At 49.1% G+C, this 127,500-nt stretch overlaps 13 protein-coding genes across 26 annotated transcripts in view; 5 read left to right on the forward strand and 8 right to left on the reverse strand.

Annotated features, from left to right (window-relative positions):
- The window catches only part of tmem79b (transmembrane protein 79b), a 2,993-nt gene extending 415 nt beyond the window's left edge, over positions 1-2,578 (forward strand). The window contains exons 2-5 of one of the 2 annotated variants that reach the window (XM_041045359.1): positions 323-875; positions 1,032-1,226; positions 1,326-1,557; positions 1,632-2,578. In XM_041045359.1, coding sequence (XP_040901293.1) covers positions 365-875; positions 1,032-1,226; positions 1,326-1,557; positions 1,632-1,836 — 1,143 coding nt within the window. In that variant the 5' untranslated portion in view covers positions 323-364 and the 3' untranslated portion in view covers positions 1,837-2,578. The remainder of the gene's footprint in view (positions 1-322; positions 876-1,031; positions 1,227-1,325; positions 1,558-1,631) is intronic. The other variant, XM_041045358.1, reaches the window with a different exon arrangement.
- A 3,726-nt stretch (positions 2,579-6,304) lies between these two features.
- On the reverse strand, positions 6,305-23,426 carry gon4lb (gon-4 like b). 5 transcript variants are annotated; one of them, XM_041043543.1, is made up of 30 exons: positions 23,045-23,098; positions 22,163-22,259; positions 21,510-21,911; positions 20,848-20,922; positions 20,494-20,544; positions 20,347-20,385; positions 20,018-20,122; positions 19,317-19,418; positions 19,086-19,232; positions 18,776-18,998; positions 18,031-18,132; positions 17,731-17,771; positions 17,363-17,496; positions 15,892-16,141; positions 15,257-15,343; positions 13,326-13,512; positions 13,067-13,217; positions 12,805-12,955; positions 12,482-12,598; positions 11,017-12,177; positions 10,641-10,884; positions 10,408-10,565; positions 10,129-10,326; positions 9,454-9,597; positions 8,731-9,039; positions 7,700-7,798; positions 7,486-7,612; positions 6,903-7,401; positions 6,692-6,794; positions 6,305-6,591 (listed from the first exon to the last, which is right to left on the reverse strand). In XM_041043543.1, the coding sequence occupies exons 1-30, from the start codon at positions 23,074-23,076 to the stop codon at positions 6,475-6,477; spliced, it is 5,652 nt and encodes a 1,883-aa protein (XP_040899477.1). In that variant the 5' UTR covers positions 23,077-23,098; the 3' UTR covers positions 6,305-6,474. The 5 variants fall into 5 exon arrangements, with proteins under 5 accessions (XP_040899477.1, XP_040899480.1, XP_040899479.1 ...); XM_041043546.1 differs by lacking the exon at positions 23,045-23,098 and adding an exon at positions 23,406-23,426 and having other exon boundaries at positions 18,776-19,232; XM_041043545.1 differs by having other exon boundaries at positions 6,305-6,580; positions 18,776-19,232.
- On the forward strand, positions 22,328-36,737 carry LOC121185445 (ankyrin repeat domain-containing protein 34A). 2 transcript variants are annotated; one of them, XM_041043548.1, is made up of 2 exons: positions 22,328-22,399; positions 32,484-36,737. In XM_041043548.1, the coding sequence occupies exon 2, from the start codon at positions 32,568-32,570 to the stop codon at positions 34,164-34,166; it is 1,599 nt and encodes a 532-aa protein (XP_040899482.1). In that variant the 5' UTR covers positions 22,328-22,399; positions 32,484-32,567; the 3' UTR covers positions 34,167-36,737. The 2 variants fall into 2 exon arrangements, with proteins under 2 accessions (XP_040899482.1, XP_040899481.1); XM_041043547.1 differs by lacking the exon at positions 22,328-22,399 and adding an exon at positions 29,976-30,057.
- On the reverse strand, positions 23,416-29,002 carry pnp4b (purine nucleoside phosphorylase 4b). 3 transcript variants are annotated; one of them, XR_005894364.1, is made up of 8 exons: positions 28,895-29,002; positions 27,316-27,488; positions 26,703-26,806; positions 25,728-25,903; positions 25,403-25,593; positions 24,480-24,559; positions 24,112-24,310; positions 23,416-23,439 (listed from the first exon to the last, which is right to left on the reverse strand). XR_005894364.1 is itself a non-coding variant. In XM_041043550.1 (8 exons), the coding sequence occupies exons 1-7, from the start codon at positions 28,915-28,917 to the stop codon at positions 24,170-24,172; spliced, it is 888 nt and encodes a 295-aa protein (XP_040899484.1). In that variant the 5' UTR covers positions 28,918-29,002; the 3' UTR covers positions 23,417-23,439; positions 24,121-24,169. The 3 variants fall into 3 exon arrangements, 2 of the variants coding, with proteins under 2 accessions (XP_040899484.1, XP_040899483.1); XM_041043550.1 differs by having other exon boundaries at positions 23,417-23,439; positions 24,121-24,310; XM_041043549.1 differs by lacking the exon at positions 23,416-23,439 and having other exon boundaries at positions 23,977-24,310.
- Positions 36,738-38,383: 1,646 nt separating the features above from the next.
- On the reverse strand, positions 38,384-59,033 carry iqgap3 (IQ motif containing GTPase activating protein 3). The gene is made up of 38 exons (XM_041043679.1): positions 58,835-59,033; positions 55,465-55,552; positions 54,951-55,107; positions 54,752-54,829; positions 54,593-54,669; positions 54,293-54,360; positions 53,852-53,965; positions 53,566-53,744; positions 53,252-53,330; positions 52,493-52,656; positions 52,309-52,396; positions 51,838-52,001; positions 50,877-51,037; positions 50,225-50,340; positions 49,944-50,107; positions 49,722-49,812; positions 49,245-49,412; positions 48,285-48,427; positions 47,990-48,160; positions 47,565-47,648; positions 47,301-47,372; positions 46,892-46,961; positions 46,487-46,695; positions 46,085-46,237; positions 45,760-45,923; positions 45,285-45,509; positions 45,053-45,193; positions 44,887-44,971; positions 42,941-43,173; positions 42,545-42,677; positions 42,305-42,407; positions 41,130-41,286; positions 40,433-40,520; positions 40,004-40,216; positions 39,633-39,796; positions 39,414-39,539; positions 39,218-39,326; positions 38,384-39,010 (listed from the first exon to the last, which is right to left on the reverse strand). Exons 1-38 carry the CDS (start codon positions 58,860-58,862, stop codon positions 38,897-38,899), a joined length of 4,941 nt encoding a protein of 1,646 aa, XP_040899613.1. The 5' UTR covers positions 58,863-59,033; the 3' UTR covers positions 38,384-38,896.
- Positions 59,034-61,565: 2,532 nt separating this feature from the next.
- Positions 61,566-65,036, forward strand: LOC121185495 (tetratricopeptide repeat protein 24). Its single transcript, XM_041043684.1, has 11 exons — positions 61,566-61,778; positions 62,001-62,294; positions 62,372-62,573; positions 62,658-62,864; positions 62,995-63,123; positions 63,228-63,349; positions 63,665-63,745; positions 63,831-63,886; positions 64,000-64,073; positions 64,475-64,541; positions 64,925-65,036. Exons 1-11 carry the CDS (start codon positions 61,566-61,568, stop codon positions 65,034-65,036), a joined length of 1,557 nt encoding a protein of 518 aa, XP_040899618.1.
- A 1,644-nt stretch (positions 65,037-66,680) lies between these two features.
- LOC121185494 (gonadotropin-releasing hormone II receptor-like) lies at positions 66,681-72,102 on the forward strand. The gene is made up of 4 exons (XM_041043683.1): positions 66,681-66,782; positions 69,917-70,451; positions 71,401-71,602; positions 71,699-72,102. Exons 2-4 carry the CDS (start codon positions 69,918-69,920, stop codon positions 72,100-72,102), a joined length of 1,140 nt encoding a protein of 379 aa, XP_040899617.1. The 5' UTR covers positions 66,681-66,782; position 69,917.
- Positions 72,103-73,112: 1,010 nt separating this feature from the next.
- Positions 73,113-89,775, reverse strand: LOC121185493 (immunoglobulin superfamily DCC subclass member 3-like). 2 transcript variants are annotated; one of them, XM_041043682.1, is made up of 13 exons: positions 89,709-89,775; positions 85,660-85,965; positions 84,088-84,232; positions 83,650-83,780; positions 83,408-83,545; positions 83,096-83,254; positions 78,806-78,971; positions 78,462-78,712; positions 78,057-78,221; positions 77,605-77,793; positions 77,159-77,266; positions 76,701-77,080; positions 73,113-76,184 (listed from the first exon to the last, which is right to left on the reverse strand). In XM_041043682.1, exons 1-13 carry the CDS (start codon positions 89,773-89,775, stop codon positions 76,104-76,106), a joined length of 2,286 nt encoding a protein of 761 aa, XP_040899616.1. In that variant the 3' UTR covers positions 73,113-76,103. The 2 variants fall into 2 exon arrangements, with proteins under 2 accessions (XP_040899616.1, XP_040899614.1); XM_041043680.1 differs by lacking the exon at positions 89,709-89,775 and having other exon boundaries at positions 76,701-76,800; positions 76,957-77,080; positions 85,660-86,169.
- Positions 89,776-91,187: 1,412 nt separating this feature from the next.
- On the forward strand, positions 91,188-98,244 carry polr3glb (RNA polymerase III subunit GL b). Of its 2 annotated transcripts, none has more exons than XM_041044012.1 (8): positions 91,188-91,312; positions 91,712-91,902; positions 93,329-93,458; positions 93,544-93,612; positions 93,767-93,823; positions 95,641-95,735; positions 95,943-96,062; positions 96,306-98,244. In XM_041044012.1, exons 2-8 carry the CDS (start codon positions 91,789-91,791, stop codon positions 96,390-96,392), a joined length of 672 nt encoding a protein of 223 aa, XP_040899946.1. In that variant the 5' UTR covers positions 91,188-91,312; positions 91,712-91,788; the 3' UTR covers positions 96,393-98,244. The 2 variants fall into 2 exon arrangements, with proteins under 2 accessions (XP_040899946.1, XP_040899945.1); XM_041044011.1 differs by having other exon boundaries at positions 91,194-91,477.
- A 1,243-nt stretch (positions 98,245-99,487) lies between these two features.
- Positions 99,488-102,470, reverse strand: LOC121185684 (thioredoxin-interacting protein-like). 3 transcript variants are annotated; one of them, XM_041044005.1, is made up of 7 exons: positions 101,983-102,439; positions 101,595-101,670; positions 101,349-101,496; positions 100,983-101,195; positions 100,735-100,881; positions 100,105-100,413; positions 99,488-99,759 (listed from the first exon to the last, which is right to left on the reverse strand). In XM_041044005.1, the coding sequence occupies exons 1-7, from the start codon at positions 102,248-102,250 to the stop codon at positions 99,712-99,714; spliced, it is 1,209 nt and encodes a 402-aa protein (XP_040899939.1). In that variant the 5' UTR covers positions 102,251-102,439; the 3' UTR covers positions 99,488-99,711. The 3 variants fall into 3 exon arrangements, with proteins under 3 accessions (XP_040899939.1, XP_040899940.1, XP_040899941.1); XM_041044006.1 differs by lacking the exon at positions 99,488-99,759 and adding an exon at positions 99,932-99,958 and having other exon boundaries at positions 100,088-100,413; positions 101,983-102,444; XM_041044007.1 differs by lacking the exon at positions 99,488-99,759 and having other exon boundaries at positions 100,111-100,471; positions 101,983-102,470.
- A 2,106-nt stretch (positions 102,471-104,576) lies between these two features.
- LOC121185685 (bcl-2/adenovirus E1B 19 kDa-interacting protein 2-like protein) lies at positions 104,577-112,075 on the reverse strand. Of its 2 annotated transcripts, none has more exons than XM_041044010.1 (10): positions 111,918-112,075; positions 109,435-109,515; positions 108,532-108,584; positions 107,498-107,752; positions 107,100-107,294; positions 106,610-106,712; positions 105,826-105,957; positions 105,557-105,643; positions 105,049-105,147; positions 104,577-104,940 (listed from the first exon to the last, which is right to left on the reverse strand). In XM_041044010.1, exons 1-10 carry the CDS (start codon positions 111,935-111,937, stop codon positions 104,916-104,918), a joined length of 1,050 nt encoding a protein of 349 aa, XP_040899944.1. In that variant the 5' UTR covers positions 111,938-112,075; the 3' UTR covers positions 104,577-104,915. The 2 variants fall into 2 exon arrangements, with proteins under 2 accessions (XP_040899944.1, XP_040899942.1); XM_041044008.1 differs by having other exon boundaries at positions 111,903-112,075.
- A 1,196-nt stretch (positions 112,076-113,271) lies between these two features.
- Positions 113,272-119,975, reverse strand: prune (prune exopolyphosphatase). Its single transcript, XM_041045341.1, has 9 exons — positions 119,759-119,975; positions 118,859-118,966; positions 117,888-118,090; positions 117,531-117,715; positions 116,219-116,377; positions 115,934-116,025; positions 115,494-115,652; positions 115,308-115,398; positions 113,272-114,888 (listed from the first exon to the last, which is right to left on the reverse strand). The coding sequence occupies exons 1-9, from the start codon at positions 119,795-119,797 to the stop codon at positions 114,659-114,661; spliced, it is 1,266 nt and encodes a 421-aa protein (XP_040901275.1). The 5' UTR covers positions 119,798-119,975; the 3' UTR covers positions 113,272-114,658.
- Positions 119,976-120,233: 258 nt separating this feature from the next.
- Positions 120,234-127,500, reverse strand: part of myo1eb (myosin IEb) — a 13,798-nt gene continuing 6,531 nt past the window's right edge. Inside the window, exons 13-27 of the mRNA XM_041043551.1 lie at positions 126,540-126,626; positions 125,806-125,973; positions 125,641-125,726; positions 125,424-125,505; positions 124,553-124,758; positions 124,328-124,472; positions 124,007-124,121; positions 123,737-123,906; positions 123,484-123,629; positions 122,969-123,115; positions 122,661-122,818; positions 122,509-122,583; positions 122,237-122,414; positions 121,593-121,768; positions 120,234-121,457 (exon numbers count right to left, since the gene is read on the reverse strand). Coding sequence (XP_040899485.1) covers positions 121,381-121,457; positions 121,593-121,768; positions 122,237-122,414; positions 122,509-122,583; positions 122,661-122,818; positions 122,969-123,115; positions 123,484-123,629; positions 123,737-123,906; positions 124,007-124,121; positions 124,328-124,472; positions 124,553-124,758; positions 125,424-125,505; positions 125,641-125,726; positions 125,806-125,973; positions 126,540-126,626 — 2,016 coding nt within the window. The 3' untranslated portion in view covers positions 120,234-121,380. The remainder of the gene's footprint in view (positions 121,458-121,592; positions 121,769-122,236; positions 122,415-122,508; positions 122,584-122,660; positions 122,819-122,968; positions 123,116-123,483; positions 123,630-123,736; positions 123,907-124,006; positions 124,122-124,327; positions 124,473-124,552; positions 124,759-125,423; positions 125,506-125,640; positions 125,727-125,805; positions 125,974-126,539; positions 126,627-127,500) is intronic.

Below are 127,500 nucleotides of genomic sequence, written 5' to 3' on the forward strand. Positions count from 1 at the left end.
TCTAGAAATCACTTTAACTGGAGTTTGTTTTGATTCCGACGTTTAATCTGAGACACGCCGCGGCCGACGGCCAGTGACGTCATCCGCGGCGGGCGGGGCTAACTTTACCTGCAGACTCAGCAGCTCCGGTAGTGTGTGTATGTGTGTGTGTTTGTGCGTGTGTGTGTATGTGTGTGTGTTTATGTGTGTGCGTGTGTGTGTGTATGTGTGTGTGTGTATGTGTGTGTCTGTGCGTGTGTGTGTATGTGTGTGTGTTTATGTGTGTGCGTGTGTGTGTATGTGTGTATGTGCTGTCTCTGTGTATTTACCATATTTACCACTCACAGACAGACAGACCATTGGACTCTAGACACCCAGCACCAGGATGGAGGACAGCAGAGGGTCAAAGACAAGACAGACCGAGGGAGAGGACCAGGTGCTGTGGTCCTCTATGACTGAGTCCAGCACTCTGCAGTGGCCTGGAGACATACAGGCAGGAGGACAGACAGCTAAAGGTGACAGGATGAGTGTGGAGGCGGCCAGCTGGACGGAAAGTGAGAGAGAGTTGATGGTGAAGGAGGAGAGGAAGGCGGGAGGAAAAGGAGGAGCAGGTAAAGATGAGGAGGTGGGGCTAATTGGAGAGTGGGCCAGATCCAGTTCACACCTGGGAGACGTGGAGAAGGAGCCTGTAGAGAACCACCTGCCAGAGAAAGCAGCTCAGGTGTTCAGCCCTGCAGTGACAGTCCTCCCCGCCCCCTCCTCACCCAGGGACAGTGAAGCATTCTGGGCAATTGAGTCAGACAAGAGTCCCTTCATGGGTCCCAGAGGAGTCTCCCAGGACTACACCCATCATGGCTACCAGTGCGAGTGGACTGAGGAGACGCCTCCTGCCAGATGTAAATATACATTTCCTCACCTGTCTCACCTCTTCTCACCTTCCTACCTTCTAGTGTCCTTCCTCCTCCTGTCTGTCTCTCTCTCAGGTGGGTGGTGTTTAACCTGTGTGAGTCTCTCTCTTAGGTGAGAAGGTTTAATATGTCTTTCTGTCTCAGGTGGGTGGGGCTGTCTGAGTAGGGACATCCTGAAGGTGGGTGTGTCCCTGGTGACATCAGCGCTCTTCTTCCCCTTCCTGGTGTGGGGGGGGTTTGTGTTCCTGCCCTTTGATGCCCCTCTGATGGATGGTGCCCCACTCAGGCTCGTCTACACCCTGCGCTGCTCCGTGTTTGCCGCGTCCCCCATCGTCCTCGGTGAGTACAACAGCAGTGAAGGAGAGGTAGTCAGCTGTCTCCATGGTGACTGTCTCACCTGTCTGTCTCACCTGTCCATCTCACCTGTGGGCCCCTCAGGCTGGCTGGTTCTGGGCGTCACTCGGCTCCGGTCAGGTGTGTTCCGTCCTCTGTTTGATGAAGAGGTGAAAGAGGCGGAGCTTCACGAGGTCGCCGTCCACCGCTGTTTTGTCTCTGACTCCACCTCCTTGTTCCTGATCTACTTCCTGCAGCTGGTCGTCATGGCAATGTACCTGAGCCAGGAGCAGCTGAAGCTCGTTCCACTGCTGACCATCATCTTTGCCTTTGGACGGTGAGTTAACGTGTGGACGAGCGGCGTCACAACCTTTTAGGCTTAAACGTTAAACGTTGGTTTCCTGTTTCCAGGCTGGTGTACTGGGCGGCAGCAGCCTTTGGCAGCAGCATACGCGGTTTTGGTTTCGGCCTCTCCTTCCTGCCAAGCCTCGTCATGATGGTCGCCAACATCTACTTCATCTTCACGGTGGAGGCAGCAGGCTCCATCTTCAGCCACCCGCCTTCCTCAGAGGAGGCGCTGACTCCGCCCTCCAGCAGACAGAGGTTCTGGGGATGAGAGCTGATCTGAAATCAGGAACATTCCTCTACCAAGACGTTTTTAACTTTTATAGTTTATAAAGTGAAAATGTTAAAGCAGAAAAACTGAATAAAAGATCAAATAATTGAACTCTGTCTCTAAAAGCCCCACCCACTCGCTGTAGAACCTGGACCCGGAGCACAAAGCTGGTCCGTCTGTGTCCGGACCTCTGGGGGTTATCTAAGTTCGTGTGTGAGGATTCAGATTCAGTCATGATCACAGAGTGAGAGCAGAAACAGCAGGAACACTGAGGATGGAAATAAATTATCAGAAAGATTCACAGTGAAATTATTTTTCTGCTAAAAGTCAAAAACAGTTTCATTTGTATTTTTCTTCTTATTCTGAGCTGCAGAGAACACCAACAGGAACCACAGAATCTTCACTGTGGTTCCTGACAACAGAAAAACCTCCACCACCTTTAACATCTCGTTATAGTGTTTTGTCCCCGTCAGGATCCTGTAGCAATGATGACTCAGTGTATCCAGTGATCTGATTGGTCGGTGGTGGATACAGGTTAGTCCTGCAGCTCAGGTCACACCAGCCAGAGGACGGGATGGCTCAGCGATCTGGCTCCTGGTGTTTGTTTGTTTGCTGAAATATTGAATTGTTGAACTGTTTCCTGTTTACTTCCTGTTTACTTCGGGGTCAGTCTGTCTGTGCTGGGTCATTTTTCAACATTTTATTTTGAGTTTCACAATAAAAGAGTGAAACCACCTCACTGCCTCCCTCTGAACATACGTGTGTGTGTTCATCAATATTTCACTCAGTATTTCATCTGATCACAAAACATCTGTCAGACATCAGCTCCCTCGCTCTCCTCTCTGACTTCACCTGGTTTCACCTGCTTCACCTGTTCACAGTCATTTGTTCCTTCAGAATAATTCTTCTTTCTGACAGTAAATCCTCCGTCTGACTTTATCAGCTGTCACTTAGTTCCACTCTTTCGTTTCTGTTCTGGTCACGTGATCATGTTTCCATCTCACCTGTGGATGAACTGTACCTGAGTTTACCTGCAGGTGTCACCGTTTCTTCTCACATCATATTCAGGACTTTATTCATGTTGCCTGTAATTAACACTCAGCGTCTGTCACATGACCGAGCTCAGAGCAGGTAAACCCAGAGAGAACTGAACCAGGTGAGAACCTGCTTCATGATCCAGGTGATCCAGGACGGACGGTGTTCGCCTCAGTGAAACCAGATAACCAAGAGAAATCCTGATTTGTTGAACAGGCCTCTGATCGATCTGTCAGTATTGATCTGTCAGTGATCCGGTCAGTTTGTGTTGATTATTGATTAGTACGTTGTTAAGTCACGCGAAGCTACTGTTTGTTTTTCCGGTTGGACCGGTCTGACCGACAGGTGACGCCAAACGCCTGACAGGAAGTACTGCCAGTCTGCCTTCAAAATAAAAGCACGAAGACTACGAGTTAAAGGAGTTTGAAGGCTCTGATGGGACTTCCTGTGTGTGAGTCAGTTTTATTCGGCGGGGCCTGACTGACTCAGTAAATGTTTGTTTTAAATGAATGGAAAAATACATGAAATCTATTTTACAGGAAGTCAGTGAAATAATTTTGAGAACGTGTCTCTCACTGGGATCACGGTGACTGATCTGTAGCAGTAAAATAAAAATGTACCACAGACTCACGTTGTTCAAGTGACATTTAAAACTATTTCTCCTGATTCTTCAGTTCTGTCACCTGACCGCTGCTCGGAGATCTGCTCGGTGTTCATCAGTGAAGAGGAACTTCCAAAGAGGAAGTTCACAGTTAAGCTGTGAACTCTACAGGCAGGACTTTTATTTTGAAAACTGTCCAGGTAGACTCAGCTAACACACACTCGGTGTGTCTGTTGTCTGGAGTCTTCGTGGACTTCAGGAGATTCTGATCCGAAGAAAACAGTTTGTTTCTGTTGAATCAACAAACAGAGCGTGAGCGTTAAATCCACTGTTTTCTCTATGGAGTCTCTGCCTGTGAGGAGGAAGTCCTGTCTGCTGCGGCTCAGAGAAAACTGCCCCTTCAGGAAGCTCCGCAGGCAAACGTACGGTCAGTGTAAATAAAGTTTATTCAACTTTAATTAAACCTCACTGATGAATTCATTAACGTTTGAACAGCGTTGAGCTCTCAGCAGATTAACAGTCCGACAGAACTGTAATGGGACAAAACCAGGGGACTTGATTTCCGTGATATTTTATCTGATTACAGACAAACATCATCAGATGATGGATCATTACAAATAAAATCAGCTCGTGGAGCAGTTCACTTGTTACCGTGGTAACCATGCGTTCCACTGAGGCGGGCTCTGCCCTGCAAATTTATTGAATTTCATTTATTCAAAAGGAAAAACTGAAATATGACGTTGACATAAATGTTCAGGCTCTCCATCATGTCTGAGATGCTTCTGCACCTTGACTGGAATCCACCGGGGCTGAGTTCACTGAGGAGCCGCCTGCAGAGCTGAGACAGGATCGTTTTCTCTGAGAACAGAAGCTTCCTGTCACTGGTTGGCTGCTCATACAAAGCAGACAGAGGCTGTGACCACAGTGTGGCTGAAATCCAGACATGCTGCTCTGATGTGGACGTATGGCAGAGTGACCTGAGGGAACCTTCTCCTCAGACACATGAAACCTAAAGCACTCTGGTTCTCTGGTCTGAGGAAACCACAGTTGAGTTCTAAGCTCGGTTCTGAGCCTCATGTCCGGAGTTCACTGGGCACCACTCATCACCTGCCCCTGTGGTGGCAGCGCCAGCTGTGGGGGAGGGGGAGTCCGCTCAGGGTCGAGGGAAAACCGAATGGAGCAAAGTACAGAGATATCCTAAATGAAACCCTGGTCTTGAGCACTCAGGACCTCAGACTGGAAGACGCTGTCTGACAGGGACATGACTGTAAGCACAGCCAAGGCAACACAGCAGTGGCTCAGGGACGAATTCAACAACACTTGAACCCACTTATATAAAATCTGTGGAGATGTGCCTCCAGAACCCAGACTGAGCGCTGGTTCCACAGGAGAGGAATCTGAGAGCTGAAGGCTCTGCCTCCCGTTCTACTCTTGCAGGCTCGGGGCGGATTGAGAGCAGAGAGTAATGATGTGTTTAACATACCACAGAGCTGTCACTGACGCCTCTGAACGAAAAACGACAAGGATCCTGCATTCTGGATTTTCCAGGGAGCAAAGCAGAGCAGCTTTTCCTGGTTCTGTCAGAACTCAGCTGGAGAGTCTGTGGAGGCTCGATGGAGCGGCCTGGTGACGGACGTGCCGTCGAGTCTGGAGGGATCAGATGCATGGATCATTTTTCAGTGTCTTTTTGAGGCACTGCACAGATGGACGAAGACAGAAAGACGAGGAACAGTCACTGAGCCTGTTCACTTTCAGTGTAGAAACATTATTATCATCATCATTACTATTATAAGTTATTAATATTAACAATATTGGAAATGGTTTCAGTTGCAGTACTCACAGAGGCTGACCTTTGACCTTTCATCACTTCCTGTTTCCTGTTGAACAGCCCTGTCAGCAGTAGCCCCTGCTCCCATTGGCTCATACTGGAACAACATTAGCCCACCCATCTCCAACCAACCTATCAGCATGGTCTGCTCACAGCCCCTCCCACACCTCTCGAGTGTCTCTCCTTCCAACCAATCAGAGGTAGCAGCAGGTGAGTGCTCACCTGGCACCAGGTGACTTGTCAAAGTCACTTTACTGATGAAAACAGAAACTGAAGAGGTTTTTTTTGGTGACCTGCAGATGTTCACATGGAGGAAGATCCTCCTGCTGCAGAGAACCAGAACCAGAACCCGGAGAACAGGCCTGAGGACTGTATGGGTGAGACGGGGAAGGTCTTTGTCTTCAGGAGTGTGAATCAGCTGAAGACGAAACTGTTCCTGCATTTCACTGGTTTCATTTTATTTATTGAAGCTTCTGTGGAAACTTTGTTTTTCGTCTTCCTGTTTCAGAGCTTGATGACGACATCGACCCTGAAACTGGCGAGAGAGCACAAGGATGACCCCGACTCCCACCTGCGTCTCAGAACAGCCCTGTACATACACCTGTACATACACCTGTGTACCTGCATGTCTTGGAGATTAATCTTATAACTAAATCATTTGTTTGTTCTGATAATGGATTATTTTAAAGTTTGAGTCACAGACACTGATAAAAATGTCTGTTCAGTTTTATCTTGTGGTTTTTGTGTTTTTTTATTTGTGGTATTTTTTGTGATTTTAATGTATATTGTGTTTTTTTTTTCCTTTGGGAACAATAAAGTTAAAGTTAAATAGTGTTTCCTGTTGTGTTACCAGCTTCCTGTTCAGCTACAAAAACCAAACCATTTTTCAAATTAAAATCCGTGTAGTGTTTCCTGTCACACCTGTCGAGCTTTTATTCTGAAAATGTTGAACTTAAGTTCGAAATTTTTAAAAGCTGGTCTGATCCGGAACAGGAGGCCGGCGCTGATGGAAAAATGTTTTATTGTAAAAAATCAAAAAACTGGTTGGATTTTACAGAAACATTAAATAATTTCGAAGTTTCATATTAACATTTTTTCTCATGTACAGTAAACACACCTGTGACCTTTAATGAACCTTTAGTTGCAACTCTTCTGATTGGTTCAGTCGTCAGTATCAGTCTTCATCCTCATTAGCTGCTGCTGGCTCAGTGGGTGGAGCCTCATCCTCGGAGCTGGTCTGACGAGCTGCCGTCCGAAACAAACGCATCAAATCACGAAACCTGCGAGACACCTGGACACAGGTAAAGCTGATGAACGTCTGCACATGAAGCACAAAACTGATGAAGCAGCTGACCAATCACAGCACCAACAAAAGACTAAAAGCCAATCACCTCACTGGGAGTCTTGTTGCCGAGCAGAGTAGAGATGGCCTGGAACGTGTTCTGATTGGCTCCTTCCTGCTGACACGTCGTCAAGATGACTCGATCGGCTTCTCTGTAAAACAACAACAGGGTTAAACAGACAGTGTGGACGCTCAGCTCCTCGCAGGAGGAACAGCAGGAGGAGCAGCAGGAGGAGCAGCAGGAGCAGCAGGGGGTGTACCTGGTCCAGAGGATGACTTTCTCACCGCTTGCTGTCAGGGAAATATTCTTGGCACAGACTGGGAAGTCAGGAGGAGGACTGGGACGAAGAGGAGCAGAGGAGGAGGCGCAGATGGAGGTGGGGATGGAAGACATGGAGGGGGAAATGACTGAGGACGTGCACACAGACAGCGAGGGAAAGGAGGACAGAGAGGAGACAACTGATGTAGGAGTGAAGCTGTCGGAGGTGGTGGAGGAGCAGATACAGGAACTGGAGGAGGTAACGACGGTGGAAGAGGAGGTGGAGGAGGTAACAGAAGAGGAGGTGGGGGTGACAGATGGGGGTTGTAGTGCTTCCTCTCTTCTGCTCCTCTTCACTGCTGGGCTGTGCTCCTTGTCAGTGTTCTTCCTGTCCTCCTCATCTTCGTCCTCCTCCTCATCATCCAGTTCCTCCTCCTCCTCCTCCTCCTCCTTCTCATCAGCCAAAGGGAAAGAGCCTTCCCATGATGCACCGCTTCGATCTGTTGATACAAACAATGTAATTATTCATACGAATCATTTTAATCAGCAGCTGTCTGCTGATGCAGCTCAGGTGTGTTACACACCTGGCTGTGGGCTGTCATCGTCCCCCTTCAGATCCAGATATTTGTCACCTGGTTCACCGTGGGCGGAGCTTATCTGAGAGTACAGAGGGTCCAGGCTCTTCAATGCTCTGGATACGCCCCCTGAAGTCTGGAGGGAAAATGAACAGGTGAGTCAGGAGGACCAGGTGTCTCTCACCATCACCGACTCTCAGCTGACAGAACACGAAGGACGGACCTTGTTGCCGTGGCAGCGAGAGCATCCTTTCCTCCTGTGTCGGCGGATCTTTCCATCAAGACAGGGACAGGGCCAGTCTTTGTCCGACCAATCGCAGTCCTGCAAATATCAGACAGTCAGCACAACTGGAAACATCAAAGTCTTTATCAGACCAATCATGTGCCTGGTGGGTTTGGGCGACGCGTTAAAATTTTCCAAACGGCGCCATGAGTTAAACACCGCCGGTAAACTCACGTACTGAGTTTTAAACCGGCAACGTGAAGGACCTACAAGCTGTGACGCTGCACTACCACTGAGGACAGCGCCGCCCTCAACTGACCACTGAATCACTGATGGTCAATCACTGATGGTCAGTCACTGTTAACCAATCGCTGATAACCAATTGCTGATAGCCAATCACTGTTAGCCAATCACTGATAACCAATCGCTGATAGCCAATCACTGTTAGCCAATCGCTGATAGCCAATCACTGTTAGCCAATCGCTGATAGCCAATCACTGTTAGCCAATCACTGATAACCAATCACTGATAACCAATCACTGATAGCCAATCACTGTTAGCCAATCACTGATAACCAATCACTGATAGCCAATCACTGTTAGCCAATCACTGATAACCAATCACTGATAGCCAATCACTGTTAGCCAATCGCTGATAGCCATTCGCTGATAGCCATTCGCTGATAGCCAATCACTGATAACCAATCACTGATGGTCAATCACTGATAGCCAATCACTGATAACCAATCACTGATAGCCAATCACTGATAACCAATCACTGATGGTCAATCACTGATAGCCAATCACTGATAACCAATCACTGATAGCCAATCACTGTTAGCCAATCACTGATAACCAATCACTGATAGCCAATCACTGATAACCAATCACTGATGGTCAATCACTGATAGCCAATCGCTGATAACCAATCGCTGATGGCCAATGCTAGTCACAGTCCTGGAAACACAAACACTGTCAGAACAAAGTGTAATCAGACAGGGAAGAAGTCCATGACTGAAAGTTCTTTCAGACCTTGTAGTTTCTGTGGGCGTCCATCTTCCTCCTCTGGCGCCGGCTCGCCATTGGTTGGATTTTATGCCCCTCCTCTTCCTCTTCGAGGTCTGGGAGCGTCACTTCCTCAAAGCCACCACTGACTCCGCCTCCTGGTACCTGGCCGACACCATCTCCAGCATCTGACCCACCCCCTCCCTCCTCCGGCCAATGAGCTTCTTCAAACTGTCCGGGACGGGCCGGAGGGGGGCGGAGCTCATCAAAAAATACCCAGAATTCAGCTTGTAGATGGGTGTGGCCCTTTAGCAGCGTGGCCATCTGAGCTTTCAGCTGAAAACCAAGATAACAGGTGATTTCAGCTTTATCACACCAGAAAAGTTCATCAGTAACTTAAAATGGCAACAGACGCAAAACAGGAAGTGGGCAGCGCTTCGTTTTCCCAGGCAGAGGAAACGACACACCCGAAGAGGAGGAGCCTCACTGCCGGAGAAGACAAAGATGGTGGTGAGGGCGAGCGAGAGACACCGATAGAACGAAACTGAAGCTCGGGCGGGAACCAACATTCAGCCGACAGCGTTTCTACGAGACCAGTAACAAAACCTGGCTGCTGGGCTCTGAGGAACATGGAAGGTGAACTTACGTAGAAATATAAGAATAAAAATGTTCATCAATCAATAAGATCAATGACATCTATCAACATACAGTTAGTGATAATGGTTGAACTGGGCTGTGCAGCAGCTGTACCTCGTGGATGCTGGTTGGACTCAGGTCCGGACCGGGCTGAAGAGCTTTGATGATCTTCTGGTAATGTGACGGATTATCTCCGAAACTGATCTCTAACTGTCGCAGGAAACGACGGCTGCGCTCAAACGCCTGATGCTCCTCGAACTGCAGAGACACGAGTTTACACACAATCAACTCTTTGTTCTTTACTGTCGTCACGTCTGCAGGTGACACACCCGTGACACACCCGTGACACACACGTGACACCTAATCTTTCTTCCTATTTTATCATAAGTTCAAACTGAGTTCGATCTGATTCAGTTCACCTGATGATTCTGTCACATGATTGGCTGAGAATATTTACACCTGCAAAACAGCTGAGCAGAAAAAACGTCCAGACTCTGTGATGATCTGATATCGACACGCTCAGGATCAGACTCATGTCCGCCCCACGTCCACGGCCTCGTGTACTGTTCGACTGGAGCTGTCCACCGAGCGTCCTGACTCGGGTCAGAGCTCGTCCAGCAGGTTTCTTCTACGTTAGCGTTTTGATTCCCACTGAACCGACGTTTAACACGTCCTGCAGCTCTGACCGAAGCCGACAGAGGGACAGAGACCGATCCATGGATTTCAATCACTCAGTTCAGCCCTACCTGAGATCCACCTGACATACACCTGGAGTCCACTCGTTCTCACCAGTCCACACTGCAGCGCCTGCTCAGGATGCAGGAACGCGGCGAACTCTTGGAGGAGGTCCGTCCGATCTCCCAGGATGAATCGCAGCTTCCTGAACAGCAGCACCACTTCCTGTCCTTCTCCCAACTGCTCGAACTCATTCAGAAGAGACACAAACTCCTCTATTTGCCCGGGTACGTCCTGCAGCGCCTCACGCACCTGTGGACACACAGGTAACACGCAGGTTAACGCGGTTCAGCGCCTCCACGTCCAGGACGCTACAGCTCTCCGTCACCTCACCCTGCTCAGGTAGGTCTGAGCGAAGGCCACGTCTTTGCTCTCTCGTTGCGGGTCGTTGTCCAGGATGTTCTCGTCCAACAGCAGCAGCAGTTTCGCGGTGTCTTTGCTGCGACGCTCCTGCCGACTCCTCCTCAGGCCGCGAAGCGGTCGGCTTCGACCTGTGGAGAAAAGGAGGTCAGGGGAAAATTGCATCAGGAGACAATCAGTGCAGACACGACGGAGTGACCTCTGACCTCGTCCTCGTCCAGGACACCTCCCTCCGCCTCTGGGCATCCCCTCTCCTGACGGCGGCTCCTCGTCTCCTCCCGCCTTACTGCTCCTCCCCTCTTCTGACTCCTCCCCTTTAGGCCCCTCCTCTTCTTCCTCCTCTTCCTCCTCCTGGGAGCCGGGGGAGGTCGGGGAGTGATCCTCCTCTGAGTCTCCGTCTGCACAGAGACGCCTCTCGGCTGCCAGCCAGGTCAGCTGCTTCATGGTCTCCTGAAAGGTCAAAGGTCAGAGATCAGCTGAGTCTGTGATCACAGAGTGAACCAGACAGGACAACCTGTCTGTAAGCATGACATCATCAGCTCACCTGATGTAGTGAGTGATGTAGGGAGACTTCCTGTTTACCTGTAACTCTGGAACAGACAGCACCGACTCCTCTGATGCAGATGACATCACTTCCTCTTCATCTTCATCCTGTGTGAGGTCATCAAAGTCCTCCTCCTCTTCCTCCTCCCCCTGCCGATCCTGATCTTCGTCCTTATCCTTCTCTCCTTCCTCGTCCCTCTCTCCTCCCCTGTCTTCCCTCTGTCCCTCCTCCCCCTCCCCTCCGTGCTCACCCTCTCCTCCCCCACTTCCACTTGCTTCCTCCTCTCCAGCTCCTCCAGTTCCTCCTTCACCTCCCCCGTCTTCCTCCTCTCCACCAGTGTGTTCTCCTCCATTCAAACTGACTACACCTGTAATAGTCCAGTCCTCTTCGTGTTGCTGCTGGTCCTCCTGCTCCTCCGTCCCTGCAGAGCTCCTCTCCTCCTCCTTTGACAGTGGGCTCAGTGTTGATGCTGAACCTGAACCTTCCTCCTCCACCCCTCCTTCCTCCTCCCCTTGGAGAAGGGGCTTTGTGGAGGTCTGTTTCACGTCCTCCTGCTCCTCTGTGTTTCGTCCACCGAGCTGCTGCCCCAGAGCATGCTGCGAGGTGGCAGTGGGCGGAGCCGGCTGCGTCAGCACCATCTGGAGGAGAAAGTAACCTGGGTTTACAGCGGCAGCTGAGCAAGGCATGATGGGATTCGTAGTGCTGGAGTTTGACAGGGAGGGTAGTGGGAGGAGGAGGGGGAGGGAGGAGGGCTGCTGTGCACTCTGGGCATTTGAAAGGTGCGTCTGGATGATGTCAGCACACACGGGATGAGTGGGGACTGGATGAACAGCAGCCAATGGGATGGCTCCGCAGACCGGAGGCGGAGCCAATGGAAGTGCTCCTGAAACAGCAGGAGAGTCAGAGAGTGAAGGGACACCTGGACGGGGCAGAGACAGGTAGCCGATCGGCTGCATGTCTATCTGTCTCTCCTCCTGTCTGTCTGCTGGTCTGTCTACCTGTCTGTCTACTGGGGCTTTGGCGAGCGGCAGCAGAGATGCATTGTGGGCAAGGGTGAAGAAGCGTCTGTGTGGAGCGGGCGGTGGGCGGGAAGTCTTGTTGAGCCAATAGGGGTGGAGTCTGAGGGTGCAGCCCGGGGGGAGGGAGGGGGGGTAACAGGTGGAGTCCGTTCGGGTCTTCTGGACGATCTGCTTACTGTTCTACAGGTGAGAACATCAGAGAACCAGGGTCACAACCAACAAGGTGAGGCGATTTCCTGCTGCTGATGAAGGAACAGGTGAGATACAGGGAGATTCCAGATGTTCTTCCTGTCTCTGTCACTAAAGGTGTGATTTTACTTTCTATGTTACTGACCTCTGTTTATTCTGACAGATGTTTCATGTTAAAATAAACCTGTCATTTAAAATCAAAGGAAAAAGCTGCAGTTTGCGTCCTCGGCAGCAGGGGGCGGACTCCTGGATCTGAATCCAGTTTGGAATGTGGGTGTGGTTTAGTCTGTCTGACCTTGAGCCAGTTGGGCATGTTGAGGGTGTTTCTGTCCACCGGGGGGAGCTGGTGTCCTGGCTGAAGTCTGCTGCAGGCGAGCGGCAGCGGGGGGACGACTCTCTGCGTCAGGAACATCTGAAAACACAGAGCAGCTGTTAATAACACCATTATTATTATTATTATTACCATTATAACAACCAGGTTCACAGCGCTCGGATAAACCGCTGCCAACCAGGAGCCGGGCTCTGCTGGACGCTTCGTCCTGTTTGTCTCTGTGACCAGGTCCTGACCTCAGTCTGTGACCTGCCTGGATGTAACGCAGCTGATCATGTGCCAGTCACCTTGATGACGTTCTTTTGCGGCGCTCTCGGGCCACTCATCTCTCTCACGTGTTTCCTGAAGTTCCATCGATTCTTACACAGCAGGTATGAGCTGATCAGCTGATCCGACTGGACCGCCCCCTCGAAATGCTTCAGACCCAGAACGATCAGCCTGCACAGAGGCATCATGGGACAGTCAGTCTAAACCACTGACAGTGTGTGAAGCAGATATCAGTCACTTGCATGGAAACTTCTCACTGAGTGCTGTGTAGTGTGTATCTACCCGTCCTCTCCTGCAGTGTAAACGCTCCTGTGGTGTTGGCCGTGGTGGGCGGGGTCCAGGCTGCAGACAGGAAGTAGTTCTGGGTAGAGGAAGACGGGTCGAGTGGCGAACAGCCAGGCGGTGTTGGCAGGCAGCAGAGGGAAGGCGTGGCCTAAACAGAACCAGAACAAGCTGAGATAAAGACCGCTGGAACGAACACGTGGTCAGAAACACAAACGTTTAACTGCTGACAGAGCAAAGCTTCATGTCTCCTTCTTACTGTTGGTGGCAGGAGTCATCGTCGGGAGCCAGCGTCTGGAGGCAGGAGGCGCAGGAGGAGCAGGAGGAGGCTCCTCTCTCTGCTCCACCTCCTGCAGCAGATCCAGAGCGCCCTGGAGGTTACACGCTTTAAAGCTGCTGGGGAGAAACACCTCCTCCTGACGGCTGGCAAACTGCTGCAACTCCTCCTGCAGGGAGAGGAAGTAGTTTGTTATGTTGTTGTTTACTGAGTGACCACGTAGTGTTTGTGTTGTCGTTGTTTACTGAGTGACCAGACTGCGCCACGAAGCAGGATCTGTGGTTGTCCATCTAACTTCAGGTTCAACCATCGCAGTGGTTTGTGAACTGTCGCTCTGAAGCCTCGAGTTTGGCGATTTGGCCGTCGCCATCTTGGTTTTTTGGAGCCAGAAGTTACCATATTTGGATAAGGGGGCAGGGTGGGGGAGGGGCTGAGTGAGGACAGGAGGACACTCTCCACGCCCACCTACGCTCCTGGCTCTGGGCCGCATCGCGCTAAGTTGCTAACAAAGTTAGCTTCCGTAATTCGAGATGAACTTTATAATAATAATTTATAAGTGTTAAAGTGTTAAGAGATAAGAGAATCCTTCATTAGTCCCTCAGTGGGGAAACTGCATTTAGCAACAGCAGAGGTACAGCACAGTAAGTGAAAGTAAAATATAGGTAGAGACCAATATGGCCAGAATATTATTTACAGATTAAATAATAATCTTTGTAGCTAAATGCATCCATTAATATTACATATAAGAGGAGAACTGTAATGTTTTACAAGGTGAAGTTACATGTTACACAGTGGAATCATGGGTATAAGCTAACTATAAGCTAACTGTGTATCATCACCCACAGATACAGGTGAAGGCTCACAGGTCTGTGACATGTTACGGCCACACACAGTGCACATACATGACGTGTGCTGTAAACACTGTCCAGCCTCGGCCTACGCTGTTCTTCTTCTCCTGCATCCTCATATTTCCACTGTCTTATTACACTCAGCTATAAATGTTCTAATCATTTAAGTTTAATGAATCAGTTCATTACATTGTGTTACACAGCTTTCTGCTCAGATCCATGGTTAATGCAAGTGCTGAAATTATAAAGTGTTTACTCTAAGTTTGATTTTTGTGCACACTACTGTAATCACCCACGATCACACTGATGAAGGTTTCTGCCATGTAATGAATTATGAGCCTATTTCTACATTATCTTTAATCAGTTACATCAACAAGAGACACGTTTATTTTATGTTACAGTTCTTGACCCGTGACAAAGATCAGACAACATCTTAAATGTTCCTTACACGAGTCTTTCTGAAAACACTTAAGCATCCTGTTCCTGAGGCTCACAGGTCTGTGCTTCACGGTAAATACCCTCCGTGCTGTGACCTCACAGCTTTATCTGAAACACAACACACATTAAACACATTTAACTGTAGTTAGTGTGCACGCTGTGTACCATGGTGTCGTCTAAATGGCCTGTCATTCACTCCAGACCACAGATGTCAATCAAATAGCCACGCCCTCTAATACACTGTTCTAACAGGTCTAATGTTTAATTATTTTCAGATGGATAACTGACCCGACCCAGTGGCCATCAGTCGTACTGCACTTTAAGGCACAACGTCCATTTTGTTTACGGTCCATGGGTTCAACGCTTGGTTTTCAGAATTAACCCAAGGATCATGTGACTGGGTTTCCAGTGATCTGATTGGTCAGCAGTCTGGACTGTTAACAGGTTATGATCTGATGCGGAGCAGGTTACCTGTGCAGCGTTAGTTACCATGGTGATGTGACCTGGTAAGAAGTGAACCACAGTAGTAACCCAGAGTTAAACCTGAAGTTAGCTGGATAACCACAGATCCTGCTTCGTAATCCTGAACTCAAAAGGTGTTTGTGGTGTTGCTGTTTACGGACTGACCAGGTAGTGCTTAGTCATGCAGGCTTCGTGGTTCAGGGCATCGACACGGCGACTCAGCAGGTGAACCTGAGTCAGCAGCTGCACATGCTAAGAGACAGAAACAAAAGCTGTATTTGAGCATGATGATGGAGATGAAGATGAACCGATCGCTGGTACACACATACAAACGCAGAGATCGACGTATCTAACACCAGAGGGCGGGGAGAACGTAAACCCTCTAACAGGTCCTGGATCCATCCAAAACACATGTGGACCAGATGGACAAACTGGCAGGACCCGTCCAGGAGGACTGGACTCACTGTTACTGAACCAGGACCTGAACACAGAATCCACATCAGTCCTCGGTGACGTGAGGCTCCATGATCCTCCTCAGGGAATATTCTCTTCTCCAGGGGAAAGTCCAACAGAGCAGCACCTCGCTGGACGCCTTTCACTGTGGGAACTGTGAGACACCTGTCCAGGTGACCAACGACATGTCTACATCTCAGAGAAATGTTTTTTAACATAGTGCCCTTCTCTTTCCTCGCAGGCCGTGGCGCAGTAAGGAGCAGCTTCGGACTTTGGAAGGACCCTGCAGTAACATCTGGAGCTACATGAATGAAAGTGACTTGACATCAGAGTAGAAACAAACATACCTGCTGTATCTGCTGCTGCAGCTGCTGCTTCTGGGTGAAGTCCAGGTGGAGGGCAGGGCACACCTGGCTCGCCAGCAGTAAGACGGGTGTGGCGGTGCTGGGCTGCGGGCCGGACAGGCTCTTCATTTTTATGTTGTCACGGTGATGATTGGTTGTGTCCTGCAGGGCCCGCCTCTGCTGCAGAGCTTCGTACTGTTTTCGGACCGTTCGCCGTCGCTCCGTTAGCATGCCGGCTAACGGAGCCTCGAAACTGCAGACAGGAAAAACAAACGGCTGTAACTGCCACACGCTTTAGGGGTGTGGCCTGTGATGTTTCATCAGAAGACTGACCATCAGTGGAATAAATGTGAGACACACTGAAGTGTCCCAGCTGTGTTTGGACAGAGTTTCTGTTGTATGAGACCTGACGGGACATGTCCCCCCCTGCTGGTTTCTTCTTCATGTTCCTGTTTGAAGAAGCAGCAGCAGCAGAGGCTGTTTCTCTTCCTCCAAACCCAAACAGTCACAGCACTTCTCTGCTGCACCGTCCCAACAGGAGGACCGACACCAGCTGCACAGTTACCATGGGAACGTCTTCTCAGACTCAGACCCACTGTACCTGTTTCTATAGATGCATCAGTACAAAGTCATGTGTAAAAATGAGGACAGCCTCTGAAAGCCTGTGTGTTTTAACATATTTGAACTGAGGCCTTCAGAAAGAAGACCGCAGCAGCTTCTGAGTCTGGTGAGAGATTTAAAAAGAATTTAAAATCAGCCGTTCCACTGCCCAGGTCTGGCTGTCCAAGCAAGTTCCCCCGGAGAGACAACCGCAAGTCGCTGAAAACCCAAAATGTCTTCACAGGACCTGCAGCAGGTTCTTGCTACTGTTGATGTGAAGGTGCATGTGTCAACAATCAGAAGGAGACTCATGGGACGTGTGCAAGGAGGAAACCTGACGTTTGCCAGAGAGAACGTAGACAGAGACCAGGACTTTGGACAGATGAGTCTAAAACTGAATTATCTGGACACCAGAAGAGAGGACATGTTTGACGTAAACAAACACAGATCAGATGTTTATCCCACTGAGACGCTGTCAGGTGACCTGAAACAGGCTCAAACATCTACAGCTGAAAGAACTCTGCACTGAGGCCTGAGGCAGACTGTCCTCACACCGATGTCCAACACTGGGACATGGCTTCACAGTCCCACTGAAGTTAGTTCACACTGGCTGTGAGGGGGTCGGTGTCCTCACTCTTCCTCAGTGTTTTTGTTGATATCTTTTCTTTAATGATTAAAGGTTTAGTTGTTTACCTGCAAATAAAAAACTTGATTTTCCAGATAAATAAAAACATTTGAACATTTTTTTTCATGAAGAACTAAATGTTTTACGGGCTGTCCTCATTTTTTCACGACTGTATGAATTTACATGTGTTTAAGCCTGACTTCCCATCATGCATCAGAACACACTGAACACACTGTGCAGGAGTTTTACCGTAAAGCCTGTGGAACATTGAATTTGGGTCCAGTCTGTGACGGGGCGTCCTCCTCCTCCGGCTCCTCCCGCTGCTCCTGCTCCTCCCGCTGCTCCTGCTCCTCAGCGGTCACCTCCTCCTCCTCCTCCTGAAGCTGCAGCCACCGAACATCAGCGTCACATGAAAACAGCTTTGACACTGAACAGTCCATGAAGTCAGAAAACAGAAGCACCGTCCAACATTCCTGAGTTTCAGCCGATCAGGAAACTGACTGTAAAATTACCCACAATCCAACAACAGTCGACGACGTTTCAGTTTAAGACAGTCGGCATCACACACACACACACACACAAACAAAGCAGGAAGCAGCTGGTAAACATCAGCTCACCGTGTCGAACAGCTCCTCCAGCAGCTCGTTCACCTCCCTCTCTGAAGAGGAAGAAGAAGAAGAGTTCACACCGAGTCTGAAATTCTTCCCAATTTGTCATTGAAACTGCTCAGCATCTACTGTCTGTCCCTTTACTTCAGTGTCTCCAGTCCAACATACGGTCTACTGTGTCTCAACAATCCCACAATGCAATTCTTTTTACATTTTCCAACTGAAAGAGCACTGAGCGAGTCTACAGCAAGACGATGAAGCTCAGTGTGTGAAAGCTGAATTCAGTGTGACTGTTGGGGGGGGACCCACTGGTGATCTGGACGGCCCGGTCTGTCCTGTAGTCCTCCAGGTCTGGTTCGTCCATGTCGTCCAGGAAGTTGTACTCAGGGTCGTCGTCATCATCGGCTTCCTCTGAGGAGTCAAACATTCAGAGATGTAAACAACAATGACAACAAACAAACAAACAGACTCACACTTCCTGTTCACACTTCTTTAGTGTCCCACTCTGACTCTGCTGCTCAGCCTGTCCTGCTCGGAGCAGACGAGGAAACGCTGCACGTCTCATCACTCTGTGAAAACATCTACAGAATCCATTCGCTGATTGGAGGCTGGATCTCAGAGGGGACGTCAGACACCGGTCTGGTCTCACAGCTGCCACAGGACTGTGGATTACACACTGACGATGAGGACGAACGTCTCAGATCTATCAGTACGCTATCAGTAAGCAGCCATCACCAACACGTAGCTCACTGACTCAGCCTGCAGCCGTCATCAGAGACATCTGTCCTGCTGCTGAAAGACAAACTGTCTCAGCGACCAAACACAGACACATTTCTCAGACATGTTTTCCTGACGCTGATATTTCAGGCAGCATCGACTGCTGATCATCTGATTTATTTCATTTCACTACAAAAACACAAAATGATCAAAGTTGTGAAACTGAAAATGACGTGTGCAGGTTTGGTGCCGCCAATCAAACCGAGGCCCGGCGCTGCAGAGAGCAGCCGCTGATTAAAGCCTGTCACACAACACTGCCGGCGGCTTGACCTCTGACCTTCGTTGTAGGGGGCCATGAGACCCTGCAGCCACTTTGTCCAGTGACGGTCCTCCTCCCGCTGGGCGGTACCCAGGTCGTACATGTCAGCCGTGATGTCAGGGGCCAGAAGCTCTGCCTCCAGCTGATCCAGAGGAACGTTCACGAGACGAAGTTTGGAGCGAGTGCGAAACGCCAGACAGCCTTCATCGCCACCATCATCATCATCTTTTCTGTCCAAAGACTGAGAGACAGACAGTGACAAAAACAGGTGAAGAGAGACAGTTGGGTGTAGGCAGGGGTTAGTGGCGAGCTCAGGGGGTGGTGTTACCTGGTTAAGGGTGTAGGCCGGGCTGCAGTCCAGCTCCTCCTCTACGGCGTTCAGTCTTTCCAGAAAGGAAGACTCAGCCGGAGACGTGAGGTGCTGAGGAGCACAGGTCGAGGTCGTCGCTTCTTCCCTCAGCTGTCCTGGAGATCTCTAAACAGAAGGTCAGAGGTCAGCCATGAGGACACCTGAGGATCTCAGAGACCAGGGCACCTGTGGGGTGAGAGGTCAGGGTACCTGTATGGGTCCATCAGTCCTCTGGTGTGAGGACAATCTGAGCTGAGAGTCCTGATGCTTTCTGAGAGGTGAAGCCAGGCTGTCTGCATCACTGAGGAAGGTCTGCACACACACAGAGACAGAGACACACAGAGACACACAGACAGACAGAGACACACAGACAGACAGAGACACACAGACAGAGACACACAGAGACACACACACAGACAGAGACACACAGACAGAGACACACAGAGACACAGACAGACAGAGACACACAGACAGAGACACAGAGACACACAGACAGAGACACAGAGACACACAGACAGACAGAGACACACAGAGACAGAGACACACAGACAGACAGAGACACACAGACAGAGACACACAGACAGACAGAGACACACAGACAGAGACACACAGACAGACAGAGACACACAGAGACAGAGACACACAGACAGACAGAGACACACAGACAGAGACACACAGACAGACAGAGACAGTCTCATTAAAGGACAGTTCTGTCTCACTGTCTCTGTTACGACGCCACAGAACGGCGTAGGCGGCGTGACGACCACAGACCGAACTTCCTGTTCAGATTCTTCACTGATCCAAACACAGGAACATGAATTTTCTGTTTCCTGATTAAACTGATGATGCAGCTCATTAACTGACTGAGCTAAACGAAGACGTGACAGGTCAAAGGTCAAAGATTCAGTCACCTCCTCCGCTGTATCTTCCTCTTCTTCCTCATCCTCATCAGGACAATACTCTTCATCTGACGAGTCCCCGTCATCCTCAAGATCAATGTCCACAAACTGAGGAGGCTGCAGGAGGGACAGACAGTCAGACAGACAGTCAGAGAGATAGTCAGTCAGACAGACAGAGAGAGAGACAGAGAGACAGTCAGAGAGACAGACAGACAGACAGACAGACAGACAGACAGACAGACAGAGAGGGAGAGACAGTCAGAGAGACAGACAGTCAGAGAGAGAGACAGAGAGACAGACAGAGAGACAGTCAGACTGAAATCATCCTGGAGTTAATTTACCTTGACTGAGTTCACTGCTGACAGACTCCAGTCCAGTGGCTGTAACCAGACAGACAGTGACAGACAGACAGGGGAAGAACATTCATGTCAGAGAAACGTGTTCGTCCAGACAAAGCAACAGAGAGGACAGTCTGAAGTGGAGTTCACCTGTCCCTGCTGGACGGCCTGTTTCAGTCTGGACCGAGTCATCTTAGGTTCCTGTTGGAAAAAACAGAGAAATGCTAACAGTCTGTAAACAGACAGACAGGTGCACAGACAGGTGCACAGACAGGTGGACAGGCAGGTGGACAGGTAGCTGGGCAGACGGGTGGGCAGACGGGTGGGCAGACGGGTGGGCAGACGGGTGGGCAGACGGGTGGGCAGACGGGTGGGCAGACTGGTGGACAGACTGGTGGACAGACTGGTGGACAGACTGGCAGCTTCAAGTGTTTTTTGTCAGAAACTTTAAAAATGTGGAGATGCTTCAACAAGCTGCAGGACAAAGAAAACAAGAGGACTCACAAACATGGGAAGGTCCTGAGTGTCTCTGATGGCAGCTTTCATCATGGCCACCACGCGCTCATGGGTAATCACCTCCTAACATGGGACACACAGCTCGTTACGCAGCGCTCACAGAATCTGATGCATTGTGTAGAGAATGAAACGCGTTACACGCTCTGGGGCTGTGTGATGTCACAGTTATGTTTCATCTGTGTGAGAATTCACGTGAGAGCAGGACAAACAAACACGGACGAGACGAGGAGAAAATGCAAACGTCTGACCAGCTGAGACAACACGCGCGGCCCGAACCTACAGGACCAGGACCAGGACCAGGACCAGGAGGAGGAGGAGGAGGAGGAGGAGGAGGAGGAGGAGGAGGAGCTGCTGCTGCGACGTCAGGATGAGAAAAGTTTGATCCCAAGCAGGAAACTGACACGGACGAGTCTACGAGCGAGACGCTGAATTAGAGAAGGATGCTCGAAATAAACCGCAGCACATGGAGGAGGTGAAGGCTGCCGCTCTGTCAGAGACACGGCTTCAGCTTACAGAGCTGAGAACAAGGAAGAGCAACGAGCAACGGCGTGCATCAACATCTGGAAACGAGGTTTTGGTCGCATCACACAGCCCCAACACACGGTGACATGTGACGTGTGTGTGTGTGTGTGTGTGTGTGAACTGCTCACGTGCAGGATGGTGCGGACATTGCTGGAAGTCAGGTTGTGCTGTTTGGACTTCCTGTCCAGGTCGATGTCCAGTCGTCCCAGTTCATCCTCACTGGACTCGCTGGTCTCCATGGCAACGGCATCTGCGTCCAACATCCCCCCAGCCGTGGAGGTAGACAGCTCAGGTGTTACAGACGAACACCTGGGCCCGCCCCCCTCAGGTGAACACCTCAACTTTTGCTCAGGTGACACACCTGTGTCACCTGACACAGGTGTTCTGTTCTCAGAGGAACTTCCTGTGCGAGGCGTGACCGTCTGTGACTTCCTGTCCCATCCGAAGACGCTTCTCTGTCCGTCCGTCCTCAAAGATTTGAACCGTACAGGACAAACCTCCTCTCCTGCAGGACGCCTTCTGTCGGTACTCTGAAACACAGCGAGGTGATCAATACCTCCCTCATCCATACAGGTGATTATAACAGACATGTTACTGTGATCACAGACAGGACTCTGTGACGTGTCTGTAAAGCAGCACAGACGCTCGGACTGTCACGGTGCTCCAGAGTCCCGCCATTTTGGTGTGACCAAAAACCTGTGAGGTACACAAAACCATTTTGATTGGCTGCGCTGGTGTCTGACGTTTAGCAGGTCTGTGTGTCGGGTCATTTTTTCCCTACCTGCATTCTGCTAAGACCCGCCCCACTCTGCCTCTGATTGGCTCTGATGTGTGGACCTGCACCCTGAACTCCTCCTTGACTGACATCCTCCCTAACCCTTAAAACATACAACAAAGAGAACAACGTTTGTTTCATCAACAAAAACGTTGTGGTTACACCTCCCCCTGATCCGGCACCACCAGCGGAGGTAACTGCTCCTGTCTCTCCACCTGTCTCCACCTGTCTCCACTGTCCCAGGTAAGATCAGAGGTGCAAGTATTCACATTGTTCACTTCAGTAAAAGAACCAATGCAGCAGTGTGTCCATTACAGGCAGAACGTAGTTCCAGTATGACAGTAGAAATACTGCTGTGGTCGATCAGGTTATTGACATGTGATTCCCTGAGGTTCGACAGCATCAGCTGATTGGATTACAAACAATGTCTTATAGTACAAAGGTCTGTTATATTATCAGTTAACTAAAGCTGTGGAACAGAAAGTATAAACCCAAGGATCTGAGAAGTTCAGTACTCGAGTAAATGTCCTTCTGACTTCCTGTGGCTCAGACACGAACCAGAAACATCGTGTTTAAAATAACTTACTGCAGCGCCAAAAATCTGTGGACGCACGAGGATGAAATATTATTAATATCTGTGCGTCCGCGTGCAGCCCGCTTCATCCTCAGCCTCCCCTGAGCGTCCGTTAGCTTCGTTAGCTGCCAGCACAACAACATTAGCAGACTGCAACGTTAGCAAAGCTAACACCGTCTGAGCAACTGAGCAGGCGCAATAGTTGTTTCGTTGCGCGTGGGTTTGTGGCGCGAGGTTCGGCAGTAAGATCAATAAAGACCCGAACTATCAAATAACAGAGAGAATCAGAGAAACAAATGAACTTTAAAAGGTACCGTGAGACTGATGTCGGCAGCCATCGCTCCATCGTCAGGTTAGCCCTGTTTGCTAAGCTAGTTCTTGTTCCGCCAACAACACTAACACTTCCGTTCGGAGTCCAATATAAGGACTTCAAAATAAAAACGGTGTCCTTAGTTTTTCTGGCGACACGTAACTGTGACATTAACCACGACAATAAATAACCTTTAAGTGAATACCGAAGTTTATCAGTAATGTGGAAAGAAACATCTGTAATCTGGATATTAACAAGAAAAATGTAAACGATCTGGTTAATAACGTTTCAAAGCATAATAAGCTGGAAATTAACGTATGAAACCACCAATAACCAGGATGTTATTGGACCATGGAATCAGTTACCTGGAGAGCCATCCTCTCAGGTCCTGTCAGTCACCTGTAAAGAAATAAATACGGAATTAACCTCTATACAAATAAAATTTGATTGACTGATCAACAGTGATGATATTTCCCTTTGAGTCTCCAGATATTCCACATTTGCAGAGTTTATCAAAAGAACATTGTACAATAGTTGAAGTGCAGCTCAGACTGACAACATACTCAGGTCAGCACTGTATACACTGCTCAAACTGTGTATATTGTTTTTTGTTGTTGTTGTTGTTTATAGTATTTATTTTTCTACGGTAAAGCTTGAGTTTTCATATTTTTGATTTTTTTGTATATTCTGGGTGCCTGTGTCTGTGACAGTAGTAATTATAAGTGAGGTAGATGGATGGATGGGTGGGGTGGGGATCCCATACTGAGTGCTTGGGACTTTGTTTTTTGCTGTTAACACTATGGCAGCCAGGCTATGCAAAGGGGCAATGACCACGATCGTCCCAGGGACAATCCTGGACGATCGTGGACATCTGAAGAAGCATAGGAGATAGAGCGATGGGATGGTGACCAGGACACAGGGCAGGCTGACGCTCTCAGGAGTAAACCTGTGTTTAATCTTTTGTTTTTATGAGAATTCAGTTCACAGCTGAAACACATCAGCAGCAGAAACATACGACATAGATTACAGACTCATTTAACTGCACTTTACTCTGAAAACACCTGAACATACAGCTCATACACAGTTCTACAGACGTGGACTGAGACGTGGACTCAGACGTGTGTTATATTCAGTCAGTGTTGATGCTTTGCTGCTGGCAGCGACAGATCAGTGTGGTGACCAGTTTCTGCAGAACCTCTGCCCTCATTTTACTGGTCTGAAGAACCTCTTCATGGTTCACCTTCTCCTCCCGACTGTAGTCCAGAGACACCTGCAGCATGACACAGGTGTGTCAGCGGCATCACACAACCACGTGACAGCACAACGTTTGAAAGTCAAATCTCTGCCAGAAATTTCAGTTTCATGTTTTTTAGTGTTGTTTTTTTTGGCCACAGCGTCACATCAGATCACCCTCACATGGTGTCATTTTAAAAACTGACCTTATTGGTGATGAGGGACAGACCAAGAACTCTGAGTCCACAGTGTTTCGCCACTGTCACTTCAGGAACGGCACTCATTCCTGAAGAGACGAAAGGACGTAGAATGTGAGTGAGGATGCATTCAATGACCTGATCAGTTACTTTCACAGTAAGATTCTGATCTTCGTCTCATTGTCGTTTTTGTTTACCTTCTGTAATTCCACCGCAACAAATAAACCAACTGAGTAAAATGAGGTGGCAGGTGAACACTGCTGGTGAATCAGAGTAAACACAGCAGGAGATGGGTCACATGACTTCATTCTCTGTCCTGATTGTATTTAGCAGTTTGCTGAGCTGCAGGGTTCCACTCTGTCTCATCATTTGAGGAGAACCGGCCGATGTTCTGGTTCCTGCTGGAACAGCAGGAGTTCGTGCTCATGTAGGGGAATCTGCTCTTCACACTGTTGATACACCATGATACACTCTGCTGCTTTGTACCACACTTTGAATTTTTGTTAATTTTGCTTTCTGTGCTTTTATTGTATTTATTGCCTTTTTATCTTAAGTTGGTGGATACTGCTGGAATCTGTGAATTTCCCCTTGGGGATGAATAAAGTATGTATCTATCTAAAAGGTCCAGAGAAATCCCTCCCGGAGTCCCTGAACCTCTTCAAGGATCCATAAAACTTCCCCAGTGACCCCTAGAACTTCCTCGAGGAACCCCTGAAACTTCACCAGGACCCCAATGATCTCCTCACAGGCCTTTGGCTTTTCTCAAAGACCCATTGAACAAACATTCTTGAAGACAGGATCCCTGACCCACCGACTCATTACGGCTCATTACCACTCATTGATTATTAATGTGGCTGGTGGGAGGGTTTCCCTTCAAATGGCCAATCACTGAAGACACAGTGTCTGTCTGTCTGTCTCTGTGCTTGTCTTACCCACAGAGTCACAGCCCAGGATCAGCAGCATTCTGGCCTCAGCGATGGTTTCAAAGTTTGGTCCGCTCACCATGCAGTACACACCCTCTCTGATGAAATCACTGCAGCCGAGCTCAGACCCAACGTCCAACGCCAACCGCCTCAGATCCTTACTGTAGGCATCCGACATGCACGGAAACCTGATCCCAAAACTATAGATAGATGGTCGGAGAGACAGTCAGACAGACATATGGTCAGAGAGACAGACAGACGGTCAGAGAGATAGACAGACGGTCAGACAGACAGATATTGTCAGAGAGACATACAGTCAGAGAGACTGTCTCACCGCTCGTCGTTGGGTCCACACAGCGGGTGCTGTCCAGCGAATCCCGGCAGGTTGATGTGGTCCTTGATGATCATGATGTCACCGACCTTAAAGTCTGGACAGATTCCTCCTGAGGCGTTTGTCACCAGCACAGACTCCACCCCCATCAGCTTAAAGATTCTCACAGGGAACGTCACCTGAGACAAGTACAGAAACAGAGGTACAGACAGGTGAGCAGATCTGTCTCATGGGAGACATATTCCCTCCAGTTCTGTGTCTCCTCCTGCACAAGAAGGCATCAAGGAGGATCCGGATCACTTCAGCTGACAGCAGTGATCTGAAAGAGCGTAAAAGCATGAAAAAGCACCGGTTCTCCTCTAAGATCCTGATCTTGGGCCGAGTCTAGTCCAGAACCAGACAGCTTTATACCCACAGAGCACAGGTCAGCTGACCGACTATGACATGGAGCTCACACTGAATGTAAACACTGGACATCCAGTCAATTTGTCCAGTGACAATCAAAAAAAAGACAACAGCTTCCTGAGCAAATGATAGAAAGAGACAATGGTGGTGTCACTTTGTCCAACTGTACGATGCAACGACACATCTGAGGCTTCTCTGTCGTGATACTAACACTGTGCTTCCTACAGTTTCTAACAGAAATCTGATCTCAGATCAGGCCAGGAATCAGTCCCGCCTCGGCAGAAACCGGCCTGACTCTAAAACCAGTCGGGAGACAGGTTGGGTCAAACAGCGTCTGTCCAGGTTAAGGTTCAGGAGGCCCTTGGTTTCATGGTTATAGTTGACATTTGACCTGCCGACTGTGGGACTTGTCTGATATGGCCCTGTCAGGAAGAGATATGAGGCAGGAGACAGAGATTCGAGACAGTTGTCATGCTGCTGAGGAAGTCTTTCATAGAGACAGTGGACAATGACTGATCCTGGACAGTCAGGCTTCAGGGCAGTGTCCTGTTAGCAGGAGTGATGAGGACTCACCTGGCAGAGGGAGTAACCTTCATACAGGTGGAAATGACCCTGCATGAAGACGCAAGGGGTGTCCTTGATCGTCCCAAAGACCAGGCAGCCCTCATGACCTGGGACTAAGACAGAGACACAGGGACAGTACATCAGACAGATAAAGAAAGATTCCATATGAGTAGCTGTACCAAAGATAAGATCCTGAACACGTCTCAAACTTTGACGTTTGACATTTTTGACAAAATAACCTTCAAATAATCCTCAGAAAGGAAAGTAAAAAATATTCTTTCATTCAAAACTCAGTCAGCTGCTACTTGTTCAAGGAGAGTTGAGTCGAGGGCAACTGGACTCATGGACAGGCTTCACATTAACCTCTCACCCAAGAGGCTTCCGGTGAGGAGTCTCAGGTATTTAACCTCTGTAATGTCATGATCAGGGCCACTCGTGTTCGTGGGTTTGTTATCGCTCCTGCTGTTGTGAAGGTTTGTTAAATCTCCGTTTACCTCTGTTGAGGTGATTTCTCTACTTTAAAGTAGATCGCCTCCTTCACTCCTCCTTAAAACCACCTGTCCTCCCTGACCCTTCAGGTGTGGGCAGACTGCCTGGAGTGTTGAGGGCGTGTTAAACTCACCTGTGCTAACAGGGAAGTTGGGGATGTCCTGGTACCTGAAGGTCTGTTTGTTGGCGGCTCCGTCTGCAAGCAGACCAAGTCCTGAGCCACAGATCACTGCCACCTTCGGGCGGTGACTCGTCTGGTTCAGTAGCCACTCAGTAGTTAGTTTGTAGTCCTCAAAGGAGCAGCAGCTGGGGGGGTGGGGGCAGAGGAACATGAACAGCACCGTGAATCAAACATCAACAGTTTATTTTTTATGAGTCATAAAAAGTCAGATGAGATTCAACCTGTTTCCAGAAATAAGATGTAGAATAAAGCAGTGGTGGTCTCTGTCTGTGTGATACCGAGTCAGGGTTTATGTCACAGGGCTCAGCTGCCTCATTTAAAATGTGTTGGGAATACCTGCTCTATGTAACACACACACATTCTCTGATCACTGATCGATCAAATCAGTGAGTCTTCTCCATATTAAACCACATGGGGACAGTAAAATGACCCGTTAGTCCAGGGTGAGGGTGCGGGGGTCGGGTCGCGGGGGTCGGGTCCCTCTCCCCTGCATCGTTTTCCAGCGCGTCCTGCAGGATCCCGAGACGTTCCCAGGCCAGAGGAGACACTCCGGCAGGTTCTGGGTCTGCTTCGGGCCGTGCTACCAGCTGCACACACCACAAACATGTTTGACTTCCTGCCAAAAACACAGACACAGCTCTCGCTCTGGTTTGTCTTTGAGGGCTGGAAGGTGATCAGTAACAGCCCTGGAACCCCGGGTTCCCACACTAACCCCAAAAGTTCCCCTGAGAGACCCAATCCATGTCCACAAAGCACGTGCAAACTCCCATGATCCCACACGAGACCTTGCAAAGGTAAAGAGCTGCTCCGCTGTTCTGCTGTTTCGGTTCAGTTTGTGCTGTCCAACAAAATTCTGCTGAAGTGAACTGTGGACACAGATGGGACATTTAGGACCCAAAGAATAAAGAGCTGTGGACATCCTGAGTGTGTTGTCAAAGCAAGCAGACGGAGAGGTGCAGAGAACCAGGTGGTCACCGAAGCGAGTTCACTGTGTGTGAATGAAGAGATGATTAACAGACTGAAAGCTGCTGCTGCAGGTTTTTATCTTCACAGGAGACAAAGACACAAACAGACTCACAAACTGACCTGAGAGCAGATTTTTACTTAAGAAACCGTAAAAAGTTTTAAGAAGACCAACAACCGAAGGAAATCAGTCTGCATTTGTTTGTGTTTGCTATCAAAGATAAACAAACATTTTATGTTGTGTCTATTAGAAACAAATCAACACAGTTTTGTGCGATGCAGCACAAACGTTGGTTTAACCTTTTACTCAGGAGCTGAAACGTCTCTGTCTTCATGGAGGGTTTTGAAAGTTGGTCCCTGAGCTCAGAGTCAGGGACACGTGAAGGAAGAGACGAGTCCTGCAGATGCTGGACTAGTCTCATTTATACTTGAACCTGAGACCGGATCAGTTCGACTGCTGCTTGGTTCAGTCACTGCGTCAGCAGACAGAATCAGAATCTGACCTGAGGTCAGCCTCAGAGACCAGAAACAGGAAAATTTCAAAATAAAAGGAGGGGGGGGGTCTTACCAGGAATTTCCTTTGGTGTGCATCGTTCAGCCGCAGAGATTCAAGAAGAAGAAGAAGACGAAGACGGCAACAAGTCAGACACTGAGACTGTGCTCTCATCTGATTGGCTGACTCAGAGTCTGTAAATACAGTGGAGGTCATTGACTCTGTGTGTCTGCAACCTTTGACCTCTGCAGTTTGTAGAGTTGAGGGTTAAATTTGATCAGATTCAGATCATGTGACAGGAAGTACCAAACATCAGATCATTAATCAGATGTGTGTGTTTGAGTTTATGACATTTCTTTTTTATCTCTGTCTGATTTTTATTGGAGAATCTTCTTCACACACACACATTCACACACACACACACCACCTCCACCTGTACTGTGAGCTGCTGCAGGCTGAAGTCAAACAGTCACTACATCAGCAAAACCCTCCACCATCCTGTTACTGTGTGTGTGTGTGTGTGTGTGTGTAGCCCTGGGAACGCTTCTGCAGGAATCCAGTACATCAGTTGCCATAGAAACTGTGTTTCCATAGTAGTAACAGCCTGTGTGTGTGTGTGTGTGTGTTTGCAGTATTTTATTTTTGTCAGTTCAACTCAAAACAACAATAACTTTGATTTGATTTGACATGTGCCACATGTTTACATGTTGACAGCACTGACTTACTGACGTGTTTACACATGAACATTAACATGTGAAATTCCTGTTTTCAGCTGTGACGTAACACGGAGGCTCTGACGTGACATTTAAACACAGAGTGAGAGACCCAGGACCAGATTGCATCCTGGGATACACTGACACGTGTTCCTAATATTTAGCCCATCTCCTTTATATGAAGTGAGGTCAGTCTGAGCCGGTGCAGCTCACAGGTGTGTGTGTGTGTTAGTGTGTGTGTGTGTGGGTCAGTATTTTCAGATCAGGTCTCTTCATATTATTTTTATTTTTATTAACATTAAAATCTCCTCATGTTTTTTTTCCGGGGGGGGGGGGGGGGGTGAGGGGGCGGGGCGGCCGTGAATCTGCTCGCGACGCCTCTGGCCGCACAGACTCGGAGGAGGAAGAGGAAGCGAGGAGGAGGAGGAGTGACGTTGCAGCACCGCCGTCAGTCAGTAGACAGTCGGTAACCGTCGGTAACGGTCGGTCGGATGATGAAGATGATGCTGCTTCTTCAGCTCGGCGGTAAGAACAGAAAAACGCTCCGCATGTTTTCCTGTTTCCTCCTTCATCATCATCATCTTCACCTCCATCAGCGCTCACTCACTCACTCCTCCACCTCCACTATCCCTCCATCATCACCAGCTGCAAACGGAGCGGGTGTTAACGGATGCTCCCGGTGTGTGTGTGTGTGTGTGTGTGTGTGTGATTCTAACCAGATATCCGCGGAAAAGTGTCGGTTTGATGATGATGATGATGCAGCAAACACACACACACATCCTTGTCTTACATGAGTTGTGAGGACGCTCGGATCACAACCGGATCCGAACCTGAAACCAGGTCTGGAACCGCAGACTGTCCTCTGAGACAGTGAGGACCAGACATGTCCTCACTGCGTACGGTCTATAACTCAGACTGGTCCCCACAAAGATAGAAGAAGAAGTACAGACACACACACGCGCGCTTCTGCCGTTAACTTCGCAACCGGTGTGTAAATATAGAAGTGACTGCGTCAGAGCGGCGGACCGACGTAGAGAATCAGAGTCTGAGCTGTGAGCTGCATTCCTCCACACCTTCATCACCACCATCATCATCATCACGTCACTGAGCAGACAGCACCGGCAGCAGCAGAGGCATTAAGCTGTCTGTGTGTGTGTGTGTGTGTGTGTGTGTGTGTGCGTGTGCGTGTGCGCGCGCACAGTTCAGAACCTGCTCTGAAATATGGCGGATTTTCAAACTGAAGCTCAGGTTCAGACTGAAGGTAAAGAAATCATTGCTGTGATCTGATGAGCCGGTTGATGCACAGGCCTCCTCATCCTGCTCCTCCTCCTCGTCCTCCTTCCTTTAACTCCTGCAGCTTTTTATCAGTTTTAGATTCTAGTTCGTTTTCAGGTTAAGATGTGACGTTGACAGTAGATATGATGGTGTTACAGAGGAACAGAGCGACCGCACCGTGCTCTGCTGTTCACACACTCAGCACTCCTGCTGTTTGATCTTTCATCAGTCGCCATCTCATCAGGACGTTTGTTCTGACTCTTCCAACCAAAAACCTGCAGAGAATCTGGACCAAAATCTGTTTATTATTAATGTCTTTACAGCTGCAATCAGACATGTCCTCTGTCCTCAGAGTCCTGAGTCAGACCTGAACCCACAGACCTGAACCACACGCTGATCTGATGTAGTGTGACTTCACTTCCTCAGCATATCATCATCTCTGATGTCCATCCTACAGAACTTCATTCACAATCCTGCTGTTTTTAAGTGTCCTTCAGTGTCACAGTGATCCAGTGAGACGTGTCTGTCCATCCATGGGCCACTGCAGACAGGAGCTGATCACAGCTGATTCAGCTGCTGTTACTGGGACAGTTGGACTGAATGGACACAGATACAGGGGTGTTCACTGTCCATGTCATTGGGCAGTGGAGGCTCTAATGAGAAACACTGTCCAGGTGCATTATGGGAAATGTAGGACCAAGTGTGTTTTACTAAAAGCAGAGATCTGTTCAGATTTACTCTGTTTTACTACAACAACAACAACAGCAGCAGCAGCAGCTGGGTGCAGACACACTGTTCACTCAGATCACTGTGTCAGCTTCATTCTGTGGAATCAGTGTTTAACCAGTCGATTCTGTTTCTAACTATAAAACCAGCCGACAGGTCCAGAGTCCAGCCGTGTGTGTGTGTGTGTGTGTCTGCGTGAGTGTGTCCATCTGTTCGCTCTCACACTGAAACACAAACACTGTCTGTTGTCATTCAGCAGGATAATGACAGGTGATAATAACACCTGTGTGTGCTACATATATCAATACTCCACTGAATCAGTCTGTAGCTGCTTGTTTCACGTTACACACCTTTTCCTCCTGTGAACTCGTCTCCGTCTTCGTCTCCATCTTCGTCTCCGTCTTCGTCTCCATCAGCTGATAAAACAGTCACAAATCAAATGATCAGTTAATGAGGATCGGACTCCAACGCTGAGCGAAGCTGCAGCTTTGAACAAATGTGTCGTCGGTGTAGTTTTAGTTTCGACAGATCTGGATTTGGTCAGACCTGGACCTGCTACCCTTTAACCTTCATCATCATCATCATCACCTCATACAGTCTGAATGTGAACACTGGCCATGATCTCCGGTTCAGGGACGTACGGCTCATGTTCGTCCTGTGACTCTTCAGTGATGTCACTGTGCACCTGCAGGTTCAGACAGGTTTAGTAATTGTGAGCAAACACCTGATGATCATGTTGGATTAGAGACCAGAGGAGGAGATTAAACTCTGAGGTCAGTCGTCATGTTCAGGATCCCACGGCTGCAGTCGGTCTGTTCTTAGCTGTGCACCTGGTTTTCAAGTGAAGTGTCCACAGGTCACAGCAGGACAATCACATACCAGCATTTCTACCTGTTGCATCATGATTGGCTGTTGACAGGTGAAGTGACCTCATTGTGTTTCTCTTGCAGGTCATGTGACTTCTCATGGAGTATGGCTGGTCAGCATTGAGCTAGGTTGCAGTGGTCAGGAGGTCTGAGGTGAGACAAGGGATCATGGGAGATGGAGGACCCCTGCAGACCGAGGGAAATGCCCTCCTCAAAGCCGTCTTCCAGGGGAAGTTGAGGTTGACCCGCCTGCTGCTGGAGGGTGGTGCCTACATCAATGAGGGCAATGAGCGCGGAGAGACCCCCGTCTCAGCGGCCTGCTTGGCGAGCTACGATGACCCGCAGACCCGGCAGAGGATGGTCCGGTACCTGCTGGAGAAAGGTGCTGACCCGAACATCCCTGATAAGAGCGGGAGGACAGCACTGATGCACGCCTGTGCTGAGCAGGCAGGGAAGGAGGTGGTGTCACTGCTGCTGGAGAACGGAGCTGATCCCAGCCTCAAAGACTACTCTGGCTCCTCCGCCCTCGTCCACGCTATCAACAAGGGGGACCGCGACACCCTGCAGGTCCTGCTGGATGCCTGCAAAGCCAAAGGCAAGGAGGTGATCATCATCACCACTGATACGTCTCCATCAGGCACCAAGAAGACCAAACAGTACCTCAACTCCCCCCCCTCCCCAGGCATTGTGGACAAGCTGTCTCCAGCCTGCATGTCTCCCTCTGAGGTAGAGATAGGCACCGCTTCACCAGCTGGAGACAAGAGCAAAGACGATGAGGGCATATTCAGCTTCGCTCTTACCTCAGCTTTACCTTTGCCTTCAGCTCGACTTCCAGGTGAGAAGAGACCACCACCTCGCAAGCTGCTGAAGAGGCTGAACTCTGAGCCCTGGGGCCTGGTGGCACCCTCGGTGCTGAGTGGGGTTCCCCAGGACCGGGTGGACGGAGGTCTGGAGGAGGAGGGCAGCTGCGAACTCAGCAGGATGATCACTGAGATTAATGGGCTGGCCATCACGGAACCAGTGAGACCTCTACTGTCACGGCGACACAGCATCGAGACCCACGACCCCTGCTCCCCCAAACTCATCGACCGCTCCTGCTCTGAGGACTGTGCAGCCCTCGCTGGCTCTTGGGCTGATAAAGTCCAACAGCACCAGACTCTGTACCGCAGGAACACAGCCCCAGAATCCCAGGAGAATGCTGGAGGACCTGGGACAGTTACAGCCCGGACCTTGACTCACCCCAAACTGACCCGGATGGAACACTACGAGTCAGACACTCACCTCTGCCCTGAGTCCATCCCCGGCTCTCCAGACTCTGGTCGAGTGTCTGTGGAGCGGCGGAGGTACAACGCCTCCCCCCTGTCCCTGGTTACGAGCTCCTCCAGGGAGTCTCTGGAGAACATCCCCAACTCCGTGTCCCCCATCACCATGCGCCGGCGTCCCCCGGGGCTCCTGGAGCGCAGGGGCTCTGGGACTCTCTTGCTGGACCACATCTCCCACACCAGGCCCGGCTTCCTGCCACCACTCAACATCAACCCCCAGAGACCTATCCCCGACATCCGGGCTAATGGCAAGGCCACCTCCCCGGTCCACTCCGGACCCAAGATCTTGGTTCCAGTGGCCCCGGCCTCACCCAAACGGGGCCCGGACTTCAAGATGAAGAAGAAGCTGATGAGGAGACACTCGATGCAGACAGAGCAGATGAAGCAGCTCTCCACCTTCCAGGAGATCTTGGCTGAGAAAGTCATCGAATCCAATGGGGACTGATGACAGGAAGCGTTTGAGCAAGGCATGATGGGTAGCTGCAGGAACCTGTTACTGTGAAGCTTCTGCATCCTGTCAGCACCTCACTGACGAACTCTGACACGTTTAAAACCACATCCTGGTGTTTATGGAGGGCTGCACGTACAAGGATTTAATGAAAATGAGAGAATGGCTCAGTTGGATTTTAGTAAAATCAGATTTAAATGTGATTTGAATATAATTTCTGGTTCTGAGGTTCAGATTCGTTTCTTTTCTAGATCTAGAGGTTGCTATGACAAAAGTAACTGGACATCCTGAAGTTCCTGTAGGTGTTTGACTGTCGAAACTTATTTAATTATTTAATCAGATCTAAGATCTGGAGTCACGTTACCTGTTGTAGCCACTTTAGACTGGTTACCTGTTCGTGTAAGAACTGAGGATTTTAGACTCCCTGACCCATCGCTGACCCAGACTAACAAGCACCGAGCTGAGCTGGTTTTCCCACCTGCCTCTGACTCTGCACACCCAACAAATCACAAATTAGACAAACTGTGACCTGTCGTCACTGTCAAGTAAAAAACCAAAAAGCAAAAATGTAAAACAAATTTCACAGAGAGAAACGTTCCAGTCCTCAGTTCATGTTTCTTCTTCCCGTGAAGCAGACGTCACCTGCACTGTTCATTTAGTTAGAAGAAGGCTGAGATGTGGACAGCTGGACAAATTCAAAACAACACAGAAGAAAATGTGAATAAATAAGTAAACATACACGAGCAACAAGCATGAAGAGGTAAATAAACTTTACAGCTGACAGTTAAATGTTTGACTCCTTGGTTTAGGGACTAATCTCACATTTAAAGAACAGGCACTAAACTGTAACACCTGTCCAGCCCAGGTGCTGCTCAGGTAGAACGAGCAACTACAGCTCAGACGTAGAAAATGAAAATCCACTGTTTTCAACAAACATCTGTGGACTGAAGCGAATCTGCACATCATTTATTTCATGAGCTGAAAAGATTTTTCTGTCGCCGTCGCTCCTGAAGGTTAAAGTTGAACCGTTGTTGGTGCAGCTCTCAGGTTCCTCTGCTCAGCCACGGGAAGTTTTCTGGGTTAAAATCACGTAAAGTTCCTGATGCTTCCTCTGAACTCCTCCTCGTTCCTCCACTTCAGTCAAAAACTGATGGAACTATAAGAATAACCAACTTGTTTGATGTTTACAGATGCGCTATTTGCACCAAGGTCACGTCCACTTTGCTGCGGGTGACGGATGAAAACAGGAACCTGAGATTATTTCCTGGTCTGAACATCAGCTCTGAGACTTCATTCTTCTCATTAATGAAGCTATTTATTTTCATTCATTTACAAACTGAAGTGTGAAACTACCTAGAGCGCTGTATGTGCTGTAATTACCTGCTCCTGTATAACAGTTGGTATTTCTGTGTAAACGAATCGTCTTTATTTTCCAGTTCAGAGGGACGTTTGGACGTCTCTACGCTCTGCAGTGCGAGGACACTGAGAACACAGTTCTGAGGTGAAATGAAGTCGACTCCACTGCTGAAGAAATTCCAAATACGCTGTGTGGACGAGCTGCCACAAAACCTGAGACTGTAAATACTGTAAAGATCCGTCTGTGCTGTAATGTCAGTCCTCAAGCATTTCATCTGGTTTCAATGGGAGGACGCGCTGGAGGACGATTAAAGAAAGAGTCCCACAGTCTGAGGAGAAGCTGGATATCAGCTTCAAGTCCTGGTCCGGGACAGAAACAGTTCACATCCGTCCTCCGGTTCTAATTCAGAATCTGAAAACGTGCGATTACGTCCCAAAACTGATGGTGGAGAATCAGAGACACTACAGCAGCAGCAGCGCAGCATCGACGGCCTTTCAAACGAGCTGGAATCAGATGTGTCTCACACAGACGTGAACGATTCGTGTGACATGAACACGTCCTGGACGCATCTGAACTATGCTCTGACAGGAGACTGATCTCCATCTGACTGAGGACGGGACAGAGATCAACTCATGTTAAAATGTTCCTTTGAATTTTCTGTGAGGTTTAATGGAAAGAACAGAGGCTCCTGAACGCCTCCCTGAGGGACTCCACACTGAAGACAGAGATAAAGTGGATGATTAGTGAAGTTCTCGGAGCTGTGGATAAAGTTTGACTGTTTCCAGCGAAGCGTCCTGGCGATGCGCTGAGTAAACGTTTCCTTGTCCGAATGTAAAGCTGAGTAATGTAAAGGTTTCACCGTCTCTGATGAACTGAACGTTCATCAGTCAGTTCTTCATATTGGCTCAGTCCAGCATGTTCTCCAGGCTGATCTGGATCAGAGACTAAACTGGATCACATTCTGAATCACAGTGGTACTGGTTTAAAACTGGTTCAGACTGGTTTAAGCTGAATTAAACTGGTCAGACTTGGACTCAGTTTTTCAGACCAGTTGATCCTGGACCTTGTTGTTGTGGGTAGATACTTGAAGTTTAAACTAAAGCAAAGTATTTTTGTAAACTGTCAGCTGATATAAACATCTCTGATGAATCTGTGATCTATTTTTCTTCTTTCACTTTGATTGTAACTTAAACTGTGGAATAAAAACACGTTTCATGTTCAACACCTGGAACAACAGTGTGCCATCCACCATGACTGGTCACGCCCCCCCGTGCTTTCACAGGCTCCTCCCTCTGTGGCGTCTGACACTGAGGGCCTCAGCTTTACACCTGATCTGTGTCAGCTTACGTTTCTCATTGGGAATCTTCAAAGCAGAATTTGGTGCAGAAAGTTATTGTGCACACAACAGGTGATGCACAACCAGTGAGTACTGGTCTGAGCACTGGATTTACAGAGTTAGTCCTGGTTGTTTTACATCATCCCTCGTCCTTTGGGGCAGTTCGACAGAACTGCCCCAAAGGACTAACTGTTAAAATCAAATGTATAGAAGGTGTAGTTTGTATTTTTCAGTATGATGTTAGTGATGGAATCACAGAGATTTTGATTCTCCTTTCATACTGTGTGTGTGTGTGACCACCTCAGGACCTCCTCCCTCCAGGAACCATGAAGAAGACATGTACGACTTTGATTTGATGTTTCATCGTGTCACATCTGTCAAAGATTTAAACACCTGCCAAAGTACACACACACACGCACACACACACCCTAACCAGATTCAAACAAATCAACTAAGTGTGTGAAAGCTCAGTCAGAGACCTGTGGACCTGGTGGAAACGTACTTGTGGTTGCTCATGGTTACCTGACGTCCTGACGTGTTGATGCAGATCAGCCCGTCAGCGGGAGCCTCTCAGGTGTGTCAGTGGCACCACAAGCAGCTGCAAAGCTTCCTGTTACTCCACAGCTCAGGTGAGTCCACCTGTACCTGAACACACAGTGATTTAAAGGGTCATTCCACTGATCTGTGACGTTCGGTTTACTGGTCCCGGTTAGTCGTCCTCAGCCTGACTAACCGGGACCGGTGGCCTGATGATGTCATCAATCAGCGTCACTGACCAGTTCCATGGAACTGCTTCAGCGACTGTAGAGGCTCCGCCCACATACCAAGCCCCGTCCACTCCCACAGCTCCACCCCCTCCCTATGAGGTTTGTGTTGCAGGGGTGAGGTCATGTGACTGAGTCTGCTGAGGCCCCGCCCCCTCTGAGCACCTGTAAACATCATCATCACTCATCCTCAGATCAGGTGACACTGCAGCACCTTCGCTCAGGAGTTTCTCTCAGTAGAACACAAAGATCGTGTGTTTGACGGTTTGTAATGATGTCGTTCTGAAACACAGAAGTGAACGCATGAAAAGGTGAACGTGTGAAAAATAAAGTTGTGTGTTTGCTGTTTGGTTCCAGTCTCAGCTCTGAAAAGAGATTTTTGAATCTAGCATAAACCAGACCTGCACCGTCCGTCAGTCACTGGGACGACTGGGCTGAAGCAGCTCTGAAAGACCAAGGAGCAGGGTCCCAGCAAACAACGAGCCCGGCAGCCAGAGGCGGGGTCAGCTGTGGCTCCGGGAGCCGGCCAGCAGAGGGCGACACAGCACAGAGCGGTTCAGAGTCAGATCGTCAGTCGGAGCTTCAGCACATCCAGACGTGTTGAAAACGTCACGCTGAGATGAACTTCAACAGTTTCTGACTTTTACAGAACAAATAATGAACCGAAGGGAAGAATAAGAAATAACTTTAGTTATTAATCCAACTGACCGACTGAGCTGTCACAACTTCACAGTGAAACACAGAATAAACGACTGAAGACATTCAGATATTTATTGGAGTAAAAACAGATTAAGGTTTGTCAGGAGCAAAAAGAGAAGAGACAGAAAAAGGACAAAGACAAAGACAGACAATATTTACAGTCACTGATCAGCTGAAACTGAAACTGTGAAGTTTGAGTTACAACTAAAACCAAGAGGCTTCAGCGACCAATGAAATCTGTCCAGACTGATGAGTCACAGTCCATCTGACGCTATCACACACTGCAGTGAGACGTTCACACAGAGACGGGTGTGTGAGGAAGATGTCCCACTCCATTTAAATTACAGGAGCAGAGGACAGATGAAGCTGCGTCGCTCTGTAAAGTTAGTTCAAACATTTTTCTTCTTTCATGTCGTTAAAATGGACTCAGGCAATAATCAGGAAGCTGATGTGACTACAGAGACGGGAGTGGGAAGAGAGACGCCTCACTCTGCTGTAAATAGTGACATGTAAAAATAGTGTTGTGAGATCTAAGCAGAGATAGGAGTGTGAGGTCGGAGCATCGCTCGGATCATTTCTTGAAGAACTTCTTGTTGAGCAGGAAGATGAGCAGGTTGACGTTGATCTTCGCTTTATCGAACATCTTCATCACGGCCACGCCCTCATACTGCAGCTGCAGCAGGTCCTGACACACGGAAAGCACACGGAAAACACGTTAAGCACACATTAGATTTTTAGCTGACAGTTAAATCTCCTGCACTCGACCACAGTGTAAATCTGAGCTGAAGGTGTATTAACCTGCAGGTAACCGTGGCAACAGGACTGACGCCTCAGTCACCAGGGGTATGTTACTAACTGACCCTGGGTCCTGCAGCTCAGGGCTGGTTTGTACCTGATATCTGAGCAGAAACTCTTCCATCTCAACACCAAGGAACCGAGTTTTAACGCTGAAGCTTCCTCTCTCAGGCCCGGGCAGGATGTCGAACACCACGTTCCTAAACCTGGAACATGTGACAGGAACATGTGACAAGAAGTCTGTAACATAACATGTAACGTGTGTGTGTGTGTGTGTGTGTGTGTGCTCTCACTGTGTGGGTGGCAGGTCTTCGATCTCTAACAGAACTCCTTTCTCCTGCAGGCGGGTGGCGCTGTAGCTCAGAGCAGGAAGCCTCTTCTTCCCTTTGCTCTCTGCTGCCTTCTTATTGGTCGATTTACTGCAATGCACGACCAATCACAACGAGCCAGAGCGTTAATCTCCTGTGATGCTGAACTCAAACAGCCAATGAATGTGGGACGTTCACCTGTACCTGTTGGCGGTCAGGTTGTCCAGACAGGAAGTGATGTAATGTCTGTAGTAGTCCACCTGTTCACTGTGGAAGCTGCTCTTCACCTGCAAACGGCTGAGAGTTTGACGGAGCTTGGGGAGCTCCGCCCCCCGACGCTGACGGTGCAGACGCTGCTGTCGGATATCCTGGTGGGGGGGGGGAGTGTGTGTGTGTGTGTGTGTGTGTGTGGGGGGGGGGGAGTTCAGCATTACAACATTAGAAAACGTAAAAACTCATAAACATGTAACAGACGCAGGATGTGAGACCCAACGAGGCTCTGATGAAGCATCACATGTATGCGTGCGTGTGTGTGCGTTGTGTGTGTTTGTGTGTGTATGTGTGCGTTGTGTCACCCTGGCAATCATCTGCAGGATCTGGTTTTCAGTCTGAGGTGCTCTCAGGACTCCGAGTCCCTCCAGACGACGAAGACTCCTCAGAATCTTCCTCTTCTTTTCCTCCAGACTCAGGTTGCCGTTGGCGACCAGCGACTGGTTCCTCTTCATCTTCTCAGGTGTTCGAGCGTCCTGCCAAGCCCGCCGCTGCATCAGCCAATCATGGCGCACTTCCTGTTTAAACAGAGGAGACGTCAGGTGTACCTGTGTTACCTGTGTGTGTGTGTGTTACCTTTACACAGCTGCAGCTTATTAGAACATTAGAACACTGAGCCAAAGATGTTCTCCTCTATAAAGAAGCATCACTCTGTCACTGATGTCTGAAAACACACTGCAGGTGTTTTTCATGAACGCGTGACGACACTGATGCAAACTGTGTGTGTGTGTTACCTGGTCGTGTGAAGTGGACGTTCTCAGGATGTCGGTCAGAGAGTCACCTGGCTGAGCCCTGATGACGTCGATGATCAGCTGCTTTGTGCTGAAAAAGTTTTGGTGTTTTTAAAAGTTCTAAAACGTGTTTGGTTTGAATAACAGACTGAGCTCAGTTACCCGAGCAGGTGAAGCTAACAGGCTAACAGACTCAGTTACATGAGCAGGTGAAGCTAACAGGCTAACAGACTCAGTTACATGAGCAGGTGAAGCTAACAGGCTAACAGACTCAGTTACCCGAGCAGGTGAAGCTAACAGGCTAACAGACTCAGTTACATGAGCAGGTGAAGCTAACAGGCTAACAGACTCAGTTACATGAGCAGGTGAAGCTAACAGGCTAACAGACTCAGTTACCCGAGCAGGTGAAGCTAACAGGCTAACAGACTCAGTTACCCGAGCAGGTGAAGCTAACAGGCTAACAGACTCAGTTACATGAGCAGGTGAAGCTAACAGGCTAACAGACTCAGTTACCCGAGCAGGTGAAGCTAACAGGCTAACAGACTCAGTTACATGAGCAGGTGAAGCTAACAGGCTAACAGACTCAGTTACCCGAGCAGGTGAAGCTAACAGGCTAACAGACTCAGTTACCCGAGCAGGTGAAGCTAACAGGCTAACAGACTCAGTTACATGAGCAGGTGAAGCTAACAGGCTAAGTTACCTGAGCAGCAGTCCCCTGGCGTCTGGTTCGTCGTCAGACTCGTTGAAGATGTCGAACTTGTTGGTGAGAGTCAGGGAAACCTCCATCTTACTGCTCTGAGTCAGAGCAGACTCTGATCCTGGATCTGATGATGATGATGATGATGATGAGGACTCTCCTGGGAAACAGAGAACACACACCCAGATTGATCCAGCCTCCTTCTGACGCTCTGACTGAGCGATGTGTGACCTGAGACAGACGCGTTTCCTGCTGCTTGGTCTGATCTGAGGTTTCAGGACATAAAAGCCTTTGATGCTTTTGCTGCTGTCCCACCTGAATCACGTAGTAGGTTTTGTCCTGACTGCACCAGGCAGCACAGGTATTCACGGCCCACTGAGTTCTGACTGAAACCTAAGACCTGAGCCAGACCGGGTCCAAATTTTGCTTAGTCTAGTTGGGTCGGGCAGGGTCTGGTTTTACTGGTCTGCATGTCAGTATGTCCAACACCTAAGTAGATCTGAACGGATCTGAGGGGACGCCGTCTCAGGTGTGTTGAGACGAAACGGGGAACGAGAGCTGTGAAGTCCACGGCTTCGTTCTGATGAAGAAACTGAACCTCAGCTTCTTTCAGGGAAACCTGAGGTGAGCGACGGACGTCAGGTGAGAACCTGCTGTTTCATTAACAGGAAAATGTAAACAAACTATTTTAGTTTAATGGACGTCGTCCTCATATTAATCATCATCATCATTGCTGCTGCTGCTCTGTTCCACTGCAGCTGCTTGTTAATCGGTTTGATCACTGATCAGGTTACCTGCTCAGTGATGGTGTAGCTGCCACGCATCAGACTGAGACCCGATCATCGCGTCCTGACTGAGCGCGTGCTGCACCGTTACATTCAGACACTGTAAGAACAAAGTGAATAACGTGTCTGTGCTTTGTGCAGGTTGATAATCAGTGTGTGTCAGAGGAGACAGTGTGAAGCAGGTGGCGTGTGTTGCTCACTGACAGCCAGGTGAGGCTGATCGCCATCATCCTGACAGTCTGCGAACTTTAAACCAAATGGAGGCAAAGCTGATGGTCAGTCTCTGGAGTCCTCCTCCTGAACTACAGACTCTGTGTCTGAGGACACGGTGACAGCAGCAGTGACAAACAGCTTCAGTATCAGTGATGAAGCAGTAGCAGTTAGCTGTAGTACCGATGAGTTCCTGCAGGGTGGGAACTGATCCGAGGTCCTTCAGCAGCAGTCTGAGGGGGTCGGCAGAGTCCGGACACAGAACCTCCTGATGCTCCAGCAACAGCTGAACAGAGACACAGAGACACAGGGACACAGGGACACAGAGACACAGTGAGGCTGCAGCTGTGGATGAACTGTTTCCAGTCTGATCCAGATCCAGGTTCAAACTGACGTCTCGGTTCAGGTGTAGAGTTTTCTGACCTTGTGCACGTTGAGCAGCTCGCTCACAGAGATGTAGATGACAGGTTTGTTGACGTCGAGCAGCTCTGAGTATTCGTCCATGCTGAACCTGTCCTCTGGTTCAGGAACGTCACACACGCACAACAGGAACTTCCTGTTAGGTGTAAAGAACCGTCAGGAGACTGAGAGGACGTTCCCTTCTCACCACACACACCACACAGTCTGCTTACACACAACATTACACACTGTCCATCCACCAACATCTGCAGGAGCAGAGACACTGGACGTCCAGCACACGGGAACCTGCTGGACGTCAGAGTCCATCACTCATCTGTGACGTTGGCAGACAGACACACTGACCCATGACAGGCACATCGTGCACACGCCCAGAGGTCAGAGGTCAGACAAAGCTCTGACCTGAACCTGCTGTGCGTCTGGCTGATGTACTGGTTCAGAGCTCTGATGTGGTATCCGTCTCCATGGAAGCGTTTATTGGCGGCAGCGTGTTGCAGCATGCGGGCTATGGAGCCCAGGATGTGGCGTTGCTCCGGCTGCAGGGTGGAGCCGGCCGACCGGTCCACCACATCGAAACCGTCCGGAGCAACGATGGCCGGGTTCATGTAGCGATAGTAGACCAGGTTACCTACAATCTGAGAAGAGAGAAGAGGTGACACACAGGAAGCAAAGCAGCATCAGGGTCAGAGGTTCACTTCCTCTGCTGAACACGTTCACTGAACCGGCTCCTAACGGGACGAGAGTCGGACGAGCGAGCATCAGACGGCGTCGGTGTTTCCTGGTGAGAACGTCTGCTCTGTAACCGCTTTGGTAACCCGTTCGGTAACCGACTCGGTGCGTCAGCAGAAAAACATCCTGCAAGAGTTTCACAGTTTCTATGTCCCAGATTGAAACGTGTGAATTTAAAGCTGGAGCGAACTGAACTGTAACCATAGACTGCATAAGATGGACGTAGCACCCGTGACATCACCCATTGGTTTCGGGGAGTCTGTTTTGTGACCAAACCATGGGCGTTGGAGCTGCGCCATCTTGGATTTTAGTGGGATACCCACTAAAATAATGGGATTAGCGATTACTCTATGGGTCAGCCGGACGAGAACCCGGCCACTTAGCTCGGAGCAACAGAGCTAGCCTAAGGCTAATCAGCTAGGCTAACAAGCTAAGCGGCAGCTACACGCAGCTACATCCACCACACGACAGTCCCCGAGTCCAACCCGACTAGCTCGACCCCGTGTAACCGCGACACACAGCATACAACAGAGATCATAATGTTGCTGCTGTGTTTTAAACGTGACTGTTTCAGATAGAGAGGTTTTAGGTGGAGCTGCAGGGTTTGGTGGAGTTGTGGCTATTTCTAGCCTATTATTTCACTGTGAAACAATCATTATTTAATATTAATAAAATATATTAAAAAGTTAAAAACACTATTATTATTATTGTCGTTATTATTAATGATAACGATAAAAATGATGATGATAATAATATATTAAAATGTTTAATATTTAATATTTACCGGTTTTCACCGCTGCCTCCATCCACTATCCACTTACAGTTACAGCAGCCGCTGACTGACGGAGCTGCTCTGTCCATGCAATGTCGGACTTTTTAAACAGAAAAATGAGACCAAATAAAACTGTAGCCTAGTATTCACACAATAAACGGACTCTGAGAGCACGGAACACACCGCAGCAGCGTTCCTAACATTAGCTGCTCCGGTCCTCTATCTGTATCAGCAGCGACCAGAAATCGGAAATGAAGTCATAAGCTAGCGGCAAAATATGCTAATACATGCTAATTAATGCAAACATCCAGGTAAAATAGTGAGAAATTTACTTACCGAAAAAACTGCAGCACAGACTCCTTCGACGGTCGGTTAGTACAGTCCACACTACAACAAGCCATACTGTCACAGAAACCTATCCGAACATTGGCAAACAAACACGGACACTGCAGACCCTGACAACCGCTGGAGGTAGCCGGAGGCCTCTGGATGTAGCCGCCTAGCCCAGCCGACGCTTTAGCAACGAGCTTCAGCTTTTTGAATGCGGAAATGATCCTCACTTATCACAGCCTATATAAAATACAGAGCTGCTGTTTCCTGTCACTCTGGATCAGTTCGGTCTGTCAAAGCTGTGTCACAGGTCATACATGTTCAGTGCAGCCAGTAACTGATGTACACGCTTTAATCCCAGTCGTGAAAAATCCATTTTACTGTTGTTAATGCAAAATGAACAAAGTTCAAGCTCTTATTGTGAAAGAGAAGTGCACTTTGTGTATTTCTCTAAATACTGGTGTTTACTGGGAGCAAACCAGTAGCCACTGGGCGGTGTCTACATTCTGATGCTTACCTTGTAGAGTTCATCCTCACTGGCTTCAGGAAACTTTGTCCTCAGGGCGTCTCTGAGGACCTTGGCTGTGTAACGTAAACCGTATCTGTAAAATACAAACGCCAAAATAAAACACGCTGTATTTAAACCTTTGAGCTCAGGTGGAGGTGAACAGGTGGAGACCTACGGCAGTTTGTGGAGGTTGGAGGTGATGGCTTTGAGGACGCGGTCCGTCAGGTTCTTCAGGTTGATGATGGCAATGTCGATGCGTCTCTGAACTTCAGGGTGGGACAGAGCCTCTTCAGCAGAAACCTCATAGGGCAGAGAGCTGCAGGGACAGACAGGTGAGGAAGGTGAGACACTCAGAGATGTACAGGGATTCAGGTGAATCTATTTAGGCACTTGGTCTCTGTTTGGACCTCTTGTGTCCGGTCTGGGTCTCCGTCTGGTTGATCCAGGTCTTGTAGACGTCCACCGGGTCGGTCCTGATGCTGAGGGTGCGGTCCAGCAGGACATCCTGCACAGCTGGACCCAGTGCCTCCCGAAGGGCGTTGTGACCGCGAGCGTGACGGTAGAAGTTCACCAACATCTTGATGACGGTGGGGTTACCTGTGACCACATCCTGAGGCTGCTCCACCTTCAGCCTGACTCATCACACAGAGACAGGTACATGTTACCGATCATTACAGAGAATCTCTGACAGCTGATTGGTCACATTTCTCACCTGAGTGTCTGAAATATGACACCATCTCTACAAATTAACACCTGAACTGATAAAACTTTAACCTTCAGGGTAAAACTGCTGACTCCCACAGAAAACACTGCACCTGACAGGGATGCAGACCGTCACCTAGCAACCAAACCGATCAGGAGACGACGTGAACAGATCATTACCTGATCTCGTATCTGAGCGCCTCCGTGAACAGCTGCAGCAGCAGGAAGGCCTCCCTCCGGTCAGAGCCGTAGTTAAACAGACTGAACACCAACATCTCCATGAAGGAGGTGGAGCGACTCTGAGGCATCAAGAAGATCAGCTGAGCCAGGTACAGAGGCTGGGTCTGTCACACAGAGACAGAGACACGGAGACACGGAGACAGAGACACAGAGACAGAGACACGGAGACAGAGATACAGAGACAGAGTTTAACTGTGACGTGGAGTGACAACAGAGCCTTGTTAAACTGGTGGCATAGAGCTGCCATACAGTGTGTGTGTCTCACCTGCAGCAGGTAGAACAGGTGCTGGTAGGCCTCCAGTCTCTCTTTCCTCTCTCGGCTCAGAGCCTTCAGTCCTTTGCTTCTCTCCACGTCCATCATGTCCGACAGCTGCTCCTTGTTCTTCTTCGTCAGTTTCTTACAGTGAGACACCACTTCCTGTTTAGAAAGAGACAGGTTCACTGACGCTAACGAGAACACACAGCAGACGACACGAATACGACAGAACTCCTCACGGAGCAGGTGGGCCATAGTCAGGTTTTGTACTCAGGTAGGGGAAAGCACCTGTTCTCTGTAAATGTCCTGCATCTGTGTCCCTGCTCTTCAGTGAGGACTGACTCGTCCTCTGAACATAAAGTCTTTGTGTTTACCTGTGCGTGGTGACACACCTGCACACACAAACGGTACCTGCAGCGTGGCCCTGTTTCGGACCAGCAGGCCGATCTTCAGGTCCATCAGGTCCAGATCTGCCTCCAGCTGTCGGTTGAAGCGGATGGTCCTCACCACCTCCTCCCTCAGACGCAGAAGCTCCGCCTCCTCTCTTATGTCTCGGTCGCCCAGGTCGAGCAGGTGAACAAACTTCCTGACGACAGACAGGGGGGGTGTGTCCATGTGCACTGAGGCAGGTGAGGAGGGAGGGGCTTGTTAATGACAGGTAGCGTAGATACACAAAGAAACGATGACAGCTAACCAATCAGAGGCACCGTTTCATTGTTGATTACTGTAACTACCCCGTGTGCCTTTAAATCGCCCCCTGGGGCAAATGAAGTGTTTCTGACTTTGAACTGAACTGAGTGTTCCCTCTGAACCTACCCAGCATCCTGTACTGCTCTCGGGCTCTGTTGGCTCTGAAGAAGGCCTGGATCTTTATGACAGCACCCACCTGTGGACGCACAGTTACAACAGACTGTTACCTTGGAGACAGAGGATGCTAGTGTCTGATTGGCTGATAGATTCACACACAGTGACGCCTCAGACTGTAACGTTCAGGTGAATCCTCCACTTGTCTCAGAGTTCAGGCTGCTGCCGCTCTCATGTCTGCACAGTAAATATGAAGCTACAGCAGCTGTGCAGGAATAAAAGTTCATGATGTGAGACAAAGACGCAGATGAGACGTTTCGTTGTCCTGACAGAACACAGCTGAAACTTCCTGCTCTGAGTTTGGGTGCTGGTGTTTTCCAGGATGTCCTGAGCTGAAGACAGAGACATCAGAGGGACTCACGTTACGTCTGAAGAAACTCAGTCGAGCTCGATATCGTCTCCTCGCCAACCACATCTTCACAAACGCCTGGATCTGTTAACACAAACACACGAGACATTTCATACAGTGAGGTGTCCACTGTGTCTACAGGCTGATGTATGGATGAAGTACCACAGTGTTCAGGGACACACACAAATGTCCATATTACACCAACTGTCAATTAAACCGACTGATACTGAACACACACAGTGCTGTGTTAAAAGCCTGATGTGTTTTGTTAGTTACCTTCACCACCTGTCTCCAGTTCATGTACAGAAACTGCAGCCGCTGTCTGAACGTCCTCTGCTGGACAAACCTCCTCCAATGAGACTGAACACACAGAAACAAAGACACGTCTGTCACTGCTGCCTCTGCATTTATCATCTGAAGTTTTGTCCTTTGGTATTCCTCAGGGTTCTGTCCTCAGTCCTGCTGTGTCTGTCCTGTCCATGCTTCCATTTTAAATCTTATCAAACCCTCAGAGTGTGACAGAGTCGTCAGTGTGACACAGCAGCGTCAGATCACCTGTGACAGACTCAGCTGTGGTCACCTGGGTGAAGCTGCTGACTCTAACCTCTGACCATTGATGATGATGATCATTCACTGTTCCCAGCTGCTGTAACTCCCTCCTCACCTGTCCGTCTCCACCTGTCAGTCGGTTGTGTTCTCACCTGGATGACGATGACAGCAGGTGTCTGACTGAGCAGGTAACGTCGTCGAGCCTCCAGCTGCTGTCTGAGGAGGAACCCTCGACACGCAGCCTGCAGACGGACGATAAGGACTTCACTGCTCCTCCAGAGGACGCCGCGACTGTAGGAACGTGACACGCCGTGGACCACTTCCTGCAGGTGGACACACGGACAGTCACAGACAGGGACAGACACAGGTGTCTCCTAGAAACCTGACTCTGTGTTGGTGAAGAAATGTGATTTTATAGTTTCAGTGTTCTCCTCATGTGTGTCTCACCTGTATCTCCTGTCTGTCAATGAACACACTGTTGTGCACGAAGCCGCCCGGTCTGTCCCAGCATCCCTCCAGTCTGTTCAGGTGGAAATAATAGAAGGAGCCGTCCTCCAGCCGGACTTGAACCCACGGACTCCTGTTGTCTCCTGGACACAAACACAGTTTGCTGGATGTTGGGTGTGTGTGTGTCCTGTGTGTGTGTGTGTTACCTGTGTGTGTGTGTGTGATACCTGTGTGTGACCTGTGTGTGTCCTGTGTGTGTCCTGTGTGTGTTACCTGTGTGTGTCCTGTGTGTGTTACCTGTGTGTGTCCTGTGTGTTACCTGTGTGTGTGTGTGTGTGTTACCTGTGTGTATGTGTTACCTGTGTGTGTGTGTGTGTTACCTGTGTGTGTGATACCTGTGTGTGTGTGTGTGTGACCTGTGTGTGTATGTGTGTTACCTGTGTGTGTCCTGTGTGTTACCTGTGTGTGTTACCTGTGTGTGTATGTGTGTTACCTGTGTGTGTCCTGTGTGTTACCTGTGTGTGTGTGACCTGTGTGTGTTACCTGTGTGTGTATGTGTGTTACCTGTGTGTGTCCTGTGTGTTACCTGTGTGTGTATGTGTGTTACCTGTGTGTGTCCTGTGTGTTACCTGTGTGTGTATGTGTGTTACCTGTGTGTGTGTGTGTGTTACCTGTGTGTTACCTGTGTGTTACCTGTGTGTGTGTGTGTGTGTGACCTGTGTGTGTGTGACCTGTGTGTGTTACCTGTGTGTGTCCTGTGTGTGTTACCTGTGTGTGTATGTGTGTTACCTGTGTGTGTCCTGTGTGTTACCTGTGTGTGTGTGACCTGTGTGTGTTACCTGTGTGTGTATGTGTGTTACCTGTGTGTGTCCTGTGTGTTACCTGTGTGTGTGTGACCTGTGTGTGTTACCTGTGTGTGTCCTGTGTGTTACCTGTGTGTGTGTGACCTGTGTGTGTTACCTGTGTGTGTCCTGTGTGCAATCACAGTGTGCAGCTCTCTCTGATAACCTGCTGCACACTCAGAGACCAGTCCCTGCAGATCCAGCTCAGGCAGAGACAGGACACGCAGAGTCTGGTTCACTTGGTTCTCCTTCACAGCCTGGTTCACTGCTGCTACGGACAGACACACTGTCCGGGGGGGGACGCAGACCGTCAGTCAGCATACACACAGAGACAGAGAGACACGCAGAGACAAGCAGAGACAGACACACAGAGACACACAAAGACACAGCTTTACTGTTGATTATTAATGCATTCTGTGTGTGGGGAGGGGGGGGAAATGTGTTTGCATAAAAAGTCTGATTGATTGATTTACTTGACTTGCACGCACACACACACACACACACACACACACACACACACACACACACACACACACACACACACACACACACACACACAATGAATCATGTGACTGAATAAAAATCTATGACTCACCCTTCAAAGCCTTCTGAGTCTGCTGATTGGCTGTTCTCACTCCCTCCTGGATATCAGCCAACCACAGATCAGCTCCCGGGTCTCTGCTCACCTGATTGGACAGGAGGAGGTCACATGACTTGAGGAACGTAAAGATTAAAGATCACACTTTGCTCCTGCTTTCAGCCTGAACGTTGGGGTGAATCCCTGGTTACCTGTGCAGTTGTACCTGTGAAGATTTACCTGAGCTTTGTGCTTCCTGGCTTTGGTCAGCAGGGTCAGGTATCTGCAGGTGTTGGCAGGTAGAACCTCCTCCACTTCACAGGAGGGCAGCAGCAGGGCAGACAGCAGCTGCTGAACGTCTCCTCTGATCACAGCCTCGTTAATCAGACCCACAGCCAGGAGCTCTGAAGGTCAGAGGTCACACAGAGGTCACACAGAGGTCACACAGAGGTCACACAGAGGTCACACAGAGGTCAACTTTACAGTGTGTAATGGTGTGTGTGCTGATGTGTATTCCGTACGCTGGTGTTCATCTTGCACGGAGTTGTTGACAGAGTTGATTCCTTCCTGCAGCTGATTCCAGGTCAGTAGATCTCTGCCCACCTGCTGCTTCACACCCATCAGACACTCAAAGTACCTGAACACAACATGAACATCATGAGAGCAACAGTCAGACAGTGAAACCTACAACGTCCTGGAATTCATTCATTTCATGATTTACACCTGTGCTGTCTCACTGTTCCTGTAAATCATTAACTCACTGTTACCTTTTCCTGAAACGTGTTGTCACTCACAATCAACACAACACAAACAGCAAACACACAATCAGCCGGCAACATGATTCACAATACACAAATACAGCAAAAGAAATGGGAACTAAGAACACACTGAGGCAGGTAGACAGACAGGTAGACAGACCTACTGCCATGATTAGTCTCATTAATTATCATTAGTCCTGTTATTAGTATATATATTAAGGACATTATATTAGTCCTTAACACCATCAGTCCAGTTGTTGATGGTATTACCATTCGTCCTGTTACTGATCCTGCTGCTGTCGTCTCATTACCTTTAGTCTCGTATCATTATCAGGATGTGGAACCTGCTGTGAGCTACGCTCTCTGTAGCCTGACAGGTAAACAGGTATAAACAAACCGGGAGTCGGAGCTGTACCTGTCCAGCAGTGTGTGGTCTACATCAGACAGTCCGGCAGATGGACTGACCAATGAGAAGCCGAACTGCTGCAGGTTTCCCGCCTCCATGGCCTGATTGATGAGAGCGACAGCCGACAGCATCTCCACGGCAACAAACAGCTCCTCCTGCTGCAGCTCCCCCTGGTGGAGACAACAGGAAACACTCGTTAAAATAACGCCAGACTGACGCCGTGACACCGTGTTAGCAGTGGGACTGAGGCTGGATTCTCCAGCAGATGTGGTGTAAGCAATCAGTCTGATAAAGAGGCTCATTCACATCCGAATTCAGTTTGTAGGCAGCTGTTAGCTCGCTGCTAGCTGCTAGCTGTTAGCTGTCTGCTGCGCAGCAACAGGACAGATGAGACAGATGCCATGTTCTTATTTTGGACAGAGACACATGGACACGCTTTAGACTCTTCCTGCTGAGCGACGTTGTTGTATCCGTGACGTCCAGTAAACATGTAATGTGAAAGCATGAATTATAAATGTGTCCAATCAGATTTTGTTCTCATGAATAATCAATAATCTAAAAGTGAACACACACGTTACACCGGAGGTGTGTAACCTCCGTCGCACCTGCTCAGTCTGCCTCAGGTGAACTTCACATTCAAACCAGAAGCTCTATTGGCACATATGCATTAATTATATATTTACTATATATTGTGTGTGTGTGTGTCTGTGCGTGTGTGTGTCTGTGCGTGTGTGTCCGTCCCTCAGGTCGTGGCATGTTGACAGGTTTGTCTTGTGTCCTTTTCCTGGGACTGTCACTGAGCTGAACTGGTTAAAGTCTCCACCTGTGGAGCACTGACCACAGGTGGTGTTACCCTGGTTTGTCATGTGGTTGTGAGGTCTCTGGTCCTGGACGGGGTCAGGATCTGTCTCTGCTCTGTCTCTGACAGTTCATAGATGTCTGTCTCTCAGGTGTATGTCCTCAGTCCTACCTGTGCAGCCTGTCTCTGCAGCAGCTGCAGCTCTCTGTGATACAGAGCAGCAGCAAAAGGAAACACTTCAGGCAGCTGGAGGTCAGAGGTCATCAGACAGCTGACCGTCTGTCTGGGGTCACCACCACGCAACGATGCATTAACACTCTGCACCGCTGCACACACTGAAACACACACACAGACACACACATTAAACAGCCTTACTGTAACACTTTCAATGAAAACACCCAAAGTTTTCTGGAACAGGAGTCAGATCCTTCAGCTACCAGGCTCCTCTGCTGTGGGACCAGCTGATAGTCAGGGTCAGGGTCTGGGTGAGGGTCAGGGTGAGGGTCCGGGTGAGGGTCAGGGTGAGGGTCAGGGTGAGGGTCAGGGTGAGGGTCCGGGTGACAGACCCCCTCCATGTTTCAGAGCAGCTGGAAACTTCCCTCTGATAAATCTTGCAGTCAGCTGCTCAGCAGTCAGACTTACTGTTCCTGGCTCTCTGAGCATCCTGGTTAGCGATGATCACACTTTCCTGCAGCTCGTCAGGGTCCAGGGGATCAACGCAGCCCTCACCCTGAGGTCAAAGGTCACAAAGGCAGGACTCAAGTGTAAAAGGCAGTAAGAGTCAACGTGTATATTTGTGTTTCTGTATTTGTGAGTGTTTGTGTACCATCGCCTTTTGCTGGCGGTCTGCAGACATCTGGTCCAGGTACCAGAGGCCATTGTCAGTACAGAGGCCCCTGAGGGCCAAACATGGCAGCTGCAGAGCAGAGAGCAAGGCGAGTTCATGGGCAGAGTCCAGAGCTTCATCCACCTGTTCCACCGCTGCTCGCACTGATAAAGAGAGAAAATCCTTTTATCCAGGAGTCTTTGTGGAAAATATTTGGACTGTATGAACACAGATGTGGAGGCGTCTCTGTCTGTAGTTTTGTCCCGTTCGCTGATGATTGTGATGACTAGTTAGCAGCGCAAGTAGCAGCGTCACATTAGCGTTGTCCATAGACTCCGGCTTACTCTCCACTTTGGGGTGACGTTAGCTATAGTAGCAGCAGAGCTGTATGTTAGCTTCACAGCTAACTGCAGCCACAGCACAGCTCAAATACCAAGTCTCCTCCAGGATCACTTACTCCACCTTTAAGTGCTTTTGTCCTCGATGGACACCGGAGACAATGACAGTCAAACTCAGATCTGTTCAGATGTGACTGAGTTATGACTCAAACACATTCCTCCCTCACAAATTTTCACTTTTCTGTCTCACTGCAGGTGTTTGCTCTTTAAACCTTCAAACTTCAGGTAAACACCTGGAAACATCTGCATGAAACAAACACGTAAAGGTGAAAGACTGTTACTGTGAAAATAAATCCAGATGTGAGAGAACGCTGTTGCTGCTGACAGGACATAACAGTGTGAGGGAGACTGTGATTCTCACCATTGACAGTGTGGATGTTGTCCTGGATCTCTCTCTGAGTCAGATACTCCTCATAGATATCTTTCTCTTCTGACTCTCCCTGCCACACACACACACACACACACACAACAATAAAAACACAGACACACCTCAGAGTGCATTAGCACACCTGCAGTGTGGCAGGAGAGTCTCACAGGTAAATACTAGATTTGGATTCTTTAAAGAAAAATTAATTTGATTGGCTCAGAGGATCGACAGCTCCTCTTACATCATCACAGGGCACACTGTGACCTGATTGGACAGACAAACTAACCAATCAGAAATTCGACTCTTACCCTGCCGGCTGCCCGCTCAGCTTTCCTCATCTTAGCCTGACACAGCATCTCCTGATAGACGCACATCAGCGCCTCCTGCAGGTCACTCAGCATGGCATTAGGATTCCTCAGAGCCCCGGCTGTCACACCAACATCCCCTCTGTCCACCGCCTTGTTAATGGCTATCACCGCCGCATGGACTGATGGGAAAAAAAGAGAGAGGGGAGGTTATAGTCAGACAGATAAGGTGAGAGGACTGGACGTTTCCGAAGAGGCTCACAGCCAATCAGAGGGTTCCTCTCTCTACCTGCAGCCTCGTCCACTGAGAGCTCATTGGCCAGGATTCCTCCGATCTTATTGAACGCTGGCATCTGGATCCCGTATTTATCCAACTCCAGCTTCATGTTGTTGATCTCCTCCTCTGGACACACAGCAAGACACACAGGGTCATAACGTCTCCAACACAAGAGCTCACACTGTGAGACGACCCTCATGTCTGTCCACAGCAGATCGACAATTCTGCAAACAGGAAACTGGCCTGAATCACCTTTCAAAATAAAAGTTACATAAAAATGAAATGTCTGCTGAAGATGTTTGAGCTTGGGTCCAGAGAGGAGGGAAAGAAGAGGACGAGCTGGACTCAGTCTGGACCCAACACGAACACAGTCAGTGTGTGCTGCTGTGTTTGGTCCACTGACTGTGCTGAATGAACTGAGACTTTAGAAAAGGAAGGAAGTCTGTTATTTACCAGTGAACTTGACTTTCCCATAGAGGTCGTGGATCTGTGGAGCCAAACCCAGTCTGTAGAGATACAGGCTGCAGAGAGACAGGTGAACAGGTAAAACAAAAACATGTGCTGCACACACAACACAGGCAGCGTGTCCTGGGCCTAATAACCGTGTCCACGCTCGGCGGCTCTCAGAGCGCTGAGTGTCTGCACGGACCAGTCACCTTGTTGAAAATCACCTCTGGATGGAACTGAGTTTACCTGTAGGTAAGTCTGATCACCTGCACACACATGTACTGACAGGTAGACAGGTGAACATACCTGAGTGCGTGGATGCAGTAAACGGCTCGGGGCATGTTCTTCTTGTCATACACGTCTGTGGTTTCTGGATGGAAGATCTGAGGAAGAACAAGCGGTGATCACTCTGACCTCAGATCGATCATCTGATCAACAGTCCGATCAGTCGGTCCGTCCACTCACCGCCGGCAGTCCTAACGTTGTCATGGCGTTCCTCCAGTGGTTGATGTTATCAGTGTGACGGAACTGAAGACCCACAGCCTGCACAGATCGATACACAGCTGATTATTGATTACTGCGACACTGACATTCAGCTGATTACTGACTGAGCCGACGTGCTTTGTCAGCGTGCGGTGTCGTGTTGTGCGTCTGTGTGTGTGACCTGGTATCGGTGCTGCTCGGGGTCGTAGATCTTCTTCAGAGGGACGACACTGGGAGCGAATCGGTGACCCAGTTTAGCGAGGATGACACCGTTTCTCAGAGCCTCCTCCAGCTCAGTGGGAGCAGGAAGCTCCTCCTCCAGACACGCCTCCATCCACCTGTACAGGTAACCAAGAAAAAAGGTGTGTGATGTCAAACAGCTGCTGCTGCTCCCAGGCCGCAGGAGTCTGTCCTCCATCGCTGCCCGTCCGTCTGTCCTCCATCACTCATCTGGCAGGACTCACAGACTCAAACCAAACCAGGACTAACCTGAGCAGTATCAGGTGAATCTGAAGGATCAGTTTCCATGGTAACTGATGTCAGGCGTATTTAAACCTGCTTTATAAAAGAGAATCTCCTGAAAACATACCTGGGTTAACCTGCACTCTGCTTCACGAGCAGGTGAACAGTGAATCACACTGTCTCTGCCTGTGTGATTAGACAGAGACCGCCTCTCTCACCTGAGTCCCACTCACCTTTTAGCCTCCTCCAACCTGCACAGGTACTGGTAGGCCACGTTCTGAATCCTCTGCTCATCCATCTGCTCGGCTGTCAGTCGCTCATCTACACAACACACACAGTAATACACACTGTTAACACACACACACACACACACACACACACACACACACACACACACAGAGTAATACACTCTGTTAACACACACACACACACAGAGTAATACACTCTGTTAACACACACACACACACAGTAATACACACTGTTAACACACACACACACAGAGTAATACACTCTGTTAACACACACACACACACACAGTAATACACACTGTTAACACACACACACACACACACACAGAGTAGTACACTCTGTTAACACACACACACACACAGTAATACACACTGTTAACACACACACACACACACACACACAGTAATACACACTGTTAACACACACACACAGAGTAGTACACTCTGTTAACACACACACACACACACAGAGTAGTACACTCTGTTAACACACACACACACAGTAATACACTCTGTTAACACACACACACACACACACACACACACAGTAATACACTCTGTTAACACACACACACACACACACACACAGAGTAGTACACTCTGTTAACACACACACACACACACAGTAATACACTCTGTTAACACACACACACACACACACAGTAATACACTCTGTTAACACACACACACACACACACACACACACACACAGAGTAATACACTCTGTTAACACACACACACACACACACACACACACACACACAGTAATACACTCTGTTAACACACACACACAGAGTAGTACACTCTGTTAACACACACACACACACACACACAGTAATACACTCTGTTAACACACACACACACACAGAGTAATACACTCTGTTAACACACACACACACACACACAGTAATACACTCTGTTAACACACACACACACACACACACACACAGTAATACAATCTGTTAACACACACACACACACACACACACACACACACAGAGTAATACACTCTGTTAACACACACACACACACACACACACACACACACACACACACACACAGTAATACACTCTGTTAACACACACACACACACACACACAGTAATACACTCTGTTAACACACACACACACAGAGTAATACACTCTGTTAACACACACACACACACACACAGTAATACACTCTGTTAACACACACACACACACACACACACACACACAGTAATACACTCTGTTAACACACACACACACACACAGAGTAATACACTCTGTGTGTGTGTGTGTGTTAACAGAGTAGTACACTATGTTAACACACACACACACACACACACACACACACACACACACAGAGTAATACATTCTGTTAACACACACACACACACACACACACACACAGAGTAATACACTCTGTTAACACACACACACACACACACACACACACACAGTAATACACTCTGTTAACACACACACACACACACAGAGTAATACACTCTGTGTGTGTGTGTGTGTTAACAGAGTAGTACACTATGTTAACACACACACACACACACACACACACACACACACACACACACACACACACAGTAATACACTCTGTTAACACACACACACACACACACACACACACACACACAGAGTAATACACTCTGTTAACACACACACACACACACACACACACACACACACACAATGACACACACACACACACACACACAGTAATACACTCTGTTAACACACACACACACACACACACACAGAGTAATACACTCTGTTAACACACACACACACACACACACACACACACACACACAATGACACACACACACACACACACACAGTAATACACTCTGTTAACACACACACACACACACACACACACACACACACACAATGACACACACACACACACACACACAGTAATACACTCTGTTAACACACACACACACAGAGTAGTACACTCTGTTAACACACACACACACACACAGAGTAGTACACTCTGTTAACACACACACACACACACACACACACACACACACACACACACACACACAGAGTAATACACTCTGTGTGTGTGTGTGTGTGTTAACAGAGTAGTACACTCTGTTAACACACACACACACACACACAGAGTAATACACTCTGTTAACACACACACACACACACACACACACACACACACACACACAGTAATACACTCTGTTAACACACACACACACACAGTAATATACACTGTTAACACACACACACACACACACAGTAATACACTCTGTTAACACACACACACACACACAGTAATACACTCTGTTAACACACACACACAGTAATATACACTGTTAACACACACACACACAGTAATACACTCTGTTAACACACACACACACACAGTAATATACACTGTTAACACACACACACACACACAGAGTAGTACACTCTGTTAACACACACACACACACACACACAGTAATACACTCTGTTAACACACACACACACACAGTAATACACTCTGTTAACACACACACACACACACACACAGAGTAATACACTCTGTTAACACACACACACACACACACACACACACACACACACAGTAATACACTCTGTTAACACACACACACACACACACACACAGAGTAATACACTCTGTTAACACACACACACACACACACACACACACACACAGTAATACACTCTGTTAACACACACACACACACACACACACAGAGTAATACACTCTGTTAACACACACACACACACACACACACACACACACAGTAATACACTCTGTTAACACACACACACACACACACACACACACACACACACACACAGTAATACACTCTGTTAACACACACACACACACACACACACACACACACACACACACACACACACACACACAGTAATACACTCTGTTAACACACACACACACACACAGCAGACTGTTTCTTCATCATTGAACTGAATGGTCTTCAGTCCACGTCCTGGCTCTGTGGGAACTTATTAAGGCCGTTTTACAGACAAAATATATAATGATGAAATCGATAATGAAAATAATCAGTAGTTACATCAGTATTTATCTGATCAGTATTTATCTGATGTAACTATGAATCTTTCAGAATAAAAAAGGGGGAAAACATAATGAAGAAAGAATCAGAAGTTTGTTTGAACATTAAAAACAAACAAACAAACAAAGCAGTCAAACTTCATATGAAATGTTTCATCGGTACGAAGAGTAAACAAACCAGCAGGAAGCAGAGAGAAACCAGGATCATAACGTGAACAAACATTAATGTGAGTATCTGAGAGGGACAGAGGGACAGAGGGACAGAGGAGGAGGGTTCGGGTCCAAACCAACTCACAGCGGGTTTCTGCAGCTGGATCCGCCATGTTAGCTGTTAGCTGCTAGCTGTTTGCTCCACGCCTTCGTGTCCTGCGCGGTAAAAACTCAGACGGTGACCGAAACTCTGGTTTAAAATCCGCAAAGTTCCAATTCAGAACAAAAACATAAAGGAAGAGAAGAGAGAAGATACGAAGACCGTCAAACCGTCCGCTGCTGTGCGCGAGCTGTTTCCTGTCTGAAGTTTGAAAGCTCCCGCCGCTCTCTGATTGGCCGACAGGTCAACCGCTTTCCAATTGGCTAGAATCTTCTCGCATTGGATTGTGGTCTCTGTAGTTTTCTGTCTTAAGTAAAATGAGCGCCTACGATAACTTCATTTTCAAAGAACGTTTAAAAAAATACGTGAGATCCGTCCCTAGCTTAATCACAGAATACTGACTGCATTTTAAACCTTATAGTTTTAACTACTCCTCATGAGCTATTCTGTGTTACCATAGCAACTGAGTCAAACTATTAGCAGGAGGAGGTGTTTGTTAGCTTCTTCTCTAAAAACGGCAGCTCCAGATTTAATGTTACTTCAGCAGAGACACGGAACAGTTAGCTACACCTGAACAGCTCAGGATGGAGGAGCTTCATCTTCACCTGGTAACGGTGAGTGTTCGTGTTACCTGTTGGAACCAGGTGAGCAGTGTTAGTACCTGTCAGTAGGAATATTAGCAGCAGCAGCGACGGGACCAGCTGTAGAATACTAATACTTTACAATGACAGTAGAAGCTGTAATAGGTTTAACAGTATTAGTAAAATCTCATACAAAGGAAGGAAGGAAACTACAATTACTAAAATAAAATGAGGAATTAAAGAACGAAACGCCATATTATACAGCTAATATACATGAAACATATATTAGCAGATAAATAATAAATAACAAACAATCTTTACAATAAATAAACAGAATAAAGAAAGTTTTAAAATAGTCAAAATATAAATAATGGAAAAAGGAAATAGAGACAGAAGATAGACTGATAGCAACACTGCTGTATGTTCACTGGACAATGGCAGTAATATAATGTACCACAGTACAGTGTACAACACAGGAGGAGGAGGAGGAGCAGGAGGAGGAACAGGAGGAGGAGGAGCAGGAGGAGGAGCAGGAGGAGGAACAGGAGGAGGGGCAGGAGGAGGAGCAGGAGGAGGAGCAGGAGCGACGGACACCGACACAAACACAGGAATCATGGTGTTCATGTGTTTAATGGCAGCAGCTTCTCCGGCTGCTGCTCGAAGCAGAGTGAGGAAACACTGTTCCTGCAGCTGGAGGACATTTCACCTCCCGTACACTGAAAGAGAACTTGGTGATGATTTATTCCGGTTAGTCAGCAGAGGACATGACCCCACAGAAGTAACATCAGCAAACATCAGGAAGCTCATTTCATTTCACTGAAACCAAATCAAACCAAAATTCAAAGAGACAAAAAAGTTTTTAAATTAACTGATGAAACAGATTCACAGAGTTCACGTTTCAAAGAAAATCAAAGCGCTGCCACATCAGGTCTGACTGTGGTTTGATCTCAGACGAGTTCATGTGCCCATGTTTCCAGCAGAGGGCACTGTTAGCTTTAGCTTTAGCTTTACTTTCCATCAGCTGACAGCAGTGGTGGAATGTAACAAAGTATTTGTACTTACAAATACATACTTTTGATTTTACTCCATTACATTTCACTTACTCGTTACATGTTATGAACATTATTTCCTCAAAATCTTACATGAAAAAAAAAAATAGACTGATTGCGTTGAGGCGTTGTTTGCCATTTCCAACCAATCAGGTGGCTCTGTTACCTCCAATGATGGCAGAGCGTGCATTTGCTGGTGGACTGGTCTGATTCCGGCGAGAAGAAACGACACGTGACATCAACATGAACCCAGAGCCAACGTCAGCTGAGCCTGAGGCTGAGCCCTCCAGCTCAGAATCTGAAAAACTGACCCGCCGGTAAACTGACCATGGCTGTGGTGCCCCTGAGCAAGGCACCGATTCACCCCAGCTCACCGGTGCCTCACTGGGCAGCCCCCTGCCCCAGCGTCTCTAGTGCATGTGCATGCTTGTGTGTGTGTTTCGTTCACTTGGTGTGGGTAAAATGCAGAAAGTCATTTCCCTCATTATATAATGAAAAACATGGCACAGCCCCGACACTGAGACAACCCATTGCGTGAGTGTTTTTACTTTAAAAAATACTTTAAATTTAAAAGTAAGTACTTAGTACTTTTACTTAAGTAAGATTCTTGATGTAGTACTTCCACTTTCACTTGAGTAAATGTTTTGCGGGATATTTGTACTTTTACTTAAGTACTAAGCTTCAGTACTTCCTCCACCACTGGCTGACAGAGACACCACCAGTTGTTGGTTCATGAATCATTTCTTGGTCGTTTTCAGGGAAAGTCTCTAACAACACAAACAGCTGCTTTTTGTTCTGCTGAAATTTAAAATGTAAAAAGTTTGGAGTTAGATCTTTAGGTTTAGGAAACTGAATGTGTTGAGCTTCGTTTGCTGTGGGGTTGACCCCGACCCAGTCTGAAGACGAGCTGGACTGTGGGAACCAACCAGTTAACATTATTTTAAAGAGATTTTTAAAAAATTGATTGAACAATCAATGAACCAATCAGCTCATTCGCTGACAGGCGCCCATGTAACAGGAGGTTTGATCTGAGGTTTCAGTTTCTGTCTCAGACTCTGTCCAGGTGAGTCCTCCTGAAGATCCATCATGGCATCTGATGCGTCCACTCCAGGTGAGCAGGAGGTGAAGGTGAGGAGGAAGAGGAGGGATGGGGAGGTGAGGACGAAGGCCTCAGCAGCGTCTGAGGCTCAGGCGTTGGACATCGAGGAGTTAACAGCTGATGGTTATCGAGCTCTGCAGGAGGGACGCACTGAAGAGGCTCTGAGCTGCTTTAAAAAGGCTCTGAAGGCCGCAGAACAGGTGAGAGGGCTAAGGTCAAAGGTCGCAAACAGGCAGCCAGCTTAGCATACCTGAACGTCCTGTCAGCAGGGTTCTCTGATACACCATGAGACTGATGAGAACATTTAGGGGTTCAGACAGCAACAGCAGCGGCAGCAGTAATACTAGTATTATTAGTAGTTGTAGGAATCATAAATCTCTTGCTGTAGCTAATACATTTCCCATAATGCTCTGTTTCCCCAGCTGCAGGACTCCCGGGTCCTCCGTGCATGCTCCTTTAACCTGGGAGCAGCCTATGTGGAGGGGGGAAGACCTCAGAAAGGTCTGGACTTCCTGCGGCGGGCTCTGCCTGGTCCTAAAGCCAACCGGTTCCCAGATCTCCAGTTCAACCTCGCACTGGCCCACAATGCACTGGGGCAGAGTCGAGAGGCTGCCGCCTACTTCCTGCAGGCCGCTCAGCTGTACAGGTCGCAGGGAGACGGAGGCAGTGAAGGAGACGCCTGCATGGAGATGAGCCGCTGCTACAGCAGAACAGAGGTCAAAACCAGAATCTGAATCCGTACCGGAGCTGAAAGTGGTGCCAGGTGACAGGTGTATGTGTATGTGTGTCATAGGACTGGTCTCAGGCCGTTGAAGGTTTCCTGCGGGCAGCAGAGAGTTACAGAGTAGCAGCCATGTTGGATTCTGCAGCCGCCGCCCTGAAGGAGGCAGGAAATCACATGATCCAGTCGGATCAGTTCGGCCACGATGACATCATCAGCGTGTTGGCAGAGTGTCTGAGTTTAACGGACAGCATCACTGACCCGAGGACTCTGGGTAATCATCTTTATCAAACAGATCATCTGACTGATTCATTGATTAACTGACTGATTCATCTGTCTACCTGCGTCCGTGGTCCAGGTGAGCTGTACCTATCGGTGGGCGTGTCTTACTCTTGGCTCAGGTGTTTCCAAGAAGCAGTGCAGTGCTTCCAGCAGGCTCTGGGTCCTGCAGCTCAGTGTCCCCTCCTGCTGGCCAAGGTGCTGCACAACCTGGGAGCGGCACTGAATTCTGTGGGCCAGTTCACACCTGCTGTGAGCTACCACAGGCTGGCTGCTGGACTCTACGGTCAGACACACACGGACTACACACCTGTCAGTCACCTGTCAGTCACCTGTCACACTGATCACTCAGAACTGTGCTTCACAATGTGTTTCATACAGTGAAAACATTTAGGTGTGTGCGTGTGTGTGTGCAGGCTCTCTGGGTTGCCGTGGTGACCAGGCTCGGTGTTTCAGTAACCTGGCATTTGCCTGCAGTCAGCTGGGTGATGAAGAGGAGGCAGCAGAGAGCTTCATCCATGCTCTGCAGGGATTCAGAGACACCGGTAACATCACTAACTTCTTTCCGTCTCTTTGGTAATGTAGTTTGTACCTGCTCTCTACCTGTCTGTCCCTACCTGTCTGTCCCTACCTGTCTGTCTGGCTGCAGAGGACCACCTGGCTCAGGCTCAGGTGTGTGAGTCATTAGCGGAGTGTTACCTGAAGCAGAGGAAGCAGCAGAAAGCTGTTCAGCTCTACAAACGAGCTCTGAGCTCTCTCTCTCACTGCAAGGTAAAAACACCACACCTGTATGTTCCTCCTCACCTGTCAGTGTTGTTTCAGTCAGTAATGCTAACCCTGCTCACAGAGTACGTCTCTGGTCCGGTGTAAAGCACCTGCACCGTCCTGTTACACAATACGAGGCAGCAAAAGTCAGTCGCACAAAACTTTTCTTGACAGCTTCAGCCAATCACACGTCACGCCATCACTTACATCACCAACATCACTAACCAATCACAGAACACTTCCTGTTATCTCTGTTTTAAAATGTCTTGTTGTGTATGTTGTGTGTGTTGTTTGTGTGTTGTGTATGTTGTGTATTTTCAGGACAGCTCTGACAGTGTGCGGGATCGTCTGGTGGAGAGACTGACCGCAGCTCTGCACCAGAGTCTGACCATCAGCCTGCAGGTCTGGTCACATGACCACAGAACCACGTCACACCAGGTCACACCTCTGACAAACATCTGATGTATCGACCTGTCTGTTTTTGCAGAGTCCACACCCATTAGGGTCACGCCTACCAAGGCCACCTGTCAAACAGCATGTCAGGTAGCAGCCAATCAGCTTTCACTGTGTTCACTGTGTCTCCGCTCACCTCTAACTGACCTGAACCGAAACATCATTTCTCAGTGATGCAACACATCTCATCATCTTCCTCACAGGATGTCTGACATCACACAGAGTTCAGGCAGAGTGTCCAACCAGCAGCAAGATGAACAGAGGGGGGAGGAGCCAGGTGAGTTTCACCTGTTCCAGGTAAAAACTGACACAAGCTGTGTCGCCGTGGTAACAACATGTTGTTCTTGTATTGGGTCAAACACTAACCACCAGTGTGTGAACAGGAGCACAGGTCTCAGGTAGACAGGAAGCACCAGAACATTGTCAGTCAGCAGGGGGCGGAGCCACTGAAGGACCTGAATACATGAGCACGGCACCTGGACTGCACAGGTAGCAAAGTAAAGTGTCGGGTCTGGGAAGTTTGTCATGCTGATGTTAAAAAAATTCTCAAGCCCACATTGATCAGTCATCAGATAATCTGAGCTCCAGCGACCTCACCTGAGCCCCGAGCCACAGGTTGAGAACCTGTTCTCTGTAACAGGCAACTGTTAACATAAATGTTTGTGTCTCTGTTTCCAGTTTGCACCAGTCAGACCAGCTACAGCACAGTGAGTCACTGCAACCTCATACACCAGGTGAGCACCAGGTGATTCATGTTGGATTCACATGAATCTCTGAGTTAAAAGTGATCAATAACTGTGATCAAAAATTTGACATGATTGTTAAAACATGAAGAGTACTCGAGAGAACGTGAGAACCGGGCAGGAGCTCCGTGCTATTCATAGAATTTCAGCTTAATCTACAGATGTGCCATTGTGACAGGAAGTGGAGGTGATGACATACCTGTGTGTGTTTTCAGGTGAGCTGTGGTCGGGGAGAGAGAACCCTCACACTGACAAGTAACTGACACCTGTCAATCAAAACACAGCAAACTTTATTTATAAGATGTTTTAAATGAAAAAGATTAAAATAAAAGACATAAGTCAGCAGCCGTGAGCTGAGTCCTGATTGGTGGTTGTTTTCTTGCAGTGAGTCCTCATTGGTCCAGGAGACAGAGACCCTGCCCACCAGCCCAGGTGACATCCGGCAGGCGACTCCCCCTGTGGCCAGGTGGAGGTCTCGGTTCTGTGAGCTGATGTAGACTCAGAGAGGAGGTCCACATCAGTTTGGATCCTGAATCTCCTGCAGCTCATCGTGTCACTGATCGTGTATTAAGATGCAACTTTATTAGTCCCATGATGGAGAAACTGTGACAGGACAAAGAGACAGATTCACCCAGGACATACAGAACATCTCAGAACATCACAGAACATCTCAGAACATCTCAGAACATCTCAGAACATCACAGAACATCTCATCGTGTGTGTGTGGGTGTGTGTGTGGGTGTGGGTGGGTGTGGGTGGGTGTGGGTGTGGGTGTGGGTGTGTGTGTGTGTGTGTGTGGGTGGGTGTGGGTGTGTGTGGGTGTGTGGGTGTGGGTGTGGGTGTGGGTGGGGTAGTACAGTCTAACAGCAGCAGGGAGGAAGGAGCTGTGATATCGCTCCTTCAGGAGAAGCCTCTCAGTGAAGCAGCTGTGTCCTCCATGAGGTGGGACTCGTTCACCACCACTGATGGATGGCAGAGTCATCAGAGAACGTCTGCAGGTGGCAGATGGTTGACCTGTACATGTCACCTGTACATGGTGGTGACATGTACACCTTCATGTGTACATGTCACCACCATGTCCACCATGACCACCATGTCAGACTCACAGTCCTTTGTCCTCACGTACTGTGGACGGTTGGTGAGGTAGTCCAGGATCCAGGCTGAGACGTGACGTCCACTCCGGCTGGATGGTGCTGAAGACGCCGGAGAAGTCGAAGAACATGATCGTCACGGTGCTGCCGGGCTTCTCCAGGTGCGAGAGAGCTCTGTGCACCATTGATTGATTATATATTGGCCATCAGTGGGAATAGACTGTGGTTTCCATGGAAATGCTGCCATCAGAAGGAAAAGTGTTCCTCAGTAAAGGTCAGGTGATGTCCAGGTGATAATTAGACCCAGGACAGGTGTGATCCACATCACAGAGACCTAACGCTTTTATTTGTTCTCTTGCTGACAGGTATTGATACCGTACACACCTGTCTGTGCAGGTGTGATCACACTTCTGTCATATATGAGTGTATATGTTTATAATCTTGTGTTCGTAGTAAGTGACTGTGTGAACACGTGTGTTCCAGTTTCTGTTATTTTGTTTAAATAAAACCTGCAGGATCAATCAATCAATCAGTGAATCAATACCAGTGAACAGCTGAATGAATGTAACAGAACAGGTACACAGACCACAGACTGGTACAGGTGGATTCAGGTTCAGTTCAGATCTTTGCAACATGAAAACAAAGACAGACGTGGAGCTGAGCTCAGGACCTGCTCTGCCTCTGATCTGACAGCTTCAGGTCTCCGTGTGATTGGTCGTTAGACCGACAGGTGATTCCTGGGATTTCAACTTCCTGCTGTTGATCCAGATGGTTCCAGAACAAACACTCAGACTCACTCAGTACAGGCTTCACACACACACACCCAGAGTTCCTTCCCCCTCCTCCTCCTCCTTCCCCCCTTCCCCTCCTCTTACTCCCCCTCCTCCTTTCCCCCCCTCCTTCCCCCTCATACTCCCCCTCTTCCCTCCCTCTCCTCCGTGCTGCAGTCCGTCTTCAGTCTCTTCAGCGTTTCAGATCAGAGCTGCTGCTTCTGTAAACAGGATCCTGAACTGATCTGGAACAGACTCTTCTGTTTATCAGACCGGGTTCTGCTGGGTTCTGTCTGCCGCTGTCGTGTTGGAGTGAAGAGAGAACATGAGGAGTAGAGGAGGGGAACAGAAGAGTCCGACCTGAGGAGGAGAAAAGATTCAGGTACAAACACTTTCACATCCTTTCACAGTAAAAGCCTCTCAGTGTTTCAGGCCTGGGATCAGTTTCAGCAGGTTTACCTGTTCCTTAGTATCACACTCTGAACTCTGTAAAAACCTTTAACTAAAGTCTGGTTTCATGAATGTTCTGAACTAAGGTTAGCTAGGGTCCAGGTTTGGTTTGGTCCGGGTTTGGTTTGGTTTGGTCCTGGTTTGGTTTGGTCCTGGTTTGGTTTGGTTTGGTCCTGGTTTGGTTTGGTTCAGGTTTGGTTTGGTCCTGGTTTGGTTTGGTCCTGGTTTGGTTTGGTTTGGTTCAGGTTTGGTTTGGTTCAGGTTTGGTTTGGTCCTGGTTTGGTTTGGTCCGGGTTTGGTTTGGTTCAGGTTTGGTTTGGTCCTGGTTTGGTTTGGTCCGAGTTTGGTTTGGTTCAGGTTTGGTTTGGTCCTGGTTTGGTTTGGTCCTGGTTTGGTTTGGTTCTGGTTTGGTTTTGTTCAGGTTTGGTTTGGTCCTGGTTTGGTTTGGTTCAGGTTTGGTTTGGTTCAGGTTTGGTTTGGTCCTGGTTTGGTTTGGTTCAGGTTTGGTTTGGTCCTGGTTTGGTTTGGTCCTGGTTTGGTTTGGTTCAGGTTTGGTTTGGTCCTGGTTTGGTTTGGTTCAGGTTTGGTTTGGTCCTGGTTTGGTTTGGTCCTGGTTTGGTTTGGTTCAGGTTTGGTTTGGTCCTGGTTTGGTTTGGTTCAGGTTTGGTTTGGTTCAGGTTTGGTTTGGTCCTGGTTTGGTTTGGTTCAGGTTTGGTTTGGTCCTGGTTTGGTTTGGTTCAGGTTTGGTTTGGTCCTGGTTTGGTTTGGTCCGAGTTTGGTTTGGTTCAGGTTTGGTTTGGTTTGGTTCAGGTTTGGTTTGGTTCAGGTTTGGTTTGGTTTGGTCCTGGTTTGGTTTGGTTCAGGTTTGGTTTGGTTTGGTTCAGGTTTGGTTTGGTCCTGGTTTGGTTTGGTTCAGGTTTGGTTTGGTCCTGGTTTGGTTTGGTCCGAGTTTGGTTTGGTTCAGGTTTGGTTTGGTCCTGGTTTGGTTTGGTTCAGGTTTGGTTTGGTTCAGGTTTGGTTTGGTCCTGGTTTGGTTTGGTTTGGTCCTGGTTTGGTTTGGTTCAGGTTTGGTTTGGTCCTGGTTTGGTTTGGTTTGGTCCTGGTTTGGTTTGGTTCAGGTTTGGTTTGGTCCTGGTTTGGTTTGGTCCGAGTTTGGTTTGGTTCAGGTTTGGTTTGGTCCTGGTTTGGTTTGGTTCAGGTTTGGTTTGGTTCAGGTTTGGTTTGGTCCTGGTTTGGTTTGGTTTGGTCCTGGTTTGGTTTGGTCCGAGTTTGGTTTGGTTCAGGTTTGGTTTGGTCCTGGTTTGGTTTGGTTCAGGTTTGGTTTGGTTCAGGTTTGGTTTGGTCCTGGTTTGGTTTGGTTTGGTCCTGGTTTGGTTTGGTTCAGGTTTGGTTTGGTCCTGGTTTGGTTTGGTTTGGTCCTGGTTTGGTTTGGTTCAGGTTTGGTTTGGTCCTGGTTTGGTTTGGTCCGAGTTTGGTTTGGTTCAGGTTTGGTTTGGTCCTGGTTTGGTTTGGTTCAGGTTTGGTTTGGTCCTGGTTTGGTTTGGTCCTGGTTTGGTTTGGTTCAGGTTTGGTTTGGTTTGGTTTGGTTCAGGTTTGGCAGCAGAGATCAGTTTCGTTAGTTTACCTTGATGCAGGACGGACCTGCAGCGGCCCATGTTTCTGATCTGCAGAGAGAGGTGGAGGTTACCAAGGTGACATCATGAACACACACACACACACACAGATCCTGCTGCCAGAAATATCTGCAGACGCTCTGTGCTGTAATCTGACCTGTGTGTGTGTGTGTGTGTGTGTCTGACCGCAGCACACTGTGAATGGATGATGTGATAGAGTGAGAACGTATTCACTCTGCAGAATAATGTACAGTACATCACTGTATCATCAGCACTGATGCATTCATGTGTTCATCACCGAGTGATGCTCCACAGACACACACACACTGACACATGCTCCATGCTCCAGGTTCAGAGATGTGAGTCTCAGCCCTGTGTGTGTGTGTGTGTGTGTGTGTGTGTGTGTCTCCCTGCTCTGATTGGTCAGTCAGGTGCTCGTCAGGTTGTGATTGACACATTCAACGTTAAACTCATGAGACCTGTGACCTGAACAGGTGAAACCAGGTCCAGGTCCTGGTCTGAGTCGGTGTCAGCTGACTCCTCATTGGTTGATGTGAATCTGTGGTTACTATGGTAACCACTCAGGTTCGGGTCTTTGTGCTTTAACAAGACTCTTATCTCTGATCTCTAATCAGCACAGACAGACAGGAAGTCCCCATCACAATAAGAGCTGATGGACTGTTCGCACATAAATAGAGAGGTTGTCTGCAGGCGTCCAATCAGAGTGCAGCAGGTGAAACGGAAACAGGTCCTGGCCCAAAGACTGTGAACTACCTCTGTCCGCCGGTACGGTTCTCAGCACGAGGGTCAGTGTTGTTCATGTTCTGAACGTTTGACTGTTCTTTATTTTCCGTGAAATTCTGGATACGTTTTCTGAGACATGTGTGGATGGAAACAGAGACACAGCGGGACAGACTGATGCAGGGAAGCCGCTTTGATAAAGATGAGACTGCAAAGACAAGCAGGACACTAAAGTCTAACACAAGTCGCAAAACACAGGGAACGAAAACAGACCGAGCGCCAATGCGTGAGGGGGACACAGAGACAAAACACTGAAGGGAAGACAGTGAGACATATCTGAGATTTCAAAAATAAAAGCACTGCAAAAAGTCAAGGGGCAAATTGTAACTGTGATAAGTTGATGAACTGTTACATGAGAATCTGGAGGGTTCATGTCTGTCCAAACATGTAAATGGAGAAAAGTTAAAATAAAAGAGGACAGAGCCCTGATGGTTGAGGAACTCCACACACTGAGCTTTCAAATGTCCAGGAAATAACGTGTTACTTCAGTGGTTCATCAGCTGACGTGTTGGAGCCAATCCAGGGCCGAGGTGTTTGTTGAGGCGTCGCCTTCAGAACCAAACCTGAACGAATGAAACGTTTCTGCAGGTCCAAAACGATCAACATCAGAACACGAATTCTAACCCGACCTCCTCCTCCTCATTCTCTGCAGGATGTCAGGTGACTGGTCCGTCCTGAGGTCGTCATCACTGGCTCCACCCACCAGCCCTGTAGCCCAACTCCCTACAAACACCTCCCAGTACCACCCTCTCTCAGACTGGGAGGCTCCCAGTTTCACCCGGGCCGCTCAGTTCCGTGTTGGAGCCACCTTGGTCCTCTTCGTGTTCGCGGCCTGCAGTAACCTGGCCCTCTTGGCCAGTGTGTGGCGTGGCCGGCGACTGGCGTCTCACTTGCGGCCACTAATGCTGAGCCTGGCGTCAGCTGACCTGATGATGACCTTCGTGGTGATGCCTCTGGATGCGGTGTGGAACGTGACGGTGCAGTGGTACGGAGGCGACGTTCTCTGTAAGCTGCTCTGCTTCCTGAAGCTGTTCGCCATGCACGCCTCCGCCTTCATCCTCGTCGTCATCAGCCTTGACCGGCAGTACGCCATCCTGCACCCACTGGACGCTCTGAGCGCCCACCACAGGAACCGACGCATGCTGCTGCTGGCCTGGAGCCTGAGCCTGCTCCTCGCATCACCTCAGGTAGATATTAGCACAGGTAACACATCAGGACAGGTAGATATCAGACAACGTACAATGTTATGTATTTTCAATTTTCATCTGACTGCGGTTTAGCTCAGGTTAGCTCAGACAATCCACACTAACATAACTCATCACGTAACCAATCACAGATCAACAAACAACTGACACACCTGAGCAGAGACCTGTACCTCCGTCATACGGAACGTCATGTGCTCAATTACCGATGAATCGCAGGATGCCTCTGTACACTGTAGGAGACAGTGTCCTCTCTGACCAATCACAGAGCAGATTTCAGACGGTGTCATGTTCACGTGGACCAGCAGTCATTGGTTGCAGGTCACAGGCTCTCACAGCTGCAGCTTCACTCTTTAACATTAATATTTATCAGATGATAATCAGCTGAGCTGAAGGACAAAGCCAAGGCCAGAGTCGGCAGCTTGTCTGATTAAACTGAAGGTCACATGATGAAGGTTTTCATCTGAGCAGCTCCTACAGCAAACCTCCGTCAGGTCAAACCCTGAACACGAAATCCCTGCAGGAATGTTCTGGTTTCTGATGCAGAGATTAAAGTTCGAACCTCCTGCTGTGAGCTCGGGCCACTGAATGTTAGAAATGCTGAAACCAACAGGCTCAGTCTGAGCCGAGCAGCACAGCACCTCACTGCTAACAGCCATACAGCTGAGAACAGAGGAAGCGCGAGCGTCACATGGCGCTGCTCCTCACCACCTGACTCCGTGAACATCAAACCCCTGTACAGTGTTTCTGAGGAGCTGAGCGGGACCTCCTCTCTGGTCCTGATCCCGGTGCGGGATTCCAGGATCGGCTCCGTTAGCTGAGCCGAACCATCGGCCTCTCACACCTAAATCACACACAAATGTTTGATTTGGATCCTCACCTGTCTTTAGGTCCCGGTGAGAGTCCTCTGCCTTCTGTCTGTCTCTGTCTCCAGCTTTTTATCTTCAGGGCGGTCAGGGTGGAGGGCGTAGAGTTCACTCAGTGCGCCACCCATGGCAGCTTCAGCCGCCGCTGGCAGGAAACAGTTTACAACATGTTTCACTTCACCACGCTGTACGTCGTCCCCCTGCTGGTGATGAGCTGCTGCTACAGCCGGATACTGCTGCACATCCACCAGCAACACCTGCGGGATAAAGGTAATATACACCTGTAACACACCTGAACACCTCTATAGAACCTTTATGACTCCTGCCTGTCACCTCTATGTCACTGTGACATCACCCCCCTTTCAGCAGGTGAGTCGTACCTGCGGCGCAGCGGCACTGACATCATCCCGAAGGCTCGAATGAAGACTCTGAAGATGACAGTGGTCATCGTGCTGTCCTTCATAGTGTGCTGGACTCCATACTACCTGCTGGGGATCTGGTACTGGTTCCAGCCCGACATGCTGCACATCACACCTGAGTATGTCCACCACGCCCTCTTCGTGTTTGGGAACTTGAACACCTGTTGTGACCCCGTCATCTACGGCTTCTACACGCCATCCTTCAGGGCCGACGTCGCTGCCTGCTGCCGCTGGACGGCAAGCGGCGCCGACACCTCGCCACGATCCCCGGACCGACTGTCCATCGGCCGGGGTCCTCACAGCGGGGACCACGAGTCCGAGCCCGCCGCCAACAACCAGGCAGGAGACTGACGCTGACCAATCAGAGGACAGGACTGCACCGACACTGACCAATCAGCATAAATGAAGTTAGCTGCAGCAGGTGAAAACATTGTGATTTACAGGGAATTCAGCTTCACATTTCACACACAAGTTTTACTTTTGTGATTTTTTTGGTGTCAAATGATTTTTATCGTGTCTGATGTTTAAAATGTGAAATATTTGTCTGTGGGATTTAAACAGGATGAAAACAGTCGTTTAACAGAGTCTGTGATTCTCTGAACTGAAGCCTCGACCCTTCATGACCTCAGTCAGCAGTTTCAGAAAAAGTCACATTAGAAATCCATTCAACACTTCACTTGTTTCCTCTGTGAGTGATGAGAGGATGAACACTGGGGGTGAGTCCGCCCTGCACACCTGAGCTTGTTCTTCATTGTTAAAACTTCTCTTCAAACATTAAAACATGATTTGGTTCCAGTTTTTTCTCTGTTTCATCTCTTTGTGTTTTTGGATTCTTGTCACTGTTGAAGAATCCGTTTAAATAAAGACAAACATTCAGAGGGTTAGGGTGAAGCAGGTGAACACTTCCTGTTCTGGACTCCAGCTGCCAAAACTGATCAGGGATCAAAAGCAGCTTTTCAAAGAAGAAACTTCACTTCAAGCTTTGATCATTTTAGTGTTTTTAGCCGCAGCGTGAGAGCTGATGAGCTGCCGGTCCGCAGGAAATCAGTCACAGCTGTGAGAAGGTTCATCAGCTGCTTATTATTTTAATGCAAATGGAACAATTGAAAATGATCAAAACCTCGGGCGACTCCTTTACTTTTTATTGCCAGAAGCAGGTTTTGATTTTTGCCTGTAAATTTGTTGTTGCTTTGAACAGTTAATGAGCCAAAAAACATCAATAAAAAAAGAAGCATCCGTCTCGTCTGTTCTCGTGTTTCATCACAAACGAGTCAGTTCAGTTCAGACAGAAGAAGAAATGAGTGGAGACTGTTTTCTACTTCAGTTTTATTTGGTTTTTATGTGTCGACTCATCAGAAGAACAGAAACGTTAAAAACACAACGAGAGAAACGGAAAGTTCATCCTGAAAACACCGAAGATCCACGGTGAAAAACACCGAACGAGGCAGCGTGAAGCTCGGAGCTTCCTCTCAGACCTCTGTGGAGTCAGGCGGTGTCAAGGCGAAATCTTTTTTTGGATCAAAGTCTCGATGTTTCTCTGTCGTCTGGTCTGTTCTGTTTAAAAAACTACTTAAAGCTTTGGGAAACTTTTTATGACACATTATTGAAAATAAAATGTTTTGTGAGAAAAGAAATCAGAAACATTAAAGCATGACTTTTCTCATTGGTTCTAGCCTTCGTTCACTACGGTCTCTACATCTCAGTTTTAGTTTCTACAGCGTGTTGACAGCAGGAGGCAGGAGGAACCAGTCTGAGTTTAAACTAACGACAGAAAATAATCCGGTTTCACATATTTACCTAAAATATGGCTTAGATATCACATCATGTCATGATCCGCCCACAGGAGGCGGGCCCACAGGAGGCGGGGCCACAGGAGGCGGGGCCTCTCGGCAGAGAGTGCTATCCAGGCAGCTTGATAGCACATGTATGGCTTATTATTCATTATGGCTCATGTCTGTTATAAAACGTCTACGTTAGACCTGAGACGGGATTTGAATCAGTCGCTCCACCTTCAGCTGAAAACACAACTTTTCTCAGACTCTAGAAACATTTTCACATCATTCAACTACCAACAAAAAGTTAAACAATATAAAAAAAGGAAGAAGGAGATGGGGGAAGGGGTGGGCGGGCAGGGTAAATGGTAATAATTATAATATCATTAGCAATAATAATAAAACTTTTAAATGGTCTTCTTCACAGGTTTTCATTTTGGCAGAATTTCCTCTTCACCACCGTAAAGCAGCAACGGAAAAATAAGAATGAACTGAAAGAAGAAAATTCTAGAAAAAGAACAGCCAAAATTATCAACAGCTTTCAGACAACATTTCAGTTTGTTCTGGTTTTTACATTTTTAGAAACGCTCCACTCATCTAAGAGCAGAGAGGAAGGCAGCAAGGAGCTCCGACCTGACAGAGACCTCTGACCTTTGACCCTGAGGACAGCAGACAGCCGTGACTCAGACTGTGGCTCAGTGAGACTCATCACCCTGGAACTGAACATGACTCAGGAGCTCAGGATGTAACCCGGGACCTGACTCGATGAGACTTGCTGTGACTGTTCATTCGCTGAGACTAAACATGACTTGAACATGAGCCAACGAGACGAATGTTTGACTGGACTCGATGAGAACAGGTGGAACTTGCTGAGGACACGGCAAAAAGTCTGCTGCAGTTTTCCACCTGTGAACACTGCTCATTAATCAGGACAATAAATGTCTTCGGGACTGTCTGATGTCACATGTCCACCAGTCTCTGGTCTGAACTGTTTCATTCAGAGGGACAAAATATCAAAATGCCTCTGTAGGCATCGACAGAAAACATCTGGAAAAGTCGGGGTCCTCAGGGTCTGGTAGACTCAGGGTCTCTGTCAGCAGCAGAGACAGAAGCTGTAAAGACATTCAACCATGAACTGAAGACACAGACTCTCTGTGGCTCTAAATACAAAGGACTGAGGTAATATATCAGTTATAATTGAGCTTTTGGTCAAATATTCATTTGGCTTATGACTTATTTAAATTCATACTGACACACTGAGCTCTTCATGCTGTAAAACATGAAAATATCTATCTATAGCTTTTCCAAAGCGTCATCTGAAATCTAAAACGTGACAGTGAGTATTTATTTTGGTTTAGTTTGTTCTTCCGTCCTGGAAACAGACAAAATAAGACCAGGCTGGTTTGCTGCAGAGGACGAGGGGGTATCTGGACTCAGACAGAGACACAAACTCAGCAGGACCTGAGATCCTTCCCCTTCTGGAAGCTTCTTTTTGAGGACGACTACGATGGACAGATCCATCATTGAAGGGGGGGGTTCAGGCGAGCAACATTCAGAGTTTCTTGGTGACAGTCGGGTACAGGACATTGGCATCGGTACAAAAAAGGTAGAAAAAATGGCAAAGTGGCCCTGGGGCCTTTTGGTTTCAGGAAGGAAAGCTTGGCCAGCAGCAGGATGCTAACGGTCGCCTGTGGCTCAGGCGTTTGGCGTTGAGCCTGAGGTAGCTCTCTTTGGAGGTATAGAGTTTGGTGGATGGAGGGAGGGAAGGAGGGAGGGAAGGAGGGAGGGAGGGAGGGAGGGAGGAGAACAACCAGCTGACAGTTGGCTTCCTCTATGTCCTGAACTTGGTGAGACAAACAAACACTAAAAGGCTAAAGCAGAGCAGAGGACAGATAATGTCCTCTACAGATGCCTGCTAACCAGAGAAATAATACACACCTTTGGCTCTGGGCCTCAGAGGATTAACAGGTCACAGGTGAACTACCTGCTCAGGTGGGCAAAGTAAACCCACAGCAGACCCGCTGAGGACCCGGTCTCTGGTCAGACTGGCAGAAGGCCTCATCGCCTCAGGAAACTTGGCACTGATGGTGACAAACTCAAACTGACACCAAATTTGGTTTCAACCACAAACATCCAGGACGCCATGATGGCGACATCGCATCTGATACCACACGGGAACCAGCCAGGGTCATGTGACCGATGGCTTTCAGTTCCTGACAAATATTTGTTTTTAAGATAGAATCAGAAGAATTCAGCTTTGGTTTCAGTCTGAAGACAAAATCATCATGAATTGGACTCGTAGCAGACGGACATCTGAACTGGCTGTGAAGGTTGGCGTGGTGTTGTGGTGTTTTTTGACCCCTGTGGTATCAGATGCTCCACTGACGTTCCTCAGACTCACCACCATCTCTCAATCATACCTACGTTCAACTCTAATCTCAGTCATTCACAAAGGCTGAAGTGGCTGTAAGGCTGTCAGGAGCAGAGGAGGTGCCACCAGGCTGGAGTTCAGGAGGAGGAGCAGGAGGAGCAGGAGGAGCAGGAGGAGGGTAGGGTGGGGGTAGCAGTAGTTATGGTGTTTTATCCGGTGCCTGTGCCGGGCTGGATGGGTGGAGATGGTTCAACCATGACCATCACCGGAGGAGGAGTGGAGTCACATCTCTGTGGGCGGAGCAGACAGGTACACCGTTACATCACAACACTGAATATCCTGAAACACGTTACCGAGACATGACACGTTTCCTCTGCTGAGACCGTGACTACCAAAATAAAAGCCCTGTTAGACAAACGTTTTCCTGTAGTTCAGCGACAGTTTCATCAATGAAAACTCTGCAGATCCCTGAGCAGGTGTCCGGTCTATGACAGAACCGACACGCAGAGACCAGAGATTTCACCGGTCAAAACCAGACTAAAACCAACAACAATTAAATGACTAAATGTGACTAAAACAGCTGCAGGAGACTGAGGAACAACGTGGGTTTGTAGTCACGGCAACGGTTTGGATGCCATGGATACGAGAGCTAATAGATGCATTAGGTCATGATGGGAGGAGGCGATGAAGAGATGTGAAGAATCCACGTTCTGTCTCGTCCTTACTGAGGACGTTCTGTCTCGTCCTTACTGAGGACTTTGGTTCAGACCTGATTTGGTGTGTGTGTGTGTGTGTGTGTGTGTTACCTGGCTGAGCTCAATGCTCTCAGGTGTGTAACCTTTAGCACCTCTGCCTCCATTCATGGTGGGTGGAGCCTCCCAGCTTGCCGCCTTCCTGCAAAACAAACTGAACACAGAGCAGTGTGAGGATGATGATGATGGTGGTGATGAAGACGATGAAGGTCTGACCTGCATGTTTATTCCAGCAGGATGAAGATGATGGTGGTGATGAAGATGATGATGATGATGGTTGTGATGAAGATGATGATGATGAAGGTCTGACCTGCGCCTGTATCCCAGCAGGATGAAGAGCAGGCAGCAGAGGATGCAGGCGAGGCCGCTGTGAACGCCAACCAGCAGAGTTGACATCGAGCCGTCAGCCTGGTCGCAGTTACACCTCGGACCAGCTGGGAGAGACAGAAACGCCACGTCAGACTGGTTCCACTGGTTTCAGTGTCATGTCAGAGGGCGGGCCGAGCTCCTACCTGCTGCAGCGTGTCCTCCCTCTGCCAGAGACACCAGGCGGTGGTTGGACGGACTGTCTCCGTTCCCGTTAAACGCCACCAGCTGGATCTCGTAAACTGCCGCTGGTTCTGAAGGAGGAGAACAAACATGTTCATGAACCTGTCGTCAGAGTCAGTGGATCCTCAGCTACAGGACGTCCCTCTGTTGATCCATATAAAGGTAATAACAGGTTTCTAATGGACTGTAAGGTTGTTGTGTTGTTCCAGCTGTTGATCTGATCCCAGCTGAGTCTCGGCCTGTCAGAGAGCAGTTAGTCCGTCTGTGCACTCTGATCACCTGAGCTCAGCAGGTGAGTCTGCTCAGGTTTGTCTCTGTGTTTCAGGAAGGGACTGGGACAGTTAGCCTAGCTTAGCACAAACACTGGAAGCAGTGGGAATGTTGGAACTGTCCCTTTAACTGTACTGACCCAGGTGGGATATGGTGTGGGTGTTGATGTGTTCCGGAAAGGTCTCCTGCCCCTGGACGTTTGGGTTGGAAACCCCACGGTACTCCAGTCTAAAGCCCTCCAGCTTTCCCGGCTTACTGGGCAGCTCCCAGTACACCTGCATGGCCGTCTGGTTCAAAACTTTAGTGAAGAAACTGGGAGAACTGGGAACTGTGGGAGAGAGACAAAGACAGACGGTGGTTACTGAGACACTGCTAACGTTATAGATGATACAACCAACTCTGGACCAATAAAATTTAGTTTCCAGATTTATCAGGTTTAAAGACAAATATGAGACGTCCACGTTTGAATCTGGCTGCGAGTACGATCTGAAATATCTTTTTAAAAACGTTTATTTTCAGCCAAACACACGCAGACTATTATCAGATGTCGATTTTCAGCCAAACTGAAATGTGATGAAAGAAGTGACGAACCTCCTCCCAGCGTGGTGGCGGTGATGGAGCTGGACTGCTGGCTGCCTCCCAGAGCGGAGTACGCCTTCAGGTAGATGGAGTAGGTGGTGGCCGCTTCCAGGTTGTTGAACTCGTGTCTGAAGGTTGTTTTACTGACGGCCTCCTGCAGCTCTGCACTGTCCGGCTCTGAGGACGCACACGTCAGAGGTCAGAGGTCAGAGGTCACAGTCAATCCCGGACCAGCTTTCTTCTCCAGCCAATCACAAACAAGCATTCTTGCACACAGAGGTAACGAGGACAGCCTCTGAATCAGAACCTGAGACCGTGACAAGTGTGAATCTCGTTTGTCTCCGTTACTTTGTCTCATCCAGTTGAATCAGTCCTGGTCTGATCTCACCTGGTTTTGTCCCGACCTCCGTCTCTTACCTCCCAGTCGTCGGATGTGCAGCACGTATCCAATAATCTGCTGGCTGACGTGCTCTGCCGGCTGTTCCCAGGTCAGCTGCAGGCTGCTGGAGCTGAGGGCCGTGGCCCGGAGGCCGACGGGGGCCTCGGGCAGCTCGGACCCCTGGACGATGGCGAGACGAGCGCTGGCCTGGTTGGTACCGGCACTGTTTTCAGCGATGCACTGATAGATAGCCTCGTCCTCAGGTGTGATCCGGGTGATGGCGAGCGTCCTGCAGGGGGACACAGAGAGACACTTAGTTCTGCCGCATCCTCGCTGACCGTCAGCTGTTAAACTCGTCGGTGGATAAACTCTGAGGTCTTACGTGTTTCCGTTGGTGAGTTTGACGTTGCCGCTGGGTGTCAACAGTTTGCCGTTCTTCAGCCAGATGAGGTGAGGTTCAGGGACGCCGGACGCTGTACAGCTGAAGACAGCGCTGCCCCCTGCTGGTCTAGAGACAGACTGAGGCCACTGCACAAACTCTGGAGGAGCTTCACAGAGACAGACGAGAGGACAGTATGTTTCTGTCAGTTCAGCCATGCTGAGGAAATACGTTCACAGATCACAGATCAGTTTGTTGTGATTTGACTGATGAAGCATTAAACAGTGGGTTTGACCCTCTGACCTGTGGGAGGCGCTAAAACCTTTAATCCAAACATTTCACAGAAATAAAACCCGAGTAAAATGAAAAGTCTGTGATCGTTTGTTTCAGTCTGACAGAGCGGCCTCTGTCACTGGGCTCATTTCTGTGGAGCAGCATTTGACAAAGCTGGAGCTAAATTCATTCATATATTTGGTAACTTTACTGAAAGTACTTTTTACTTGATGTTCATTACACTATACTTTTATTTTGTTTTCACTTCACTTATTTATTTTAGAAACTTTTTTTCTCTTACTACACTCTATGTGCAATTTTCCTCTTTTCTTCTTTTTCAACTGGGAGCTGTAACAGTTAGAATTTCCCTACAGGGATTAATAAAGTTTTTCTGATTCTGATTCTGATTCTGATGTAAAGCTTCATATTTATGAGCTCGTGTAAAACCGCTGCAGTTATCAGATACATGGACTGTGTCTGTACAAGCACCTTAACACTGCACTTCTCTGCAGTACTGGAAGTACGGGAAGTACTGGGTGAGATGTATTAGACGTAGTGATAACAGTCGTCCAGCAGAGAGCAGCAGAGCTTCACACACACACACACACACACACACAGTTTCCTCGGTCGCACACGTGTCACATGATTTACGTGTTTTATAGGTTTATCTTTTCACATGTTTACATGTTTATATGTTTTGATTGTTTTCATGTTTATTTGTTTATATGTTGAACTGCAAGTCTGATGAACTTGAACTCCACTTTGACCTCTGACCCCCCCTGCACTCCTCCCTCCGTCCTCCCTCTGTCCTCTGTCAGACGGACAGGTGCTGTCTTGCCTCCACCCAGTATGTTTCCGTGGCAACAAGGAGACAACATACGCATGTGTCTCTGTCACCTCGAGTAACCTCGGGAAGCCCCACCCCCTGCTCCTCTGCATGTGAAGAGGGGTCAGAGGTCAGAGGGGTGAGAGAGGGTGGGGGGTGGGATGAATAGGAGCCATTTATCAATGGACGGGGGGTGTGTGTGTGTGTGTTTGTGTGTGTGTGTTTGTGCGTGTGTGTGTGTGTGCGTGTGTGTGTGTGTGTTTGTGTGTGTGTGTTTGTGTGCGTGTGTTTGTGTGTGTGTGTGTGTTTGTGTGTGTGTGTGTGGGGGGCGGGTCATTAACAGTGAAATAAAGTAGATTTGTGAAGAGAGACGACCTTTCACACACTCTGTGACCTCAGCTACTTCAACACATCACATTTAAGAGCAAAGCACACACAAACACACACACACACACACAGGCTGGAAACAAACAGCTGATCAGTTGAAAGATGAGAGCCAGCGTCTCTTTCTAAATAACTAATAATAATAATGATACCAAAGTATTTCGTTTTTTTCGTGAAGTTACAAACCAGTAAATCCAGTGAAACCAGTTTTCCTTCTCTCATCATCATGATCACGTCGCCTGAAGCTGTTTATGCTCAGTGTGACGATGAATTCAAAGTAAAGCGCAGACAGAAAACGCCGCTGTGTTTCCTGATGTGTTGTCGTGTTGTCTGTTGTGTATCACAATGTGACAGACGGAGTTTCAGGATGAATAAAGTCCTCATTGTGAAGTGGGACTCTTCACATGCTAATCCATATTCTAATGAGACTGTGAGTCTGGGACACACACATCTGACCTCTGACCTCTGACCCCCCTCCCCCTCCCCGGTCTGAGCTGCAGCTGGAGCCAGGCACAGGCAGAGTGTGACTGTGTGTGAGGATGGCGTGTTCACATGCAGCTCACAAATCGATTCATCAGTTACTCAGAGAACGAACACACAGAATTGTGATCAGTTCACATCAGATTCATGATCCAGAGCCGGGTTAGACGGAGGGGACAGTCCTGGTCCAACCTGAGCTTCACAAAGAGGAGGAAGAGGAGGAGGAGGAGATGAAGGAGTGTGAGCAGACGGAAACGGAAACTGGTGAGACTGAAGCTGAAGCTTCATCCTCTGCAGCTCCCAACAGATTTCTCATTTTAAAGCCTGAAAGTCTGTGAATGAGTGAATGAATGAATGGATGAGGACGACTTTGATGGTTTCTCTCATTCAGTCCTGTTATAACTGAGGTTCAAACAGCTGAATGTTTTCACTGTGAACGTAAGAAAAAGCAGAAGAAACTGAAAAAGTTTGTTCATTTCTCTGAGGAAAAAACTGCCGGGGCCGAGCCGGAGCAGAGCTGGAGAAGAGCCGGGGCCAAGCCGGAGCAGAGCCGGAGAAGAGCCGGAGAAGAGCCGGGGCCGAGCCAGAGAAGAGCCGGAGAAGAGCCGGAGAAGAGCTGGGGTCGAGCCAGAGAAGAGCCAGAGAAGAGCCGGGGCCGAGCCAGAGAAGAGCCGGAGAAGAGCTGGGGTCGAGCCAGAGAAGAGCCGGAGAAGAGCTGGGGTCGAGCCGGGGCCAAGCCGGGGCCGAGCCAGAGAAGAGCCGGAGCAGAGCCGGAGAAGAGCCGGGGCCAAGCCGGAGCAGAGCCTTGGCTGAGCCGGAGCAGAGCCGGAGAAGAGCCGGAGAAGAGCCGGGGCCAAGCCGGAGCAGAGCCGGGGCCGAGCCAGAGCAGAGCCGGGGCCAAGCCGGGGCCGAGCCGGAGCAGAGCCGGAGAAGAGCCGGAGAAGAGCTGGGGCCGAGCCAGAGAAGAGCCGGAGAAGAGCCGGGGCCAAGCCGGGGCCGAGCCGGAGCAGAGCCGGAGAAGAGCCGGAGAAGAGCTGGGGCCGAGCCAGAGAAGAGCCGGAGAAGAGCCGGGGCCAAGCCGGGGCCGAGCCGGAGAAGAGCCGGGGCCGAGCCGGGGCCAAGCCGGGGCCGAGCCAGAGAAGAGCCGGGGCCGGAGCCACACCGACAGAGACGACTTTTAGAAACTGACACGTGAAACTCACAACCTCAGCAACACAAACATTACAGACACATTCATTGTTGTGGTTGTTGTTGTTGTGGTTGCTGTGGTGTTCCCGTTGCACGTTTGTCCAGTTCTCTTTGTGTCTTTGTCCTGACAGAAGTTGACCCCTCCACAGTCGCCCTGCCCCCTAAACACAGGCAGATCTGATTTACAGAGCAGGGCAGAGGTCAGAGGTCAAGAGGCAGACAGCAGCAGTAAACTGAACTGAACTTGACATTCAAGAGCAGACACACACACACAGATGACAAAGGATGTGTGTTGACACACTTTCATGCAGAGCAGCAGGTGGACTGAGGCCTGACACGTGGACACGGGCCTGGATTCATCCAGACCACAGATAATAACCTTTGACCTGAGGACCTGTGCTGGTCTCTGTAGGTCCGACAGCCTGCAGTGGTTTGGAGAAGCAGCAGCTGGAGACTCAAACGTATTTTTCATGTGAACTGGATCCGACCGAGTCTCCAGGTGGTTTCAGTCCAGAGCTCAGTCCACAGTCCACAGTCCACTCCCTCTGCACGTCTCAGTCATGTTGCAGTGCTGTTGCAGTGATGGTGCTGTGATGTTGCTGCAATGTTTCTGCGATGTTGCAGTGATGTTGCAGTGATGTTGCAGTGATGGTGCAGTGATGTTGTAGCGATGTTGCAGTGATGGTGCAGTGATGGTGCAGCGATGGTGCAGTGATGTTGCTGTGATGTTGCAGTGATGTTGCAGCGATGGTGCAGTGATGTTGCAGCGATGTTGCAGTGATGTTGCAGCGATGGTGCAGTGATGGTGCAGTGATGTTGCTGCGATGTTGCAGCGATGTTGCAGTGATGGTGCAGTGATGTTGCTGTGATGTTGCAGCGATGTTGCAGTGATGGTGCAGCGATGTTGCGGTGATGGTGCAGTGATGTTGCTGTGATGTTGCAGCGATGTTGCAGTGATGGTGCAGTGATGGTGCAGCGATGTTGCAGTGATGGTGCAGTGATGGTGCAGTGATGTTGCTGTGATGTTGCAGCGATGTTGCAGCGATGTTGCAGTGATGGTGCAGCGATGTTGCAGTGATGGTGCAGTGATGGTGCAGTGATGTTGCAGTGATGGTGCAGTGATGTGTGTAGAGTGCGGTCACCTTGTACGACGAGTCGTCCGAGCGCTGTTCTCCTCGACCTGCTGCCTGGTCTGTTTGCTGAACACACATAAACCCCTGAATGCTGCAGAGTTGCATCAGAGATCATCAGGTTTCCTGTTCCCAAAACCTGGATCCCCTCCACCCCGATGGACCGTCCATCTGAGAAACAGAGACAAGCAGGACATTAGAACAGGACATCAAGCAATCAGGACAGGTTAGAGTTAGGGGACAGGTGATAAGGACAGGTGGTCCTCTTGGCTGCTCAGAGGTGTTTGTACAGAGGAAGGTGGAGGTTTATGGTGGAGCTGTTACCAAGGCGACTCCAGGACACGATTGGGCGGGGGTTTCCTGTGGCAATGCACTCCAAGATGGCGGTCTGGTGGACATTGATGGTGAGGTTCTGAGGTCCAGACAGGATGACGGGCTCCTGGTAGATCCTGGATCCTGCAACTGGACCCACAGAATACGAGAAAACATGACCAACCCTGAGACACAGACCCGACACAAAACACCGAAGCTCTTTGGGTTTTTCCTTGCCCTGATGTCGGTCTTACCGGTGACAGACAGCTGGGCCTCGTGGCTGTATCGAGTGTTGGCGATATTTGAGGCGACACAGCGAAACAAACCGCTGTCTGTTCGCCGAACGCTGGTGATCTGCAGGACGCCGTTAGGAAGCAGAGTGTACCTACACGACACAAAAATACACGTGAAACACTCGAGTACACGTCAAACAGTTTGTTAAAAATCTAACACCAGGGTACGTTTACTAGCTTTTCCAGAGCTTTCAACCACCTCTCATGGTCTTCATCAGTGTTAATTTGTTGTTAAATGATCTTAGTATGGAAACGACCACCTGTTATCATGTGACTGGATCCATATTCTGGATCCAGGTCATGTGATGTCAACAGATCCATGAGCTGCGGTTAAAGCTCCAGAAAAGGCTGGTAAACAGAAACAGAACGAACTTTCACACTAACGTGTTCAAAACAAACCTGGGGTCCTCTGCACTCAGTGGGCGTCGGTCTCTCTGCCAGGTGATGTTTGCCTCTGGGATTCCATTTACCTGACAGGTGAGTCTGGCCACACCCCCTTCATCCACGACAACAGACTCTGGGTGAGACAGGAACTTAGGCAGCGCTGGGGGGAGGAGGGGGGGAGAGACTGATAAATACATGATGCTGTAGGTTTCAGTAGGTTTGTGAGTGCTGTGTCCTTGCTGTGTATGTGTTGTGTCCGTGTTGTGTCCGTGCTGTGTATGTGTTGTGTCCGTGCTGTGTCCGTGCTGTGTATGTGTTGTGTCCGTGCTGTGTCCGTGCTGTGTATGTGTTGTGTCCGTGTTGTGTCCGTGCTGTGTGTGTTGTGTCCGTGCTGTGTCCGTGCTGTGTATGTGTTGTGTCCGTGCTGTGTCCGTGCTGTGTGTGTTGTGTCCGTGCTGTGTCCGTGCTGTGTATGTGTTGTGTCCGTGTTGTGTCCGTGCTGTGTATGTGTTGTGTCTGTGCTGTGTCCGTGCTGTGTATGTGTTGTGTCCGTGTTGTGTCCGTGCTGTGTATGTGTTGTGTCCGTGCTGTGTCCGTGTTGTGTCCGTGCTGTGTATGTGTTGTGTCCGTGCTGTGTCCGTGCTGTGTATGTGTTGTGTCCGTGTTGTGTCCGTGCTGTGTATGTGTTGTGTCCGTGCTGTGTCCGTGCTGTGTATGTGTTGTGTCCGTGTTGTGTCCGTGCTGTGTATGTGTTGTGTCCGTGCTGTGTCCGTGCTGTGTCCGTGTTGTGTCTGTGCTGTGTCCGTGCTGTGTCCGTGTTGTGTCCGTGCTGTGTATGTGTTGTGTCCGTGTTGTGTCCGTGCTGTGTATGTGTTGTGTCCGTGCTGTGTATGTGTTGTGTCCGTGTTGTGTCCGTGCTGTGTATGTGTTGTGTCCGTGCTGTGTCCGTGCTGTGTATGTGTTGTGTCCGTGCTGTGTATGTGTTGTGTATGTGTTGTGTCCGTGCTGTGTCCGTGCTGTGTCCGTGTTGTGTCCGTGCTGTGTATGTGTTGTGTCCGTGCTGTGTATGTGTTGTGTATGTGCTGTGTATGTGTTGTGTCCGTGCTGTGTCCGTGCTGTGTATGTGTTGTGTCCGTGCTGTGTCCGTGCTGTGTATGTGTTGCGTCCGTGCTGTGTCCGTGTTGCGTCCGTGCTGTGTATGTGTTGTGTCCGTGCTGTGTATGTGTTGTGTATGTGTTGTGTCCGTGCTGTGTCCGTGCTGTGTATGTGTTGTGTCCGTGTTGTGTCCGTGCTGTGTATGTGTTGTGTCCGTGTTGTGTCCGTGCTGTGTCCGTGCTGTGTATGTGTTGTGTCCGTGTTGTGTCCGTGCTGTGTATGTGTTGTGTCCGTGCTGTGTCCGTGCTGTGTATGTGTTGTGTCCGTGCTGTGTATGTGTTGTGTCCGTGCTGTGTATGTGTTGTGTCCGTGCTGTGTCCGTGTTGTGTATGTGTTGTGTCCATGCTGTGTCCATGCTGTGTCCGTGCTGCGTATGTTTTTGTGACACTCCATCTCTCCACGCTCCAGCGTGTTGATGTCCATGTAACTCACATGCGAGCAGGACTCGGGCCTTGCGGCTGATCAGCATGCCGTAGTGGTTCTGCGCGGCGCAGTCGTACTCTCCTGCGTCCGTCTCGTTACTTTCTCTTCTCTTGGAGAAGTTTCTGATGAGCAGCGTTCCGTTACCGAGCACCGTCGCCCTGATGCCGGTCTCCACGGGAACTCCGTTCCGTCTCCAGGTGATGGAGATGGGTCCCTCCCCCTCTACCTGACAGTCCAGCATCAGGGGGCGGTCCCTCACTGCAATGACATCACTGGGCTCTTTGAGGAAGGCAAGCTCAGAGGCTCCACCCACACCTGAGAAGAGGAGATGGGTGAGAGATCAGGTGAGAAAAGCTGATTGATCTGAACTTATCGATCAAAAATCAGATCATACTCATACATCAGTAATAAAGCTGTGTGTGTTTTATTAAAGGAGCTGGACCAGAACACAAGCTTCGCGATTTTCTTCAGATTTAACTTAAATAAATAAATAAATAAATAAAAATAAAAATGTCAAACTTTTAGTTAACAGACAGAACGTGATGAGATGTATTCTATTTGTCTGTTTGGTCAGTGAACGCATCGTTCTTTCTGCCTCCCTCCTCTTCCTCTTTCCCAGGGCCCCCCACTCTTCACCCCCTTCTTTTCCCATCGCATTACTCAGACGACAACTCCACCGCCAACCATCCCCCATCCTGTCCTCCATCTTGTTCTGGTCCCAGCTGGTCCTTGAGGGGACGCAGTGGGAGGAGAGAATCAGACGATGGACGGCAGCAGGCCTCCCTGTGACGTCTGGACCTCAAGACCCCCAAAATATGCCAGAGACCTCCTCCAGACCCTCAACTTCTATAGTATGAATGACAACAATAACGACAACAAAAGTCTGAACCCAGACACAACAGCCCCCCCCCCCATCCCCAAAAACACCAAACCCACGGAACACAGCAGCCCCCCCCCCCCTCCCCCCAGCTGTTTCACTTTACAAACTTCATTCCCGTTTTGTTCCTCTTGTTCTGATGTGATGAAGCTGCTCGTCGTTTATCAGCTTTGTATTCTGCTCTTTTCTGTCCCAGTTCACTTCAGCTCAGGTTCAACTTCAAGTTCATGGTGAACAAAGGAATCTGAGGCGTGAAGCTTCTGCAGCAGATCTTCATCCTCCTCCTCAGAGAAAACCACAGATTCTGCTGAAGGATGAAGAGTTTCTCTTAAAATAAAACTCAATTATCTGCAAATTCATCGTCACATCGTCTGAAAGCTGAGCTGTTTTTCTCAGCACAGCAGCCTCCGAAACCACAACCATCCAGACGAATACCGATCTGGTGCCAACACAGAGCCTCAGCTGGGTCAGCTGCATCTAACCGGAGCTGCTTTGGTCCAAAACAAGTCTAAACCGATCTCGATGTGGACCAAAGCCCAGTCACATCTGGTTCTCTGGTCCTGACACTGAGCCTGGTTCCCAGGCAGCTGCATCACATCACAGGCTGCCAGAACTCAGCCGGCACTGGGCCACGCTCGTCCCAGCTGGATGAACGGCACAGAACTGGTTTCCCAAAACAAAAACCCAAGAAGCCAAAACCAACACGTCTCAGCCACAGCGTGTCCTGGACTCAGTGACACTTCACTGCTCAACTGAATCAGGTAACAGAGTCATCTCAGCTCACAGCAGCCTGAGTCCAGGTACCGACACCAGGCCACACCTGGGCCGAGTGCAAACACTGCTTCTTCTCTGGTGCCAGAACTCAGCCGGCACTGACAGGATGACCTGCAGACACTGCACAGGGCTAAACGAAGAGTTGGTGCATCAGCAGAGCAGATAGAAAGCAAACCTACAGCAGCTGCAGGTGCAGCTGCAGGTGCGACCATCGACACCTCACTTCATTCTGTGTGAACTCACTGAGTCTGATTCAGATGCAGAAGAGTTTTACTTGTTTCTGGGTGATTGTTGGGACTGTTTGTGTCTCTGTAGATCTGAGGAGACACAAGGACTCAGAGACATAAGGACACAAGGATCAGCTGATGCCGTCTGCAGGTTCAGGATTAAACCACAGTCACACGCCTCCCATCTGGGTCCTCATTATAAAGGGTGTTGGGGAGGGTTCATTTAAAACACTGGAGCAGACAGTTGTCCCTCCTCCTCACCCTCCTCCTCACCCTGACCTGCCCTCCAAATCCCTAAAATCCCCCTCGGCCCCTGCAGACGGGGACCTCGGCCCCTAAAGGTCATGGGAGTCTCAGTTCAAGTTCAGCAGCCCCCCCTCCCTCCCTCCCTCCCTCCCTCTCTCTCTGTGGTGCTTTGTCACACGCTCGACTCTGACCATGAACGTGGGTTTCGTGGCGGCGGCGGCGACAATGACCCCCCCACACAGACCAGTGAAGACAAATAGTTGTAAATCCTTCACACACACACACTCACACACACACACACACACACACACTCACACACAGCCAGTTACTGGATGAACAGGAAGTTGGTGATTTCTCACTGATTCTGGTTAAAAAGCCAAACGCCGGATTCTCAGAGACCAAACGGACATACGAGGACATGTGAGGACATGTGAGGACGTGTGTCCTCAGACTCTGTCCACACGTTTTATCAGTCGGGAAAATAATTTGTCACAGCACAGAAACTTTATCTGCTCTGAGAGAAACTCCATCCAGTCGAGTGATTTTCCCAGAATGCATTGCCTGTGATTGCCATCTGATCCTGCACCACAGACTGGATCCTGCTCTCCTCTGCTCTTCATTGGAGAACCAGGTGTTTTAACCTGCAGGTAACCGTAGCAACCAGACTGATGCTGTGGCAGACTCCCCACAACCAACGGGACGTCCTCAAGTACCACAGGAACCCCAGTCCAGACACCCGGGACCTTTTCCAGCACCTCTGGGCAGAAACAGCCAGAATCAGTTCTCTAACCCTGAATCCAGACCCACACTCACCTGTACACACTCACCTGTACTACACATCACAGATCTGTCAGACACCAACACACAGACCAACAACCAGACTGTGACGTCAGTGTGAGCGCAGCCTCACCTCCCTCTGTCACCACATGCTGTGGAAAGTAACTGAGTACATTCACCCAGTGATGTTTGTGTGTTCAGTTTCTGTCGCTTTGTATTTGTACGTTTACTGCACAACTTTAATCTGACACACGGAGCAAAGACGAAACTTTATCAAACAGAAGCTGAGTTTAGAAAATCAGATGAATTATAGATGAAATGTTATAGAAATATCAGCAGCTTAATTTACTGCAAGGATCCAGTTCTATAGCTCACACAGAAATATTCAGAAATATTCAGAAATATTCAGAAACACTCGGAGTCAGCATCACGTGTCACAGCGACTGAAGCCTCAGCACAAACACACTGAAGAGGCTTTTTCTTACTCACTTAATTTTAGCTTTTCAGAACGTCAAGTTCAAGAGCAAATTACACACACACACACACACACACACACACACACACACACTCACACACACACACACACACACACACACACACAGGCCGTCTGTCTGCTGTATGGAAATGAGGCTGATGAATATGGAGTGTGTGACCTTCTGTCTGCTTCACCAGACTTTCTCACACAGATCAACACACACACACATTTCACTATTAAAACTATTGTCATAATAACACTAACACTAATAATAATAATAATAATAAAGTAATAACAGTGTGAAACGTTTGAACAGCTCAGTGAGGAAAAGCTCGTGTGATCAAACGTTTCTCGTATCTTTGGTTTTTCAGCTTCAGACTCTGAGTCTGTTTGTTTTCTCCTGCAGATTCACTCACAAACACACAAAGAAATAATAAACACAACAACAACAAACATCTGAAGTCATCGTGTCCATGTTGATCTGACATTACAGCAACGACACCAGGATTTCACCTGTTCTGGTCTGAAATATCTAAACAGGCTTTTTTCCTTCCACGTTACCTGATGATGAGCTGATTCCAACGGTCACAGGTGAGAACCTGTACCTGCTCCAGGCTCAGTCATATTCTTTCTTCAAGTCTAATTCATAATAAAATAAGAATAAACATGAAATGTGTCAGACCTGAGCAGCAGAGCCCCAGCATCAGCATCAGCATCATCATCAGCATCGTCGTCTGCCTCCACATCATCTGCATCTTTCACTTTGTTCAGTTTAAATCCAAATCATCTGAGACACAAACGTCCAGCAGCTCAGACAGAAACTCTTCTTCTTCTTCTTCTTCTTCTTCTCTTTGATCTTAAACTGTGTTGAATCTAAACTCAGGATCAGTGTAGACGCACATCAGAGCTCAGGATCCTGCTGAGCCTCCTGAAGACATGATCCAACTGACCACACACTGACGGACAGCTGGGGGTGGGGCCTCGGAGGAGGGCGGGGCCTGAGGGACTGCAGGGATCGAGACAGTGCACGGGGGGCGGGGTGACACTGACCCTAAGGTTAAGTGAAAAGGGGGAGGGGGGAGGTGAAGGGATGATGAAGGGATGAAGGGATGAGGGGGCAGAGAGTGTAAAAATGCTGATGTTTCATATGAAGTCTGGTGGAAGGACTCGGGTTCTTCCATCAGAAGGCTCAGGTGTGATACAGGATGCTCCACATGTTCTACCTGTCAGCAGCGGCCAGGGAGCAGGAGTCAGAAAAAACGCTGAGTCAGCTGTTGGGACCAGCCCGGCTCCATTACAGGAATGCTGGGAAAGATCAGGGCAATGATGGACAATGTCTCTCGTCCCCTGTACAGGACCTTGGACAGTCTGAGGAGCAGCTGCAGCAGCCCAGATGTTTAAAGGAGCGCTACAGTGAGTCCTGTCCGCCTGAGGCCGTCAGACTGTACACGACACATGTATGTCAGTGTGAGAGGTCGGGGACAGAAGGGTCCTAGCAAAACTGTCATCTATGCTGGACCATGAGTCCCACCCCCTGCAGGACGTCCTGTCAGCTCTGCAGAGCAGCTTCAGTGACAGACTGCTCCACCCTCGGTGTGTGAAGGACAGACTTTATAACGAGCATTGACACACAAACTTGATTACAATTCCAGGCAACTATCAGTGCAATATCAATATCAATGTGCAACATTTCCATCTCATATTTATGTGTGTACATACTGCAGATATCTTTCTTAGTTTAGTTCTTAGTTATTCTGTTATTGGAATAGTGTTTATTTAATCTTGTTCTGGCCATATTGGCCTCTTACTTAGATTTACTTACTGTACTGTACCTCTGCTGCTGCTAAATGCAGCACTGAGGGACTAATAAAGGATTCTCTTATCTTTTTTTATTTAGGTTCTTAATCTGTCTCTTTATAACTGTATTGTTTTGTATGTTCAGTAAACGTGCTGCTGCTGTGACAAACTAATTTTCCTCTGGGATTAATAACGTTTATCTAATCTACTGTGAGACTGCAGCTGTCAGATGAATGTTCCGCGGTACACAGACACCGTGACGGGAAAAGAAAATCCTCGTGTTAACAGACCCTCCGGGCAGCAGGTGGCGGTGGCGGACATAAACTAAACATTACAGGAAGGGACGAAGAAGAAGAAGGTGGCGCGGAGGCGGATGTAAACAAAGATGTGTTACTGTGGCAGATGCTCCGCTGAGGAGAGAAACCTGTGTCCGTGTGACGAGGAAAGGAGACACGTTTATCTCCAGGACAACAGGGACACGGACTGAAGGTGGAACACGGCAGCTAAACATGCTAACAGATGCTAACAGAGCTAACCGGGCTAACCGAGCTAACAGATGCTAACAGAGCTAACCGGGCTAACCGAGCTAACAGATGCTAACAGATGCAGCAGCTGAAACCAACTGGAAAGTTCAGTTTAACCGTGAAACCGTTTGTGAGTTATGATCATATCATATCAGATAAAACATAAAGATGGAATTTGTTTCTAACTTTCAGAAACTGCTGTAGATATTATCACATACTACAGGTGGTGACCTGCACATAACACTCTTATTGCTCAGTTATGCTGTCCTTGTCCTTACTGTGTCCGTGCCTGTGCCTCATGTTCTTATACTTGTTCAACTCTGGTGAACAATAAAGTTTTATTCTATTCTGTTTGTTCCGTCAGGATCCAGACTCACCTCCAACCAGCTGCAGGTCTGATCCAGTCTGCCCTGGTCTGATCTGTCCGGAGGAGCAGCAGTGATGGCGAGCCGCGGTCGGGGTCGGAGGACGATGAGTTTCAGTGTGGACGCTGTCGGCATCAGCAGAGGAGACGGTTTACCTCCATCTATGCAACAGCCTACACCTCTGTTCCCTGTAAGACTGACACAGACCTGAACCAGTTCAATGAACTACTCTTCACATGTTGGTTTCATGTAAACACCTGAGTAATTTAACCTGAACCACATGTTGATATGATTCAGTGTGACATCACTTCCTGAGGTTATCGTCATCTCTGATGTCCGTCCTGCAGAACTTCATTCAGAATCCTGCTGTTTTTAAGTTTCCCTCAGTGTCACAGTGATCCAGTGAGAGGAGTCTGTCCATCCATGGTTCGCTGCAGACAGGAGCTGATCACAGCTCATTCAGCAGATCACAGCTGATCACAGCTGATTCAGCAGATCGCAGCTCATTCAGCTGATCACAGCTCATTCAGCAGATCACAGCTGATCACAGCTCATTCAGCAGATCACAGCTGATCACAGCTCATTCAGCAGATCACAGCAGATCACAGCTCATTCAGCAGATCACAGCTGATCACAGCTCATTCAGCTGATCACAGCTCATTCAGCAGATCACAGCTGATCACAGCTCATTCAGCTGATCACAGCTCATTCAGCAGATCACAGCTGATCACAGCTGATTCAGCTGATCACAGCTCATTCAGCTGATCACAGCTCATTCAGCTGATCACAGCAGATCACAGCTCATTCAGCTGATCACAGCTGATTCAGCTGATAGCAGCTGATCACAGCTCATTCAGCAGATCACAGCAGATCACAGCTCATTCAGCTGATCACAGCTGATTCAGCTGATCACAGCTCATTCAGCAGATCACAGCTGATCACAGCTCATTCAGCAGATCACAGCAGATCACAGCTCATTCAGCTGATCACAGCTGATTCAGCTGATAGCAGCTGATCACAGCTCATTCAGCAGATCACAGCAGATCACAGCTCATTCAGCTGATCACAGCTCATTCAGCAGATCACAGCTGATCACAGCTCATTCAGCTGATCACAGCTGATTCAGCTGATAGCAGCTGATCACAGCTCATTCAGCAGATCACAGCAGATCACAGCTCATTCAGCTGATCACAGCTCATTCAGCAGATCACAGCAGATCACAGCTCATTCAGCTGATCACAGCTGATTCAGCTGATAGCAGCTGATCACAGCTCATTCAGCTGATCACAGCTCATTCAGCAGATCACAGCTGATCACAGCTGATTCAGCTGATCACAGCTCATTCAGCAGATCACAGCTGATCACAGCTCATTCAGCAGATCACAGCAGATCACAGCTCATTCAGCTGATCACAGCTGATTCAGCTGATAGCAGCTGATCACAGCTCATTCAGCAGATCACAGCAGATCACAGCTCATTCAGCAGATCACAGCTGATTCAGCTGATAGCAGCTGATCACAGCTGATTCAGCAGATCACAGCTGATCGAAGCTGCTGTTAACGGGACAGCAGTGCGTTCTGGAATTTGCTGTTGACTCTGTTTGTTTGTTTGTCCAGGTGATGGAGCAGAAGCCCCTCCCCCTGGCAGGTGGGGAGGAGGCGGAGTATCTGTTAGCTCTCAAACAGGAATTCAGAGGAGCCATGAGGAGTCTACCCTGCTTCATCCAACCAGCTGCTCCACACAGAGGTCAGAGGTCACAGTACACTTGCACATAATGCATTCTAGTCCTGACCCCTAACATTAACCTGATCCTACCCTGTTTCCTGTCCAGATGTGGAGAGGTACTCTGATAAATATCACAGCGGTGAGCAGACAGACAGTCTGCTGGCCTGGACTCCAGGTGAGAGAGGACACCGTGCAGGATTACTCCTAAAGCACTGAGCAGATTTTCACCTCACTGGGTGGAGGGACAGGGACGGGGACGGGGACAGGAGGTGGAGGTGTGAGCTCTGCTGAGAGTGGTTTGACTTTCTAATGTGTTGCTGTGGTTTCAGACTGGAAGAGATTCCCCAGAGAGCTCCGAGTCCACATGAGGAAACCCTGCAGAGACGGTCAGGACAGCGTGTGTGTCAGGACAGAGTGTGTGTCAGGACACTGAGTGTGTGTGAGGACACGAGTGTGTGTCAGGACAGAGTGTGTGTCAGGACACTGAGTGTGTGTGAGGACACGAGTGTGTGTCAGGACAGAGTGTGTGCCAGGACACTGAGTGTGTGTCTGTACACGAGTGTGTGACAGGACAGAGTGTGTGACAGGACAGAGTGTGTGTGTCAGGACAGAGTGTGTGTCAGGACAGAGTGTGTGTCAGGACAGAGTGTGTGTCAGGACACTGAGTGTGTGTCTGTACACGAGTGTGTGTCAGGACAGAGTGTGTGACAGGACAGAGTGTGTGTCAGGACAGCGTGTGTGACAGGACAGAGTGTGTGTGTCAGGACAGAGTGTGTGACAGGACAGAGTGTGTGTCAGGACAGCGTGTGTGACAGGACAGAGTGTGTGTGACAGGACAGAGTGTGTGTCAGGACAGAGTGTGTGTCAGGACACTGAGTGTGTGTCTGTACACGAGTGTGTGTCAGGACAGAGTGTGTGACAGGACAGAGTGTGTGTCAGGACAGCGTGTGTGACAGGACAGAGTGTGTGTGTCAGGACAGAGTGTGTGACAGGACAGAGTGTGTGTCAGGACAGCGTGTGTGACAGGACAGAGTGTGTGTGACAGGACAGAGTGTGTGTGTCAGGACAGAGTGTGTGTCAGGACAGAGTGTGTGACAGGACACAGAGTGTGTGTGAGGACACGAGTGTGTGTCAGGACAGAGTGTGTGTCAGGACACTGAGTGTGTGTGAGGACACGAGTGTGTGACAGGACAGAGTGTGTGACAGGACAGAGTGTGTGACAGGACACAGAGTGTGTGTGAGGACACGAGTGTGTGTCAGGACAGAGTGTGTGTCAGGACACTGAGTGTGTGTGAGGACACGAGTGTGTGACAGGACAGAGTGTGTGTGTCAGGACAGAGTGTGTGTCAGGACAGAGTGTGTGTGTCAGGACAGAGTGTGTGACAGGACAGAGTGTGTGTGTCAGGACAGAGTGTGTGACAGGACAGAGTGTGTGTGTCAGGACAGAGTGTGTGTCAGGACAGAGTGTGTGTCAGGACAGCGTGTGTGACAGGACAGAGTGTGTGTCAGGACAGCGTGTGTGACAGGACAGAGTGTGTGTCAGGACAGCGTGTGTGACAGGACAGCGTGTGTGACAGGACAGAGTGTGTGTCAGGACAGCGTGTGTGTCAGGACAGCGTGTGTGACAGGACAGAGTGTGTGTCAGGACAGCGTGTGTGACAGGACAGAGTGTGTGTCAGGACAGCGTGTGTGACAGGACAGAGTGTGTGTCAGGACAGAGTGTGTGTCAGGACAGCGTGTGTGACAGGACAGAGTGTGTGTCAGGACAGAGTGTGTGTCAGGACAGCGTGTGTGACAGGACAGAGTGTGTGTGTCAGGACAGAGTGTGTGTCAGGACAGCGTGTGTGACAGGACAGCGTGTGACAGGACAGAGTGTGTGTGTGTGTGTCAGGACAGAGTGTGTGACAGGACAGAGTGTGTGTGTCAGGACAGAGTGTGTGTCAGGACAGAGTGTGTGTCAGGACAGCGTGTGTGACAGGACAGCGTGTGACAGGACAGAGTGTGTGTCTGTTCAGCACAAACTCACTTGATGAAAAGTCCACATTTGTTGGACGTGTCCTCCTCTCAGCTGGTTCTGTGCCTCATTGATAGAAATCCATCAGACTTGATCAGAGTCCAGTCCAAGTATGAGACTGAGTCTTCGTCCTGTTGGACGGTCACAGGTGTTCAGATGAATGGATGAATGTGTGTGTGTCTCCCTCAGGTGTGTCGGCGGCAGTCAGTCGGTCGGACAGAGTTCAGTCTGCTCAGAGGAAGAAACGCGTCAAAGAGAAAGAGGAGGTGCTGCTCAAACTGGAGGTGTGTGTGTGTGTGTGTGTGTGTGCGTGCATGTGTGCGTGTGTGCGTGTGCGTGCATGTGCGTGTGTGTGTGTGCGTGTGCGTGCTGAAGCACAGACGTCTTCACCGTCATCACTGAACTTTTGTGAAATCACGTAATGCAGAATAATCCTGACCCTGCCGTTCCACCTTAACTGTCAGCTCCACCTTTACTGTGTCTCCTGTCAGACCCTGGAGAAGAAGGAGGAGCAGGAGAGTTCAGAGGAGGAGGAGGGAGAGGAGAAGAAGAAACAGGAGGAAGAGGAGGCAGAGGGAGAGGAGGAGTATGACGAAGAAGAGTTTGAGGAGGTGAGAAATCATCACAACAGATCAATCAATCAAATAAACCCATGAAACCTTTCCAACGTGATGAATAAACACGTGTGTGTTACCATGAGGGACTCATGAGACAGTTAATGATCAAAGACAGTGACATCGTTCAGCATGTGGACAGTAAATAATGAGAGAAGGACGAGACGATCAATACGATTCAGCGTCTTATTGATTATTATCAATAATCCAAACCTGTCCGTCCCCATTCCTTGTCTGCAGGAGACGGACTACATCATGTCATACTTCGATAACGGGGAGGACTTTGGAGGAGACAGTGACGACAACATGGACGAGGCTATTTACTGAAACAGCAGCGCACACACACACACACAGAGGACACTGTGGACAAATGTGAGCAGGTGTGTGTTTGTGTCCCGGTCTCTGCAGACAAACCGTCCAGTGACTGTTTCTCTTTGGGTTTTTAATGACATGGATCCGGCTCAGAAAGAGACGGAGGACTCGGTGGACAGGTGGAGTTTGACCTGATGGACCTCTGCACTGACACGTACCCACGTCTCATGGGTTTACTGATCCAGACCGTAGGGGACGGAGGAGGTCTGCAGCTGGAGGACAGAACTCCCACAACAAAAACCACATATTCAGAACCAGGAGACGATGAGCGTCCGAATCACTGAGCAATAATCAGATCAATAAATCAATCAATAGAATCAAAGATCATCAAACTGAACAGGACACTGAGGAAATCCAGAAGTTTCTGCACAAACTTTTCCGCTCAATAAAAACTGAGTTTGGATTTGACAAGTGTCACTAGCACCAGCTGAGGACTGAGGGGGACATGTCCAGTCAGGGACCCGGGGTTCACAGGTCAATGTCACAGCAGAGTCAGGCTGAAACTGACTGAGCTCATTCATTCATCCATTCATTTGTTCATCCATTCATTGTTTGGCTTTTAAAACTGTGAGAAATGTTGTCACAATTACCCAGAATCCAAAGGGGCACCTGCACCATGTTTGTTTGGTCCAAACCTGAAAGTGATTCAACATTAAAAAGACAAAGACGCCATCAGTTCATCAGAACGTCCGTCCAAGCTTCAGAGGACGAGAGGAAATACGGTGGTACTATACTGACCGGCCTGAGATCACAGGGTCGGCGGTTCGATGCCGCGACCAAGCACAATGTGTACGGGTGGTGATGAAGGAGACACCCCCCCCCCCCCCCCTCTGTAACTACAGTTGTGGTGCCCCTGAGCCAGGCACCGATCCACCCAAGCCCCCGGGTGTCCTCTGCTCCACCGTCTCTAACTCTAACCCCTGGTTGGGAACAACTTGAGGGACAATAAAGGATTAAAATGAATGAAATGTCCCTGCTTCCTGTCCACTGCTGTCCTGACCGTGGTGGTTCAGGTTCTGGACTCTGTAGAGGACAGTGTCTTACTTTGGTTTGTTTACAGAGCTGCTGCTGCTGCATGTCCAGAAATAACCCTCCCTCCGTCCCTCCGTCTCATGTTCCTCCAGGACATCCACTCTGATCTGAGATCAGATCAAATTGCACTTCTGTCTTTACACTTTTATTTTGGAAGCTCTTTCTAAGAAGCGTTTCCTGCCGTGGGGACGGAGAGCGAGCGTCTGGTTAACGTGAGCTCCTGCAGGATCTGGACTTTGTCCTGATTGTCTCACAGCAGATGTGTGCTGCATGTTGTCCTCAGGACGCTGTGACCTTTGACCTCCTTTCTATCTGCAGGGTTTCGTTGACTCAGAGCTAACGTTAGCATTGACTCAGAGCTAACGTTAGCATTAGCTCAGTGCTTCCAAATGTGGAAACAGAAAGAGGAAACTGAGCAGCAGCGCTGACTCAGCTGATCACTCTCTGAACGAGTGATCGCCGGGCCTCAGCCAATCACACGCCACCTGGATACCCCGCTGACCAATGAGGGTGAAGACAGTTCCCAAAAAAAGGAAAGGACAAGGTGTAACATGACGACCCGCAGTGTTTAATACGTGATGTAAGTGTGAGTCTGTGCACTTCGTGTGTTGTGTTGTCAGAGGTCACAAGGTTTCTGATGTGAACAGCTGCAGTCACAGTAAACAGAGTCTGATTACACACACACACACACACACAGACACACACACAGACACACACACACAGACACACAGACAGACACACACACACACACAGACACACACACAGACACACACACACACACAGACACACACACAGAGACACACAGACAGACACACAGACAGACACACACACACACACACACACGCAGACAGACACACACACACACACACACAGACACACACACACACACACACAGACACACACACAGACACACACAGACACACACAGACACACACACACACAGACACACACACAGAGACACACACACAGACAGACACACACACACACACAGACACACACACAGACACACACACACACACAGACACACACACAGACACACACACAGACACACACAGAGACACACAGACAGACACACACACACACACAGACAGACACACACACACACACACACAGACACAGACAGACACACACAGACACAGACAGACACACACACAGACAGACACACACACACACACACAGACACACACACACAGACAGACACACACAGACAGACACACACAGACACACACAGACACACAGACAGACACACAGAGACACACAGACACACACACACAGACAGACACACAGAGACACACACAGACAGACACACACACACAGACACACACACACACACACACACAGACACACACACAGACAGACACAGACACACACACACACAGACAGACACACACACACAGACACACACACACACAGACAGAGACACACACAGAGACACACAGACACACACACAGACACACACACAGACACACACACACACACAGACAGACACACACACACACACACAGACACACACACACAGACACACACACACAGACACACACCAGCTGATTCTAACGTCCACCTGCAGAGGTCAGATTGGATAAATGTCCCTGCGGAGACATTCAGTCTAAATGTGTCTCTGTGCATCCGTCTAATCAACGTCCTCTGACCTTTGTCCCACTTCTGCTGATCACTGATGTTTGTCCTCAGACTCCTGATGTTGTAGTCTGATGTGTAACAGGTGAGATGAGCTCCTGCTGGTTGTTTACTGCGAACCTTAACCCTGCACTCAGGTAGTTTCTTACATACTTTTTCCAGTGCACTTGAACGCACCGTTCAGGTCATTTATCAACAAACTGTTTTGTTCTGAGTCGTAAAAGTCACCTGAGTTTACCTGAGTATTTCAGCAGAGAGACGTGAGGACACTGTGTCACATCTGGAGCTCAGCTGCTGCAGACGCCTCACTGTGTGTCTTTGGTTGTGTGTTTGTTGCTTTGTGTTGTGTCATAAACACGCAGCTGCTGAGATCAGGACAGGAGTAAAAAAATAAACATCTGATTTTATTTACAAAATATTTACAACTGCAGTTTTTTAACCGTCGTACAAAACGACCAATCAGAACGTTCGACTGAAAAACAGCAAATATCACAACAAAACGTTTCCCGTGTTTTTACCTACACAACACAGAACCACAACACGCGGAGTCGCCGCCGTCACCGAGCTCGCCGCTTCGCTCTGGAACCGCCGGGAATCACAGACGTCCTCAGAACACATGAACAGCCTGAGGTGGGTGGACAGAGTCCTGATCCACCTGAGGAGAAGCAGACAGCAGAGTGAGACAGAACTGAGGTAGATCCCCTCCCCTCTCCTTTCCCCTCTCCCCTCCCCTCCCCTCCCCTCTCCTTTCCCCTCTCCTTTCCCCTCTCCCTTCCCCCCCCCCCCCCTCCCCTCCCCTCCCCTCCCCTCCCCTCCCCTCCCCTCTCCTCCCCTCTCCTCCCCTCTCCTCCCCTCTCCTTCGGTTCTTCAGTCTCACTGCGTCTGATCCCAACGTTTTAATCATCTCATGTCTGATCCCAGTCCAGGTGTCTCCCCCCCCCGACTGAAACACTGACGAACAAACTAAACCAATCGGATCCTCCCAGGTCGGTCGCCTCACCTCGCTGTATGCGGGGGGAGGGGGGTAGTATAGTTCAGGCGCTCTCATGAAGAGCCCCCCCTCCTCTTCTTCCTCCTCGCCGCCGTCGTAGTCGTGGAGCAAAGGCGTGCGAGGACCGTCCACTCTCAGGTCTCTGTGGATGTTACTGTAGCTGGGGGGGGCTGAGGGGAAGGAGGACCAGCTGCTCAGGGACCCGGCCTGGCTGCTCACGCTGCTCGTCCTGCTGCCGACGCCGCTGAACGGGATGGTGCCGATGACCAGAGGCAGCTCCAGCGTCAGCTTCTCGCTCCCGGGGATGTGCAGGTAGATCTGGAGGGAGGAGGAAAAGCTTGCGTCTGATCTCGTGTTTCTCTCCGCCCACCTGCCGCCCACCTGCCGCCCACCTGCAGCTACAGATAACAGGTGCAGGTCGACGTCTCATCTCATTTTAGCGTCTTTCTACTTTTCTCATCTGATCCACTTTCTAAAACGTTCTGATCTCGTTTCATTTTATCACCTGTGACGTGGACCTGATGTTCTCCTGCCCGTTTGTCTCTGCTCTGTCTCTGGAGGTCGGGTCAGGTCGCTGTTGGTCCTTTTAGACCTCAGGTATCAACCTGTCCTGACAGACCTATGAAGACCGTGACTCACCATGAGGGCGTAGTCCACCTTGATGATGTCACAGCCCAGCAAAGACGGCTTCAGTTTCGGGACCCTGATGGTCTTCCCCTGCCACATGTCGCACATCCCGGAGATGATGTGGTTTCCTCGAACCGCCGACAGTTTCTGACGCAACACCTGAACAGAACACAGAGAAACTGGAGGTCAGACTTTTCCTGACGACCCTGAAGAGGTTCTGTTTTCTACGCTTAGCGCTGCGTCCTCTGTTCGTGTGTCACCTTGCTGTGTCCGTCGGCGACGTACAAGTGTTTGGCGATGATGGCGGCCTTTGGCACTACAATACGTGAACACGTGTTCTCAAACTTGGCACTGATGTTGATGTCTTCTCCCTCACAGAATCCCTTCCTGTCAATCTGAGCAGTGATGGACACCTGACCATCAGGTATGAACAGACAGGTGACCTTCTTCTGTTTGGAGGCGGCGGCCGGAGCCTGAAAGAGGACAGATTCGCCAGAATCAGAACGCCCGCCGTGGTCACAGAGACCGAATCCTGACTCAGCAGTTCTGACCATCAGACCAATCAGCTGCCTGAAGGCGTCAGCAGGTTCAGTGTGTGTGTTACAGCGTGAGTCGTGTGTCTGTACCAGCAGGTCAGGTCGGTTGACATCCAGCGGCTCCTCCACCTCAAACTCCCTCTCACACTGCAAAGCATGCTGGGAAGGCCGGTCCAGCACCGCCCGGGCGTAATACCGGACGTAACCGAACTTTCCTTTATAGGACGACACCAGACGCCTGAGGACAGACCAGAGGACAGGACAGGACAGATGATCAGCTCCTGTGATCAATAACTTATCAGTTATCAAATCCACTGATCGATCACAGACTCTCACCCCGGCGCCGGCAGCTCGAAGCCGAACTGGAAGCTGTAGGTTTTACTGGGCTGCAGCAGGAAACAGCCGTCTGAGTCTGAGCACAAAGACAGGAAGGTTCAGACCCAGACCAGAGCAGGCTCAGCCGAGTCCTCTTTCTGAGCCTGAATGCCTCACGCGCTGTCACGTGCTGCCGATCATCCACTCACATCACACGGTGAAATATTCAAACACACCTTATGAAACACACACACACTTTTCTCTCCTCATCAAACAACAGGTGTTTCACGTGTGTGCACGCGCCCAGGCTGACGGTTAATTAATGAGCGCGTGCGTTTCTCTCACGTTCACAAACACGGACTCGGTTGGAGTGGACCGGTCCCCGGTGTCCGGTGTCCGGGGGCTTTACCTCTCGTCAGCTGCTCCTCCAGCCGCAGCTCCTCCTCGTACTTCAGGTATTCCACCTCCTGGCTGCGGCTCCTGCGGTTCTTTCCGCCGCGGTGCTCCACGCGGGCGCAGCCGGCGGCGGAGACCCTGAGGCCGCTCACTTTGCAGAGCTGAGCCGCCTCCAGCCGCACGGAGCCGGACACTTTGTCCCCGCTGCTGTAGAAGGACCTGCCGGTGTCGGAGAACACCAGCTGGAAGACTTTCATCTTGTTGACCGAAGACAGGACCATGATGGACCGACAGCGACGCCGGCGGCTGCTGGATGATGCTGAAATATGAAACTTCAAAAATGTCAAAGCAAAATAAAACTGTGACGAATAAGATTCAGAGATGAGTCCGAGTGAGCGGAGCTGACACCGGAAGCTGCTCTCACTGTTTGTGTCGGTTCAGTCTGCGCTCCGTTTTATACCGGAGGGGGGGCCCGGTGTCCCGTTACCGTCTCACCGGCCAGCACGCGAGCACAGCGTGTACACGCCGCTCCCTCCGACGAATGGAGCTCTCTGGATTGGTCACCCCCGGGTCGCTGGTCGAACGTAGCCAATCAGAGCGCAGAGAGGACGCGTGGACAGCTCGTGCCGCGGGGGGCGGGGCCTGTAGCTGGCAGGCCATAAATGAGGGACAGGTGGAACAGTAGAGTCATCAGGAACAGAATAGAAACGGATCTACTGTCACAACAACATGCAACATGGAGCAACAACATACAGCAGCAACATGGAGCAGCAACATGGAGCAACAACATATAGCAGCAACAACATACAGCAGCAACATGGAGCAACAACATATAGCAGCAACAACATACAGCAGCAACATGGAGCAGCAACATGGAGCAACAACATACAGCAGCAACATGGAGCAACAACATACAGCAGCAACATGGAGCAACAACATACAGCAGCAACATGGAGCAACAACATACAGCAGCAACATGGAGCAGCAACATGGAGCAACAACATACAGGAGCAACAACATACAGGAGCAACAACATACAGCAGCAACATGGAGCAACAACATACAGCAGCAACATGGAGCAGCAACATGGAGCAACAACATACAGCAGCAACATGGAGCAGCAACATGGAGCAACAACATACAGCAGCAACATGGAGCAACAACATACAGCAGCAACATGGAGCAACAACATACAGCAGCAACATGCAGCAGCAACATGGAGCAACAACATGGAGCAGAAACATGGAGCAGCAACATGCAGCAGCAACATGGAGCAGCAGCATGGAGCAGCAACACGCAGGAGCAGCAACATGCAGCAGGAGCAACTGGCAGAACATTTATATGTCAGAGAAGAAGAAACGCACCAGCTCCTCCCACCGCCTCCACGTCTCTGATTGACTAACAACAAGAAATGTCTACAGTTGCTTCAAACAGAGGCTCTGGCCCCGGGGCCCGGCCCCTGGACCCTTACATGTAGCCTGCAGCTGCTCAGTATCACTGCTTACTTCAGCCGAGCTAGCACCTGAACCACTGTGTTAACTTCAGAAAACTCACCAGGTTTTCAGGAGACATCAAACACACCACAGTGTTTGACATCAGTGGGAGTCTGTTCAGCACTTTGACGACGTCTTGTGTGTCCACTGTGTGTCCAATCTTCACTCAGGGAAAAGTGTCTCAGAGCTGAGATGTTTGTAAAATGACTCATCAGAAACATCCAAGTGAACACCATGATTCAGCAGGTCCCAGGACCTCAGCCTGAGACCCAGCTGTGGGAGCGGACCGCCCCCTGCTGGACAGAGGACGACCTACAGAGACCACGCAGCAGCACATTTAAAGCTGAACATGGTCCTGGAGCTGTGAGTCAGAAATCCTGAAAGATGATGTTTTAAATGGAAAATGTCATTTTTCAGGACTCTGAGTTAAAACTGTTCATTCTGTGAAGAATTCTAATAAACTAACAATAACACCAGGAATATTCAGCGACAGTTTAATCCCACAGCAGGTCTGTGTGTGTGTGTGTGTGTGGACTCGTTCACGGGTCCTGCTGCTCGGTGCGGGGGGGGCGTGGTCTGTGTGCGTCACTCTGACCACATCCTGTGTTTGGTTCTTCATACATTCAGAAAAACAGACGCTCAGACGTGTTCAGGATGTGAGAAACATTTAGTTGAACAAGTTTGATCAGTGTTTATATTCACATACATGTAAACGTGTTCAGCTGCAGAGAGAAGAGACTGAGAGGAACCTTCAGCTGAACTCAGAGACCAAGGTTAAACCAACCGACTGCCAGCTGCAGCCTGGTCACTGTTCACTCTGTGTGTGTGTGTGTGTGTGTTCACTGTGTGTGTGTGTGTGTGTTCACTCTGTGTGTGTGTGTGTGTGTGTGTGTTCACTGTGTGTGTGTGTGTGTATGTGTTCACTGTGTGTGTGTGTGTGTGTTCACTGTGTGTGTGTGTGTGTTCACTGTGTGTGTGTGTGTGTGTGTGTTCACTGTGTGTGTGTGTGTGTGTGTGTTCACTCTGTGTGTGTGTGTGTTCACTGTGTGTGTGTGTGTGTGTGTTCACTGTGTGTGTGTGTGTATGTGTTCACTGTGTGTGTGTGTGTGTTCACTGTGTGTGTGTGTGTGTGTGTGTTCACTGTGTGTGTGTGTGTGTTCACTGTGTGTGTGTGTGTGTGTGTTCACTGTGTGTGTGTGTGTGTTGACACTCACTTTCACCTGAGTCTGACAGTAAAGAGCCACCGATCGGTCGCAGCTGAAAGTCCAAAGCTAACGGAGAACCAGATGTTTAACTTACCCCCCCGATTCAAAGAGAGACCCAATAAATAAACCCAGAGTCTGTGTGTGTTCTCTGTACAGGCAGGAGAGGTCAAAGGTCATCAGGAGCCTCAGCGTGCTGGCCTTTGACCTTTAGGATCCATCCAGTCTGTTGACCTCAGACTCAGTTATAGTCATCTGTTCAGCTTCTCATCGAACCTGCAGGACGACCAGAGATTTAACAGGCTGTGAGACAGGCTGTGAGACAGACAGCAGAGAGAGACAGGCAGTGAGACAGGCGAGTTCCAGTAGAAACTGGGATCTTACTGGTGTATGGCGTCTGGGATCTGCAGTCTGTCTGTGGGGATGAGCTGGGAAAGCTGCTGGAGACTCTGAACAAACCGAATCTTCCTGCTGAACTTCTCACTGTGGGCAGAGGTCAAAGGTCGGAGGTGAACATCAGGAAGTCAGTGGAGACGTGTGGAGCTGTTGCCAGCTAACCGCTAACATTAGCATAATTTTTTAAAATTTAGCAGCTAATGTGTCAGTGCCTCATGTTAACCACTGGCTGTTGGTGAATGCTAAGATGCTAAAGTGTTAGCGGAGCTTCTCGTGTTGTGAGCAGCTGCTCGCGTGTTCAGAGACGGACGAGCGTCCAGCTACCCGCTCAGACCGAGCAGGGGCTGGGAGGTGGCTGGCATGATGTCAGGTGTGGTTGGCAGGTGATCAGGTCACCTGGATGTTGGTGGGGGTTACTTCAGGGCTTCAGCAGGCAGGTGTGGGTCACCTGACGACTAACTGAACAGGCAGGTGTGTGTGTGTGTGTGATACAGACCTGATGAAGGGTTTGACCACAGTGATGAGAGCCTTGATGTACCAGGCAGGATGGACCACCAGCAGCCCCTTCAGGTCCTTCTTCAGCCTGAAGACACACACAACATTACACCTCTGTCGTCATGGAAACAAGCTGATTATACAAATGTCCTTAAACTGCTGAAAAAATGTCTGATCTCTTGAAGGAGGATGTTTACAGACAAAGTGTGAGTGAGGACAGTGCAATAGCTCCACCCCACAGAGCTGTCCCAGTGAATGAAACCATCATACCTCCTGTCAATGGAGGTGTAGCACTGGTGGAGCCATTTGATGCTTGGCAGTTTGTTTCTGGGAGCCATGGCGCACAGGTAGACCAGCAGGTAGTTCTCTGAGACCATCAGGTCCAACGTCCCCACAATGTACCTGCAGGTACACAAGCACAGCTGTTACACCTGCATCCAGGTGTTCATCAGTTTAACGGCAGCTCCTTTCAGCGCTAACACCTCAGCTAACACTTCACCTGTTTACACACGTGCCCACTTCAAGTGACACTTCAACTCCTTCCATGGTTTACACCGAGAGCTCCTTCCAGTGCTGACACTTTGTCCTCACACTTCATGTCCTCTCAGTGCTCTGCCCTCGTGTCCTCTCAGTGCTCTGTCCTCATGTCCTCTCAGTACTCTGTCCTCAGACTTCATGTCCTCTCAGTACTCTGTCCTCACACTTCATGTCATTTGTTTTCAGTTCAGTTAATAAATCACACATCTTCAGGTAAAACATGGGAATATTATAGGAGTCTTCTTATAGGACGGTGTGAACGGAGGACGGCGTGAACAGAGGACGGCGTGAACAGAGGACAGTGAACCACCGGCTCTCGGCTGAGAACATTAGCATTTAGCATCTGAAATGTTGACACTTTTGATTTAGTCCACATCTCATGAGTCCACAGGCCCTCAGGGACAGGCCCTCAGGGACAGGCCCTCAGGGACAGACCAGCACCATGCTGGTACATTCTGTGTTTCATGTCCTCTCTCCTGAAGTTTGAAATAACGTGATCAAACACACACAAACTCACCTGAACAGGTTGTCCATGACGTACTCGTAGTCCTCCACCGTGTTCTCCGGCAGGTAACAGGAAGTGAACAGGATGATGGCGTTCATCCCGTCTCCATAGTAACCTGACAATCAGACACATGGAGGAGATCATCGATATACAGTAATAAACACAGATCCAGACTGTAACGCATAGATCACATTAGTGTTACAGGTGTTTTACAGTCACACCTGTAACGGAGAATGAATCTGTTTCACCAAATCATCATCATCATCATCACCATCATTCCACAGACGTGATCCATTTCTTCAGAAACAGCCTGTAAAATCCTAAACTGACATTTCTTCCACTGTATTGATTTAATATTGATTTAATATAAATATATTAACAGTACAGACAGAAAGTTAAACAAACCCATTAAACACATTTGAACTAATCAATAAGAAAAGAACATTTCTGTGGAGACGGAAATGTCAGGATGTCCTGTGTCCTGCTAACGTTGACCTCTGACCTCCGTGTGACAGGACCTGCAGGTACGGCTCCAGGACGCTCATGTTGACGTGGTATTCGTGCCCAGAGATGCAGAACCTCCTCCAGCGGCGCCCCCTGCTGTCCACCTGGTCCAGTCCCATCAGACTCTCTGACTGCTCCACCGGGCTGCTGGCCACGCCCACAGCTCCACCCCTCCCCATCCGGGGGAGGTCATCTGTCAGAGAGGTCACAGGTCAAAGGTCAGGGTGTTGTTGACTGAACGGCTCCGTCTGATGTGATGCTGCGCACAGTTCATAGCTACAACGGCACGACACAGTGGAGGGAGGTGGACGCCTACTGTCCACAGAGAGACAGTCAGACAGAACATGTAAACACACGCACAGACTGAGGTGAAAGGTCAGCTGACTGGTGTCTCACCGTCCCACTCCAGCTCATGGGTGCTGTCCGGCAGAGTTCCTGTCTCGCTGTCCGATGGCGTCTCCAGAGCCTCCAGGTTGATGTCCAGTGACGGCGTGTCGTCCGGCGTCGCTGACAGAGCGGCGGCCGAGAAGCCGTCGTTGCTCAGGTCGTGTGAGTCTCTGCCGCTTAAAGTCAGGCTGAGAGACGGGGCTGTGAGACGCTTCTTAGCCCCGCCCCCAACAGTACCTGATAGGGCGAGGCTGGTGGGCGGAACTAAAGGGGGGGGGGGCGGGGGTAGAGGACAGAGTGATGAGACATTGAACATTAATGGAAGACAGAATATAAATATTTTATTTAAAAATATTACGTAGAAATGAATCTGGTCTTTAAACAAAGACACTTCGAAATGTTACCACAGGTAAGGTCTGTCACACAAAGACATGTCCTCTCACACAGATATGTCCTCTCACAGACACGTCCTCTCACACAAAGACATGTCCTCTCACAGACACATCCTCTCACACAGATATGTCCTCTCACAGACACGTCCTCTCACACAGATATGTCCTCCCACAGACATGTCCTCTCACACAAAGACATGTCCTCTCACACAAAGACATGTCCTCTCACACAGATATGTCCTCTCACAGACATGTCCTCTCACACAAAGACATGTCCTCTCACACAGATATGTCCTCTCACACAGACGTGTCCTCACACAGACACGTCCTCTCACACAGACACGTCCTCTCACAGACACGTCCTCTCACACAGACATGTCCTCTCACAGACATGTCCTCTCACACAGACATGTCCACAACAAAAACCTCTTCTTAAATATCTTTTTCTCTTCTTTCTCATCTGTCGTCATGATTTGATAAAAATTTATTTACAAAAACACGAGAGTGAAAACTTTTTTCCGACATGTTAAACGACAGAAACATAACATTTAACAACAAAACCCTGAAATAGAAAAATTCATCCCCACAGATTAAATAAGAAAAGTTCCACATTAAAATAGATTTCTATCAGACATGTGAGGACCCGCTCACCTCCTGCTGGGCTCTGCGCCTCCTCTGGACTCCCACAATCCTCTGGGAGAGGCCTGCACCAGCAGCAACACAAACATCACAGGTTAAAAACAAACTCCACCAATAAAGTACGGTCATGTTTTACTGCATCCAGACAAAGGACAAAACATTTGATTTTACTGTTTAGTATCATCATCTATCAGTGACTGCAGCACCTCAGCACTCAGGTAAGTTTTCCTCTGGAGACTAAAACCAATTAGACCTGTTATCAACAGTCCAAGTAAAAAATAAATACATAAATAATCAATCTTATTCCAACAGGGTTCCCAGTCCCTTTGCATATGACCCCCCCCCCCTCGGGCTGGGGCCCCTAATAAACTCAGTGTGATGGTTTCGCTGCTCTAAGCTTTACAGACCAGCAGGTGTCGCTGTGTTTCTTCATCAAAGCTGCGAAGCTCTGACTCATTTTGCAGCATCAGAGGCTGAAGCACAGAGAACAGGAAGCTGCTGCTGCAGACTCTGTTTTCACTGAGAACAACAAACACTCTGCTGCTTTAAATCTGAGCTGCTGTTCTCACACAGTCTCACTGATCTCAGCCCGAGAAATGGACCCACGGGGACGAGAGGCGTCCTCTGACTGATCTATTGAGTTTTCAGCAGTAACCTCAACATTCATGCTAATCATATTATTATCATGACGGTTTCTCCTCATGGACTCAGCTGTCCTCATTTTGTCATTGAGCAATCAGAGCTTCTGTTGTCATGACAACTGCGATCAGTAACAACAGCTGGACTATTTGATAAGAAGATGAAGATTCGTCGGAGACGACAGATCTGAGAATCCTCAGAAAACGGCCCCACGCCGTTCTCACTGTGTGGTGTCTGAATACAAAGAGGTCAAAGGTCAGATATCACTGCACAGACCTGGGGAAGCCGTCGTCCTGCCACTCCTCCCTCAGCTCCATGTCCTGGATGTTGGAGGGGTCTGAGGCTCCTACAGGAGCCCTGCAGGGACAAAACAGGGACAATTAACAGCAACAACTGACAACAAAAGTAATCTGAGCTTTTTTCCTGCAAATCAAACTTAATAATGTTCTGAATCACGTTACATCTTATTTACAGATACGACCAAAGATCTTCAGAGCGTCATGAAACTTTCTGCTGCACAGAGAATCGAACACTGGAGGACGAGTGTGAAATGAATCAGCCTTTGATTCATCTGACAGATTCATTCGTTCATCAGTGTTATCACAGACACAACGGTTCTAAACTTATGAATTATAAAAACTCCAGCTGTGCGTCACTGTATGAGAAACAACAACAAAATTCAGTTCATCATCATCATCATCATGTCAAAGGTCAGGTGACAGGATGGTGAGTTCAGGGACAGTCAGGACTCCTGCCGCTCCGTCACCTTTGACTTCTTGATTTTTCATAGTTTCAGCAGTTTTTTCTCCTTCGTATGAAACATGAATGTGCAGTGAGGTGAAACGTCGTCGCACACACTTCAGGGTCTGAGAGCCAGAGTTGAGGTTGACAGGTGGAGGTGTGCCGTGTTGAAACTAAAAGTATTTGCTTATTGTCCTCAGTCAGAAAACCAGAGACACAGAAGAACCAGATCAGTTTGATCTGAACTGGTTTTGCTGAAACGCAGCTTCTTGCTGACGTGATGGGAACCTGCTAACACAAGACCCGTGGAAACTCTTCATGTTCGTGTTGGATCAGGAGTTCAGGTATTATCATGTGCTTCGGATTAGTTTGCATCCTACATGTTGGTCACCTACACGCAGACCTACACCCTCAGTCTGGGCACAGCAAAGACTCACACAGGGAACAATGCACACAACAGCTGACATGTTCACAAACTCTCCTGAGAGGAAGCAGTGAAGCTGTGACTGGGAGAACAGCTGAACCAGCAGACTGCACATACAGGTGTGACCACACCTGTGAGGTCTGAGCTCCACCTTCATAATCCTGAACTTTAAAACCAAAACTTTGCCATAAATAAACACACAAACATACACAAACACAGAAATCACTGAAATCCGGTTCCATGCTGTGTTCTCTCTCTCTTAAACCAGAGTCCATTCAATTTTCTCTCATTTCTCATTCTCCTGTTAAACACACACTCAGGTGGCTCTCACCTGGGTTTGGCATGCTGTCGATCCGGTGAGGAGCTGAATGTCTGAAAATCTGAATCAGATCAAAGTGAGCGAACCTGCCTGACTGCTCACAGAGACACACCTGAGGAGGTGAGGGGGGGTGGGGCGCTATTGTTACCTCTGTTGTTACTGAAGCAGAGCTGAGACGCTTTATCTGATACACCCACTCAGGTCACCACACCTGTGTACCTTTGAGTGTGTGCGCAGGTCACAGGTGAAGGAGACGGAATATAAAGTGAGACGTTCTCCTCAGGCGAGGGGGGGCGGGGGGGGGTTCATGTTTCCAATGTGCTGCCTTCAGGGTCTGACCAGGAAAAAACAGAACTGAAACATCCAGTGCGTATATACGTGCTTCTGACTACTGTCTGAGGACTCACAAGTGTCTCTACCTGTCCAGGTGATGGTTCTGTAGGAAGCTCCATGGTTTTACAGAGGGGTTCAAGGTTTCCTGAGGTACTTAAGGAAGTTCCAGGATTCTTCAAAGAGTGACTGAAGAGATTCCAGGAGCGCCTGAAATGGGTCAAGAAAAGTTTCAGGAGAATCAAGGTAAACTTCAGGACTGAGACGTTTCCAAGGTGCTTGGGTGGGAGCTCAGGGATCCTTGGAGACGTTTCAGGAGAAGAAGAGCCCAGAGGTTCTGTGAAGGTTCCTGACGTGCTTAAAAGGGGTCGGGAGTTCTAGAGGAAGCTCCTCGATTGTTTGAGGCTGTTGCAGTGGGTGGATCTCCAGGTGTGTGTTTCCAGGTGTTGGGGTGTGAATGCATGTGTTGCCTTCAGTGTCTCCACGGTGGAGCTGTGTTGAGTCTGGATGTCAGAAGGATGTGAGCCCACCTGACACATTAGCACCTACTAGCATAACACATCCCAAGACCCAGGTGCGCTGTGGGTAATGTAGGCACCGGCTTTTACAAAAGAGAGAGAATTAAAATGAGTGGTGTAACTAAGACAGTCCACGTCTCAGAGCAGGTCCCTGACGTGTGTCTGAACCTGGACTGAAACAACACACTCCACAGCTGAGAGGAAGTCAGCTGACATCACTTCCTGCTCATTAAAAAAAAACATTACAAGGACAGCAAGTGCACCACAGCGACCCCTTCACTGACAGTCTGGAAGAAAGAACGCTGGCATCAGAAACACAACTTCAATCAAACTTCCTCTTTCTGCCGGTACAGGAAACACACACACACACACACACACACACAGGATCCCAGTGCTTTAGATATTAACGTACCTGTCCTCTGCGTACCTGTTTGTGTGCCCACTCATGATGTCACAGTGATGTCACAGCGTGTTCTGACCAACATGTATGACCCGCTGGACGCTGCAATGTCTGCGTCGCTGTCACAGCTTCCTCTCTCTCTTTCTGAGGGAGTTCCTACTCTGACTCTATGGGACTCGCCCGCCCTCTCTCTCTCTCTCTCTCGCTCAGCCTCTCTGCCCAACAGGTTCAGCTGCATTTCACAGGATAGCTGCCATCTGATTGGTCGACACTCACCTGCTCTATGCAGACGAGTGAGGCAGCAGAGCAGCGTCCCTCTGATTTCATTAATATCAGCCAATCAGCTGCTGGTGCTGTTTAAAGAAGGAGGAAGTGATGAGGTCCTCAGGGTCCTGCTGTCCACCTGCTGAGACGAAGCTTTCCCATGTTTCATTACAGCAAACAGGTAAATCAGGAGGACGCAGGTAAATCGGAGTGAACATGATTCCAGATGAAAAAAAACTTTGAACAGACGTTTCACATTCTGTTTTCTAACGATTTAAACATTTTTTTCTAAAGTAAATAAAAAACTATTTCATGATTCTGACTTTGCATCTGAATCAAAGCTTTAAAACTTTATATGTATCAGCTGAAAGAACAGATGAACAAACAGAACCGTTCTCAGCCTGAAGCTCCGGAGCCGAACACTCCAACATGTTCTTTATTAATCATCATTAAATACTTTTTTCACTTTGAATGGTTAAATACTGTGAACATGTTTTAATGTTTGGTTCTGTCATGATTCCATTCACGTGTTCATGTGTCAACATGTGAATGATTCCATTCACATGTTGACACATGAACATTTTCTCATGTTTGAGGTCAGAAACCATTTAAACACTAAAAATAAAAATCAGCCTTTTCACATACGTTATTTTGTAATTTCCTGTTGCTTCAAACTCATCACTTCCTCCTTCTGTTTCACAATAAAGGCCTTTCCATGGTTCACATGAAAGAACTCCTACACGTCATTAAAGGTTTTATTATGAAACATCCACAGGAAGTGCTGAGTTTCATGAGAAGAAGGGGCAGGGACAGGGACAGGACAGGGGCAGGGGCGGAACCCAGGGCGGGGACAGGACTGGGACAGGGGCAGGGACAGAGACAGGGGCAGAGTTAGGGGCAGGGGCAGGACAGGACTGGGACAGGGGTAGGGAGACGCAGCTTGTAAGAACAGTTCCATCTGAACCTCAGATTTCTGTCCGTCTGCCTTTAATTCATGACAAAATGAACTGAGTCATATATGAAGAACACATGCATGAACTCTCTGAGTCACCTGTGCGCAGCAGGTCAGGACGACTGACCCGGTTCACCTGTGTCAGTCGTCCGCACCGACACCGACACTCACCGACACGCACCGACACGCACCGACACTCACCGACACGCACCGACACGCACCGACACTCACCGACACGCACCGACACGCACCGACACTCACCGACACGCACCGACACGCACCGACACTCACCGACACGCACCGACACTCACCGACACGCACCGACACGCACGAACACTCACCGACACTCACCGACACGCACCGACACTCACCGACACGCACCGACACGCACCGACACTCACCGACACTCACCGACACGCACCGACACGCACCGACACTCACCGACACGCACCGACACTCACCGACACGCACCGACACGCACGAACACTCACCGACACTCACCGACACGCACCGACACTCACCGACACGCACGAACACTCACCGACACGCACCGACACGCACCAACACGCACCAACACGCACCGACACGCACCGACATGCACTGAAAACACGGACGTCACAGCCAAGCACCATGACAGGTGTCAGTCAGTCAGTGAAGCTCTGGGTCACCTCAGGTCGTCGTTTTGTTGAAATTTGCTTCAGTGAAGTAGAAGGTGAGCTACGTCAGGTCCTCCGTCCTCCACCCTGTGGTTCTGGACCTGTAGACGGACTCTGGTCCAGGTATTTGTCTGATAACCGACGGCTCAGTGAGCAGGCGAGGGACGCGTGAAGTCAGGTGAACACGTTCTGAAACCAGCTGAACCATGAAAGATTCGGACGTAAGAAGCTGGAACCAAAGACGTTTCAATGAAAATGATTTTAACAATTGATCCTTAAATTGTTGCCAATTAATTTTCAGTCAGTTGTGTAACTGGTCTGAGTCCTGGTTGATTTCTGAGGGAATAATGAAACGGACAGCAGGGGCCCAGGGCCTCAGGGGCCGGGGACCTCAGGGGCCGGGAGCACAGGGGCCCAGGGCCTCAGGGGCCCAGGGCCTCAGGGGCCCAGGGCCTCAGGGGCCCAGGGCCTCAGGAGCCCAGAGCACAGGGGCCTCAGGGGCCCAGAGCAGACCCTGAGTCTGAACAGAGCAGCAGTTCAGAGTTTTAAATGACGTTATCCTTTGATTATTGGCTGTCGATCAGTTCACTCATCACAACATGCTGATGCAAACGTGTCTCTGATTGTCTTTATGTTCGGTTAAACTGTCTCCTGTTTGTCTGACATGTTGGACGTGTCATGTTCTCACAGGGGACGTCATTTTAAACACAGACACAAACGTCAGACTGGACCTGCTGGTCCCGTGGACGTCGCCGTCCATGTTCAGAGTCCAGAACTTAAATCAACAAACTTTGTGTTTCAGAGACAAACAGACTTTTTATTCTGACTCTGTCCTCTGTGTGTCTCTGTGGTACCTTCGTCCTCTGCAGACACACTCACAGGTGACAGGTCAAGGGTTAGTCTCCTCCTCTGTCGGCCATCTTGCTGACTTTCTCTACCAGGTCCTGAGCGCTGATGTGAGGCAGACCATCGTCCAGAGGACAGCCCTCCACCAGACTGTTCATTGGGGTCGGAGGGACCTGAGACTCCTCCTCCTCCGCGTCTCCCAGAGGACCGTCTCCGTCATGCTCCTTCAGGAAGTCTTTAATGATGGGGAGGACCTTCTTACGAGACGCCAGACTGTTTCCTGAAACAGAGACTTTATTAAACATCATGACTCTCGTCGACAGACAGAAGACGATTTACTTTGTTTCCTGGATCAATTCAAATCTGTATTTTGCCTTATTTTATTTACCATCAGACCAGTACCAGACCAGTACCAAACCAGTACCAGACCAGTACCAGACCAGTACCAAACCAGTACCAGACCAGTACCAGACCAGTATCAGACCAGTACCAGACCAGTACCAGACCAGTATCAGACCAGTACCAGACCAGTACCAGACCAGTACCAGACCAGTATCAGACCAGTATCAGACTGTAGATGTGTGTGTCACTCTCTCATTACTCACAGTACTGTTATACTGACACAGGTTACCATGGAAACATGTCCTAAGCTGCTGATGTAACAGCAAAATGAAGTCCGGCCCCTGAGCCTGCACTTACCTTGCTGATAGGCTGTGATGTGAGGATGGGGGCTGCTGATTGGACAGAGGCTGAGGGCGGGGTTATGGGCCTGTTCCATGTACTGGCTCACCTGGAGAGGGACAACAGCTGGGCTGACATTGTCATGGCAACTCAAACACAAACAACATGTCGTAGTAGAGCACTATGTGTAGTGTTAGTGTGTACCTGTTCCCTGCAGGTGCTGCTGTGGCTAAACACAGCGAGCTCTCTGATTGGCTCTTTGCTCTCAGTGAAAGAGATGGTCATCAGCAGCAGCAAATCAAATCCAAACTTCTGACAGAAACCTGAGAGCTCCGCCTCCAACTCCGTCCTCTGCAGGAACTCCTGGCGCATGCACATGCACACACACACACACACACACACACACACACACACACGCACGCACGCACACACACAGCAGTCATTGATCTACTACACTACCCAGAATGCCTTTTGATCTAATGTGAGGAGGACATGGGCTGAGGAGTCCTGCAGCTCTCTGCCTCCACCTGCTGTCAGACGGACCTCACTGCAGCTGATCTGAGGTCAGAGCTCACTGCTGATTGGTCAGGACTGATCTGACAGGACGCAGGTACACTGGTACCGTGCAGTGCATTCTGACTGACCTCCAGTGTGACGTAGAGAACGGAGACGGCGACATTCAGACTTCCTGAAACTGTCTTCATGTCCTTCAACAGCATCTGTTCAGTGTTCAGCCCTGAGGACAAATGCTGCAATAAGTACTACAACACACTGCACGTGTTCAGAGTCACAGTGTCAGACCACGTGTAAACAGTGTCATACATGCTGCTCATACACGTCTCAGTTCATTCAGTCACTGATTTTCTGCTCTCAGCGTCTCTCCTGTTCCACTCCTGTTGTCCTCAGGTACAGGTGACTCAGAAACCTACCTGAGACGTCAAACTTGGCGTTCTGGAGCGCCTGGAAGAGAGCGCCCCTCTGTGGCAGAGCGGGGAAACGGGTCTCCAACACGGCAGCGTACTGACTGTCTTTAGGAGTCACTTTCCCTGCTGCAGGAGCCATGTTGACACAGTCCAACACCACTGCCGCTGCACCGCAACACAGCAACACGTTAACACAGCAACACGTTAACACGGCAACACGTTAACACGGCAACACGTTAACTAGGGGTGTGCCCGATTCATCGATTAATCGTGACGCGACACTTGACGATTCAGAATCGATTCATAAATGTTCAAAAGTCGATTCTTTTAATAACGGAAGGAAAGTGCAGCGGTCGGAACGAAAAAAAAGTAGCGCGTGCCCCCGGACATATTATGGGGCCCGATGATTTCCGCGATCACTGAATCGCGGAATTGGTCGACTAAAACGGAATCTATTTTTAGCGGAATCTGACATAATTTGAGTGCAATGCTGTTTGCAATTTAGGAATGTGTGTCAGGGGAAAACTGCACGAAGGGAAGCAAGTCTGGGTGGCACAACAAGCCCCTTCCACAGACTAAGCTCCTCCCCCTTCAAAACAATGTAAGCATAGCGAAGCGGCTGCCTACGGCTCTGTACTGAGGGGTTAGCGCCGAGTGTTGCATATTCTGTCAACACTCCGTTGACTGGAAACGTAAGAATACGCGCAGTGACCACATAGTGTCCAAAATCCATATGAGAAACAATCTGGCTGACGTGCACATACAGTAAGATTTAAAAGGATTACTTTCTGCACATGTAAATCAAGATATCAGATTGTAATAGAAGTGGAAATATTGTCAATTTCCTTACCCTATTTTTTCTTTTCTTTTTTAACAGATATTTTTTTTCATGTACATGTTCATAATAAAATAAATCAGAATCATGTCAGTACAGCCACACAATATATATTTTTAGTATTATTATTATTGTTTTTAATCTACATCAATAAATGAAACAGGCATTACATGTGCAAGCTAATTTTTTTTTCTTCTTTTATCAGAGGAGTTGGAAAAGAAAAGATAGAGATAAATGTGTTTTACTTCAATGAATGGATATTTAAAAATATACATTATTTTACAAGTAACTGAGAAAAGAAACATTCTATGTGGGAAAAAAAAGATTAATCGAGATGCATCGATAATCGGGGAATCATCGAATCGTAGCACTGTGAATCGTAATCGAATCGTGAGGTGACTTAGATGGCACACCCCTAACGTTAACACAGCGACACACAGACTGATCAGTAACCAGCCTTCTGTTGCAGCAGCAGCTGTTTACCATAGAGCAGCTGAGCGAGCTGCTGGTCCAGGATCTGAGGAGCTTTCTGGACGATGCGTTCTGTTACCAAGGTAGCGCAGGATCCCACCGACTCCACAGTAACAGGACAGGAAGGGGAGGGCTCTCTCTCCAAAAGGTGATGGTCGATCACCTCCACCACCGCCCCCTCCAGGTCACTGTCTGAACTGCAGAAGAGACGATGAAACGGGTGTGCTCATTCACCTGATGCCAACCTGAGGAAGCAGACTGCAGCTACCTGGCCAACGATCTCGTTGCCTCTCCAAAGAACCATGTTGTTGCTGTTTTAGCTTCGGCTACCTGAGCAGGTGTTGGTGTTTACCTGTCAGGTGTTTGTACCTGGGCAGGACGTTGTGGTCGACCAGCGTCAGCTGCAGGCGGCCGGCTCTCTGCAGGGCTCGCAGGTCCAGCTGGTCTCTGAACAGCAGGAGCTCTGGGGACAAACCGGTCTGTCGCAGCAGGAAGACGTTATCTGAACGCAGCACCAGGTCTGACTGACGGATGTTCAGCAGAGGGAGAGCGAGCATCTCACTGTGCACGGTCTGAGAGAGAGAGAGCAGACACCTGAGGCCAGAGGGTAAACAACAACAACAACAACAACACTGCAGCACCACATTAACTGGATCCTCTGAAAGACAGACCTCAGACCAGTGTGAGAGAGGGAGGGAGTTTTGAGCGGGACTACAGGCTGACATCTGACATGATGTATGACACATATGACATGATTAACACACATTATGCTTCACTTCAAAGCAGCTTTGAAAAGCTCTGTGTTACATGTTAGAGCACGGGCTGCGTCTCCGTAACAACCCCTGAATCTGAATAAAGTAGAAGAACGAGTATCCAGCTGTGACAGCAGCTGTCCAGGCTATAGGCTGTCCAGCTGTGGACTAACACGCGAGGACCAGAGTCTCTCCAGGATGGTGACGCGTCACAGACAAATCACAGACAAACATGCTGATGTTTGAGTCTCAGCGTTAGTTTATGATATGGCTTTTATTTTGAATAGAACCTGTGGACAGGAACTCAGACCTTCCTCAGTGTTCACCTGTCGTCATGTCAGCAGTTCACTTTGACCTTTTCCCTTCAGTGATTTTAAACAACCATGCACAGAGCTCAGCGCCTGCTTCAGGATTTACACTTTAAAAGTCTGCCAGGCTTTCCTTCATAGAAAGGCTTTTATTGTGGAAAAAACAACAGGAAGTGTTGTTGATGGAACATTAACACTGATGATGGTGGGATTAAAAAAGAGAAAGATGGAGCTGATGAACACATGAAAACTGTTAAAATGATGATGAATGAGGTCTCACCTTGGACAGAAGGAAGGCGTAGGCCAGCGCAGACACCATGGAGTCCACATCACAGGCCTCGTTCCCCAGGACAACGTGGAACTGAGGACCAGGCTGGTCTGTGTTCACCTGGGGGAAGAAGACGGTGACGCACCACTGAATAACAAAAATGTCAGCAAAACCAGAACGTAGATACGAAGACAGAAGTCTGACCGATAATGAGTACGACAAAAGGAAACTGACACGAGACAAAGTTCAACAACAAACACACACGGAACAAAGTGTGGGCTTTAACTGTCTGAGTCTCTGTTACAGACCAGAGCAGAGGACAGTCCGTCCACAGGGCAGAGGACAGTCCGTCCACAGGGCAGAGGGAGGTGCCTCAGACTGGAACCACACACAGGATCAACACCATCAACAGCTTCTGGTTCTGTACCATCAGCCTTTACCTGAGCAGCCAGAAGCTAAACGTCACTTAACCTCTGATGCTTGATGCAGCCTTTCATAATGAGCGAGTGACGGTTCATGAGTTCATTAGGACGCACCAGTCAGAGTCATCACCCTGACGCTGACTGAGCCACAGTCAGTCCTGTTTACTTTCTCTGAATATTCCTCAGTTCATTCTAAATTTGACTTTAATATGTTAAACATGTCTGTCCGGAATGCTGACCGGAAGTCGAGCTGCAAGTGACCGGAAGTCGAGCAGTCTAACGGAACGGAAAAAAAAAAAAGAAAAGAAAAAAAGAAAAGAAAAGAGGACCACACTCTGAGCTGACAAATGACCCGGGACAAACACACACACACACACACACACACACACCGGCCTGTGTGGACGCGCTGTCCTGTCCTCAGACCAAAGGACTGTTTGACAGGTCAGACCTGGTGTTAGGGCTCAGGTTAGAATGTGTGTGTGTGTGTTACCTGTGCGGCTCGGCGGCAGCTCAACAAAAACTCCTCCATCTCCTGTTAGCTGTTAGCCGTTAGCTGTTAGCGGCTAAACTCCCACTCACTCGGACCGCTAGCTAACCCGCTAGCTGCTCCACCAGCCGGTTAACAAATCTGCTAACGGCGTCCGCCGCCTCAGCTCACGGACTCAGTCACACGCGTTACTGTGACCTGACCGCATGACTGTCGGTAATGTGGCGGGTAAAAGGTCATGGCGCCTTCGCGGTCATGTTTGAAGCTCGGAAATAGGAGCGTTACGAGAGTGTTTTCGACTGAAAACCAAACTGATCCAGAGACAGTTTCTGCTGAAGCGTCTCTGTCAAGAAAAAGAGATCTGAAGAGCAAAGTTATAAGTTTAAAAGAAAAAGTAATATTTGTTAAAAGTTATATTAACTTATTATGAGACAACAGCCATATTAAAACAATACCTGGTAATTCTAAGAATGATAATGTTCTTACATCAAAACCGGTAAACTTTGAAAATAAAGTCACAATTGTCTAAGAAGTTTTTTTTTACTCACAGCGTAGTAAGCAGGGGAAACAAACACTGGCATCAAAATTACTTTCTTCCACAACATTACAACTTTAATCCCTAAAATCACATTTTGTTTACTGACACAAAGGCCGCCTGCTGAAAAAGATGAAAGTGTTAAAAATGCCACATTTCCATCAGCATTTGAAAGCAGCACGACGCCCTGTTTGCACAGAACTCTGGGTAATGTATTCCCCCTTTTCCTGTTATGCGCATGCTGCTAATTTTATATCACATTAAATGATAATAGAAAGATTAAACAGTTGATCACGTGTTAGATTCGTTTTCTGTCTGTGTGATCGATCAGTTCTCCGACCTCAGCTGATAAAACTCTCTGGATCGTCTTTAAATGTTTTTCTTTGTTCTTTTCTCACCGGGTTTGAGTCAGTTACCCAGACAGGTTGGTACTGAGCGCTCCGTTTATTGGCTGTTCCAGGGACAGCTGGATGATGGTCATGTTCAGTTCATACAGAAATCTTATAAAACACTCAGACTCTGATCATGTGATCTGAGCCGTTTGTACTCTGGAAAAATAAACTGCTCTGGAACAGTAACAGGCTGATTGGTACAGAAAATCTTTAAATGTAAAAATTCACATATATTTCTTTTATTTTTTGATCAAAAGCCTAAAACCTGCAGATTATTCACTCTGTTTTCTGTAGTGATGCTCAGTCACATTTTACATGTTCAGAAGAATAAAAACTGTTGATCATCAGAATGTTGTTCGTTCATGCTTTTCATGAACACTGGAGCCTGCAGGGGGCGCTGGATGGACTCATTGTCGTGGTTTCTGTGCTAACACTGATGTGAAATTTGATCAAACCACTACTGCTCCTCAAAGACAACACGGGGACATTTAACCTGACTTACACAGAGTTACGGGGACACAGTCAGCAGGTAGGAGCACCTGACCCTGACCTCTGACCTCTGGGGACGATGCATTCACTGACTGACTAACAGCTGTGAAATATGTTTTTGTTTATGAATGAAACCATCTTCAGTAACCAGTTGTTTGTTAGCTGATGTGTTGAAAGCGTTGGTGACCTCTGACCCCCGGGGATGAGGTCTAGATCTTCTCCACGTAGTTTCCAGGAAACATCCCCTCTCTGCCCCGCAACCGGCCAAACCACCAACCAGATGGATCTAAGGGCACAAACAGAAAAAGAGGCTGAGGGCGAGTCTGAATCTGAAGGGACATGCGAGGACCAGAGACCGAGGTCGAGTCTGACTGTGAAAGGACAAAACAGCAGTAGTACTGGCAGCAGTATCAGCAGTTACCTTCGGTGAGTATCTCGATGACATCATCAGCGTTGAAGCTGAGCTCGTCGGTGTCCTGGGCGTCGTAGGCGTACAGAGCTCTGCACTGAGGAGAGCGAGGCTTCGGCTTGGGAGCCGGTTTGGGTCTACCTGCTCCCGGGAGGGGCTTCACTTCCTTCGACCGCCGCCGCTGAAGCCTGCAGGCAGCGTGCAGAGATAACAGTGCTCAGAACCAGGACACAGAACCAGGACACAGCTGCTGATGTGGTTCGAACGAAACGCTGATTCCAGGTCAGACCTTTGTAACACTGATGTAACGTCTGATCAAGCTGCTGCTTTTAAATCATCACATGATCATTTAACCTTTGAACCTGACTGACAGACGTATGGCGACACAGACAACAACAGATTCAGCAGGTAGGCACTGGTTACACTGGTTATACTGTAATGCTGTGATTGGTTATACAGGTGGCCCTAACACACTGTTACTGGTTGTACTGGTTCGCTCACTGTTACTGATTATTCTACTGACACTGAAGACAGTGGTTCTGTTAGTTATACTAGTTATAAAGGCTACTGTGGATACTACTTGTGACACTTCTGATACTGGTTATACTGGTGACCCTGGTTGTATTGTTATACTGGATTGCTCCCTGCGGTCTCACCCTGCGGCGCCCTGCTCGGGGACGTCCATGAAGCCCATGTCATGATGTTGGGGGGGGTGGTTGTTGGGGCGACTCTGGCTCTGGATGCGGGGCAGGGTGGGCTGCTCCATGCTGGACTGCTGCCTCAGCAGGGAGCCTCTGGAGGGGGTGGGAGCTCCGCCCCGTCTGGAGCGAGGAGCTGAGGAAACAAAAAAGAAACAAACGTTCAAACCAGCCGGCGACGTCTTGACACCTTGTCTTTATTTATTTATTTATTTTTTTTAATTTGGTACCTGAGTTGTACTGGTTGCTGGGTGGAGCCCGGTTGCCCATGTAGCCGCTCTTTCGGTTGTCCTTCCTTGTGGGTCCTATGAATCAAAAGGACGAGAAGTGAGGCAGTGCACGCAGGAAGTTGTGATGGCGACTTAATCGGGTCAGAACTTACGTGAGTTCTTGGGCAGACCCGGTCCGATACAAACTTGCAAGACCTTCCCGCTGGGCTTCAGGACCGCCTCGTCCCCCTGACCCACCTGGAACTGAATCTGTCTGGATCCTGCAGAGCTGAATGGACCCCATCCACCCTTCTTCACCTTAAACTCCAGACTGGACATAGAGACAAAGTCAGAGCTGGAAAATTCAGAATGAATCCTGAAAACCATCTCAGGCGTTTGACAAAGTTTCTGATGTAAAAATGATGTACATGCTTTTGATATTTCAGTTAAACCAAATCAAATCAAAGTGTTCTGCACTAACAGGTTGTTGAATTTGAGCGGCAGCTTCCTCTGAGTTTTGTCCTGATAACGTTTGACCAGCAGACTGAGGAACTCCGTCTTAAAGACGCTCTGGAGGACGCTGTCGTACTGCTCCTCATGAATGATGAAGAAGTCATCTTGGAGAGTGCTGACAGACAGACAGACAGACAGACAGACAGACAGACAGACAGACAGACAGAGACAGGTCAGTCAGCAAGAGACAGACAGATGCAGAAAGACAAAATGAAATTGTTGTAGTTCTGGTTCTGGTCCTGGTTTTATTTTGAGTTCCAGTTATTGCTTCAGTAACCCTAACCCGAGTCCTGCTTCAAATTCTGGTTCTACTTGTAGCACCATCCCTGGTTCTAATTTGATTTCTGGTCCTGTTCTTAGTTGTTGCTGTGGTCCTGGTTTTAGTTCTGGCCCCAATTCTAGCTCTAGTCCCAGTCCTGGTTCTAGTTTCAGTTATAGTTCTTGTTTCTAGTTCTGTCTGTAGTCTTAGTTCTGGTGGTGTACCTCAGGGAGACAGACTGGATCTTGTTGAGCTCAATCTTCCTCTTGAGAACTTCCTGGATCTGACCTTTTTCTGGACCCTGTTTTACCTTCTCTCGACCAATCAGGTACAGGAACTTTGGGGTCAGGATGAGGTCTCGTTTCACAGACTGTGGGACAACAGAACCAGAGAGAGTTCAGTCAGGTTGTGTGTGTGAAAACCAAACTGGCCATGGTGAAATGTGGTCTCCGGCCTCTTCCGGGTCCGAGTTTTTACCCTGAATCTTCGGTCGTATTTCACCACCACGTCAGCAAAGTCGATCCTCTCTCTGCGGCCGACGAACTGCCGGATCTCTGGATGGCTGTCTGTCCCGATGTAGTCTCCCACAAAGTTCCTGTTGATGCTGTTTCTCCGGCGCTCCTTCTTGTTTAGCAGGATATCTGACGCTGGAAGAAACAACTTGTCACTTAGCAAAGAGGAAGAGGATGTCTCAACACGAGCCACATGGGGTCCTTCCTCATCCCACGTATTGGAAGACAGTCTTACCTTCCTCCCTCATCTTGACGTACTTGCGGACGGCGACGTGTTTGCGCCACGCCTTCTGGATGACCCGAGCGTAACCGTTGTACTTCCTCTCCCTCATCTCCTCCAGCAAGAACAGCTGCAGAGAAGAAAACAACACTGAGACAACAAATATGAAGACAGAGACGGAGGTGGTAACACCGAAACATTTCAACATGAAAAGCAGAACCCTACAGGAGAGATGTTCTGAGGTTCCGCTTCAGGAACACGGAAGAAACTTTACTTTGAAAGCTTACACAGGAAGAGGTCAGACTGGACCTCTTCCTGTGTGTGAGCATTTCTTACCGACTCTGGAGCTTTGATGAAGACTTTGGTCTTGCCCAGCTGGAACTGGTCCTGGTCCATATTTACAGAGCTGAGGAGGTGCAGGACTCCCTGACGCTCCTCACCCCGCCACCGAGGCCAGGTCTCCTTGGTCAGGATAGCATACCTGCGGGACAATGTGGCTGCCATTAGTGTATTTGAAGCAGCAGAACAGTGCACACGGTGTCATTATGTTTGACCTCTGACCTCTGCAGGAACTTGTTGAAGACCCGCCTGTAGGCATACCCAGCCCGACGGACTCTGATGTTCTCCCGGAGGCCCAGGTACTCCACCTGGTGTCGGACCCGGTTCTCCTCCCAGTCCCGAGGACGTTTGGTTTCATTGGGTTTGATGCAGCGGATGTAGTGGGGGGTACACTTCATCAGGGTCTGCACCAGACTGTTAGCTTGTTTCTAAAGGGGAGGGGGAGGGGGGGGGGCAGGTTTACCTGTTGGAAGTATTATCTGTTGGACCTTAAAGCAGCGTTGCAGACTAAGAACCTGCAGAATACACCGTTACACTTCAGCCGCTCTGAAACATCAAAGTCATTTCAATCATCGAGACTCTGAAAGGCGCAGGTTTACGAGGCTGCGGCTCAGTGTGCGCTCCTGACTGGGACACTGGTTCCATTTTGGATCCAGCCTCAGGTTGCAAATCCCCAGATTCTCTTTATGACTGAAGTCAAAACACACACGTGTATTTTATAACATGTATTTACTAAAAAGGAAATGGAAGTTTTATTTATGTATCTGCAGTGGTAGCACCGCCTGCTGACATCATCAGCACCATCACTTCATTTCTAATAGACAGAAAGTGACCAGCAGGGGGCGACACTGTTACACGTTTCTTAGTCCCATATATTATGAGGAGGGAGAGAGCTGAGGTACAGGTACGGCAGCAGGAAGCTGTTGTAGTCTGTCAGCAGCTGGAGCTGCAGCTGTGACTGAGAAGACAACAGAGGACACAGAGGAGACTAAAGAGAAGACTATCTGCTATCTGAACCCAGTCCTAATCTGAACTGATCCACCTGTCCCGCCTCCACCTGTCAATCATGAAGCAATAGGTGTCGCTCTCTCACCTTGATCTTGCTGCTGGCGGTGGTCGGACGCCCTCTCTTCTCTGCCTCCAGGTTCTCAGGGAACAGCGCTCTGATGAATGGACTGACCACAAACACAACACAAACATGAGGTCATCATGAAGTCACCTCACGTTTCTTCACTGACATAATGAGTGAACCCTGAGTCCTCACAATGCAGAGGCGTCCCCACGTCCCTGGTTTAGTACTTGGGACTTACAATTCGCTGCTCTGCATCAGCTCGATGATGTCATTAAACAACACATCTCTGTTCCTCTCACAGAAACCGCTGGCATCATACGACACCTGGACAGGTAGACAGGCAGACAGTTCATGAATGCCTCAGTAACAGACAGGTGGACAGGTGGACAGGTGTACTGAGTACCTTCCCGGCGTAGTGGTGGACGACGAATCCTCTGTTCCAGCTGCTGAAGTGCTCGTGTGATCCGATCTGTCCCTGCAGTTTCTGCAGCAGAGTCTGATCGGCTCCTTCGCCTTTAGCGTGCATCGTAGCACAGACATCGTCTAGGATACTCATGATCCCAGGGGGATTCTGGGAGATTAATAGAGAGACACCAACAGAGGGATGATGGGAATGCAAGACAAACTTCTTTACAAATAACAGATGTGTCTCATATGGGCGTCGCTGCTGCAGCTTCAGTCACAGAGTACAACTGTCTGAACAGGAACTGGAACCAAAGTGACACCTGCATTTAGATCTATGGACGCGATGCTCCCTGAGGACGTCTCTGCAGGACGGGATCAGACTGTCTCAGCAGCAACAGTCTGTCCACAGTCACACAGAGGGGGACGAGTCAGAAACCTCTCATTTCAAAGATGAATGAACCTTTGAGAGTTCAGTGGAGCAGAGACCAGAGGTCCTGGTCTGCAGAGACGTGGAAGACAAACAGTGAGGGGGGAGGGGTCACCTTTAACCTATGAGGAAACATGTCCACCCCCCCTACACAGAGCAGGAGGGGTCACTGAATGGTCTGATGAGTATGAACATGATGTGAATCGCTGTGGCCTCTACAGTCACCTGATCTCAGTCCAGGTGAACACCTGTGTAACAGTTCTCTGCTCCACCATCATGTCCAGTTCTCTGATTGGCTGACTCACCAGTTTGGACTCGATGAGGTCACACACCACCTTATTGTTAAAATACTCGATGGGCGTCCACCTGATTCCCTCCTGCACATATTCTTCCTGCAGAGACAGAAAAACAGCGTCAGCTTCTGTTTTCACGTCCAACAGGCTGAAGAGAGACGCTGAGAGTCAGAGACGCTGCTGAGAGTCAGAGACGCTGCTGAGGGTCAGAGACACTGCTGAGGGTCAGAGACACTGAGAGACGCTGAGAGTCAGAGACACTGCTGAGAGTCAGAGACGCTGCTGAGAGTCAGAGACGCTGAGAGTCAGAGACACTGCTGAGAGTCAGAGACACTGCTGAGAGTCAGAGACACTGCTGAGGGTCAGAGACGATGCTGAGGGTCAGAGACGATGCTGAGGGTCAGAGACACTGAGGGTCAGAGACGCTGAGAGTCAGAGACACTGAGAGTCAGAGACACTGAGAGTCAGAGACGCTGCTGAGGGTCAGAGACGCTGAGGGTCAGAGACGATGCTGAGGGTCAGAGACGATGCTGAGGGTCAGAGACACTGAGGGTCAGAGACGCTGAGAGTCAGAGACGCTGAGGGTCAGAGACACTGAGAGTCAGAGACGCTGCTGAGGGTCAGAGACGCTGAGGGTCAGAGACGCTGAGAGTCAGAGACGCTGAGGGTCAGAGACACTGAGAGTCAGAGACGCTGCTGAGGGTCAGAGACGCTGAGGGTCAGAGACGCTGAGAGTCAGAGACACTGAGAGTCAGAGACACTGAGAGTCAGAGACGCTGCTGAGGGTCAGAGACGCTGAGGGTCAGAGACGCTGAGAGTCAGAGACGCTGAGGGTCAGAGACACTGAGAGTCAGAGACGCTGCTGAGGGTCAGAGACGCTGAGGGTCAGAGACGCTGAGAGTCAGAGACACTGAGAGTCAGAGACACTGAGAGTCAGAGACGCTGCTGAGGGTCAGAGACGCTGAGGGTCAGA

Source organism: Toxotes jaculatrix, chromosome 8, assembly GCF_017976425.1.
Source record: "Toxotes jaculatrix isolate fToxJac2 chromosome 8, fToxJac2.pri, whole genome shotgun sequence".
Classification (NCBI taxonomy): Eukaryota; Metazoa; Chordata; class Actinopteri; family Toxotidae; genus Toxotes; species Toxotes jaculatrix.

Coding starts and splice junctions, on each gene's coding strand:
- gon4lb (XM_041043541.1), bottom strand. CDS start 23,076: ATGGAGCGATGGCTGCCGACATCAGTCTCACG. Junction 20,123..20,346: donor CAGCAGTGAACTCAGTCAAG/GTAAATTAACTC, acceptor TCCCTCCTGCAG/CCTCCTCAGTTTGTGGACAT. Junction 10,327..10,407: donor CTCAGACCTACCTGAGCAGG/GTGAGGTGACGG, acceptor GTGTGTCCACAG/GTGCGTGAGGCGCTGCAGGA.
- pnp4b (XM_041043550.1), bottom strand. CDS start 28,917: ATGCACACCAAAGGAAATTCCTG. Junction 27,489..28,894: donor CACACCAAAGGAAATTCCTG/GTAAGACCCCCC, acceptor CCACCCCCCCAG/CTGCTGCTCCTTTGAGGACT. Junction 25,904..26,702: donor AAGGTTACTCCCTCTGCCAG/GTGAGTCCTCAT, acceptor TACTTGTCTCAG/GTGACGTTCCCTGTGAGAAT.
- LOC121185445 (XM_041043548.1), top strand. CDS start 32,568: ATGGGAGATGGAGGACCCCTGCAGACCGAGGGAAATGCCCTCCTCAAA.
- iqgap3 (XM_041043679.1), bottom strand. CDS start 58,862: ATGGCGGATCCAGCTGCAGAAACCCGCT. Junction 46,962..47,300: donor TGAGTTTCTTCAGACGTAAC/GTGAGTCCCTCT, acceptor GTGCGTCCACAG/GTGGGTGCTGTCATAAAGAT. Junction 42,678..42,940: donor CAGACGCACAGCAGGTTCAG/GTCAGAGCTTTG, acceptor TACACCTAACAG/GAAGTTCCTGTTGTGCGTGT.
- LOC121185495 (XM_041043684.1), top strand. CDS start 61,566: ATGGCATCTGATGCGTCCACTCCAGGTGAGCAGGAGGTGAAGGTGAGG. Junction 63,746..63,830: donor GTCTGACCATCAGCCTGCAG/GTCTGGTCACAT, acceptor CTGTTTTTGCAG/AGTCCACACCCATTAGGGTC. Junction 64,074..64,474: donor ACAGAGGGGGGAGGAGCCAG/GTGAGTTTCACC, acceptor CTCTGTTTCCAG/TTTGCACCAGTCAGACCAGC.
- LOC121185494 (XM_041043683.1), top strand. CDS start 69,918: ATGTCAGGTGACTGGTCCGTCCTGAGGTCGTCATCACTGGCTCCACCC. Junction 70,452..71,400: donor TGCTCCTCGCATCACCTCAG/GTAGATATTAGC, acceptor CTCTGTCTCCAG/CTTTTTATCTTCAGGGCGGT. Junction 71,603..71,698: donor GCAACACCTGCGGGATAAAG/GTAATATACACC, acceptor CCCCCCTTTCAG/CAGGTGAGTCGTACCTGCGG.
- LOC121185493 (XM_041043682.1), bottom strand. CDS start 89,775: ATGATGTGGAGGCAGACGACGATGCTGATGATGATGCTGATGCTGATG. Junction 77,794..78,056: donor CGCCACCACGCTGGGAGGAG/GTTCGTCACTTC, acceptor TCTCTCCCACAG/TTCCCAGTTCTCCCAGTTTC. Junction 77,081..77,158: donor GGGAGGACACGCTGCAGCAG/GTAGGAGCTCGG, acceptor TGTCTCTCCCAG/CTGGTCCGAGGTGTAACTGC.
- polr3glb (XM_041044012.1), top strand. CDS start 91,789: ATGGCGAGCCGCGGTCGGGGTCGGAGGACGATGAGTTTCAGTGTGGAC. Junction 93,459..93,543: donor ACCAGCTGCTCCACACAGAG/GTCAGAGGTCAC, acceptor TTTCCTGTCCAG/ATGTGGAGAGGTACTCTGAT. Junction 93,613..93,766: donor TCTGCTGGCCTGGACTCCAG/GTGAGAGAGGAC, acceptor CTGTGGTTTCAG/ACTGGAAGAGATTCCCCAGA.
- LOC121185684 (XM_041044005.1), bottom strand. CDS start 102,250: ATGGTCCTGTCTTCGGTCAACAAGATGAAAGTCTTCCAGCTGGTGTTC. Junction 101,196..101,348: donor TCAACCGACCTGACCTGCTG/GTACAGACACAC, acceptor GTCCTCTTTCAG/GCTCCGGCCGCCGCCTCCAA. Junction 99,760..100,104: donor CTCCCCCCGCATACAGCGAG/GTGAGGCGACCG, acceptor GCTTCTCCTCAG/GTGGATCAGGACTCTGTCCA.
- LOC121185685 (XM_041044008.1), bottom strand. CDS start 111,937: ATGAGTGGGCACACAAACAGGTACGCAGAGGACAG. Junction 106,713..107,099: donor GCAGGTCCTGTCACACGGAG/GTCAGAGGTCAA, acceptor TCTGATTGTCAG/GTTACTATGGAGACGGGATG. Junction 105,958..106,609: donor GTCATGGACAACCTGTTCAG/GTGAGTTTGTGT, acceptor GTGTACCTGCAG/GTACATTGTGGGGACGTTGG.
- prune (XM_041045341.1), bottom strand. CDS start 119,797: ATGGAGGAGTTTTTGTTGAGCTGCCGCCGAGCCGCACAG. Junction 115,653..115,933: donor TTCTCTACGTCACACTGGAG/GTCAGTCAGAAT, acceptor TGCATGCGCCAG/GAGTTCCTGCAGAGGACGGA. Junction 115,399..115,493: donor GCAGCACCTGCAGGGAACAG/GTACACACTAAC, acceptor GTCCCTCTCCAG/GTGAGCCAGTACATGGAACA.